Source organism: Jaculus jaculus, chromosome 5, assembly GCF_020740685.1.
Source record: "Jaculus jaculus isolate mJacJac1 chromosome 5, mJacJac1.mat.Y.cur, whole genome shotgun sequence".
Classification (NCBI taxonomy): domain Eukaryota; kingdom Metazoa; phylum Chordata; class Mammalia; order Rodentia; family Dipodidae; genus Jaculus; species Jaculus jaculus.
The window spans coordinates 154660605-154804783 of NC_059106.1; the positions used below are offsets into that span (position 1 = coordinate 154660605).

A 144179-nucleotide genomic window follows, 5' to 3' on the forward strand; every position below is an offset into this window, starting at 1 on the left:
AAAAAGAAAGCCATGTCTGAGTCCTCTCTGAACCTAACACTGCTACATCTGTATCTTTCTGGGGAGCATATTTCTGTGATATCCTTTTTAAAAAAAGATTAATTTAAAAATTATGAAGCCATAAAATATTTTGAGAATTTTATAATAATCATCTAGAAAATGTTAACATCACTGAAAACAATGCATAAATAACTTCAATTTCAATGTCTAGCCTAAAATAATTGTGTAGAAAATTTCAAAATACATTAAACTAGCAATAGTTAAACAGAATATGCATCAAATTGTCGACACGAACTGTTGTGTCATAAAAATAAATAAATATTTCCTTTTATTTCAGTTTAATTTATTTTAGATTTTTTTCAGTCTGTTTTTCTAACTATAAAATATAGCTATTTAAAAGAAATTTAATTAAACCTTAAAATTGTCACTTTAAATTTAAAATACACTCAATAGCATAAGTAAAGCACGATATTACTTAGCTCTCTGATACCCTTCTTATTAACTTCAATTTCCTCACTCTGTAGAGTCTGTCATTAATGTAGTAGATTCCACTGTCATTAATTTCTCTTAATTACAATCTTGTTGCTTGGCATTTGGAAATTCAATAATATTTTTCAGAGGTGCTAAGTCTACCTGTTCTATTTTCCTTTTTCTCTAGCACATTACCACACACTAAATCATGCTAGAGAAATTAGCAATTTTATTTGAGAAGTGAAAGTGAAGTTAATTGTATGTATTTTCATACAAACAATTCTTAACAAATCATGATTTTTTTCATATAAATCTCAGCAATATCATACTTACATTTTTGTTTTTTTTTTTGTTTGTTTTGTTTTGCTTATGTTTCTTTGAAGTAGGGTCTTGCATTAGGTTGACCTGGAATTCATTATGAAAAAGTTGACATTTTAGGAAATATGATCATAATGGAGGTGCAATAATGAATTTTGCTCTACAGCCTCTTTATAAAGAGGAAGCTTATTTCCTGTTTACCAGGTTATTTCAAGTAATAATTTTATCAAGTATATTGCCCTATGTATTTTACATCACCAATTTTTACCTTCCATTGAGAACTATCCCCCATTGACTTAGCCTACAACAAAAATAGTTTCATTACTTATGCATTAATAATTTATTATTTATTTATTTATGAGAGAATAAAGAGGTAGACAGAGAGAGAGAGAGATACTGGGAGACAAGGAGAGAATGGGCGGGCACATCAGGGCCTCTAGCCACTAAAAACAAACTCCAGACGCATGTGTCACCTTGTACCTCTGGCTTACATGGGTACTGGGTAATCAAACCTGGGTATATATCATACAGACTCTGCACTGTATGTCTATTGAGCATTGTTGAATAATACTGCCTACCACAACACTTGCTATAGGCAAATTTCTCTTCTAAGTCTTTGACCTGTGTAAATTCACTATCTTCTATAACACCATAGAGAAAACTCATGCCATTCATTTTTTCCATTTTACAAGATAAAGAAACTATGTGACAAGTATACCAAATAATTATCCAGAACAGTCTAATATAGTTGATCTTCTTCCTCCTCTGCAAATGCTTCCAACTGATCTATTCTTGGGTCCCATGGGAGAAAATACAGATAACTTTCCTTACATTGGCCACTGTTGAAATTATCTTCAAAGACCTTTATTTCTATCCTTCTCTATACTTCCATACTTACATCTTGTCATATTTTCTGATATCTGTCATTTAGCACCACCCATATTCCTTAACTCAAGGACTGTGAATGCTGTGCTACCTTGGCTTCTGAATCTTAGATTCATCATACAGACAACCAATTTAAGCAGCCTAGCCATAACATTTCTTTACCTACTCCTTCTCTCTCATCTACTTAAACAAGACATATGGATCCACATTTAACATGGAGTAGAGCTCCTTTTCCTACAAGCAACATCCCTAAAACTTAAAATCTTCCAGTGTTTCATATTATGGCTGCAACCATTCTTCAGTGGCAGAACGAGTGATCTGGCCTTCAATACTACCATGTCACTTTAAAAAACCCACCCTGTTGTTGTTCTTGTTGTTATTATTAGCAGGGGTAGTAGAAGATCACCTTTGATATTTGAGTGCTCCCATTTATAGAATAAACCATATGGTTTCCTATCTGTTTTGTCTCATCCATCACACATTTTTCAAAGAGCTCTGCTATCATATTTCTCAATCATTTCAGCATTTATCTGTGCATTATTGATTCAAGCACCTTACACTCCACATTTAAGACCCTCCTAACTGCTGCTGAGATAGACCCACAACTGAGTGGAGTAGCGCCACCACACATCTGAAGGATTCTCCTTTCTGGCTGAGTCCTCTGAGCTCACCAATGGTACTTTCACTCATTTAGGAGGCTTTTTCATTCTTACTTTTGCAAGGCTCTCTCACCCCCCTGCCCACCCCCTCACCCTGCCAGCTGCCTGCTAAGGGCTCACTCACTCCTTCCCTCCTCGCTCTGCAATACTTAACTCTTACCTCAGAGAGAAAAAGAAATTCTATCAGGGGAAAATCCTATCAAGTTTCTTCCCACATACTTATCTACATTTGCACCTGTCTTTTCCTCTTTTTTTTGGGGGGGGTTGTCTCGAGGTAGGGTCTCAGTCTAGCCCAGGCTGACCTGGAATTCACTATGTAGCGCACCACCACGCCCGGCTGTCTTTTCCTCTTTTATCTCCCTCTCAGAGGAAACCACATCCTCCCTCCTGACCAAAGAAAAAAAGTATCATTCTTCCACTTTTCTTGAAATGCCATATCCTTTAATGCTTGGTGGAGAATTATCCTCTCTGTACACTATTTTCAAATTCTCTTTTTTTTTTTTCTTTCCACAGACATCTTCCCTTTAGTCTGTAAACATGTGAAAGTCTTTCGATAGTAAAATGCCTGTTTAAACACCAGGATAGCTTCCAGTAAATTTCTTCAAAATCTAAAGGTTTAAATTATGATTTCAGGCTGGGGGACAACTTAGTGGTTACAGACACTGACTTGCAAAGCCTGATGGTCTGTGTTCAATTCCCCAGAAGAGCTGCAGTGGCATGTTGGTGCATGTGCCTGAAGCTCCTTTGCAATAGCCTATTCTCATTCTCTCTCTCTCTCTCCTTGCGAATAAATAAATAAAAATATTAAAAATAACATATTGTTTTAATCATCCCTCCTTTGGGCTTCAATTCGACTCATCTCTGTTCTCACTGTAACCCAGACTGTCATCAGTTATGTCATCCATGACTAACTAATTGCTCAGTTTACTTAAGACATCTCACGTTGGCCCTTTTGTAGCATTTGGCACGAATGAATACTTTTTTCCCTGGTTTTTATCATTTCTTCTTGACCAGAGTGCCTTACTTTCATGGGTTTTTTTTCTAAGTGTATTCATCAGCTATAGTCCTGTCCTTTGTCTCTGACTTCATCATTTGTTATGGAAAATCCTGATCATACAAATGGAACCCAAAATTTCTTCATGATGTAGTTTCTGAATTAGTAGCTACTAGTTTCTGCTATTCACTCATATATTAAAAAAAAAACTGGATTTTGTTCTATTATAGGATTTATCATTTGTTCTATAGCTATTTATCTCAGGTCCTCTCCATGATTATGAATTTAATTAATGAATACACATGTAAACTGGATATAAAAATAGAAACAAGATAGAAAAGTGTCATGTCAGGTTGGAGAGATGGTTTAGCAGTTCAGCACTTGCTTGTGAAGCTGAAGGACCCCAGTTCGAAGCTCAATTCCCCACATCCCAAGTAAGCCAGATGCAGAAGGGGAGCATGCATCTGGAGTTCATTTGTAGTGTCTGGAGGCCCTCATGCACCCATTTTCTATCTATCTGCTTCTTTCTCTGTCTCTCTGTCACTCTCAAATAAATAAATAGAAAGAAACAAAAAAAGCAAAGTGTCTTGTTTTGCCTCAGGTATTTTTGAACCACCAACATTTAGCACAGTTCTTTAGCAGCAGTCTGAGCCTAGATGAATTATCAAGATAACAAATCAATGAAAGTGTGTGTGTGTCTGTGTGTGTGTGATAAAAAATATCAATACATGAAGAATTACTGTTTATAACTGAAGGAAGATTCTTAAAATCAAGGTTCTACATGGTGCTGCAATAATTAACAGTAATCATCTCCATGTAAACATTCACACTCATTTAGCCACAGTAATGGTATTGTCAAATGTACTAGCTCCATCTTCCCAGAACACATTGGTTCTTTGCCTTTAACTCTCTTCTGCTGAATTGCTCCACATCAAACTTTCTGTAGCCATAGTTTCCATTTTCTACTTCACATCCCTGTGAGTATTGTTCTTCGTGGTATCACCAGAAGATCTGAAAAACCAGCCACTACAACTGATGGATTTCGACCTGGTAGGCTTGCCTCACATTCTATTTACTCAAACCTGCCATTGTACTCTTACTAAAAGGTGATTTTTGTTACTTTTATAGAAAAGAATCTGACATTGTTCCAACTTAAATCATTGCTATTGGTTAATGAGATAAATTTCCAAGCACTTTGTGATTATACAGAGCCCATATAAGTATGTTTGGGAAAATAAACATACTTAGTTTTGTTAGAAGTGGGTGAGTTGTGTACATAGTAGTAGGGATATTTTAATGCACATATACATTTTTTAATTGGAGCTGGAATGATGTCTCAAAAGTTAAGGTGCTTGCTTATAATGCCTGACTGCCAGTGTTGATTCCCCAGTACCCACATAAGGCCAGATGCACAAAGCGGCACAGACATCTATAGTTCATTTGCAGTGACAAGAGGACCTTATGTGACCATTCTGTATCTGTCTCTTCCTTTCTGTCATTCTCTCTTGTGTTTGAAAATAAAATAAATGTTTTAAAAAACTAAAATAACAGAAGGTAAAACCAGTTTCATCTAGCTGCACAAATGTGATTGCTTGTATTTTATGTGATTTTACAAGGTACTTATGTTATCATTTTTATGCCTCAGTTATTGTAATTGCAAAATTTGAGCTATGTCCATTTCTTAAGGTATAGAGATATTTTAATTAGGTATGACACAAAATAGTGCCCCAAATTGTTATTTGTTCCATACTTCTCAATACTGACCATGTATTTTAATAAATTCAGAGTCAATGGAATGTTCAGTTTACTGTATCTAATATATAAGCTCTTTTTTCTTCATGTCCAGGCTAATTGATAGATAATGCATTTTTAAGTGACGCATTACTAATATTGACACATTACTAATTACTATGTAGTGAATAAGACATCATGCTATAAGTTTTATATTTTACTTGCAATCAATATAGTGCCTGATTCACATGCCCTACTTCTTAAATCAAATAACATTTTTTGGTGCAAGAATGAATTGCATGTCATTGAGGATTTTGAAAGTTTTGACAGACTGAAAGAAAACCTTAAGTTATTCCAGCAAATCTATATTGTGGCTGTCTCTAGAGAACAGCTGGTTGCAGGAAATAATTATTCTTAGTAAAATTTAGTGACATAAAAATAGTAAGTAGGTTTAAACAGTATGTGTGCTCATATCAGAGTATAAAGGAATATTTTAAAATAATCTCAAATATTGGTCACATAAATGCAAGGGTTTTATCAAAAATAACATTTTAATTTTTTAATCTATTTTTCAAGGAGAGAGGGGGTAACAGAGGTATACATACATACACACACACACACACACATACACACACACACAGAGAGAGAGAGAGAGAGAGAGAGAGAGAGAGAGAGAGAGAGAGAGAGAGAGATTGTGAAAACAGGTATTCCAGGACCTTAAGCCAATGCAAACAAATTCCAGATGCCAATGAAACTTTATGCTTTTGGTTTTATGTAGGTACTGAGGTGCCTTAACTGCTGAGCTATCTCTCCAGCCCTTAAAGTAAAATCATTTAAACAAATATTTTGTACAATATTTTATACAAATATGCTTTAAGTTGACTGGTATAATTAAGCTCCATACACATAGCTATCCAAACACCAAGCTCTTACTTTCTTCCAGGTGTTAAGGTCCCACAGCATGAGGTGGTGTTCTTATCTAAACATGCTATTTATCCAAAAGAAAAATGACCACAGCATATTCACAACCATAATGATGACTCTGAGTGACATGGTATTGTCAGCATTTCTGGAAACCCAAGTAGAAATTTATATGCTGATCATTATGCCATTAAGTATAGAACCAAGGTTTTAAATCCTTAGATGTCTATAAAGATTAAGGTCATATTAGAATTCCAGCCAAGTAATCAATACTTGTTAACATGTAAGAGAAGAGAATAACTTTTCAGTTGCAGAAAAATTCTGATCCCAATTTATCAAAACTGTGTTTCAGACTAGGCTTCAAATGTCTAGTCTTATCATACATTAAAATATGAGTTCCAAGTTGTAAACTGCTTCTGTGAGTTCAGGTATTATTAGAAGCCTCATAAAATTTAGTATAGAAGAAATCCATGCTGTGGAAGCTGTGGCTTTGGAATTTGGTGATCCCAACCTTGACACAAGAAAAATAATATCACTCATGGTACCTGATTTAGCTGGCAGAACTTAACTACAGAAATCAGTTTACTGTGACATATCCTGTACAACAAATGTTTTACCTAAAAAAGTTCAGAGAAGTTACTGGGTTCCATGTGAAAGACAATTCAATCATCCATCTACCCACCCATCTAATTTACTTAACAAATATTGAAGTACCTGTTACTACCTGATTCTTTTCATTGCGAGGTGAAATAGCGGTAAGTGAGAAAGGATCTATGCCTACAAGCATTTCATAGTTTCTTATTTGGGAAAAGAATATCGACAAATACTTCTAATAGAGGACCATGTTCTGGAGCCACACTTTACACATGATGTACATTGTAAAGGACAAAAACAGGATGGCATCAGGAAGTGTTGGGCTATTTTGGTTGTAGACTGGCAAGCCAAGATTCTGTGGTCTGCTTTACCCTCTACAGAGATGACTTTTGAATTCATGAAAATCAGTGCATTCTCTGAAATAACCATTCCTGAAGCCATTGGCCAATATGCCATCAGTTAAAGTGGAGTGAACTTGAGGGTGGCTGTGCTCAGGTATAACAGCTATAGTTCATCTCCCTTCTTGTGCTGGCTGATTCTGGACTAGTAGGTGTACTACAAAACCCTTTTCACTCAGCTTATCAGGCTCACCATCCTGCAGAGTGCTCACTCTGTTTTCAGTCCTCACATCCTGTATCCGCTAAAATAATTTAAATTATTTGTTTGAGAAAATGTTTCATTTAAATTAAATATTTGATTTTACAAAGATAGCTTTGACATGATCCATATTTCTTCATTGTAATAATTTACTTTGTGTTTGTAATTACATTTATTTATTTATTTAAGGCACTGAGAGAGGGAAAGAGGCAGAGAGAAAGAGAGAGAATGGCATGACAGGGCCTCTAGCCACTGCAAATGCACTCCAGATGTGTGCACCTCCTTGTACATCTGGCCTATGTGGGAATCGAACCAGATCCTTTGGCTTTGTAGGCAAACACATTAACCACTAAGCCATCCTTCCAGCCCTCCTTTGTGCTTTTTATTCTCATGTTTTTTTTTATGAATGATAGTATCATTGATGATTCAAAATCAATTTGTTCTAATTATACAACTATGTGTAAAGTATTTGCAAGCTTTTTATAATTATTCAGACAGTAAAGGCACATATATTAGTAAAGTGGATGTGATATTTCTTCCTTGGAGAGTATATGATTATAATGCAAGATTGATAAACCTCTGGCCAATTTGATCAAGCAAAAGAAAAAAGAGATTCTTCAAATTAACAAAATCAAAATTGAAAAAGAGAGGTCACAACATATATAAGTGAAGTTGGGACATTATGCACAGCGACATTTTCTCTCCTGGATAACTGACTGCTGGCTCCAGAATGCAAAACCCACAGTCCCCAACCCCTATGGGGATGACCTGCAGCCCCAATGAGGAGGGCCCTTCAGAAAAGGGGCAGGGTTGAAGGAAAGCTGGCACAAATGTGGTGTTTACACACTAAATATGTCCATAAATAATAAAAATAAATTTTAAAATAGTAAGTCAAAGAAATTTAAATTTTGCACCGCTTTGAAAGAGCCAAGTATTGAGAGAGATGCATAGACTTTTTGATAGCATTTTCTGTTTTGAATGAAAGTTATTCTGTTTAAAATATGTATATAAGGCAAACCTGACAACTTCATATGTGATTCAAATATAACATGCATAAAATGCTTAAAAACATTGATCGTTCTTTATTTTGTCTCAAATTTTCTCACTCAAGTAAATAATATCACCATCAAATGAGGTACTCAACCAAACCTAATTTTTTTTGTTAAATTGTTTTGCCGTCTGCTTAATGTTTCTTTATTCTTTCCTTAAAGCACACTGATTCATTCTAGAAATAATTTGAATACTAAATCTGTCCAGTAACCTGTCTTTAATCTGAGGTTTAATTACTTTTCTCAAGATCTACTAAAATGACCTGTTAAGTAACATTGCTGTTTATATGTCTCATTACAAGTAAATCATTTACTCATTTTAAAATTTAATAAAATTAAATATATTTACTATTTATGATCCTTTACTGGATTCCTTTTGCATTGGAGTACACAATGTTCTTCATATAATACTTGACATCATTTTATATAATTTGGCTCTAACAATTTAAAAAATCATTATTATTTTTTATGTATTTATAAGACACTGTGTTAAATAAATGTCTGTATATAATGTGTATGGAAAGAATAGGGTTTTAATCCCCATTATGAAAAAAAATGTTTCACACATAAGTATATATTATATCTATATCTATATGTAGGTGAAGACCCATATAGATGTGAGATCCCTTGTGATATTTCAAACCATGTATGTAATATACAATGATCAAGTCAGGGAAATTAAGAAAATTATACACATTATGTGTTTGTTGACACATGTAATAGGTTGTTTTGAACTATAGTTACTCCACTGCACTATGGAACATTATAATTTTCTTATGCTCATCACAGCCTCTCTCAACTCCACTTCTCCCTTAACATCCCCATTCTCTACTAAACACTATTTTAAACTGTTATTTTCCTGTCAATAGCCATATATATGTGAACATGTAGTGTTTGCTTTCTGTGTTTATTTCACTTGCCATAATAACCTCTAGTTCTATCCATTTTGCTATTTTATTAGATTCTCTGGAGTATAAGTAAAATATAAGCTGTTACATTTTTTTTAAATTTAATTTATTAGTTTTCTTTTCGAAAAATGTCATTTTTATAACTTAGTAATTTTTAATTTTTAAAAATATATTTTATTTATTTATTTGGGAGAGCCAAAGAAAGAGAGAGGTTGAGAAAGAATGGGCACACCATGGCCTCAAGCCACTGCAGATGCATGTGCTCCCTTGTGCACCTGGCATACATGGGTCCTGGGGAATCGAACTGGGATGCTTTGGCTTTGTAGGCAAACGCCTTAACCACTAAGCTATCTCTCCAGCCCTAACTTAGTAATTTTTATTACCTTTTATTTATCAATTTTTTGGGTTCTATCCTGAGAATTGATGTAAATTAAAAAAAAAAGAAAGCATGGAATTTCCATGAATGACTGTGATGCCATCTGAATGTGTTGATGACAGACATTTGGGTCACTGGCAGTCTCTGGTAAGCTAGTCTAGCCAAAAAAAAAAAGGTGCGAGCTACAAGTTCAGTAAGAAACTCTGGGAAAAGAATAGCACAAGCTCCTCAACAACCTCTGGTGGCCCCCAGATGTGTATGTACAAGGTGATAGGTACATCTTCCCACATATGTATGCATACACCACACACACACAAAATGTAGACACACCAAAAAATGAAAGAAAAAAAGTTAAAAAATAATTCCATCCACAAATAGCTTTAAAAAAAAAACTATGTGAGGAATAAAAAACTTTAAAGCATATATCCACACATGAAGGAAAGATCTCCAATGTTCTTAAAGGGAAATAATCCTGCTAAAAAAAATAAAATAAAAATGCCCTACTAGTGATATGAAGATTTAGGGAACATTTGAGGGCATCATAACTTTTCTAAGATCTTGGTTGGGCTTTAACCCAAGAGTTAGGGTTCAAGACTTACACAAAATTTCCACTAAATTAATGGCCTTTTGGATTCTTATTGCATGAAATGAGATCCATTGACCATACAGGGTGACTTTTTGAAAATTTTCTTACACAGATTGTAGATAGAGGAGGAAGGAATGCAAAACTCTTGCCCAAGAGAAGGCAAAAAATGGCTCTGGAAAGTGGAGAAGTCCACATAGAGACCAAGATTGGGGTCTTGTAGAGTTTAAGAGAAGGAGGGAAGGCAAAGCCCATGTGGACAGTAGCGGTCCCAAGTGGATGATTCCCTGGTCACTGTAAAATAGGTCTTCTGTAGAGTATGTAGGGGCCAAACTCACACCTGACACCAGGTTTAATCCTCCAGGAAAGGGAATTATCCATCTTCTCTCTCCTAGGCAAGGAAAATTCCTTCAGAGAAAAAGAGATTTAGGGAGGAATTCAGCTATAAGGGGAAAGAAATCTAGAGAGAGAACCAATTTGGGCAGAAAGAGATAAGCAAAGGTTAGACTCTTAGGACATTTTTGATCTAGAGGAGTGGAATGACCCAGATTCTCTCTTATAGGCCCAAGGACATCCCTCACATTTTAGTTTTTGGGTCCCTGTTACTCCAAAACTGCCTCACTATCAAAAATATTTTTTCAGATTCAGTACAATCACCATGAACCTAACAGGTACATTCTTCACAGAAGTAACCCCCCCCCCCAAAATCCTAAAATCCATAAATACACTAAAAATAAAACTAAAAAAATATATATCTGAAGCAATCTTGAGCACAGATAAATGGAAGGCAGCACATTGTTTGACTTCAAAATGTATTACAAAGCTACAGAAAACTAAAGGAACATGGTACTGACACAAAGCAGATGCACACATGACTCAGACAAAATAGAGTGCCCAGATGTAACCACATGCATTTATTATAGCCAACAAGTCTTTCAAAGACTACAACATACTGGAAAAGGGTAGCCTCTTTAGTTAACGGGATGTTCTCCAGACTGGATATTTACATATAAAGAATTTGAAAATTGACCCCTATCTCTCATCCTATACAGAAATTAACTCTAAGAGATGAAAAATGTAAGTCTAAGACCAAAAACAACTAAAAGAATATTTATAGGAAACATTTGATGGCATAGTATAGCCAAGGGTCTTTTGGGTGATGTGACAGCAACATAGAAAAGCAAGAACTATTTTCCACCCTTTGATTCCCTCCCCGCCCAAACGGCAATGGTACCATAAAATTCTACTTCCTAAAAGACAGACCAAATGACTGAACCTTCACTAGTCCCTTACAGGAAACACCTGAACCACAAGACACTGGAGAGGGTAGGATCAAGACTGACCTAAATCTCCTACATCTTCCTTCCCTCCCTCTCCCCCTCTCCCCTCTATCTCTCTCCTCTCTAACTCTGGTATATTAGTTATCTTTTTCCTCAATTTCTTAGTGGACACTGACCTGTAACCCCCACTTCCAGCTTGGGCCTACAATCCACAATGAGCTTTTGATCAGAGAAACCTACAAGGTTTCCCAAAACAATGACAGACTTCTGTCAGAGTAATTGATGACCCACCAAAGGCCAGTGGTAAGACCCTATTGCTGAAGACTCCATACGCAGCTGGCACGTAAAATGGAATGACATGGCTGGAAGCCAGGAGAGAGTCAGTCCCCAGACAGTCAGCGTGTCTAGTGCCAGAAGGCGCTACATAGGCGACTGGGGGAAGTGACCAAGATCTGTCCAAGCAACACATTGTTTAACCTAAGTAGCAACAATTAACTGGATGTGATACCCACACAAGTGCAATAGTGGTACACAGCCATGGTGAGGAATCAATTGCTCCTGATTTGGCTAACTGATCCACTCAGTGGTACTAGACCCTTAGCTGGAGGTGGGAAACAAGTCAGAACCATACCCAAACACAAGCCCACTCTACAATATCAAGCTACCATCAATCACGGGGTATAAGAGGGCCTACACCTATCAAACTGTCTATCAAAAAAGTAAGTGTTATCTCAATTTTCTGGGTGCTAACTTACTCTCCGTTGGAGAATCTGCTTCTCTTTTCCAGATAGATGCAGATCCTAAGAAGAGAGCTGCCCCAACATACCTCAGAAGGGGCCCAACTGAAACTAAGGACAACTGGCGAAATAAGCAAGGGTGATGTTTTCCTGTGAACTGGATACCAGCACAAAGGGGAAGGAGATCAATGCAGAGAAAAATCAACTCCTACCAAATCAGAGAGCCAGAGCCTCAGAGGCCCCCAACACCTCAGCACTGAAGCAGACCAAAAATGAACCCAACATGGCTCAGGGAAATCTTGCGGAAGAGGGGGCGGAAAGAATGTCAGAGTTACATGTTGGGTCATGATTTTCAGAGACATTTATCATACTAATAACTGGGGGCTAACTCCACAATGCATGACCCATTTTCAATAATAAGGAGGGTCTAATGGGAGGGGGTAGATCACAGATGAGCCTAAATAATGGTACCAAACTGCCTGTATTTACTGAAAAGAAAACTAATAAATTAAATTAAAAAAAAAATAAAAAAAATAAAAATAAAAATACATGGGAAAAGTTAAAAAAAAAAAAAAAAAAAGAAAAGCAAGAACTCAGAAGTTTCTCCACAGCAAAGGAAACATAGATTCAGAGAAGTGACAATCTACTGATGGAGACAAACTGATTGTGAAGTATTCCTGTAAATCAATACTGGAATCTGAATTGCACAGATCTCAAAACCTCAACCATAACAATGAGAAACCTAAACCATCCCATGTAAAGCTGAGCATGGGGCTTAGAAGTTAAAGGTGTTTGCCTGCAAATCCAAAGGACTCCAGTTCTATTTCCCAGGACCCACATAAGCCAGATGCACAAGGTAATGCATGCTCCTGGAATTCTTTGCAGCAGCTGTATGCCCAAGTGAATCCATTCTCTTGTTCTCTCTCTGCCTCTTTCTGTCTGTCACTCTCTCTCACATAAAAAAATAAATATTTTTTTAAAAAAAGCTGGGCAAATACTATGAGTAAATACTTCCAATCAGAAAAATAAATCATAAAATATGTGAGAAAGTGCTGAACCTGATGAGTCATCAAGGAAATTTAACTCAAAACCACAATGAGGGGCTGGGGAGATGGTTCAGTGGTTAAAAGGTCTTTGTTTACAAAGCCTGCTGATCCAAGTTTGATTCTTCATCATCCACAAAAATGGCATATGTTTCTGGCATTTGTTTGTAATGGCAAGGAACCCTGGTGCACCTATGCACAGATGAATAAATAAATAAATAATAAAATTTATTGAAAACACAATGACATATCACAGTACCCCAGTATGAGTAACAATTATACAGGAAGCAATACCTATCAAATTTTTGGGAGGATGTACAGATCTTGGAACACTTACATTATTGTTAGAATGTGAGTCAGTCCTGTTATTGTGTATAACTATATGGAATTTTATAAAAATCAAAAACATTGTGGAGATGATTCAGCTGTTAAAAGTGCTGGCTTGCAAAGCCTGATGGCCTGGGTTTGATTCCCAGTATCCACCTAAAGCCAGAGGCACAAAGTGACACATGCATCTGGAGATCATTTACACTGGCAAGAGGTCCTGGCGTTCTTTCAGTCTCTTTTGCCTATATCTATATCTGCAAATAAATAACTAAAAATACATATAATCTCCAAAGAAAAGGAAATCAGAATGGCTAAAGGAATATCCTGCAATCCAGGATATATTTAAGGAGTCTCTATAGAAATAAGTTGGAGCACCACAGTCAATATCTTCCAAGAAAAAGTATCTTACCTTAAATAACTATTTTATCCAAATAAAACCTCATTTAAAATTCTGAGGAAGTATTTAAAATTTAAACAATTAGCTGTGTTAGTAGTAGAATTTATTGGAAGTTTCTGACTTTTTTAAATATGAGGATTTAATACTTAATATTACAATGTTGGAGACATTGAAACAATCTGGTTTGGAGCATATGAAGAAAAGGCTAAAAGGCACCCAAAGTAATTCTAGCTCTCATGATTTTCAGAGGGTGTATAGTATATTTTATTCTACTAAGTATACATGAAACATCCCTGTGTTTCTTGGAACATAGACTGACTAGATATTAACATGGTGGTTATCTTGGTTACAGTGAAAGGACAACTCAATTTCAGAATTCATGGTAGAAATTTCAAAATGTAAAAAAAAAAAAAAAATAGGCTGTCCTTCTAGTTCAGTTCAGAACATTGCAAAGACAAATATTAGTGAGCTTCAGGAAATAAACAGAGACCTCTAGTTGCAGAGCAAAAATATAACCCTTTACCTATTGATAGATAACCTTCATCAAAGGAGAAACTAGTAATAATAAGAGCAGAGATATGCGCTGGAAAGAAAAGCTAATGTGGTGGAACATATCACAGATGTTTGGACAGGTGTAATAGGCATGTAGAAGCTGATATCCCAATAAAGCCCTGAGTCCACTTGGATACACAGGCGACTAGGAAGAGTCTGATATATTTTCACTTCATTTAGTGTCTCTCTCTTTTACTTTGACTGAAGGCACAAGGGAAGTCAATACCCTTAACTCTCCCCCTGATTTAAGCATGGATTCCAGGAACAGCAAAACTTTGCAAGACATCACAAGTAACCCATCCCCCAGATAAGGGGAATTACACATGAAGGTATGGCTGCACCGTGGAACAGAAGTCATTACCTCCTGAGAACGGCTTTGTCCTCTCGTGCAATAAGCCTATTCTTGGACCAACTAGCAGAATTAAAGTTGAAACAGTGGTCAACCAGAACTCACCTTGACCAGGACTGCTTAATTGTGCATGCTTCTTACTCTTCTGTGCCAGTCTTTCACTGTTTAGGCCTCTTGCCCATGACAATGCCCCAGAGATGGGCTTAGGGCCAGTGCAATGGCATATTGGCACTGGGTTGCTGATCTTAGCCTTTTAGGGCTTCCAGAACCCAGTCTTCTACTTCAACATCTCTGGTAGCATAAAGGCTTAGTAAGAGCTGATTACCTGTCTTGCTGTTTGTTCATGTGGAGTAAATCAGAATGTTTCTCAGTATATACCTTAAAGAATTGGACTGAATAAATATATATTGTGTTAATAAAGTGCATATAGGCTTTTAGCCTCAAGTATATATTGAAAAATATAATTTCACTTAATAATCAATTCTTATTATACCATGGAGACTGAGAGCAATTTTGAGAAACTCCTGGAAAGAAAAAGTCAATTTTCTTGGAATTTCATAGGAAAACATTAATCAGCATTTTAATCCTTTTCAAAAGTCTTCCACCTTCATATCTCAATTAGATACATCACTTAGGGCGAACCCATATTTTAGGGACTAACAGGACTCAACAATTTCAAGATGTTAATCATGTAAAAAACAGAGTCAATTTATTAATATACAATGAAAACATTGTTTCAGGAGCTGTAGCATTTGTGTTTGCTTGATTTTTAAATTATCTCTACATTTAACTTAGATGGAAAACCAAATTAGATTATTTTATTAATTTACAGAGATAAATTTGTTCACTGGGAAATGGAGTCTATTTTGTCAGTGTGTCCCTTCTTTTGATTTGAAGAATGAAATGATAATCAGAGGCCAGTTTGCTAATTAGGAAATCACTTTGCAGAATGATCAAAAGGCTCCAACTCAATTTAATCATCTCATTCTTTTCCTGTAGGGAATGCAAAACCCATAATCAGCAAGTATGTGCAAGACCAACAATCAAAATGCAGGAAATTTCATAAACTCAGTATATTATGACTTTAGGTTATGGCAATTCAATCCACAAGACAATGAAGTATTTAACTATCCTAATATGACGAGAAGTGCTTGGAGGCTCAGATAAAGGAAAACTTCGTCCTAATAAAGCGTGAATCCCAAGGTCAGCTCCAATACCCCTCCTTAACACCATCCTCACTGAAGACTGTACATTTATTTTGTTTATGAATACTCTGACCTTGCTAGAATAACTGTTTACATTACATGTCCAAAAACTTAAGGCTTTTACACTGACAAAAAAATCTCGAATGATGTTCCAAGCCTAAACTCTTTATTAAAAAATAAAAAGCTCTAATACTGGCATATGTGTCCAATGGTCTCTATACTTAGTCCTTTCGGGAGCTAATTCATAGCCTGAAAAGCTGACTATTAGCATAGAATTTAAATAACCTTCATATTTTATCTAAGTATGAAGGAAAAATAGAAATAGTATTATTACTGACTTTTGCCACTTGAAACAGTCTTTCAGTTTCTCAGTATTAGGAAGTTGGGTGTCTCTAGTCATTAAGACACTTCTGCTTTTCCTAACATCATGTGCCTTAAAATACAAGTATCTACAGATTTACACATCTTTTGAGGTTGTGTTTTCATCATGGAGTATAGTTTTTCTAAGGGTTTTCATAATTTTAAATGTTTTATCTTTTTTTTTAATTTTTATTAACATTTTCCATGATTATAAAATATATACCATGGCAATTCCCTCCCTACCCACCCCCACAGTTTCCCATTTGAAATTCCATTCGCCATCATATTACCTCCCCATTACAATCATTATAATTACATATATACAATATCAACCTATTAAGTATCCTCCCCTCTTCCTTTCTCTACCCTTTATGTCTCCTTTTTAACTTACTGGCCTCTGCTACTAAGTATTTTCATTCTCACGCAGAAGCCCAGTCATCTGTAGCTAGGATCCACATATGAGAGAGAACATGTGGCGCTTGGCTTTCTGGGTCTGGGTTACCTCACTTAGTATAATACTTTCCAGGTCCATCCATTTTTCTGCAAATTTCATAACTTCATTTTTCTTTACCGCTGAGTAGAACTCCATTGTATAAATGTGCCACATCTTTATTATCCACTCATCTGTTGATGGACATCTAGGCTGGTTCCATTTCCCAGCTATTATAAATTGAGCAGCAATAAACATGGTTGAGCACGTACTTCTAAGGAAATGTGATGAGTCTTTTGGATATATGCCTAGGAGCGCTATAGCTGGGTCATATGGTAGATCAATCTCTAGCTGTTTTAGGAACCTCCACACTGTTTTCCACAATGGCTGGACCAGATTGCATTCCCACCAGCAGTGCAGAAGGGTTCCTTTTTTTCCACATCCCCGCCAACATTTATGAACATTTGTTTTCATGATGGTGGCCAATCTGACAGGAGTGAGATGGAATCTCAATGTAGTTTTAATCTGCATTTCCCTGATGACTAGTGACGTAGAACATTTTTTTAGATGCTTATATGCCATTCGTATTTCTTCCTTTGAGAACTCTCTATTTAGCTCCATAGCCCATTTTTTGATTGGCTTGTTTGATTCCTTATTATTTAACTTTTTGAGTTCTTTGTACATCCTAGATATTAATCCTCTATCAGATATATAGCTGGCAAAGATTTTTTCCCATTCTGTAGATTGCCTCTATGCTTTTTTCATTGTGTCCTTTGCGGTGCAAAATCTTTGTAATTTCATTAGGTCCCAGTGGTTAATCTGTGGTTTTATTGCCTGAGCAATTGGGGTTGTATTCAGAAAGTCTTTGCCAAGACCAATATGTTGAAGAGTTTCCCCTACTTTTTCCTCTAGCAGTTTCAGAGTTTCCGGTCTGATGTTAAGGTCTTTAATCCATTTGGATTTAATTCTTGTGCATGGTGAGAGAGAAGAATCTATTTTCATCCTTCTGCAGATATATATCCAGTTTTCAAAACACCATTTGCTGAAGAGGCTATCTCTTCTCCAATTAGTGTTTTTGGCATTTTTATCGAATATCATGTGGCTATAGCTACTTGGGCTTACATCTGGGTCCTATATTCTGTTCCACTGATCTACATGTCTGTTTTTGTGCCAGTACCATGCTGTTTTTGTTACTATGGCTCTGTAGTATAGGTTACAATCAGGTATGGTGATACCACCAGCCTCTTTTTTGTTGCTCAGTATTATTTTAGATATTCGAGGTTTTTTGTGATTCCAAATGAATTTTTGGATTGTTTTTTCTATTTCCATGAAGAAAGCCTTTGGAATTTTGATAGGGATTGCATTAAATGTGTAGATTGCTTTAGGTAAGATTGCCATTTTCACAATATTGATTCTTCCAATCCATGAACAAGGGATGTTTCTCTACTTTCTAGTGTCTTCTGCAATTTCTCGCTTGAGTGTTTTAAAGTTCTCATTGTAGAGATTCTTTACTTCCTTGGTTAGGTTTATTCCAAGGTACTTTATTTATTTTTTTTTTTTTTGATGCAATTGTGAATGGGAGTGATTTTCTGATTTCATCCTCTGTGTGTTTGTTGCTAGCATATATGAAGGCTACTGATTTCTGTGTATTTATTTTGTATCCTGCTACATTGCTGTAGGTTTTGATCAGCTCTAACAGCTTGCTAGTAGATTCTTTAGGGTCCTTTATGTACAGAATCATGTCATCTGCAAATAATGGTAACTTGATTTCTTCCTTTCCAATTTGTATCCCTTTTATGTGTGTCTCTTGCCTGATTGCTATGGCTAAGCAAATGGGCCTAGAAAACAAGCAGGGGTTGCTATCCTAATATCAGACAGGGTAGACTTTAGTCAGTCGTTAGTCAAGAAAGATAAGGAAGGTCACTTTATATTGATTAAGGGCACACTCCAACAGGAGGACATTACAATCCTAAACATATATGCACCTAACATGGGGGCTCCCAAATTCGTCAAACAAACACTATTAGAACTAAGGTCACAGATAACACCAAACACAGTGGTGGTGGGTGACTTTAACACCCCACTCTCATCAATTGACAGGTCATCCCGGGAAAGAATAAACAGAGAGGCATCTGGACTAAATGAGGTCATAGAAGGAATGGACTTAACAGATATATACAGGACATTTCATCCAAAGGCTGCAGAATATACATTCTTTTCAGCAGCACATGGAACATTCTCTAAAATAGACCATATATTAGGACACAAAGCAAATCTTAACAAATTCAGGAAAATTGAAATAATTCCTTGCATTCTATCTGACCACAATGGAATTAAACTACAAATAAGTAGCAAGAAAGGCTATAGAGCATACACAAAATCATGGAAACTAAACAATACACTACTAAATGATGAATGGGTTAATGAAGAAATCAAAAAGGAAATCAAAAAATTTATAGAGTCAAATGATAATGGGAACACAACATACCAAAATCTCTGGGACACAATGAAGGCAGTTCTAAGAGATAAATTTATAGCCTTGAGTGCCTATATTAAGAAATTAGAAAGGTCGCAAGTAAACGACCTAATGCTTCGCCTTAAAGCCTTGGAAAAAGAAGAACAAGGCAAACCAAAAATCAGTAGATGGGAAGAGATAATAAAGATTAGGGCAGAAATTAATGAAATAGAAACAAAAAGAACAATCCAAAGAATTAATGAAACAAAGAGTTGGTTCTTTGAAAGGATAAACAAGATTGATAAACCCTTAGCAAATCTGACCAAAAGAAAGAGAGAAGAGACACAAATTAATAAAATCAGAGATGAACAAGGTAACATCACAACAGATTCCAGAGAAATTCAAAAAGTCATAGGGACATACTATAAAAGCATATGCTCCACAAAGTATGAAAATCTGAAAGAAATGGATGATTTCCTTGATCTATATGACCTACCTAAATTAAATCAAAATGAGATTAATCACTTAAATAGACCTATAACAAACATGGAGATCCGAACAGTTATCAATAATCTCCCAACTAAAAAAAGCCCAGGCCCGGACGGATTCACTGCTGAATTTTACCAGACTTTTAAGGAAGAGCTAACACCATTGCTTCTTAAGCTTTTCCAGGAAATAGAAAAAGAAGGAATTCTACCAAACTCCTTCTATGAGGCCAGCATCACCCTGATACCAAAACCAGGCAAAGATAGAACAAGAAAAGAAAATTACAGACCAATCTCCCTCATGAACATAGATTCAAAAATTCTCAACAAAATATTGGCAAACAGAATACAAGAATATATCAAAAAGATCATTCACCCTGACCAAGTAGGCTTTATCCCAGAGATGCAGGGATGGTTCAACATACGCAAATCTATAAATGTAATACATCACATAAACGGGTTGAAGGACAAAAATCACATGATCATCTCATTAGACGCAGAGAAAGCATTTGACAAAATCCAACATCCCTTCATGATAAAAGTACTACAGAGACTGGGAATAGAAGGAACATATCTCAATATAATAAAGGCTATTTATGACAAGCCTACAGCCAACATATTACTAAATGGGGAAAACTGGAAGCTTTTCCACTAAAATCAGGAACAAGACAAGGGTGTCCACTGTCCCCACTTTTATTTAATATAGTTTTGGAAGTCTTAGCCATAGCAATAAGGCAAGAGACACACATAAAATGTTTTATCTTATTCTAAATGTTTATTTCATCAGAAATAAATTGCTTCATATATATTTCACTAGTGGTTACTTACTGTGAATATACAGACCTGCCTGAACTATTGGTAGGGTTGTGGACTGTGGTAAAATGAGAGAGCTGGCTGAGTGCCAGCTCTCTTTACTCTGCTAGGATTTCTCATTGTTGGACTGAATATGACCACATTCTGCCGTCATGCCTGCTCTGACATGACAGACTTTAAACTGGAACCCTAAGGTGAAATAAACTCTTCCTGTCTTAAACTGATTTCTGTCAGACGTTTTATCCCAGCAATGAGAAGTTCACTAATATATTTTAAATACACATGCAGAAGGTTTTTAAAAAAGTTCACTGATCTAAAAGGCAAAAGAGAAAGAAGCAAAAGTACTATGAAATAATGTCATTGCATAATTCAAATGTTACTGGGATATGAATGCAATTGGTAATAAAGTTGTCATAGCTACAGTCATGAGAAGATACAGCTTGAGAATGGAAAGATAAGCAGAAATAAGCAAACTTAAGGAAATACAGCTGATGGCACATAATTTATGAAGCAGCCCATCAGCCTTCAGTTACATGTAAATGAAAACAACATTGAGATTTATTTCACTATAGTTAGAAGGGTAATCACCAAGAAAAGAAGTGACAACAAATGCTGGTGAGACTGCAGACCAAAAGGGACCCTTTTGTAATGCAAGTAGGCATATAAACTAGACCAGCCACCATGGAATCAGAATATTCAATGGAATCTTTGTTCAGCCATAAAGAAAAATGAAGTAATATTGCTTACAGAAACATGAATGCCATTGGAGATAACTATATTAAATATAGTTAGCCTCGGTATGATAAATATTACAAGTTTTCCCTCATTTTGGGTTTTGGAATTTGAAGATAAATAAATTTATGTATTGACTAATAACATGACAATTGAGCCATATATATATGTATATCTATAGCCATATATATGTATATATATACATATATATTTACATATATATATATATATATGTGTATATATATATTAAGACACTTTGAGTTTCACGATAAGTAAACTAGGATACCAAAATTAAATTATTTTATTTTGTATATATTTGGGTCCTACAGTTTGCATACATTATGTCACTCTGCCCAAGCCACCATCTTTTGGAAATGGTAACATAGATTCTATCACAAAATGACTACTATTAGAAAAATTCAAAGACACAGACACATTTTAAAACAAAGGATGTTATGCCAAGGAAATATCAGATTATGGAGCAAGTTACCCATCTTAATAAAGATAACTCTCATCTGTGATGTAAAGGATAAATCAGAAGACAGAGCATTGAAATGAAAATTCTTTGCAGAGGCACATGATTAAATGCAGAAAACCAAGACAGACTGAACTACAGTAGAGAGAGAATGTTGATGTGTTAGAATGCTAAGGTTTTGTTAATAACCTTAAAAGAACTTCATTTTCCTTAAAAAAATGCATTACAATGCAGAACATGATAGTTCTTGGAATAGCAAATATTTCTTTTTACCAGACACTAATTGGGAAAATATATAATGTTTTGTCAGTTTTGCCACATCACTCACTAAGATAAGCACAATGATAGTAGTCACAGTCTCACTGAGTCCCTCTCTCTCTCTCTCTCCTCTCTCTTTCTCTCTCTCTCTCTCACTGTCTCTTATACACACACACACACACACACATCACATCACATCACATCACATCACAGGAATGGTAGAGAGAAATGAACATGCAGAGTATGCAATACATCATGTGACAGAAATTTAAATTTATTGAAAGAATAATTATAAATTTTGGTACATGCTAGACTGCTGATGTTATTGTTAACTAATATACATGAGAATAACAAAATAACAAAAGACAGTTCTTCTAATTGGTATAAATTCCACAAATCAATGCTCTTATGTGTGATTCACAGTGCTCAATGATTAAATATGTTTATATTTTTACAGAGATCACTAATACTATAATCTTATTGATGCCCTAGTGTTTAATAAGTAAAAGTCGCTACATGAGCAGTGATTCTAATTTCTCAGTAGTAGCCAGAAGACCAGTATCTTCCATAGCAGCATGGACGGTAGCAACTGTATCCATATCCACCGAATCCAGAGCCATAGCCACAGCCACAGCCATAGCCCAGGCCACCATAGCCGTAGCCCAGGCCTCCAAAGCCGCAGCCCAGGCCTCCATAGTAGTTGCCGTAGTAGCACATGGTGTCGGGAATGGAAGGTGGACTTGAGGCAGATGAATAGGTTCTGTAGTCTGAGTTTCCTAAGCAGTTGTAGATCCTTTTATACCCCTGAGTGGTATGTGAGACACACCACAGACTCCTGTAAACTTTATTAGCATTAAAATAAAAATAAACACACCCACAAAAATACCCTGATCACCTGTCCAAAACAAAAATGTCACTGCATGTCGAAATGCTTAACCCTGAGATCATGAGGCTCCCGGAGGTTCACATTCCTGTGCTTATTGCCTTTGCTTACTTAAGATTCCAAACTGATGAGAGTCCTCATGGGATCACACAAAACATGTGTGTCCTGCCTTTGGGGATATTGAATTTTTCTTTCACATATAATCCTGCCTATTCTTATATACAAAAATTGCGGAATGTCCTGGTATGGTTAGGAGAGTTTGTATATTTAATGAAAAGGGTAAATTATCTGGATTGTTTGCAAATAAGTCACATTTTATTTATTTTTTTATATTTTATTTTTGATTGAGATATTTCTGTAGTCTATAGGAATAAAAGTCTACATCCAAGTTTATATTAATCTTATATTATTAGAGTGTTAAGTGGTCACCTCTTTGATCAACATCACCTTGGTTTCATTATCTATGAATATAATTATATTCCTTATTATCTATTCAGTCTTCTTTTTTTTTAATTTGAGAGTAACAGACAGAGAAAGAGAGAGAATGGGTACACCAGGGCTTCCAGGCACTGCAAACAAACGTGCGCCCCCTTCTGCATCTGGCTTACGTGGGTACTGGGATAAGAGCCTCAAACCAGGGTCCTTAGACTTCACAGGCAAGCACTTAACCACTAAGCCATCTCTCCAGTGCCCTATTCAATCTTTTTAAACCCTTTCTTCTTTGGATAAAGCCGTGATGAGTATGCACAGTGAGATTACAAACATTATCCCTTTCAACTCACTCACATAATTAAGATTTTCACAATGTATAGTTTTGGCTTATATACTTCAAACTCAGCAATAAGATTTTATATTTATTAAGAAGAACATAGCAATTATAGATTTTTAATGAGTATTTTTTTATTGACAACTTCCATAATTATAAACAATAAACCTTGATAATTCCCACAACCCTTACTTTCCCCTTATCATATTCCCTAACCCCCTCAATCAGTCTGTTTTATTTTGATGTCATCATCTTTTCCTCCTGTTATGATTGTCTCACTCATTACAGAAGATGTGGCCTGGATATCCATGACCTCGCAGTGCCTGACATTACCTATGCAATTATAGATTTTAAGACTAAATATTCATCTTTTTATGTTTACATACTTTTCAAAGTATAGGTGCTATTGAGTGTGTATTACTTATCCAAAAATTATTGGTGTTCTCCAAAATATTTGATATGCAATGTCAACTTTTTGCTATGAATTTTTCTGCAGTTCCTATGTTGGTTAACTCAGTTATTATTCTGTTCAATGTTAATATAGTAGCATCTCCTATCATTACTTATTTATCTCTAGCATGTTTAGGAACTTTATATTTACAACTTAACAAAATTTTATATGTATACACATTAATGCCTTAACTAATGTTAGTGCCACCTAAGGAATTACCTTTTTAACACTCCATGGAGGGAAGGTAAAACAAAATGGGTTCTTATCATTGGCTTTGAAAGACTATATTTGGTGCTGGGAATGTGATTGGGAAATCTCTTACATTTATGTGCAAGATTAAATTCTGATGAGGTTTGAAAGTCATTACTCACTCTGCTAATTTTAACAGTTGAAAACACTGGGCTGAGGAGATGGCTCAGTAGCAAAAGGTCTTATGATGCAAATGTAAATGATAAGTTTGTATTCCCAGACATAACTGATGCTCTAGCAGGGTTAAGTAGAGTCTCAGAATACCTGTAGTAATAAGGGAAGTAGAGATGGGAAAAATTTTTCTTGATACTTATAATTCAGCTAACCTGGTGAATGCAGAAATGAAAATGAGTTCTTGACTCAGACAAGGATGAAGGATCCGAACAGCACCCAAGGATGTCCACTGATCTTAACATGTGCACTGTGGCAAAGATCCATCTGCACTCACCTGTGAGCATGTCCCTCCCTCTCAGAATAATGAGCAGAGCAGTGTGTCCTTGTAATCCCAACACTCAAGTGGTAAAACTTTGGAAACTGATGAGTGAACACTGTGAGTTTGTACAAGGACAAATAGTGAGATAGTGAGTTAGAAACCAGGTGAGGGTATTATTGAGAACCTGTCAAAGAAGAAATATGAATGAATGAATGAATGAATGAATGAATGGAAGGAAGGAAGGAAGGAAGGAAGGAAGGAAGGAAGGAAGGAAGGAAGTTAGGAAGGAAGGAAGGAAGGAAGGAAGGAAGGAAGGAAGGAAGGAAGGAAGGAAGGAAGGAAGGAAGGAGGGAGGGAGGGAGGGAGGGAGGGAAGAAGGAAGAAGGAAGAGAGGAAGGAAGGAAAGAAGGAAGGGAGAAGGAGATAGGTAGCATTAGGGAGAGTCAGGCAGGACGACCCATAAGAGAAATATTAATCTTAATTCCTGACTGCTGAGTAGAGCATATAAATGTGGCTGCTTACATCACACATTCACCCTGATGCCAGAGGCAGCTGCTGCAGAGCTGGAATTATCAGGTACCTGCACTTCAAGCCCAGCCTGCCAGCTAGGTTGACTTCTTATTCAGCCCCAGACCCATAACAAAGAGCCCTGCTGGACTCAGAAAGGCCTTCTGTGATCTTTCTGGCTCCTGGTCTGTTCATCTCCCAGCACCTGAGTTTTTGGCTGACAGTAAGATTTTGCCCATCACCCTGACAGCTTAGCTGCTTCCAGGGTGGGAAAGGCTGTTTTGTTTTTCCCAAGCCCTTGGACTTTTACATGAGCCCTTAGACCACATGGGTGCATCCATTCTCCCTTCTTTGGTCAGTGGACTCTCTTCATGCCAACTGACTTCTGAATACAAAAGGTAAGAACTAAATATCTTTCTTGGTCTTGATTTATCACATTCTGTGTTTAAAATTATCACTGCCACCCCAACGGGCACTCTCAAACTTAAACTCTCTTGTATTCCTACTCTTCCCCTGACCCCAGAGTGCCCCTCTGCCTCCTCTCTTGCCCCAAGCCCTCTATCCGTTGCCTCTGAATGCTCATCCTCCCTTTACACCTGGTGTTTTAATGCCATAGCTGTTGACAAGAGTTACAAGCTCCTTTATCCTCCCTTCTGTCTTCTCAGGGAGTGCACAGAGCCCATCTCCCTCACCTTCTCTAAAACAGGTGTCTGCCAGCGACTGCCCTGAGGCCAGCTCAATACTGGGATGGTAGGAGAGAAGTCTCTACTTCACTGAGGACCAGGTCATAGCAGCATGCTACACTGGTGCTATCAATCTCACCTCTCTGCCACCTCTAGCCACCATGAAACCACCTCCTAATAACCTGTCCTGAAGGGAGATCCATTGACTGCATTATCCAGCCTCTCCCATAAGAGCTCATCACCCTTATGGTTAGCTTGAAGAAATTAACTTTTGTCTCTTATTAACAAAAAGCTGGAATGTTAGGTTGGGACAGGAATGGAATCACCATGTGGTGACAAAGACAAAAGGAAGTAGGTTATCCCCATTCCTCAAGAAACTGCCCAACTGTTATCCCTTCCTTGCCTAACAATGCCCCTTCCCCCTAGGCTATGATTTTATGCCCCCTTATCTTATAAAACCACTATTCTGGTCTCACACCCTAGCTATTTGAAATGGCTAATGTAAAGAACAAAGGAGTTCTTTTCCCTTCCTCACCTTCCCCAAATTGAAGAGCTCTATAAAGTGCACTATCTGGAATTTCAAGTTAGCTGTATTCCTCTCTTGAGAGTCAGTCCTGGCAGCTCATGTTTTTCCTGAATAAAAGCTTCCATCTTGGACTGGGGGGGGGAACATGAATTGAGGTTGGGGTTTATTTTTGAACAACCCAAATAAAACATAACTCTATCACAGAAGGAGGAAGGAAGAAAAGAAAAAGAAATTAAAAGAAAGAAGCAGAGAGATGAAGGAAAGAAGAAATGAAGGAAGGAAAAGAGAAAGTAGGAAGCAACAAAGGAAGGAATGAAGTAAACTGAATAGTGACTATTACCTTATGTTTTATTATGATGTTCACTATTATCTAATAAATATGGTAAATATTATTATTATTACTATTATTATTATTAACTGAAAGAATGGGATTGAGAAGTTTCTTTGCTGGTTTCTACTGAAATACAACAAGGCTACAAGAATTGCATTAGTCACCATGTATTCTGAACACATTATGAAACTACCCAAGTTACCAACTTTGGTCAAAGGTAGCAGAGATTCCACCAGAAGACAATTAGCATTAGATAGATTCAAAAGCCACACTGTGACAAATTTCACAATGAGGAGTTCTACTATTGAAACATAGGAAAATCAAGCAGATCATTTATCTGCAAAAAGAAAATTCTCATCTGTGTATGAAAATGGAGAAATCAGTAGACATTATATAAGGTGCAATCCTATTCTCTCCAGAGGCTCAGGATTCACAGGGGAACATAATAATAGTCAATGAAAGTTTAAAGAGAATTTGATAGCAACCTTGCTGACTTTTGTCAATTTCTTTGGAAAAACTGGAAAAACTGCATTTCCTTAATGTATTTGCATTAGACCAATGCAGAGCATGGAATGTATTGGAACTGCATATAAATATTCTTTTGCCAGACACAAATTAGAAATTTCATATACATAACAAATTATATATATATTCAGTCTTTCTTTTTTGCCACAATATTTACTAAAATTATCACATAACCACAAATAGTAATTCTCTCTCTCTCACATACATACACACACACACACACACACACACACACACACACACACAAAATAGACACCACTAATGAAGAAAAATGAATACTATGAAAAATGGTACATAGGATGACAAGGATTTAGCTTTATTAAAAATGGAATAATAAAATTTAAAATAGGCAAGTGGGTAGATTTTTTAAACAGATGTATGATAGTAACACAATGGCAATGGAATATTCTTCAAGTAGGTATGAATTTAAACTTTCAATACAGACATGTGTAACACCTGAAGGTCAATCAAAAAACATCTGTGTACATTTGGACAAATAACAATAATTGATGACATGGTACTTCATAAGAAAAGGTCACTACATGAGCAGTAATTGTAATTTCTTAGTAGTAGCCAGAAGACCAGTATCTTCCATAGCAGCATGGACGGTAACACCTGTATCCATATCCACCGAATCCAGAGCCATAGCCACAGCCACAGCCGTAGCCCAGACCACCATAGCCGTAGCCCAGGCCTCCAAAGCCGTAGCCCAGGCCTCCATAGTAGTTGCCGTAGTAGCACATGGTGTCGGGAATGGAAGGTGGACTTGAGGAGGATGAGTAGGTTCTGTAGTCTGAGTTTCCTAAGCAGTTGTAGATCCTTTTATACCCCTGAGTGGTATGTGAGACAAACCTCAGACTCTTCTAAACCTTACCATTAAAATAAAAAACAAACACACCCTCAAATATGCCCTAATCACTTGTCCAAAACAAAATTGTCACTCTGTGTTGGGATGCCTAACCCTGCGATCATGAGGTTCCCAGAGATTCACATTTTTGTTTTCCTTTTCTTACTTGAGATTCTGGATATGAAGCTGGAGATTCCTCATGTGATCACATTAAGCTTATTGGTTCTGCCTCCGGAGATATTTCAGTATTTATTTACATATCTTCCTGTCATTCCTTGAGTATGGAAACCACAAAGAGAGTCCTAAAATAGTTTGAGTAGGTTGTAGATGTTATGACAAGGATAAATTATTTGGATTGTTTTAAATCAGTTTACATTCTGCATTTCTGGGTCAGTCCTTTGCTTACTCTATAGATAAAACAGTCTGCAACTCCAGTTTACACTTCAGTTATATTCTTAGAGTTAGAAAATAATTTCACCATCCCCAATTTATCATATATGCTCGCCTGTGTAGCAAGCAGAAATGCTTCTGCACTGGAAGAGAGCTGAGGACAGAGGGCCAGCACTCCTCGGAGGGATGCCCCCGGTGACCCCTTGGCAGTCAGTTACTGTAAAGGTTCCTGCTGCCCATGAAGTCACGACGACCTAATTGCTGGCGCCAATGCTGTTTCTTTCCTGCTTTCTTCTAGCTGTTTGTCTAAGAACAGCTAATTCAACACTTATTAGTAATCATGCACGCAATCAGAGTACAAGAAACAATCTAAGTATTGAATGTGCCCCTCCTATGATTAGGGCAATGGAGAGAATGTATAACTCTACTAGGAATAAAAAATTAACTCTAGAACAGTTTTTAGATGGTGTAAAGTAAAAACAGCTTATGATGTTTGAGAACGATACTGAGCCTGAGAATATGAAAGTAGAAATGTTGATCGGTAGTGTTCATAAGAAACATGACAGTTCTGCAGATAAGGAGTTACAAAACTTAGGCATTCCCACCAGGAAACTTCCTGGGGGATATGTTCAGTACTTGATCAGGGCAGATGGTGGACTCCTAGAGCTGGAATCTACTTAGTTCCACTCCCCTATGAGGGAGGATATGATGAATTCGGTAATAGATGGGTGAATTATGAAGAAAAAAGGAGGCTATGGCATTCTCTTCCATTTATGGGAACGCTTAACAAGGAAGCGTAAGCCTTGGTGTTTATACAGTCCTTGGGGTATAAGAAATAAGTAACCTGTTATTCACCTTACACCTAGTTTCTGTTTGTATAATGTTGTGGTCAATGATACAAGACGCCCTTCTTAAAAAATGGGTACAGTTCCTGCCTGATCAACATTACATGTATGCTTACAATAGAACAATACTCAAAGATTGTTTAGATTAATGATTTCTGAGATCACTTGTTGGCTTGCTAAGTTTCTCTGTTCAATCTGTATAAAATCTTCATGAAACCTTCAGTAAATTGCAGCAGCATATTCAACTTGAGTGTGTCTGTCTGTCATTTCCTCGCCGAATCCCGAGTTCTCCCTGAGCCTTCGCCCTTGTTCTCCCTCGGTCCTGATCTCCCCGAGAGTCAGTCCGCGGCATATATATATATATATATATATATATATATATATATATATATATATATATATACACATTGCTTTGTATTTGTGAAACCTTTCTAAAAGCAACTTCTATTGGTTGAAGCCATGATGAATGTGAATAGTAAGATTCCAGCTGCAGAATCTGAGAACTCTTCTTTATGTCCAATTACTCAGAAAGAAATGTTAAAATCTGGTTTATTGTCTGATGTGATGAAGCTTCATCCCTACTTTCCTACTTTTCTGTTAATTTCTATGCCATTCAAGTTCCCATTGCCTACCAAGAGCCCAGTTTTCTTGTCATCTTGCTGAATGTTTTCTTATCTCTGCATCTTCAGGGAACTCCAATAACATCCTAATCATCTCATTTATTTTTTCTGAAAAAAAGATTCTCCATGGATAATGAAGTCAGTATAAATAAGTAGGTAGAATGATAATAGATGTAGACATATATGTAAGGGCTAAGCAAATTATTTAGTTCATAATCCTGCAGTAAACATTCACATGCACCACACTTCCACAACTCGGACTGACAGTCCTTTCACTTTCTGTGATACGGTTTTCTCAGCCTTTGATCTTACGTTTACTTTCTGTAGTGCTCTAAGCCCAATCACACTTTCCATGACTGAAGCCTGTTTTGATATCAGAAAATACTGATTCAAGACAATGAATTTTAATTTTAAGAAAATTATTCAAATAACTCTTTTAAACATTTTAGTAGACTTCCATTTTCAGTTTTGATCTATTGTTTTAACTTGAATTATAGGTTTTATTACATTTTATTACTGTCACTTGGACCTAGACACTGTACATACATAAACTAATTTATAGACTGAAGACATGAGAGTACAATAGAACCATCTTGGGGAACAAAAGGGTGCTAATAAAAGAAGAAGGAACAAGAAGGGGATGGATAGTGAAGTTTGAGGGACATACAATGTAAGTGTACATACTGGAAAATGCCTTTGGTAAGGCTATATAATAAAAGTTAAAATAATCACTTCAGGGCTGGAGGGATTGCTTAGTGGTTGTTTGCCTGCAAATCCTAAGGACCCAGCTTCAATTCCCCAGAACCCATGTTAGCCAGATGTGCATGGTGGCACATGTGTCTGGAGTTCAATTATGTTGTCTAGAGGCCCTAATGTGCCCATTCTCTCTCTCTCTCTATAATAAATAAATATATTTTAAAAAAATTATTATAAAATAACTATTTTTAAAAAGTCATCATATTACATATTTATATTTATAAACATTTTATACAGTTTAATTAATGTGTTTATTAAAATAACTATATATAAAACTAAATGACAGGATGAACTGTACATTCATCTAAGTAACAATTACCAACCACACATCCATTTAATGAGCATATGTATATAGATTTTAGGTTCTTGATCCTGTTCTTCTAGAATAAGTTCTTAAATGTGTAATTAAGTGCAATATTTTACTATCCACCTATCTATATGTATATCAATACATAACATTAATGATTTTTTAACTCAAAGAATAGGCAAAATATAATTAAATATTAATATGTTTTATGATTATAACAATTTTTTGTACAATAGCCATATTTCTTTCTTTTTTTACATTCTGCACACCACAGAAGTTATTCCTTTAAATGATATATGACATAGTTAGAATTTTTATCATCTGCTATTTTGTTTCATATAATTTTAATATTGTTTCATATAATTTTAATATTGTAGAAATCAGTTTTTAATATTGTAGAAATCAGTTTTTATTTTTTATTAGGGAATAGCACAACAATTAGTAACTTTTTAGATTGGTAATATTTACCTATTCCTGCTTAGACATTTATGAAATTTTGGTTGTTAATGGAGTGCATATTATTTCTCTGCAGTGGTAGGTATGCTCCATTATATTTAGTGTTCAGGACTCTTATTTAGTTCAAGGTATCATAATCCGAACACTAACTATTCACATGCACCACTTTCCTATCATTTGTACTGGTTGTCTTTCTTTCACTCCAAGAGTAGGCAAGCAGTAACAGTGTACAATCCTGGACAATTTCACTAGCATCCCTCTGATTTACCTTTTTCTTGTGTGTGCAGTTTTAAGCTTGCTTTGTTGCAATGGAGCCTCTAATGCTTAAACTACACATTTGTTAATCCATTAGAGGGGATAATTTATGCAAATACCAGACAGATGTTTAACCTACATTTCAGTAAAGAGAAATCATTGCCCTATTCTCTCCATGTTTCTCCAGAAAAAAAAAAAAAAAATGATCACCGCCTTCTTAGTCACCATTTAGAAGAGTTGGGTTAGCAACACCTTAAGGTGTTGACTTTTGAACACCCAAGAATAGAGGTTAGAGTAATATGATTTCTTATACCTCACTTTGAAAGCCTACATCTGGGGACTGACAACATTATTGGAAAGTCTTCTACATTCATGTGAAAGGTGAAATCCTGATATGGATACAACCTGTGTGGGTCTACTGGGAATGCGTAGTGATCACTGGGTTTGTTAGTTGGCTAAGATCATGTTCTAGCCTGAATTTGTATCCCCAGAATCCGTATAAATCTGAAAGCTGTAGCAGGTGTCTATAATCTGAGCATGCATGCAGCTTTGTGGTTTCTGGAGACAGGACAATCTTCCTAATCCTTACAGACCAACTAACCTGATGAATGCAGAGGTGAACAAAAGACCCAGCCTCAAAGAGGTGGAAAGCTAGGACCAACATCCAAGGCTGTCCTCTGAAAACAGCATATACACTGTGGCAAGCACGTGGCTATACCCCCATATGTGAGCACCTCCTTCCCCCGACCCCACACACAGAATGCATATTAATGTGGCCCTGCAATCACAACACTCACAGGTAGAATGCAAGAGACTGAGATAAAGTGATGATGATTTTTGTTTTTCTTTTTTTTTTTATTAATTATTTTTGTACTCAGTGAATACCGTCAATTTGGTACCATTACTAGGCTCATCCATTACCTACCCCCTCCCCTAGGCCCCTCCTTGTTGAGGTATATGATCATGCATTCTGCAGTTAGCCCACAGTTATGGGTAGGATAAATGTCTCTGCATATCATGACCTAACACGTGTCTCTGACATTCTTTCTGTCCCCTCTTTCGCAAAACTTCCCTGAGCCATGTTGGGTTCATTTTTGGTCTGCTTTAGTGATGAGTTGTTGGGGGCCTCTGGGTTTCTGGATATCTGATTTGGTAGGAGTTGATTTTTCTCTGTGTTGATCTCCTTCACCCTTGTGCTGGTACCCAGTTCACCAAGAAAATAGCAACCTTGCTTGTTTCACCAATTGTTCTTAGTTTCAGCCGGGGCCTTTTGGGGTATGATGGGGTGGCTCTATCCTTAGGATCTACATCTATCTGAAAAAGAGAAGCAGATTCTCCAATGGAGAATGGAGAGTAAGCTAGCACCAGACAAATGAGATAACCCTTACTTTTTTATAGAGAATTTAATAGGTGTAAGCCCTCTTGTAGCCCACAATTGGTGGTAGCTTGATAATGGAGAGCCAGCTTATGTTTGGATATGGTTCTGACTTGTTTCCCAGATCCAGCTATGGGTCCTTTACCACTGAGGGGATCAGTTAGCCAAATCAAGAGCAGTTGGTTTCCCACCATGGCTGTGTGCCACTATTGCACTTGTGTGGGCATCACATCAGGTTATTTGCTAAGTAGGTTAGACCATGAGTTGTTTGGACAGATATTGGTCATTTTCCCCCAGTTGTCCATGTAGCACCTTCTGGCACTAGACGCTCTGTTTGCTGAAGACAACTTATGCGGTTGACACCTAACATGGAATGACATGGCTGGAAGAGAATCAGTCCCCAGACAGTGATGATGATTTTGAAGGCCAGGCTAGGTTACTTTATCACCAGCTCAGGGAACCTATTGAGAATAAGCCTGAGAAAGAAAAAGAAAGAAAGAGAAGAAGGCAGGAAGGAAGGAAGGAAAGAAGAAAGGAAGGAAAAAAGAGAGAGAAAGAAAAAGAAGAAAAAGGAAGAAAGAAAAAAAGGAAAGAAGAAAGAGAGAAAGGAGGGAGGAAGAGAGACAGGCAGGAAAGAAAAGACCTATACAGAAAAAGTGAAGGGAGAGGAAGAAGTAGAACATTAGCTAATGTTGATGTTTTATTATGATAGCTATTAGTACTTTAGTAAACAATTACAACATTAATAAACTGATGAAGTAGGTATCATAATTCATATTGAGTGATTTTCATTGATAATCATCCAGGCCACCAGGATTGAGATCTTATTATGCATCATGTGTTGTAGTTAACTTTGTGTTGCTTGGAGAAAGCACCCAACTAAAAGGTTCTGATGGGAGAAAACTTGTGATTTTCGCTTACAATATTGAGGAAAAGCCTCATGAAAGCTGGAGAAAGACAGAACAGTGGAGGCTGGACATCACTTCTGCCACAAAAAGTTGGAAACAGCAGTAAGAGAATAAGCCAAATTCTAGCAGAAGCTGTTGGTTACCACATCCCTAAGCTGCCCCATGAAACACAGTTCCTTTATTAAGGCTCCTCCTCCCAAAACATCATCAGCAAGGGACCAAGCATTGGGAGAACATGTGTTTATGGGGGACATCTGATTCAAACCACCATACCATATAATACACACACACACACACACACACACACACACACACACACACACATAACTGACTGTCTTTCTGCACATAATATTCCCTACCCTAGCCATCACATTTTATAAATACTCATGGAGAGTCTGTTAGAAGACAAGTGGCATTAGATAAATTCAAAAGAATCACTAAGACCAAAGACAAAATTAAAAAAAAAATGATTTTTTTTTTAGCCATGAGAAGTCTGAAGACACAGTGTATGAAGGTATGGGTGAATTCTCACTAAGTTATAATCTGCCCAGGGACATATGCATAAATGTTAAAAAAAATAGGACATAGGACACATAGAAAATTATAATAGGAAGAGGATGTTGATAGGAATAGTACTAAGACTTCTCTCAGTTACCATGGAAGAACTTCATTTTCTTACAGCAAAATTTGCAATATATCCATGTAGATCATGGTAGCTCTTGGAACAACACATAAAAATTATTTTAACAGGTCCTAACTAGAAATAAAAAACACTCATGCTTTGTCTGCTTTGCCATAATCACTTCATCACTTACCAAAATAAGCACAAAGAAGGCAGATGTTCCATTCTCTCTGCCTTTATCGCTCTCAACCTCACTCACACACGCATGCACACAAACAAACAAAATTATGAGAACAAATAAATACATGTGGTAAACAGCAGGTAAAGTGAAATTAAGTTATTTTTATTGAAAATAATAATTATTAACATTAACATATGCAAAATCATTGTTATTGTAAACAGATATAATGAAAGTAACAAAATAGCAAAGGATTGCCCTTCTAATTGTTAATCCTACCAATCACTATAGTTAGGCATGATCCATGATGATCAATAACTAAATCCACTTAGACAGATAACAATAACAAGATAATCCTATTAATGCCCTAAAACTCCATAAGAAAATACTTTCAATAAGTAATAATTCTAATTTCTTAGTAGTAGCCAGAAGACCAATATCTTCCATAGCAGCATGGACGGTAGCAGCTGTATCCATATCCACCAAATCCAGAGCCATAGCCACAGCCACAGCCATAGCCCAGGCCACCATAGCCGTAGCCCAGGCTTCCAAAGCCGTAGCCCAGGCCTCCGTAGTAGTTGCCGTAGTAACACATGGTGTCAGGAATGGAAGGTGGACTTGAGCAGGATGAGTAGGGTCTGTAGTCTGAGACTCCAAAACAGTTGTAGATCTTTTTATACCCCTGAGTGGTATGTGAGACACACCACAGACTCCTCTGCAGTCATTGCCATTAAAATAAAAAAAGAAATACACCCTCAAAAATATGCCAATCATCTGTTCAAGACAAGATCATCACTTCATGTCAGGTGCCTCAAACTGACATCATGAGACTCCCAGAGATTGTTTTGTAAACTTTGTTTACTAGAGATTCCAAAGGTAATCATAAAATTGATGAGAGTCCCCATGTGATCACAAATAACATGTGTGTCTTTCCTTAGGAGAATATATATATTATTTCCATATATATATATATATATATATATATATATATATATATACATTTCTTTCATGTAACTTTCTATAATGCCTTAGTTCCTGAAACAAGAGAGTTGCCTGAATTGGCTAAGAAACATTTTAGATATAATCAAGTGAGTAGAATATATGCGTTCATTGTACTGAAACATAAATATGCTTGTTTCAATCCTTTACTCAATCCATAGAAATAAATGTCTACACTTCGAGTTTACTCTTTATGTTTAGAGTGATCAAATGCATACCTCTTTCACCTCCTTCACTTTGTTTACATCATACATGCAGGCAAATTTACTCCCTTGTGCTTGTGAAAGCTTTCAAAATCAATTTCCTTTGGGACAAATATCAAAGTGTAAGCCTACTTTTTTAATAAAAACATGTACTTATTCATTTTTATTTATTGGAGAGAAAGAGAGACAAAAAGAGAGAGAGAGAGAGAGAAAGGAGGCAGATATAAAGAGAAAGAGAATTAGTACACCAGTGCCTCTAGGTGCTGTAGACAAACTCCAGATGCATATACCACCTTGTTCATCTGGCTTACATGAGTCTTAGGGAATTGAACCTGGGTCCTTTAGCTTTACAGGCAAGTGTCTGAAGTACAAAGCCATCTCTCCAGCCATTGAGAATCCTGTCTGATGATGAATACCTCAGAAAGAAATGTTTAAATCATGTTCCTTGACTGATTGATGATAGTCTCCATTCATATTTTTTCTCATGGTTTTAAAAAATATATTTGTTTAATTAGAGAAAGTGAGGGGCAGTAATGAACATACCAGGGCCTCTAGCCAGTGCAAATGAACCCCAGATGCATGCACCACCATGTGCATGTGGCTTACATGAGTTCTGGGGAACTGAACCTGAGTCTATAGGTCTTGCCAGCAAGTGCCTTAACCGCTAAGCCATCTCACCTGCCCTCACTTTATTACTATTTTCTTATTATGGCTTCCAGCTTTCCAGCATTTCCAAACACCACGTTTCCCAACATATTGGAGAAATCTTTCCTGACTTTTGGGTCCTTTGGTACCTCTAGTGACCTCCTGAGCACTTCTACATGTATTTTTCTCCTACTGACTTAGGTATCATCTCTCCACTTTGTAAGTATTTCTTCATCATATCTCAAGTTCTATTCCTTACATGTTTCTCTTAATGCATATTTGGCATTTAGATTATTATTTTTATTTAGATTATTTATATTTAGATTATTATATTTACTGCATCTAAAAATTGATGTGTCAATAAACCAATCAGAAGAATAAATATATGGTCAGGGACATATACAAAATGGCACAGACTTTCATAAATTTTCAGGGATATCTATCATCTTCCCAATCAGAAAAAGAGTATACATTATAAAACAGGGAAATTTCAGGGACAAATTCACCCAAGTCTCAATATGGCTTTAGAACTATTCATGTATGAGCATTCTCCAGGTACTCGGGGTTCAGCACTATGTTGTTTGACTGTACAAAACTAGAGTGGAGAAGGCCCAGGATCTCATTACCTGGTTCACTTTTTCACTCAGTCACATGGTAGCAATTTTCTTTTAATTGAAACATTTTCTCAGAAGGAAACTCAGGAGGGAAACAACTATGAGGGGAAGCTGCAGCTTAAAAGATCACAAGATCCCCGCCCCCCCAAGTTTAGACAATCAATCTACAACTCCTAGGGACAGAGATATTCTGAACAGCCAAGCTTCTTTCGAGTCGTGTAGTGTGCTCCGGAAATGCTGCCAATGGGAGTCATCACATATACAGTGGTCAGATTTTCAGTGATGCAGCTCACTTTGAGTTATCAGTGCTCCAGCAAGTAATGCCTAACCTGTAAGGAACTTCAACAAACTTACTTTTACTTCAGAATTGATTTTGATGCCATGGTCCTTCGGTATGATGTTCATGTCCTATCTGGTATGAATATATCTGTTCACATTCCCCCTTTTTATGCAACATTTGACTCTCAAACAGGGACAAGGCAGAAACAAAGATTAGTTAGGGAGGAGCAATCCCGTGGTACTAGTTAAGTTATGAGCACCGATGCACGTAAGCAACTCTAGAAGAGGATCATCTGCATGGAAATCTGGGCATAGCTGTCGTTCCACATGTAGTGCAAGATGGTTTACCTTCTCAGGACATGGTGGTTTCATAAAAGCCAAGACTAAGGCTGAGCCATCAATAAGAAGGGTGTCTATGTGCATTCACTGGGTGACTGCCTTCCTCAAAGCAGTATGGTGTGGCTTACTTGATTGACTAATTATGTCTGCCTTGTCAGTGTATTGTGAAAATGGCTGAAAGGCTGAAGCAAATATTGAAGTCCCTAAGTGTGGCATATGAGGGACAAGCGTGTCAGCAAACTGCTGGTAAGGTGGCTTGGCCATTGTTATTTGTAAGGGCAAGATGTCTTCTCATAAGGAATTTGTGTAAAGGAGCAATTGAAAAGCACAGGAAAGATGTTGAGTTTCTATCTGATTTGGCAGGTAAATCGTGTGAAATAGAAGATGAGATAAATATGCTATCTTGCCAGCTCTTACAACTAGGAGACTCTAAAGCAAGCAAAATGCAACTTAGATGAGTGTCCAAGAGCCTTTCATGAGATCCAAAACTCTAGAATCCATAGGATGTGTACTGAAGAGACTCACACTCATGAGACTAAGTGACTGTTACTATGGAATATGGCCCAGTGTGTAGCTATAGAGGCACATCCAACTCTCCCACTCCGAGGCCTTGGGAACATAGCAGAAGAGACGGCAGAAAGATGTTAAGAGCCAAAAGAAGGGGTGGAGTATTGTGTAGCAATTCCTTCCACATTTAGACATTGAATTAAAAACCTTCCCTCCGCGAGGGAGGCTTACAGTTAAGCAAGGCTGGAACACTGAAACATGAAAGGGCACAACCAGTAACAGCTACTTAAAGGGATAGTGAAAGAGAAACGAAAAACACACTGGACTTGATCTCAACAGACAGAGGCTGTTTATTGAAGGACATGGAGAGGCTCCAAATTTCCCACTGGGTGGAGATTGAAGCACCCACCAGAGGAAGGGGCTCAGCTCACAAGGGCTCTATTTGAGGAGAGGACAGGAGTCAGGAGCACTCTGGTGGGGTAGACAATAACTGAGTAACAATACTTGGTGTGTTGGATCTTCCACAAACAATCATAGGAGCTGCCTCAGTGGTTTTCTGCAGGGTAGAATATCTCCAGTTGTTTCAATTTCTCTGAGCTTTCTGAGTTAAAGAAAGCCCATCAGTCTTTCATGAACAAAGCCCATTAACCCTTTAACTACAAGTGGTTGGGGTAGGGACACTCCATCCACCTGAACTACCTGAAAGTTGTTGCAGTGAGCCCCAGAGATGTAGTTTTAAAAATCCCCTCCCTCAATTCATTTCTAACTCCAAACAATTCTTTGATTCACCAGAATTGGGTTTGGGTTCAGTGTTCTCTGACCTCTTGTTTGGAGGTGAACAGACTTGCCTGGATGTCTCCCCTGAGATAAAGCTTCATCCCACATCACTTAGTAAGAAAAATTTAACTAAAGGAATCTGTTCTAGATGCATTATTTGAAATCATTACAGAACCAATGAGCAATATGGCTTTGCCACATCACTTACTAAAATAACTGCAGAGATAGTACTCTCAGTCTCCGTATGTATGTATACATGTATGTATGTGACGTTCTCCCACCTCTCTCCCTCATTCTCTCACTCACACATGCAGACACAAACATAGGGAAGAACACACAAAAACAATGGAGAGAAATGAACACATATAAACAGTGCTTAGTGTGAAAGAGTTAGCTTTATTTAAGAAGAAAATTGTGATTCTCTCAAGCAAAAAAAAAAAAATATATATATATATATATATATATATATATATATATATATATATGGCAAACAAACACATTAAAGTATAAAAAATAGCAGGGAAGTGGCATTCTAATTGATTGTACCAATCAGTCTAGTCAGGTGTGTTCCATGATGTAAATGATTAAATCTGGTTAAATTTAGGCAGGTGACAAAAGCACCATTATCCAATTTATACCCTGGTGCTTTTTAAAGAAATATCCCCAGCGAGCAGTAATTCTAACTTCTCAGTAGTAGCAAGAAGACCAGTATCTTCCATAGCAGCATGGACGGTAGCACCCGTATCCATATCCACCGAATCCAGAGCCATAGCCACAGCCACAGCCATAGCCCAGGCCACCAAAGCCGTAGCCCAGGCTTCCGTAGTAGTTGCTGTAGTAGCACATGGTGTCGGGAATGGAAGATGGACTTGAGGGGGATGAATAGGTTCTGGAGTCTGAGTTTCCTAAGCAGTTTTAGATCCTTTTATACCCCTGAGTGGTATGTGCGACACACCACAGATTCCTTGTCTGCATTCATTAGCATTAAAATAAACAGAAATACACCCTCAATAACGTGTTAGTCATCTGTCCACAATCAGCAGTTCAAATCAAGATTGTCACTTCATGTGCCTAAAAGTGACATCATGAGACACCCATAGATTGTTTTGTAGATTTTGTTTACTAGGGATTCTAAATATAATCTTAAAATAGATGAGAATCCCATTTGATCATAAATAGTGTGTGTGTATTTCCTTAGGTTGGAGATGTGTTTGTGTGTGTGTATATATATACATTTGTGTGTGTGTGTGTGTGTGTGTGTGTGTGTGTGTAATTTAGATATATGAAACCTTTTTCATATAACTTCCTGCATCTCCTTAGTTTCTGGTTTCTGAAACCAGAGAGTTGTCTGAATTGCTTAAGAAAGGTTTTGGGAAATGAACAAGAGTGCTGGTTTCTTGGTGAACCTGGTACTAGCACAAGGGTGAAGGAGATAGACACAGAGAATACCCAACTCCTACCAAACCAGATATTTAGTGATACAAAGACTTCCAAGTCCTCATCACTGAAATAGATCTAAAACAAGCCCAATGTGGCTCAGGGAAATTTGGGGAAGAGGGGTCAGAAAGATTGTTACAGCCACATGTTGGACAGACATTGCCTCCTCCCCATAACTGATACCTAACCCCACAGTGCACGACTCACATTCTCAAAAGAGGAGGGTCCCTTTGGAGGGGAGAACAGGGAGGAGGCTAGCCATGGTACCAGCATAGCTGTATACACACTGTGTACATAAAAAAATATATAAAAAAGATTTAAGTCTAACACCATATTCTAAATAAAACAAAATAATGAAAGTAAAAGATCACAAAGGATTCACTGTGAACGAATACTGCGATTGTATTCATGTTAATCCTAGTTACTTGTTAATATAGGTGATGAATTATGATTTTTCAGGATTTCTGATGTTAAAAGATTCAATCAGTGTTTATGCTTTTATTGTACTAAAAAACATACATTTCCCCATTTCTGCAGAGTCCTTAGGTATCTGGTAATGATGCTAGTGTGGAAGAAAATGGTTATATTGTTTTTCTTTCTTCAATTGCCATCACTTCAGCATGTTCTACTCTAGATCAGTAAATAGATGTCAAGTTTTGTACTGCAAAATTGAAATTTTCAGTGTAATAATGTGCACAAGACAAACATATAGACAAACACATTAAATAGTATGTTAAAATATGACTGTTATAAATTTGAAATTAAAATCTGTTTTTTAAAAATACAAAAATTAAATTTTAGAAGTATAGGAGTAAAATATCTGGATTAATATTGTATTAGTTTTAATATGTTTGATTCAGGACTTTCCTCAATCTACAGTAGTAATAGTCTATATTCCTAGTTTACACTTCTTTTTTACAGTGATGAAATGCTGACCTCTGTCACCACCCTCACTATTTTACATCATATATGCATATAATGATATTCCTTGTTGTTTGTGAAGGCTTTCTAAAAGCAAGTTCCTTAGGAGCAAACAATGATGAGCATGCATAATAAGGTTAAATGTCATAGTTTGAGAATCCTTGTTTTTTTCATATTTATTTATTTGTTTGTTTGTTTGTTTGTTTGTTTGAGATAGGGTCTCATTCTAGCCAAGGCTGCCCTGAAATTCACTATGAAAACTCAGGGTGACCTTGAACTCACAGGGATTGTCCTACCTCTTCCTCCCAGTGCTGGGATTATAGGTATGAGCCACCACATCTGACTCCTTTTTATTTTTGTTTTTAGATAACAGTCTATTCAAGCCCTGGCTGATCTGGAATTCACCAAGTAGTCTCAAGGTGGCCTCCCTCAAAATCACAGCTATCCTTTTACTGTTACCACCCTAGTGCTGGGGTTTAAGGCATGCACCACCATGTCTGGCCTTTTTAAAGGCATTTTATCAATATTTATTTATTTATTTAAAAGAGAGAGGGGCATGACTGTGTATGGAAGAGCCTCCAACCACCACAAGGGGACTACATATGTATGCACCACCTTGTGTAACCGGCTTAAGTGGGTCTTGGGAAATCAAATCTAGATCCCTTGGCTTTGCAGGTTCATTTAAGGTACTTTAACCATTAAGCCATAACTCCAGCCCTGAGAATCCTTTTTGATGTTCAATACATTAGAAAGAAATATAAAAATCCCGTTGTTTGTTTTATGAGGAAGCTTCAGTCATATCTTTTCTTATTATAGCTTCCAGTTTTCCTGCATCTACAAAAATTGTACTGACTTTGCAAATTCTGGTATCACTAGTGACCTTCTGACTACCTCTAAATGCATCTTACTCCTATCTCAAATTACCTTCCTTACTTTTTTTTTTTTTTAGCAATGCAAACCCTGTATTTATCATTGCAGGGTATCTTGAGAGGCAATTGGTGGATCCAGGACACACCAAATTCAGCAAAATCTCTGGGCCTCTCTCTGTGACTCCAAAAGGGTGAGCACGTCCCCTTCACGCACAGGGCCTTTCACATTGCTGATGCTGATGTGTGGCTGTGTCATCCATGAATTCCACACCCACCTGTGTACACAGTCCCTGCTAGCTGGCCCTGCCCAGAACATTGGTAACCTGGGCAAGCTTGATGGGCTTTGTCCATGATGCTGGCTCAGTAGCAAGCTGCAGTATTCAGGCAGAAATCCTTCCTTACTTTTTCTCTTAGTAAATAATTGATGTTTAGGTAGATTATTACATTTAGTGATTTGAGTTAATTCTGAAACATCCATAAATCAAAGAGAAGAATAAACCTATAGCCAGGGCCATATAGAAAATAATACAGGGTTTCATGTATTTTAAGGGGTATGCATCATGATGAGTCAGAGAGATTTAAATGACAAATTTATCCACTTCTCAATATGATTTTAGATCTCCAAGTGTATGAACAATCTCAGGATACTCTGAGTTTAGCACTAGGTGTCTGTTTGCCTGTACAGAACTAGAGTAGAAGGCCCAGGATCTTATTTCCTGGTTCACTTTTTCACGTAGTCACTTGTGTAGCAATTTTTTTTATGCATTGAAACATTAAAAGGAGTCAGCTCATCTAGTGCCAGAAGGTGCTGCATGATTGATTGGAGGAAAATGTCCAAAATCTTTCCAAGCAAGTAGTGGTTTAAGCAACTCAGCAGCAAACAAGCTAATGTGATGCCCACCCAAGTGCAATAGTGGCACAGAGCCATGGTGGGAAACCAGCTGCTCTTGATATGGCTAACAGATCTGCTCAGTGGAACAAAACCCACAGCTGGACCTGGGAATCAAGACAGAACCATATCAAAAAATGAGCCCACACTCCATTATCAAGCTCCCACTAATTGTGGGCTACAAGAGGGCCTACACCTATTAAATTCTCTCTCTAAAAAAAAAAAGTTATCCCATTTATTTGGTGCTAACTTCACTCACCACTGAAGAATTTGCTTCTCCTTTTCCTATGGGCACATCTAAGGAAAGAACCATCCCATCACACACCAAAAGGGCCCCGGCTCTAACTAAGTGTATTTGGGAAAATGCTTCCTTGGTGAACCTGCTACCAGCACAAGGGTGAAGGAGATAGTCACAGAGAATACTCAAATCCTACAAAACCAGATATCCAGAGACAAAGAGGCTCCTAAGTCCTCATCACTGAAGCAGACCTAATATGAACCCAACATGGATCAGGGAAATTTTTAGAAAAGCAGATGGAAAGAATGTTAGATCCACAAGTCGAGTCATTCATTATGCACAGAGACATTGCCTCTTACCCATAGTCTGATGGATAACCCCACAATGCACAACCCATACCCCCCAAAGAGGAGGATCTCAGCAGAAGGTGAGGGAGGGCAGGGAGGAGGCTAATGATGGTACCAACATGAGTGTATATATTGTATAAATAACTTATTATAAAGGTCTTAAGATTCCCCACTCCCAAGTTTAGACAAGCAGTAAATAATGCCTGAGGAGAGGGAGATTCTGAACAGCCATGCTGCCTTCAAGTTGTGTATTGTGCTCTGGAAATGCTGCATAGGAGTCATCTCATATACAGTTGTCAGATTTCAGTGATGCTGCTGACTTTGTCATCCATGCTCCTGCAAGTCTCCCCTAACCAGTGTTCTGTACATAACCCCAATACACTCACTTGTTATTCAGAATTGGGTTTGATGCCTTTGCTCTGTGGTCTGGTGTATGTGTCCTATCTGGTATGAACGTATGTGTTCACATTGCTCCATTTTATGCAACACTTGGCTCCCAAACAGGGACATGACAGAAAGAAATATGAGTTAGGGAGGAGCAATCCCGTGGTCCTAGTTATGAGCTCTGATGTATGCAAGCAGTGCTGGAAGTAGATCATCTGCAGGGAAATCTGGGCAAAGCTGTGCTTCCACGTGTAGTACATGATGGTTTGCCTTCTTGATATGGTGGTTGTTTCACAAGACCCAAGGCTGAGGCTGAGCCATCCACAAGAATAATGCATGAAGGTAGATTCACTGGGTGATTGTATTCCTCAAAGTAGTATGGGGTGGATTACTAGATTGGCTAGTCATGTCTACTTTGTGAGTGTGAGTATTGTGAAAATGGCTGAAAGTCTAATTCAAATTATTTAAATCCACAAGTATGGCCTATAAGGGATGAAAGTGTCAGCAAACTGCTGGTAATGTGGCTTGGCCACTGTTACGAGTGATAAGATTTCCATCTCAAGGTAAGATGGCTGTTCATAAGGAATTTGACTGTGTAAAGTAGCATTTTAAAAGGGAAGGAAGATGCAGATTTTCTCTCTGATTGGGCAGATAATTGTATGAAAGAGAAGACGAGAAAAATATGCTGCCTTTCCAGCTCTTGCAACTAGAAGACTATAAAGGAAACAAAACACAACTTAGATGAGTGTCCAAGAGCCATTCATGACATCCAAATACTTAGAATCCATAGGATCTGTACCACACAGATTTAACTGGTCAAACTCACGAGTCTAACTGACTGTTACTATCCAAGTCACCCAATTCAAGTCCTTGGAACATAGCAGAAAAAAAAAGAGAGAATGTAAGAGCCAAAAGAAGGGGTGGGGTGTTGTGCAGCAAATATCTTCCATATTTAAACACTGAATTAAAACCTTCCCTCCCAGAGGGAAGCTTACAGTTAAACAAAAAGGCTAGAAAGCAGAAACATGAAAAGTCACAAGACTCTCTAATGTATAGAGCCAGTAACAACTACTTGCAAGGATAGTGAAAGAGAAAAGCAAAGGGTATCCCCAACCACCTGAGCTACCTGCAAGTTGCTTCAGTGAGCCTCAAATATGAAATTAAAAAAAAAAAAACCCTCACCCTATTCTTTAAGTAACTCCAGAGAACTATTTGATTCACCAGTATTGGATTTAGGTTCAATTATTCTCTGGTCTGTTGTTTGGAGGTCCACAAACCTATCTAGGTGTCTCCGCAGAGATGAAGTTTCATCTCATATCACTTGCTAAGCAAAATTTAATTAAAGGACCCTGTTCTAGATGCTGTTATATGAAATCATGACAGAACACATGAATAATATGGCTTTGCCACATCACTTACTAAAATTGCTACAGAGACAGTACTCTCAGTCTACATATGCATATGTATATGTATGTAGGTGAAGTTCTCCCACCCCTCTCCCTCATTCCCTCACTCACACACACACAGACACAAACACAGCAAAGACCACACAAAAACAATGGAGAGAAATGAACACATATAAACAGTACTTAGTGTGAAGGAGTTAGCTTTATTTAAGAAGAAAATTGTGATTTTCCCATGTAAAAAAATATGTATGTTATGGTAAGCAAATACATAAAAGTAACAAAATTGCAGGGAAGTGACATTCTAATTGATTACGCCAATCAGTTCCGTCAGGTGTGTTGCATGATGTAAATAATTAAATCTGGATTTAGGCAGATGCCAATAACACCATTATCCAATTTATACCCTGGTGCTTTTTAAGGAAATTTCCCCAATGAGCAGTAATTCTAATTTCTCAGTAGTAGCCAGAAGACCAGTATCTTCCATAGCAGCATGGACGGTAGCAGCTGTATCCATATCTACCGAATCCAGAGCCATAGCCACAGCCACAGCCATAGCCCAGGCCACCATAGCCGTAGCCCAGGCCTCCAAAGCCGTAGCCCAGGCCTCCATAGTAGTTGCCGTAGTAGCACATGGTGTCGGGAATGGAAGGTGGAGTTGAGAGGGAGGAGTAGCTTCTGTAGTCTGAGTCTCCTAAGAAGTTGCAGAACCTTTTATACCCCTGAGTGGTATGTGAGACATGCCTCAGACTCCTTCTCTGCACTCATTAGCATTAAAATAAGCAGAAATACACCCTCAAAAATGTGTTAGTCATCTGTCGGTAATAATCTGTCCAAATCCAGATTGTCACGTCACGTGCAGTACCTAACACTGAAATCAAGAGACACCCAGAGATTTTCTTGCCTTTGTTTACACAGAGATTCCAAACGTATTCTTAAAATTGATGAGAGTCCCCATATGATCACAAATAGCAAATATGTATTTCCTTGAAATGGAGATATGTTTACTATTTATTATTTATAATTAACATATTTAAAACTTCTTGCATATGACTTCCTGTGTTTTTTTAGTTCCTGAAATAAGAGTTGTCTGAATTGTTTAAGAAAGAATGAGGTCTACTGGAGTAAAATATCTGGATTAATTGTGGATAATTCTAAATCAGTTTGCTTCAGCCCTTTCCTCCATCTGTATACCTAGTTTATATTTCTTGCTCAGAGTGACGAAATACTGGAAATGCTCACTTCTTTTTTTACCCTCACTTTTATTGCAACGTATTCCAAATAATTATATTCCTCTGTGTTTGTGAAAACTTTCTATAAGCAATTTCCTTTGGGCAATATTTGATGAGTGTGCATATTAAGGTTAAACATCAGAGTTTGAGAATTTTTTTTTTTTAGGCAGGGTCTCAACTCTAGCCCAGGTGACCTGGAATTCACTATGTAGTCTCAAGTTGGCCTCACTGGAAATCACAGAGATCCTCTTACTTCTACTGTTATAGAAATTCTCTAGAAATATCACTCCAAAGCCAATGTGCATGAAAGTGGAGGGGTTTATTAAGCAGGGGCAGAAAACCTAGAGGTAGCCCTCCAAAAACGTTTTGGCCCTGAGCTTAGATTATATTTCCAGCTTGTAGTTTTCATAGCCAAGGGGAGGGTAAAGTGAACAAACAAGATGTGGCAATTTGCATATCAGTCATTTCTATAGTCAAGCCAACCTAACAATGAACTCCCCTTTACTTTGTTTTAGCCTCAACTGTTTTTCCTTCTTATCATCCCTTTGGTTTCTTCCTGGATAATTCATTTTGGAAGAGTTTTCCATCTGCTGACAAAGATAAATTTTAGTTCCTCAGCAATTAGCTCTTATAGTAACTCAGTGAATCAGTTCTTTTCTATCACACTACTACCCTAGTGCTGGGAATAAAGGCATGTGGCACTACTCCAAGCCTTTAAAATTTTTTTTTATTTATATTTATTTATTTAAGAGGGAGAGAGAGAGAGAGACCTGAGTAGGTGCATCAGGGATGCCAGCCACTGCAAAGGAACTCCAAAGGCATGTACTTTCTTGCATTTCTGGCTTAAGTGGGTCCTAGGGAATCAAGCCTATGTGCTTTGGCTTTGGAGGTCCTTTGAAATGCCTTACCCATTAAGCCATCTCTCCAGTCCTGAGAATCCTTTTTAATGCTCAATTTCCTAGAAAGAAGTGTTGAAATTCTGTTCCTTTTCTGTTTTATGAGGAAGTTTCATCCATATATTTCTTTCTTTTTGACTTATTATTGCTTCCAATTTTCCAGCACTTACCAAGCATCATTTTTCTCATATACTTGGTGAAAACTGTCCTGGCTTTGCAAACTGGTATCCCCAGTGACCTCCTGAGTACCTCTGAATGCATCTTTCTCTCACTTAGATTTCTTCACTCTAGTTTGCAAATATTTCTTCATCATATCTCAAATTACATTCTTCACTTTTTTAAATATACAATTGGTGTTTATGTAGATTATTATGTTTCTTGGGTCTAAAAATTAATGCGAGTAAATTCTGAAAAGTATTATCCATTTTATAGACCTATAATCAGGGCCATATAGAAAATAACAGTGATTCATAAATTTTCAGGGATATCTATCATCTCCCCAATCAGAAAAGGGTACACATTATGAAATATGGAAATTTAAGTGATAAATTCATCCATGTCTTACTATGACTTTAGGTCTCCAAGTGTATGAACCTTCTCTAGGTACACTGGGTTTAGCATGAGGCATCTGTTTGCCTGTACAGAACTAGAGTGGAGAAAGCCCAGGATTTGACTACCTGGTTAGCTTTTTTATTCAGTCCTTTATGTGACAATTTCCTTTGAATTGAAACATTCTCTCAGAAGGGAACTCATGAGGCAAACAACTGTGAGGGGAAGCTGCAGCTTAAAGGTCACAAGATCCTCCCTCCCAAGTTCAGACAATCAATTAACAACTCCTAGGGACAGAGATATTCTGAACAGCCAAGCTGCCTGCAAATTGTGGAGTGTGCTCCAGAAATGCTGCCTAAGAGAACCATCACTTATGCAGTTGTGGGATTTTCAGTAATGCAGCTCACTTTGAGTCCTCAGTAACCCCTAACATGTAAGGACCCCCAAAAAACTTACTTTTTCATCAGAATTGGTTTTGATGCCATGGTTCTATGGTCTGATGTGTGTGTCCTATCTGCTATGAATATATGGGTTCACATTCCACCTTTTTTAAAAAAATTTGTTGTTCTTACTTTATTTATTTTATAGTGACAGACAGAAAGAAAGAGGCAGAGATAGAGAGAATGGGTGCACCAGGGCCTCCAGCCACTGCAAATGAACTCCAGACGCGTGCGCCCCCTTGTGCATCTGGCTAACGTGGGTCCTGAGGAATAGAGCCTGGAACCGGGGTCCTTAGACTTCACAGGCAAGCGCTTAACCGCTAAGCCATCTCTCCAGCCCACATTCCCCCTTTTTAATGCAACAACTTGGCTCCTAAACAGGAACATGGCAGAACCAAAGATGAGTTTGGGAAGAGCAACTGTGTGGTCCTACTTATGAGTACCAATGCATGTCAGCGATGCTCGAAGAGGATCATCTACAGGGAAATCTGGAGGGAAAGCTGTCCTTCCACATGTAGTGCATGATGGTTTGCCTTTTTGGGGTCATGGTGGTTTCATAAGATCAACAGTAAGGCTGAGTCATCAACAAGAAGAGTGTCTGTGTGCATTCAATGGGTGATTGCCTTCCTCAAAGTAGTATGGGTATGCTTACTTGATTGACTAGCTGTGTCTGCCTTGGGAGTGTGAGTATTGTGAAAATGGCTAAAAGTCTAAAGCAAATACTGAAGTGCTTGAGTGTGGCATATTAGGGACAAGAGTGTCAGCAACCTGCTGGGAAGGTGACTTGGCCATTTTACGGGTAATAAGATATGCATCTGAGGTCAAGTTGGCTGAGCAGAAGGAATTGGATTGTGTAAAGGAGGAAGCGAATAGGGGAAAGAAGAAGCTGAGCTCCTCTCTGACGAGGCAGTTAATTTGGATAAAAGAAACGATGAGATAACGAAGCTATCCTGCCTCCTCTATGAATTAGGAAACAAAATGCCAATTAGATCAATGTCAAGGAGACCTTCATGAGATCAAAACTCTTTGAACCCCTGGGATATATTCTACATATGCTCAGTTGTCAAACTCTTGAGGTTAAGTGAATATTGCTGTTGCATAGTGACCCACTGTGTAGCTATAGATGGGCATCCACACCACCCTCTCCAAGGCGTAGGAAGAAAGTACTTGAGAGCCAGAAGATGACATGGAGTGCTGTGTAGCAATTCCTTCCCTACTAGACATTGAACTAAAACCTTCCCTCCCAGAAGGAGGCTCGCAGGTAACCAAGGCTCGAAAGCTGAAAACCTAAAGGTCACAAGACTCCATGGGGCAGAGAGGCTGGAAAGGCGAGTGGCTGGTGAAGGGACTCTCCCACCCAGCTGTGCTGCCTGCAAGTTGTTGAGGTAGGGCTTCAGAAACCGCCCCTCAGGCTGTTCTGTAAGTGACCCCAATGAATTCATTAATTCACCAGAATGGGATGCTGGTGCAATTGTGCTCTGGGCTGCTGTTTGCCCCCTATTTGGGCAAAATAGACATGTCTGTTTGTCTCCCCAGAGATAAAGTTTCATCTAACATTTCTTTCCTAGCAAAACTTCTTTAAAGTTCCCTGCTCTACATATTGTTACATGAAACCATGACAGAGCAGATGAGCAATATAGCCAATCTCAAGTTTCTGGAGGTTATGATGGCCAGTGGGGGGGCTGGTCTGGTACTGTCTAGCAGTCTAGGGGTTTGGGTTCGTTCCTTATGAGCAAAAAATTGGACACTCAAAGACAGACAAACTCAGAGACTTGGCGAAAGAAAAGGTAACATTGTATTATAAGCAAGAGATTCTCAGAGCATGTGAATTGGGAGTTTCCTTGATCTGAAAACGCATCTAAGCAGGCTTGGCAATGAGGGTGTTTATAGGGTAGCCCACTTCTCTCTTCCCTCCCCTTATGCTAATGATGGATCCAGTTCCCCCCATCTTCTCATTGCTTTCTTCTATTTTCTCATCTGGAGAAGGAAAGGAAAAGCCTGCTCTGTCTTCAAGCCAATTCTGAAGCAGGTGCCCGTTCCTCCACTTCCACAACTCCCAAGACCATAGCACTTCACAGCCTGAGCCAGGAGGGCAGTTAAGCCACTCAATCTGTCCTGGCAGCAGTGGACCGTTTGCCCCCACCCCGGGCACTGGTGCTAGGTTCTAGCCGTTGAGGATACGGTGTCCAGGGCACAGATTTCCCATGGCAGCTGCATGTTGGAGCCCATGACCATCCTCATGCTCTGATTGTGTCTGTATCACCTCTGGGAGAACAAGGAGGCCCTGGTGTGGAAGGTACACCTCCTGTGTGACGACATACCATTGTTGCCTACCTTGCACTTCCGTGAGCTCTGTGAGCTAAAGATGATTATAGTGAGATCACCCATCAAAGCTATATCCCTCTCAGTTAAAAGAGGTAGAAATGTTGAGAAGATAAATGAAATATTTTAGGTAAATGCTAATACGTATAAATACTGTGAGGATAACAAATTTCAGTAAATTATATTAAATTATAAAGTTACTCAATTAGATGAAGTAAGATACATTATCATGAAAGTTGAATATGGGTATTAAGTTTAACTTAAATAGAAAGTGAAGTCAAACACTCCTTGTTTGGTTTTAATAAAGTGCAGACATTGGGATCTTATTGCAGGTATATGCTTGAAGGTGTTGAATTTGTGGCATGGACAAGCTATTTTGTGCAAATTTTTCTTTATCAAAACCCACCACTGCATGAGATGAATAAACACCAACAAAAATTTCATATGAAGAAAAGCCAATGGGAGTTCGACAGTATAAATAAGTATGGAGAATGCTGAATCACGAAATCAGATATACAAGGGTGAAGTTACCTATGCTCATTAGCATCCAAGTCAACATATGAATAAAAAAGTTGTGTGTGTGTGTGTGTGTGTGTGTGTGTGTGTGTGCAGCATATGTATACATAGCTGCATGGCTCCCATGCACACATGTGCAACAGCCAGACTTCAATATTGTGTGTACTCCTCCATTACACTTTGGCATTATTTCCTTGAAACAAAGTATTTCCCTAACCTGTTGCTTGCTGTGTGACCCTTAGCAATCCTCCTGTCTCCATCTCTCTCAGCAGTGAGTTAACAGGCATACACAGGGATAGATGGCTTTCTTAACCTGGTTTTAGCAATTCGAGATCCTCCCGTTTTCACAGCAAGGCTTCTCTCCTACTGAGTCAAAGCCCTGTCCCAATGGATAGCTTTGATGAGAGAAGAAAGCAAAGAAGAAATGAGCTGGTTTTGACTTGTTACACACATAATAAGAAAAAGAAAATGTATGCAGTTCCCCAACCTTTCTGTAATTTGTATGACTTGGAGAGTTCTTCAGAGCTTATTTATAAAATGTCCCCAAATGGTTTTGTCTGTTGTTCTTTAAGAGTATATTTGGTCAATGAGTTTTGGCATATTCATGATGAATGTGTTATTAGTATATAATATCATGAAACAAATGATATTATTGTCCCCCTAACACTGATAATATTAGCTTCAGCCATTTAACGTTCAGTAGGTATTTTATGGATTCAATCTATTCCAAAATTATGAAGGCATTTTTAGAGACTATGTTAATAATTTTTATCAATTATTTATATTGCTCTAGAATCCATTTAATTTAATAGAATGATACCATATTTAATGATTGATCCTTACACATTTTTACTTTGCCTTATACAAGATAGGAAATTATGCATTCAGCTCTAGCCATTTAATTGTTTATTATTTGTTAATGTTTTATTTTTATTTATTATATGACAGAGAAAGAGGGGAAGAGAGAGAGAGAATGGGTGCTCCAGGACTTCCAGCCACTACAGACAAACTCCAGATGCATGTGCCTTCTTGCGCATCTAGCTAACATGAGTCTTGGGCAATCGAACATGGGTCCTTTGGCTTTGCAGGCAAATGCCTTAACAGCAAAGCCATCCCTCCAGCCCTAGTTGTTTATTTTTGACTTTGTATTAGTGTGAACTTGGTTTCTTATTTAACTCATGACATCATAATCCTCAAGATACATATTCACATGCACCAACTACCTATGGTTTTCCTAGCAAGTTCTTCTTTCCACTCTTGGTGATATGTTTTTCTAAGCCTTTGATCCCATGTTATTTTTTTACCATTTTCAAAACTCATTATATACTTTCTGTGCATCAAGCTTGTTAGCTTTGATATCAGGAAAATATTGAGTCATGACAAAGAATAAATTAAAACTTCAATAAGATTAATGAAATAACACTTTTAAATGTAATGTGCTCACACAATTGTGATGTACACTTTATAACATGGATTAGAAGAGAAATTATGGCTTTTTCTTCATTGTCATTGCCATCTGTTGGTCTTGTATTTATAGATATATAATATCATTTATGGACTGACAGGATGAAAACAGAGAAAAAATATTTGGAAACCTAATTGTGACCAATGAAAGGGGAGGGAAATAAGAAGGACGAGGTTTGTGGAGAATAAGAGAGCTATGCTGAAAGCACATTATATAGGTCCAGGGAAATGGCCTTTTAAGTTCGTATATTTTCTAAGCCATTATATATTCTGAAATATGTGCATTTACATATACTTATTTTTGTTTTTTAAGTTTTAAATTCATGACAGAGGATGAGGTAAAGAGAGATAATTGGTGCACTAAGGCCTTAGCCGCTGTAAAGGAACTCCAAATATGTGTGCCTCCTTGTGTGCATGAACCACCTGTGTGCATATGACATCTTATGCATCTGTCTTACATGAGCTCTGGGGAGTTGAACTTATGTCCTAAAGCTTCACAGGCAAGTGCCTTACCTACTGAGGCATCTACTACCACAGCACTATTTTTGTATTCTGGATTATAATCCTCTAGAATGAGTTACTAAATATGTTATTGTTTACTGCAGAGATAGTAGCCTCAGTCTGTGTGTGTGTGTGTGTGTGTGTGTGTGTGTGTGTGTGTATTACTTTCTCCTACCTCTCTCCCTCCATTTTTCTCTCACACACAGGCACGCAGACATACACACACACAGAATGTCTCAAAAAACACATGAAAACAATGGAGAGAATTGAATACATATAAACATACTTAGTGTAAAAGATTTAGCTTTATTGAAAAAAATTTTGCTTTTTCCCATGTGACAAAGTTTTTTGTGTTATGATAAATAAATACACAGAAGTAACAAAATCACAGAGGATTGCTATTCTAATTGATTGTAAGGTCCACCAATCAGTTCAGTTAAATATGATCCATGATGAAAAATTATTACAGCTGGTTAAATCTAGGCAGATGACAATAACACCATTATACAATATACACCCTGGTATTTATTTTTAATTTTTTATTTATTTATTTGAGAGTGGCAGACAGAGAGAGAAAGACAGATAGAGGGAGAGAGAGAGAATGGGCGCGCCAGGGCTTCCAGCCTCTGCAAACGAACTCCAGACGCGTGCGCCCCCTTGTGCATCTGGCTAACGTGGGACCTGGGGAACCGAGCCTTGAACCGGGGTCCTTAGGCTTCACAGGCAAGCGCTTAACCGCTCAAGCCATCTCTCCAGCCCAACCCTGGTATTTTTTTAAAAAATACCCCAAATGAGCAATAATTCTAATTACTCAGTAGTAGCCAGAAGACCAGTATCTTCCATAGCAGCATGGACGGTAGCAGCTGTATCCATATCCACCGAATCCAGAGCCATAGCCACAGCCACAGCCGTAGCCCAGGCCTCCAAAGCCGTAGCCCAGGCCTCCATAGTAGTTGCCGTAGTAGCACATGGTGTCAGGAATGGAAGGTGGACTTGATGGGGATGAGTAGGTTCTGGAGTCTGAGTCTCCTAAGCGGTTTCACATCCTTTTATACTCCTGAGTGGTATGCGAGGCACGTCACAGACTCCTCTGCACTCATTAGCAAAAAATAACAATATACCCTCAAAAATTTGCTAATCATCTGTTTAAGACAGATGCCATCATGAAATTCTTAGAGATTATTCTATAGCATTTGTTTACTAGAGATTCCAAACATAATCTTAAAATTGATGAGAGTACCCATGTGATCACAAATAACATATATGTCTGTCCTTTGGAGAACACATGTGTGTGTATAATAATTAAATATTTATATATATAAATATATATGTATATATATGTGCATGTATATTAAATATTTAAATATACAAATCTGTGTGCCTCCTTGTGTGCATGAACCACCTGTGTGCATATGACATCTTATGCATCTGACTTACATGGGCTCTGGGGAGTTGAACTTATGTCCTTAAGCTTCACAGGCAAGTGCCTTACCTACTGAGCCATCTACTACCACAGCACTATTTTTGTATTCTGGATTATAATCCTCTAGAATGAGTTACTAAATATGTTATTGTTTACTGCAGAGATAGTAGCCTCAGTCTGTATGTGGGGGGGTGTTAAATATTTATATATATAAATATAAGTATATATATATATATATATATGTAAATTCTTTCATATAATTTCATATATCTCCTTAGTTCCTGAAATAAGAGAGATATCTGAATTGCTTAAGAAAGGTTTTAGATGTAATGGAGGTAATGGAGTAAAATATCTGGATTCATTCTATATAAGTCTATATATGTTTGATTCAGTCCTTGTCTTAATATATAGAAATAATAGTCTATACCCCTAGTTTATACTTCATACTTGTGGTGACAAAATGCCGACCTCTTTTACCTCCTGACTTTGTTCACATCATTTATATGTACAATTATACTCCTTTGTGTTTGTGAAAGCCTTGTAAAAGACATTCCCTTTGAGAATCCTTCTGTGTTTGTGTGTGTGTGTGTGTTGAGGTATGGTCTCAACTAGCCCAGAGTGACCTGGAATTCAGGATGTAGTCTCAGGCTGGCCTTGAACTCATAGAAATCCTCTTACCTCTGCCTCCTGAGTGCTGAATTAAAGGTGTGATTCGCCACACCCTACCTTTCTAAGAAAAATTACTTTTATTTACTTACTGATTTGAGAGACAGAGAGAAAAAAGGAAGAGAAAGAGGGAGAAAGATGAATGGCATGCTAGGGTCTCCAGCCACTGCAAATAAACTCAAGATACATGCACTCCCCTAGTGCACCTGGCTTAAGTGGGTCCTGGGGAATTGAAACTGGGTACTTTGGCTTTGCAGGTAAGTGTCTTTACCACAAAGCCATCTCTGAAGCCCTGAGAATCCTTTTTGATATTCAATACTTTGGAAAGAAATGCTGAAATCCTGCCTTTTTTTTCTGTTTCCCGAGGAAGCTTCATTCATACATTTCTCACCTTTTATCTTATTATGGCTTCCAATTTTCCAGGGCCTACCAACATCATTTTTCTCATCATCTTGGTGAAAATCTTCCTGACTTTGTAGCCTCTTATCTCCAGTGACCTTCTGAGTGCCTCTAAATGCACTTTTCTCTTACTGATTTAAATTACTTCATGCCAATTTGCAAATATTTCTTTGTCATATCTCAAAATTCTTTCCTTATTTTTTCTCCTAGTATGATATTGGTGTTTATTTAGATTATTATATTTATTAAGTCTAAATTATTTTGACTAAATTCTGAAAAGAATTATACATTAATCAGTAAGAAGAATAAACCTAAAATCAGGGCCATATATGACAGTTTCATAAATTTTCAGGGATATCTATCATCTTATCAATCAGAAAAGAGTATACATTCTGAAAGAGGGAAAGTTAAGTGACAAATTCATCCAAGTCTCAATATGACTTTAGATCTTCAAGTGTATGAACATTCTCCGGGCACTCTGGGTTTAGCACTAGGTGTCTATTTGCCTGTACAGAACTAGAATGGAGAAGGCTTCTCTCCATTTTCATGCAACACTTGGCTCCCAATAAGGGACATGGCAGAACCAATGATGAATTATGAAGAAGAATTTGCATGGTTATGGTTATGGGTAATAAGGCACTGAACTGATGCTGGGAGTGGTCATCTGCAGGAAATTCCAGATATAGCTGTACTTCCACATGGTTTGCCTTCTTGGGGTGATAGCGGTTGCATATGACCCAAGCCCAAGGTTGAGCCATAAAGAAGGAGAATGTCTGTGAGTGCATTCTCTGGGGGACTGTATTCTTCAAAGTAGTGTGAGGTGACTCACTTGTTTGACTAGCAGGGTCTGCTTTATGAGTGTGAGTATTGTGAACATGGCTGAAGGCCTAAGGCAAACAGTAAGGTCTCTGTGTGTGGCATATAAGGGATAAGACGGTCAGCCACCCCCTGAGAAGGTGACCTAAGTAATGAGATATGCCTCTGAGGCCAAGATGGCCTCAGAAGGAACTAGGTTGTGTAAAGGAGGAACTGAAAATGGAAAGGAGGTTGCTGAGCTCCTCTCTGATTTGGCAGGTAAAATGAATAAAAGAGAGAATGAGATAAAGATGATATGCTGCCACCTCTTACAACTATGTGACTATAAATTAGGAAACAAAGTACAAGTTAGATCCGTGTCAAAGAGCCCTTCATGAAATCCAAAATCTTAGAATACATAGGATCTCTTCTACAGAGACTCAAGTGGTCAAACTCATGAGACTAAGTGATTGCTGCTATGGAATATGACCCAATATGTAGTTTTAGATGGGCGTCCATCTCACCCACTTCAAAGCCTACGCAGCAGAACAGAAGTTTGGACCGAAAGAACGAAAGAGCCAGAAGAAGGAGTGGAGTGTTATGTAGCAGAAATGTGAAGGGTCACAAGACTCCCTGGGGTATAGAAGCAGTAACAACTTCTAGAGGTAGGGGAAGGGACTCACCAACCAGCTGCACTGGCTGTATATTGTTGCCTTGAGCTCCAAAGATGTAGCTTCAGAAACCCCTCACCCCATTGTGTAAGTAACCCCAGTGAATTCATTAATTCACCAGAATTGGATTTTGGTGCAGTTGTGCTATGATCTGTTGTTCGTGTGCTCTGTGGGATAAGTAGACATTCCTGAATGCCTCCCCAGAGATAAAGTTTTATCTAACATCACTTACTGAGGAAAATTTTATTAAAGGCCCTGTTCCAGATGCTGTTAAATGAAATCATGACAGAGCACATGGGCAATATAACCCATCTCAACATTCTGGAGGTTATGAGGGGAGGAGATGTCTGGTACTATCTAGTGATTTGGATTCTTTCCTTGTGATCAAGGGTTGTACACCCAAGGACAGACCAAGTTAGGGAATAGCACAAAGCAAAGGTAAGTTATTTTTATTATGAACACCAGTTTCTGAAGTGATGGAAGGGGCAAGATGTGGGGGATTCCATGATGTGGGAATCCACATATGTAGTCTTGGGGATGGGATTGTTTATGGAATTATTGCCCCATTTGTTTCATAGTTCCTCAGAAGAATGATCATCACCTTCTCTGTACAGTCTCCATTTAGACAAGTCAGTTTAGCAATGCCTAAGTGATTCACAATTTACACTACATGAGAGAGTTTAGAGTAACAAGGGGATCTTACCTTTTGCTGTGAAAGTTTATAATTGTGCCTGGGAAAATATGGAAAAGCCTTCTACATTCCTGTGCAAGATGAACTACTGATATGGACTCATTATCATGTGTGGGCTTGCTGAGATTAAGATTAGTGAGCATTGGATTGAGAAAATAGGTCAAGGGATAAACTGTTTACATGCAAGTGTAAGTCCTGAAAATGTATCTCCAGGACTTCTGTAAAGCTGGATATCAGGTGTCTGTAATCCATGCATGCAAACAGTATTAGGGGAAATGGTGGAAGGAGAATTTTACTGACATATGCCAAGTAGCTTGGTTAGTGATGTGGTGAAGAAGAGGCCCTAATCGTAGCAAAGGTGGAAAGCCAGGACCAACACCCAAGTTTGTCCTCTGACCTCAACACATGTGCATGCCCTCGTTCCCAGACATTGTATTCCCATAATCCAAATCCTCAGGAGTCCAAGGTATGCAGATTGTCAAAGCTAGGCTGGCTTATATAATGCTTACACAAAAACTTTGTAGCCATCTTAGGGTACTTATTGAGAATGTGTAAAAGAAGAAAGAGAAATGAAGAAAGGAAAAAGGAATGGAGGGGGGAAGTAAAGAAGGAAGGAACAAAGAAAGGAAAGGAAGAAGGGTACAGGGGAAGGACTATAAGAACCAAAATGTGCTTTATGTTTAATTAGTCATGATGTCTATTAGTAATTTAATAAATAAATAAAATAATAAATGGATATTGTGATAAGTCATTTTAACAGAGTTTTTCTGAAAGTCATCTATGCTTCCCTGATTGAGAACACACTATACAATAATGTTTTCATGTCTAAAAAGTTTAAAAATTGCTATCTATCCAAGCCATGACCATTTGTTAATGGCAACAGATGTTCTGTCAGAAGATAGCTACCATTAGGCAAACTCATACTCACTAAGAAAAATTTCGAAGTGAGTAATTCTTATCCTTAGAAATACATGATTATCAGACCACCTATTTAAATAAAGAGAATTCTTATCTGTCATTGTAAAGCAGAGGACATGATATAGGGGTAAAATTATATTCTATCCATTGACACATACTTAAATGTGGAAAACTAGGACAGAGAAAAAAAAGTGCAGTGCAGTGGAAAGAAAATGTAGATGTGTAATAGTGCTAAGGCATTTGTCACTTACCTTGGAAAAATTGCATTTTCTGAAAAATACATTTGCATTAGAGTAATTCAGAGCACAGGAGCTTTTGGAACGACAATGAAATTTCTTTACCAGACACAAATTAGAAAAATTCAACCTGCTTTGTCATACCACTTACTAAAATAACTGCAGAGACAGTAGTTAGTCTCAATCTATGTATGTATGTGTACAGGTAGGCATGTGAATTTTCCCACCTGTCTCTCTCACTTGGCCACTCTTATACACACAGACACAAACATATCAAAGAACACACAAAAACAATGGCGAGAAATGAATACATCTGAGCCGTACTTAGTGTGAAAGTGTTAGCTTTATTGGAAAACAAAATTGTGAATTTTACCACTTGTAAATTTATTTATCTTTCAGTTTATATATATATATATATATATATATATATATATATATATATATATATATATATATATATATATATATATATATATATATATATATAACAAAATTGCAGAGGATGGTCATTCTAATTGATTATAAATTCCGTGAATCAATTCAGTCAGGTGTAATCCATGATGGTGAATGATTAAATCTGCTTAAATTTGGGAAGGCAACAATAATACAATTATCCAATTTATACCCTGGTGCTTTTTAAGGAAATATCCCCAATGAGCAGTAATTCTAATTTCTCAGTAGTAGCCAGAAGACCAGTATCTTCCATAGCAGCATGGACGGTAGCAGCTGTATCCATATCTACCGAATCCAGAGCCATAGCCACAGCCACAGCCATAGCCCAGGCCACCATAGCCGTAGCCCAGGCCTCCAAAGCCGTAGCCCAGGCCTCCATAGTAGTTGCCGTAGTAGCACATGGTGTCGGGAATGGAAGGTGGAGTTGAGAGGGAGGAGTAGCTTCTGTAGTCTGAGTCTCCTAAGAAGTTGCAGAAACTTTTATACCCCTGAGTGGTATGTGAGACACGCCTCAGTCCCTTCTTTGCACTCATTAGCATTAACATAAAAAGAAACACATCCTCAAAAATGTGTTAGTCATCTGTCCATGATCAGCTGTTCGAGACAAGATTATCCTTCATGTCAGTTGCCTAAAACTGACATCATGAGACTCACAGAGATTATTTCATAGCCTTTGTTTACTAGAAATTCCAAAGGTAATCTTAAAATTCTTAAAATTGAGAGAGTCCCCCTGTGATCACCAATAGTATGTGTGTATTTTCTCAGGATGGAGTTTAAATATATATGTATATCTTCTTTCATATAACTTCCTGTATCTCCCTAGTTCCTGAATCAAGTGAGTTGTGAGTTGTCTGGACTGGGTAAGACAGAGTTTAAATGTAATGGAGTAAAATATCTGGATTAATTGTACATAAGTCTAAATATTTTTGATGCACTCCTTGGCTCAATCTATAGAAATAAGATTCTATATCCCTACCTAGTTTACACATGATCAAATGCTGACCTTTTTCACCAGCCTCACTTTGTTTGTATCACATATACATGTAATTATATTCCTTTATGTTTGTGAAAGCTTTCTAAAAGCAATTTCCTTTGGGGCAAACAATGATGAGTGTACATAATAAGTATAAATCATGAGAGTCTTATTTATTTTTTGAGGGAGTGTCTCACTCTAGCCTAGGCTGACCTGGAATTCACTATGTTGTCTCAAGATAGCCTTAGACTCACAGTGATCCTCTTAACTCTGCCTCCTTAAGTGCTGGGATTAAACACATGTGTCTGGCCTTTAAAAAAATTTATTTGCATTTAGTTATTTATTGGAGAGAGAGAGATAAACAAACAGATAGACAGAGAGAAGGACAAATGGGTGTGATGAGGTCTCCAGCTGCTTCAAATGAACTCCAGAGGCATGCATCCTTTTGTGTATCTGGCTTAAGTGAGACTTATGGAATCAAAACTGGGTCCTTTGGCTTTACAGATAAGTGCCTTAACTGCTAAGCATTCTCTCCTCTCTGAGGATCCTTTATGATGTTCAGTATCTTAGAAAGAAATCTTCAAATTCTATTCCTTGTCTGTTTTATGAGAAAGCTTCAAACATACTTTTCTCACTTTTTTTTCTTATTATGGCATCCAATTTTCCAGCACCTACCAAATATCATTTTTCTCATTATTGTGGTAAGAAATTTTCCTGACTTTGCAACTTTTGGTATCTCCAGGCACCTCCTGAGTACCTCTAAATGCATTTTCTCTTCACTCCAATTTGCTAATATTTCTTCATATCTTCAATTCCATTCCTTATTTTTTTCCTCTTAATGCACAAGTGGTGTTTATGTAGAAAACTGCATTTATTGAGTCTAAAACTTGATGTGATTAAATTCTGAAAGGTATTCTCCATAAATCAATCAGGGCCATATAGAAAATGACACTGTGTTTCATAAATTGTCAGGGATTTGTGTCATCTTGCCAATCAGAAAAGAGCATACCTTCTGAAACAGGGAAATTTAAGTGACAAACCCATCCACAGCAAGTCATGACTTTATATTTCCAAGTGTATGAACCTTCTCCAGGTACTCTGGGTTTAGTACTAGGTGTCTCTTTGCCTATACAAAGCTGAGGGGCATTGTTCTTTGGTATGATATTTGTGTCCTATCTGGTATAAATATATGTCCTTACATCTCCCCATGTTCATGCAACATTTGGCTCCCAAACAGGGACATGGCAGAACCAATGATGGATTTGGGAGGTGAAATTTCTCTCTCTCTCTCTCTCTCTCTCTCTCTCTCTCTCTCTCTCTATATATATATATATATATATATATATATGTAATATATAATATATACATATATTATACATATATATTATATATAATATATATAATATGGTATATAATATATATTATATATATATATATATATATATATATATATATATATATATATATTAGAAGTATGTACATATATAGTTCTAATTATTGTAAGGCATATAACTGAGGCTGGGAGTGGAAATCCAGACATAGCTTTCCTTCCCCATCATTTGCCTTCTTGGGGTGATGGTTGCAAAACACAAGACCAAGGCTGAGACATCAAGAAGGAGAGTGTCTTGGGTGGCTGTCCTCCTCAAATTAGCATGGGATGGCTCACTTGATTGGGTACTGGGGTCCACCTTGTGAGTGTGTGGATAGTGAAAATGGCTGAAGGGCTAAAGCAAATATTAACGTCCCTGAGTGTGGCATATAAGAGACAAGAGTATCAGCAAACTACTGGTAAAGTGGCTTGGCCATTGTTATAGGTAATAAGATGTGCATCTGAGGCCAAGATGGCTGCTCAGAGGAACTGGGTTGTGTAAAGGAGGAAATGAAAAGGGGAAGGAAGATGGTTTCCTGCCGGACTTGGCAGGAAAAGTGAATAAAAGAGAGGATGAGATAAAGATGGTATGCTGACACTTCTAACAGCTAGAAGACTATTGGGAAACAAAATACAAATTAGTGGCAACAAGCCCTTCATGAGATCCAAAAATTTAGAACCTATGGGATGTGTACTACAGCAAGTCAAATTGTCAAACTCATGAGACTAAGTGACTACGGCTGGGGCATAGTGATCCTGTGTGTAGCTACAGATGAGCATCACCCACTTGAAAGCCTAGGGAACACAGGAGGAGACTGAAAGAAGGAAATACCCAGAAAGGGCGTTGTGTTGTGTAGCAATTCCTTCTTTATTTTCACATCAAGTTAAAACTTCCCCTCCCAGAGGGAGTCTCACAGGTAGAGAAGGCCTGAAAGGTGAAACATGAAAGGTCACAAGACTCCCTAGGGTATAGAAGCAGTAGTAACTGCTAGGGGTTGGGAAAGGGACTCTCCAACGAGCTGAGCTGCCTGCAAGTTGTTGCCTTGAGCACCAGAAATGTAGCTTCAGAAACCCCTCACCCCATTGTGTCAGTAACCCCAATGAATTCATTAATGCACCAGAACTGAATTTTGGTGCAATTGTGCTTTGGTCTGTCATTTGTGCCTGATCTGAGGATAAATAGACATGTCTGCTTGTCTCCCCATAAATAAAGTTTCATCCAATATCACTTACAAAGCAAAAATTCCATTAAACGTCCTCATTCTAGATACTGTTATAAGAAATCATGACAGAGCAGATGTGCTATATTGCCAGCCTAAGCTTTCTGGAGGTTATGGTGGGGGGAATGTTTGGTACTTTCTAGTGATTTGGATTTGTTCCTTATGAGCAAAGACTGGACAGGCAAACTTAGTTGGAAAAAGGAAAGGTAACGGATTTTATTATAAGCAATAGCCTCTGAAGGGATGGAAAAGGCAGGGTGTGGGAGACTATCCTGATCTGGGAATCCATATATGCAGTCTTGGGGGTGGAATTATTTATAGAATCATTGCCCTATTCAATTCATAGTCCCTCAGAAAAATGGTCACCACCTTCTATATACAGTCATCATTTAGACAAGTCAGGTTAGTAATGCCTAAGTGATTCACAATTTACACTACATGAAGCGAATTTAGAGTAATAAGGGATTCTTACCTTTTGTTGTGAAAGATTATAATTGGGCCTGGGAAAATATGGAAAATCATTTTACATTTATGTACAAGATGAACTCCTGTTGTACATTCATTACCATGTATTGGTTTGCTGAGATTAAGATTAGTGAACATTGGATTGAGGAAATAGGTCAGGGCATAAAATGTTTATAAGCAAGTGTGAAAAGGTGCTTAAATGCAAGCATAAGGCATAAAAATGTATCCTCAGGAACCCAGTAAAAAGCTGGATGTAGCAGATGTCTGTAATCCATGATGTTTACAGTTATAGGGGTCATGGTGGAAGGAGAATTTTACTGATGCTTTCAGGTTAAGTACCCTGATCAATGATGTGGTAAACATGAGAAGAACCTAATTCCAGTAGGGGTGAAGGTGAGGAAAAATGCCCAAGGTTGTCCTCTGACCTCAGCACATGCACACGCCCTCATTCCCAGATAGTGTATGTTGCAGTCCGGTTCGCATTGCTGGTAGAAATCACCCAACCAAGAGTAGCTTCTGGGAAAAAGAGATTTATTTTGGCTCACAGGCTCGAGGGGAAGCTCCACGATGGCAGGGAAAAACGATGGCATGAGCAGAGGGTGGACATCACCCCCTGGCCAACGTAAGGTGGAACACAGCAACAGGAGGGTGTGCCAAACACTGGCATGGGGAACCTGGCTATAAAGCCCTTAAGCCCGCCCCCAACAATACACTCCCTCCAGGAGGCATTAATTCCCAAATATCCATCAGCTGGGAACCTAGCAGTCAGAACACCTAAGTTTATGGGGGACACCTGAATCAAACCACCACATTCCGCCCCTGGCCCCCATAAACTGATAATCATACATGATGTAAAATGCAATGCATTTAGTCTGACTTTAAAAGTCCCCATAGTTTTTTATCAATCCCAAAGATGTTCATACATCCCCATAGTTCAAGACCTTTAACTGAGCCATAATACCAAAATATAACCTCAAAAAACCCATAATGACACAGAATAAATATTCACACTGCAAAAGATAGCATTGGGCAAAGCAAAGAAACATTCAACCAATACAAATTTAAAACAACCAGGGAAAACATCAAACTCTGTAGCTTCTAGTCCAGCAACTCTAACCAGTGACAAATCTTCAAGTCCGATAATTCTAACCAGCAACAAGTCTCTGGCATTCCAATTCCACCCCTCCAGCTAGGCTACTCACAGTCCTGGGAAACTTCATCGGGGCCGGCAGCTCCTCGGCAGCCATCTCATGGTCCCGGCATCTCCACTGGGTCTCCACTGCAAGCCACGGTTCATCCTCATGGCCCCATGGGGTCTCTATGCAGGCAACCAGCAAACCCGCTTCACACTGCCCATGGCCATTTCCAAAACACAAGACCATGTTGCAAACTCAATGACCCTCTTTCCAGCATTTCTTATACTCCACGATACCAGGTAGGGTGCCAATTTGTTAATCCAGGGGGGAATAAAGCAGACTTTTAAGAACAGGACACTCCTTGAGCACTCAGACACCTTCAAAAGAGTTGACATTCTTCTTGTTGCCCCAGCGCAGGTCAGCTAGCCCAGTCTCAAAGGTTGTAACTGAGAGATCAGTTGCAGCTGAACGGGCAAGAGTTCACCCAAAGATTTTTCTTTCTGTGCCATATCCCTCTGCACACACCAGTTCATTTCTTCGCAAAGCAACCCTGCACAACTTCTCAGGACACGGGCACAAGAGCAAGCTTCTCACACAAACTGCTAGCCCAGTCCAGGCACAGCTCTTTCTCACCCTCATAAGCCAAACCTCACAGTCCATAGTTCTTACTGCATTCAGGTCTTGCAGCTCAGACCAGAATAGTCCAACAAGCTGTACTTACAGCACTGCAAGGTATCTCTTAGGCCATGGTTTTAACTCCTTCCACATTCCTCTTGAAAATCAGCTACAAAAGGCTGAAGCCACATAGTCAGGTGTCTAGCAGCAACCCCACTCCCGGTACCACTTTACTGTTGCAGTCCGGTTCGCATTGCTGGTAGAAATCACCCAACCAAGAGTAGCTTCTGGGAAAAAGAGATTTATTTTGGCTCACAGGCTCGAGGGGAAGCTCCACGATGGCAGGGAAAAACGATGGCATGAGCAGAGGGTGGACATCACCCCCTGGCCAACGTAAGGTGGAACACAGCAACAGGAGGGTGTGCCAAACACTGGCATGGGGAACCTGGCTATAAAGCCCTTAAGCCCGCCCCCAACAATACACTCCCTCCAGGAGGCATTAATTCCCAAATATCCATCAGCTGGGAACCTAGCAGTCAGAACACCTAAGTTTATGGGGGACACCTGAATCAAACCACCACAGTGTATCCTTGTAATAGCAACACTAGGGAGGTACAAATTAGAAGACTGAGGCAGGCAGACTGTTGAGGCCAGGCTATCTTACATAATGCTTATATAATAAGTTTGTAGCCAGCTGAAGGTACTTAATGAGAGCATGAAGAAGAAAAAAAGGAAAGAAAGGAAGAAAGTAAAAGGAATGGAGGAAAGAAGGAAGGAAGGAATGAAGGAAGGAAGGGAGGGAAAGAAGAATGGAGGAAGGAAGGAACAGAAGAACCATAATGTTCTTTATGTTTCATTATGATACCCTATTAAGATTTAATAAATAATTAATAAATTAATATTATTGGCATAAAAAGTCATTTTAAGGCAGTTTTGCAGAAAGTCAAGTATGCTTCCGCAATTGAGATCACATTATACAACAATGAATTCATGTCAGAAAACATTTACAAATTGTGATCTATCCAAGCCATGACCACTTGTAAATGGTTCTGTCAGAAGACAGTGAGCATTAGACAAACTGAAAGACTCACTAGGAAAAATTTCACAATGAGTAATTCTTTTTGTTTTTTTAATTTTTTTTTACTTATTTATTTGAGAGCGACAGACACAGAGAGAAAGACAAATAGAGGGAGAGAGAGAGAGTGGGCGCGCCAGGGCTTCCAGCCTCTGGAAACGAACTCCAGATGCGTGCGCCCCCTTGTGCATCTGGCTAACGTGGGACCTGGGGAACCGAGCCTCGAACCGGGGTCCTTAGGCTTCACAGGCAAGCGCTTAACCGCTAAGCCATCTCTCCAGCCCGAGTAATTCTTATCTATAGAAATAAGACAACTATCAATCAGTCCACCCATTTGCCTAAAGAGAATTCTTATCTCTGATTGAGAATCAAACAGAAGACTTGATATAGGGGTTAAAACTATATTCTATCCAATGACACATGCTTAAATGTAGAAAACTAAGACACAGCAAAAATGTGCACTAAAATGAGGTTGTAGATGTGTAATAGTGCTATGGTGTTTGTCATTGGCCTTGAAAAAAATTGCATTTTCTGCAAAAGACATTTGCATTAGAGTAACTCAAAACATGACAGCTTTTGGAAGAGCACATGAAAATGCATTTACCAGACACAAATTGGAAAAATTCAAACATACATCATCTGTTTTGCCACATCACTTACTAAAATAACTACAGAGTCAGTAGTCTTAGTGTATGTATGCGTGTATGTATATATGTATGTAAGTATGTGTGTGTGTGTGTGTGTGTGTGTGTGTGTGTGTGTTCCCCTCTCCCACCTCTCTCTCTCACTCACTCGGTCTCACACACACATCAAAGACTACACAAATACAATGGAGAGAAATGCATACCCATATACAGTATTTAGTGTGAAAGAACTATTTATTGAAAAGCAAGATTCTGAAATTTTCCACATCCAAAATTATTTGTTTTTTTTTTATTTTAAACAAATACATAAAAATAAATCAATGATTATCCTCTTTGTTGTGATTTCTACCAGTCAATTCTGTCAGGTGTGATCCATGATGATAAATGGTTAAAGCAGGTTAAATTTGGGAAGATGCCAATGACACCATTATCCTATTGGTGATTGTTAAGGAGATTTTCCCAATGAGCAGTAATAGTTATTTCTCAGTAGTAGCCAGAAGACCAGTATCTTCCATAGCAGCATGGACGGTAGCAGCTGTATCCATATCCACCGAATCCAGAGCCATAGCCACAGCCACAGCCGTAGCCCAGGCCTCCATAGCCGTAGCCCAGGCCTCCAAAGCCGTAGCCCAGGCCTCCATAGTAGTTGCCGTAGTAGCACATGGTGTCGGGAATGGAAGGTGGACTTGAGGAGGATGAGTAGGTTCTGTAGTCTGAGACTCCTAAGCAGTTTCACATCCTTTTATACCCCAGAATGGTATGTGAGACAAACCACATAGCCCTTTTATACACTCACTAGCATTAAAAGAAAAAAATAAATACCCCCTCAAAAATACTTAATTACCTGTCCAAGGTGTAATTGTCACTGCCTGTCAGATGCCTAAAAACTGAGATCATGAGTCTCCCAGAGAGACATATTTTGGTGTTTTGTAGCCTTTGCTTACTTGAGATTCTAAATGTAAATCTCATGAATCTCCATGTGATCACCAGAAGCATGTGTGAACTGCCCCAGGGGATATTTTGTTTTTCTTTCATATGCCATCCTTTCCCTCCTTACTTTCCAAAACCCAGGAATGGCTTTAAATGGTTAGGACAGATTGCAGATGTAATTAAGAGGGATATATATCTGGATTGTTTGAAAATGTCTATTTATTTTTGATTCTGTCCTTGACTCTGTCTATAAGAATAAAAATCTTAAATCCCAGTTTATATTAATTTATATTCCTGCAGTGGTAAACTCTCACCCTCTTTGACCATCCTCATATTGGTTGTATTACATAACTATATAATCACATTTCTTGTTATTTATGTACTCTTTCCAGTACCAGGTTCCCTTAGGTCAAGCCATGGTGAAGGCACACAGCAAGATTGCAAACAGCAGTCTGACAATTCTTCTTCATGGCCAATTCTTTCTGAAAGAAATGCTGCCATCTTTTTTGTCTATTTCATGAAGAAGCTTCATTCATTCTTTTCTCATTTCCCCTGAGTTTCTATGGCATCCAACTTCCTACTGCCCATCAAATCCCTATTTTTCTCATGATCTTCATGAACATTTTCCTGCCTGTTCATCTTCAAGGATCTCGGGAACAACACAAAATCATTTTTTTTCTGTACTGCCTATTCCTAATGACCCATATTTCACCAGAAGAAATTACAAAAAAAATTATCCACATGTCTCAAAAACCATAATTTTCTCTCTTAATTATTAATGCATGTTTAGTTATATTCCATTTTTTATATTTGGTGAGTCTTTAAAATTTCACCTTATTCCACTTTTCTACCCTTGCTCTGCATATAAAAATGAGAGCAGACCATGTAGTGAGGATCAGTTATGATATGACAGTTTCTGAAGTATTTCGGCGTAAGTACCATCTTAATTATCAGAAATAGGCACAGATTCTGAAACCAGGAAATGCAACTGACAAGTTTATGCAAGGCTGCACATAATTTAAGAAGATCCACAAATATATGAGCATACCCCAGGTTCTTAGTACTAACTGTGGCTTATTCTATGGAGAAATAAAGTATAGGGGGTTTCATAAGCAGATTCATGTTTATGTTTTCACGTGTTTATCCATACAAAATATGTTTTTAATAATAATTATAAATAAATACAAAAGGACAAAATTGAAAAAGCAAGAAAATTATTATTAAAAAAAAAAACACACCTCATCGTTGGTAGGGACTACAGTTGTTAAAGATCAAAAGAAAATACCTGTTGTAAAAAGAAAGCCAGTCGAAAGAATTGCTAATGCTCATTGTTTACGATCTATGGAACTTTAAACCTTTAACTGAAGACGCGTGTTGATATAATAGCTGTCAGTGTGTGATTACACAATTAAACCACCATGAGGCTTTTAAAGGAATGCTCTTCCACACCTTAAGCTTCTCTTAACATACTTATTTCTTAAGTCATAAAATTAGGCAATGGTATGAGCACACGAGTGGGTCCCACCCACACTGAGCTCCTATAAAAAGGCCCTCTTCAGGCAGAAGAGCACACACTCAGGTCACCTGCTCTCCTTCTCTACCCAAAGACAACCTCAGAAACCAACACCATGTGTGGCAGCTACTACGGAAACTACTATGGCAGCCGCGGCTATGGCTGCTGTGGCTACGGAGGCCTGGGCTGTGGCTACGGAGGCCTGGGCTGTGGCTACAGCTCCGGCTATGGCTGTGGCCTCCGCAGACTGGGCTGTGGCTATGGTGGTGGCTATGGTTTTGGCTCTCGCTCTCTCTGTGGCTGCGGCTATGGATATGGCTCTGGCTATGGCTCTGGATTTGGCTACTACTATTGAGGAGCTCAGGGGAGACCCTCTCCAACTGTGACCCGAGGACTCACCAATTTTGATCCTCACTTGCCAGGAGCCTTACACTTGAAAGAAGTTTAATCCTGCAGCAGAAGTCTAAAATGGTCTGGCACGGACCCTTGCAGAGCCTGCCAGTGCCCTGGGTTGGAGATCCAGAAGCAGAATGCAGGAAAATTCACCTTCCATCTGTTTTGTCTGTGCTTATAAGAATTCTGGTATGGTTCCAGGACAACTGGCTTGGTGACATTCATGTTGGATTTTACTTCTCTCTTGCCCTTAATAAACATCTTTAATTCACACACAAACCCGTGCTTTTATTTCAATCATTTGATGTTGATAGCTTCTTATTGACGTTTTTGGCTTTAGGTCAACTTCTTTACAAGGTGCAATATTAAGTGTCTTAGGAAAATAGAATCTTTGTTGTAAATCTATGCATATGGCTCTGGCTATAACTGTGTGTTTGGCTGCTGCTATTGAGACACCATGGAAGATGCATGCTCTTCAACTCTGACCTCAGGACTTGCCAAGTACCAACATAGTTTCTTATAATGGTACTGAGGATACACTTTGCATATGAAGTAACTCTCCACTACATGTTTTATTTTTTAAAAATAAGTTCAAGCAGGGCGTGGTGGTGCACGCCTTTAATCCCAGCACTTGGGAGGCAGAGGTAGGAGGATTGCCATGAGTTTGAGGCCACCCTGAGACTCCGTAGTGAATTCCAGGTCAGCCTGGGCTACAGTGAGACCTTACCTCAAAAAAACAAAAAAAATATTAAGTTCATTCTTGCATGTCATAGGAAAATAATTATGTCCATAATTTTATATACATGATGCCTTAATATAAATTAATATTTATGGTGACATCTTTCTTTATAATCTTTGTTTTATCTCAGAAAATAGTTTGAAGTCTTTCACTTTATTAAGTAACAGCAGATATTAAAACTATTAATCCTGCATGCTAAATCACGTTCTAGGCTTAGAGTGAGTTTCGAGATCACTGGATGAAATCATGAAGGTGTTTTGGTTGGGTGTTAGTATGTGAGATGCATCTAAGGAAGATTTTTTTTTCCATGCCCAGACACTTGTTGCCAATGTTCTGTTCCGTGGGGTTTTCCAAATGAGGGGCCCAACACAGACTGAAAGCCTTTGCATGCAATACACTAAGTCTACTATCACCTCCAAGTTGTTGCCAATGGCCTCCTGCACCTGTGATCTCCTGACGTGGCTGCATTGTTCCTCAAAGCCGTCAAAAGAAGTACATGGCCTCTACAGAGATGAACAGTACAGGTTTATATGACAAAATTACAGGTATAATTATATATTCTACATCATCTTTGATTTTCTATTTGCTAAAGCAAGTTGCCTTCCAGAGGAGGGGATCAGGCAGGGATAGTTGGTATCACTGGAAGTAATAACAGAGGCATCATTGCAGCCTGCTCCCATCAATAAATGGCTATACATAGACAAGGGTTGGAATGATACTTGCTTTCCTCATTCATAATACTGTCTAAAATTTAAAGAATATTGGGATTATTATGCCTAGGAATATTTGGTAGCATTCTCTAGATAAAGCATTTGGATATGGGGTTTATTTGTCAAATATCATTTTAACAGTTTGCTGTGCTTTTCCTAGAATATTGGCCCTTTGTGATCTTTAAATATAATGGTGTCAATTTTGTTCTGTACTTCATCTAGGTTGTTGGATTTATATACGCTAGCATCAGCAAAGTGCTCATATATAATTTAAATAACACATTGTCTATTGGTAAAATGCTTAATGCTTTGAACTAATAGCATGTTAAGTCATTTAAGGTCTATTTTTAGGACTGAGTCCATCCAAATTTACACTTTCTCTCACTTTTTCTTCCTCAAGAAGCTTCTTCTTCTGAATGTTTTTTTTCCCTCCAGGCCAGGTATATATTAAGTCAATTTCCTTTAAGCCACTCTGATCTCTGAGCTCATAGTCTTTGGAACAAACAGTTGACTTTAAGGTAGAAATAAATTATGGAAAGAAATCTTGTGGAAGAAAATGAAGCTGGCAGAATTTGCTTGCAGTCTTTGAATAATAATGTGCTTTGTAATTTTCTTGTGGAGCAGTATTATTCTATTTAATTATTCTTTATAAATTTGAAATATTATGTGCATATATAGTTTCACATATGGCACAAGCAATGGTAGTATTAGTCTGTAATGTTTGAACACATTGACTATCATTATATGGAAATGGTAAGTCTTATTCTTTTAAAAATTTACATTTTAAAATCTTAAAGATTGATTATTATGTGTCATGACATAAAGAAATAGGCATAACTCTTCTTGTATTAGTTTCTCTTTAATATATAACTTCAACTCATTGGTGTGACTAAAATTAAAAATGAGAATTATTCTCAAAATCATTTTGCCTTTAAAGTTGCCATTAAAGTCAGGGGAGACTGAAGACTCTGGCCAATAGGAAGAGACTAAGAAAACATGGCAAAAATTCCCCTTGGGATCCTTGGTGATATTTTACCTGGAACAGAAGAAACACACACACACACACACACACACACACACACACACACTACAGTGGAACAAGTTGTTAGATCTGGGAAGCTTCTGTAACTAGTTAAAAATATTGATATAAGGGGGGTTTTGGTAGTTTCTTCATTATGAAAGATTTGAAAACTATGCAGCTCCAGAGAAATTAAGACTTGGACACAAAGTTTAACAAGATGAATGTCTTGGAGATCTCTGTAGGAATCATTTTAATAGAATAGAAAATATAAAAAGCAAAAAGGAGTAAAAGATGTAGAGGCTAAAATGCCACCATGGAAATACATATGAAATTCTGTGTTAAAACAGAAAACGCAACTGTGAGGTGTGCTGGAGAGGTCTAAAAGGCTCAAGAAAAACAACTGTGTTCTGTTGATGATGACTAAATACACTTAAGAATCTGTGACAAGCGCTGGTCTGCGGCGGCGGTGGCGACGGAGGCGAGGGAGCTGCCTCCCGCTGTTATCCCGGCCACCGCGAGCCCCGCCCACGCGGCGCCCTCCCTCCCTGGGTGGCACGAGGCTGGGCGTCGGAGGGTGGGTGTCAAAGTGGCGTTTCCCGTCGCACCCTCTGTCCTTATCTTGGACGGGTGACATCCCTGCGTTCTCTTAAGTCTTTTAAAGCCGGCTCCTGCCTGCTTTCCACGGGCGCCTGCACCCCTCACCCTTCTGCACGGCTTTGCTCTCGCAGATTGACCTCACGCCCTCCTGGTACCTACTGACAATGTTTCTTTGAATTCACCACATCCATGTCTCTCATACTGAATATTTTAAGAAAGATGCTGGCTTACTTTGTTTTCCCCATAGACCAGCTTAATTCTATAAGAAGACCCTGGCCGGGCGTGGTGGCGCACGCCTTTAATCCCAGCACTCAGGAGGCAGAGGTAGGAGGATCGCTGAGAGTTCGAGGCCACCCTGAGACTACAGCGTTAATTCCAGGTTTTGCTCACGTGGAAAAATAAAGATTATGGCTCGACTCGGAGTATCATTCGTGCTATTGGGAAAATGCTTCCTTTAGAACCTTGCCGTAGACCTAATTTTGAGTTGATCGCACACTTGAGCTCTGTGGAGTGTGATCATTGTGAGTCTACAGTTCCATCTTTTGCTGATGTTTTGAGTGTGGCAGGTGGTGAAGAAGCCAGTCCCCTCAGATGTCGAAATAACATACGGAGAAATTGGGGAGAGGAAAAAATTGATCTTTTCCACCCATCACATGTTTGGGATCCATTGTCACCTGCTGAAAGACAGCACAAACCAATGAAAAATGATGTGCCTGTAAGTGAAGCTGCAGTTAAAAAAATAGCTGCCCTTGAAGATGAGCTCGCTTCGCTTCGGTCTCAGATTGCTGCCATCGTGAAAATGCAGGGACTGCGGAGCAGCCCAGCATCTGGCTTCATTGACATGAATGAGCAACCTAGTGGTGTGGGACGATTTCTGTCGTCGGGGACTGGTAAGCTGATTGTGGAACCAGATCACTTTCCAAGTTCGAAGCTTTCTTCTCCTCCTCTGCCACCACCACCACCACCGCCGCTTCCTCTTCAGTTCTCTTCTGTCCAGCCTCAGTGTTTTCCTCCCACACTACGAAGGTCTACTAATAGTGGTGGCTTAGATAATCCAGCAACTGAAATGAAAGAGCAACACTCGGATGCTAGAAAGAACATTTGTGGTCATCATTCAAAAAGCCAGAGAAATAATGCTGTTCCGAACATGTTGGATGTTCTAAAGGACATGAATAAGGTTAAGCTTCGTGCTGTTGAAAGATCACCTGGTGGTAGACCCATTCACAGAAGACTGGGACCCAGTGTCTTTAATATCGCAGGCGCTTAAGCAGAAGTTTGCTTCTCAAGAAGATGAGTCCTTTGACAAAGAAAGCCAGTCTTGGGAGTCTTCCCCTTTTTCTAGTCCAGAGACCTCAAGGAAAGACAGTGATCTAAAGGAAGAACTCATCAAAAGCATTTGACCAAGGAAGGGTTCAGCAACACAAGTTGTGTCTAGACTTGGAAGGAAAGATCCAGACGCCCTGTTACATCTTTCACTGCTCTTCAGGGAAGCAGGTCTGCCAGTGCTCAGCTACGGACAGCCCTGAAGAATATTGTCTCTGGCTTTGGGAGATCCGGTGGTTACTGCTGCTGAAGAAAACAGGCTCCACGCCTGTTTTTCTTCGTTTGTTGGTGCTCCTGAAGACAGTGTGTACTTGAGTGATCCTACTAAGCAAGTGGGACTTCCCAGGTGATCTGTACTTAATCTTTTTAAAGTCAGCAATGATCTGGTTTATGTGGCCTTCAGCAAGTTGGAGCTTTTCAGAAGATAAAATGATAGTTTTCATTAAGGCAGCTATAATTTTAATCTTTCTAAAACTTCCCAAGGTAAATTATTCTTAGAAACTGATTTTGATTGTTAAGTGCTAAAAATAGTGCAATCTTCTTGATAATTTTTGTCCATACTTGCTATGTAAATGTATATGCCTGACATTTGATTCCTTCCTTCCTTATTAGGTATAGCCTCTGTTCCTTTGTAAATAGATGGTGCAATAAATATCTTTTTAACTTGAAAAAAAAAAAAAGAATCTGTGACAGATCAGAACAATCAAAGCAGAAAATAAAGAAAGGCTTTTCATTGGGTGTATGGTCTCACTATTTTGATTAAGGGGAAAAAACCTATTTTATTCTGTATCAGAAAATAATAAATTCCAGGGAGTATGTTTTAACATAATTTACTAAAATTTGTAACCAGAGGTGATCTATTACACAAAAAGTTTTATGATCATTTCAGCCAAATATAAACATATTTAATGTAGTATTTTTCAACTGACAGTGGAGTAATGCAAGTTTCAAATGAATGTCTAAGAACTTAGTTTAGAAAAAGACTAACAACCATTTTAGTTAAATTAGATTTGTTTAAAATCTTATTTTACATTATTGATTGATTTTCCCTGTGCAAGTGTAAGTTGAGGTCACAATTATTTCCTTTATGTGACATTATAAAGATATTCTCCAATTCTCAAAACATCTGGTACTGAATAGGATATCACTGTAATGTATACACTCATAGAAAACTAATCTACAAGGAAATAGTAATGAAGAAAAAAAATTCCAAATCAAAAATTTGACACATACCTTATAATCCCAGAACTTAGAATGTGAGGAAGGAGGGTCACAAGCACCCTGATGCCATCTGGGCTATGTAAGGGGACCCCCAAAAGACAGAAACACACACACACACACACACACACACACACACACACACACTAAATAAATGTGTTTTCTTTGGCCATTAAAATGAAACTATACTATTTTGTCATTTTTTTAAGTCTCTTGGTATACCAGCCAAGGTAAGTGTACTGGATATGTGGATATTGTCATCTCCTAATAAAATTCTGATAGACATGAAGGTATATTTTTCAACTAAAATATGAAACTACTCTTACTTATTTGTGCTTGCAATAGGAATACATATCACACTTACTTGAATAATAACCATAATGATAATAGCACATTGTAAGAGAAAATAGCATTTCTAGTCCAAAACCAAAATAATATTGAGATATTTAATAAATATGGCTCTGTCTAATACACTGACAATCATAAATATGTAATGGTAAGCTCATTTTATAGTCACCTACAGAAATTATAATTCTAATACTCACTTATACATTAATCATTAGGCATTTGACTTAGAAAAAATAAGCATAGAAATATAATTCTCCTTTCTAGTTCTTCAGTAGAAACTAAAATCTAAGTGGGAGCTAGAGTCATCCATATAACATGGTAATGAATTCAGATCAGACTTGATTTTCTGGAAATACTGATTTGCTGGATGATTATGGCTCTGGTTGGAGCTCTGGATTTGGCTACTACCACTAAAGAACTCAGGGGAGACTCACTTTCTCCAACTGTGACTTCTGGACTTATCAGTTCTAAATTCCATATGCTCTAAGCCTTACACTTGGAAGATGATGCTAATATATCACAGGTTTCGGAAGACATGCTCCTGAAGTCATGCTCTGATGGCATCCAGACCTAATATGACAAACTCATTCCTGTGGGATTTGTTGTGACAAGTGGGAGATGGTGAAGTGCATCCTCTGAATGTCTGCATTGTCAAACATGAAGATGGCCCTGTCATATACCCTGTCTTCCTTTTGAGGCCAGAGAATTTTCTCCTTTTGTAATAAACTTGTTCAACTGAAAACACCAAAGTGGGTTGCTTTTCATTTAAACTTTAGCATTCAGAATGATTAAAGAATGAAGTTTTCATTTCCAGAAGTTTCTGTATTATCTATTTTACAAAGTGAATCCCTAATAGAATAGTTTATGCATGTTAGTGTTATGTGAGGTGATATTTGTCCACTCTATTTGCCACTGTCTGGAAGCTCTATATATTCCTAGAGATATTGAACCAAAACTGTTATATGCCTGGAATCTTTTTGAAGATGTAAATGTTGATGCATGATATTTTTGTTCCCATGCTTAATTTGGAGCCTAGTAAACAGGGAACATCCCCAGTAGTTACCCAGAGTAATTCAAGTGGATCCCTTTTCACCAGTTGATTATACTTGTTGTAAACTAGCTTAATTATTTTAACAAGGCCACATATTTTCCACATTTTGTTAGGTATTTAAGTGCAAAAACATTTCATGGTATTGAATATCCTTTTTTTCTTCTTGAAACTGTGAAATAGTCTAGGATCAGGAGAATTTTGGAACCTTTTTCCAATAATATACCTATAACAGCATTAAAAAGTTGTACCACTCTTACCACTGGGATATCAAATGGGAGGAAGGTGTTGCAGTCATGTTCTCATTGCTGACAGAAAACACCTGACCAAGAACATTTCTGAGAATCCCAAACAAAATATACTTGAATGCACCTAATGGTAAATAACACATCACCTGAAAAGAACAATAACTACTGTGGATTTCTCATGAAAAACTATAGTGTCTAAACGGGCATAGAAAATATAAGTCAAATGTCAGTGAAAAAGAGCCAAATACTCTGTGCTCAATAATAACAATACTCTGGGTGGGGTGGGGCTAGTGAGTAGAATAAAATATTTCTGCTGGAAGAAAACTAAGGAAATCCTGTATTTAGGAAAAACTACCCTTAAAGAAATGATGAAAAGCCTTTTAGAACAGAGAAAACTGCTATTAAAATGGAAATTTGTAACTACACATGGAAAGTAAAAAGCAACACAACTAAGCATTTAATTACACATTTGGGTGGCCGAGACTGAAGGACCATGAGTTTCCGTCCAGCATCAGCCGTGCAATAACAGCTTGCCTTGAACAAAAGCAAGCTCGAAGGAGGAAGACTAGGAGAGATAGGGGAAGGGAGTAGAAAGGGTACTTGGAATTTTGTGTTAAATATTTTAGCTCAGGAAGTAAAATATAAAACCTGAGAATACTCTTAGATGTTTTGAGTATTTTATTTTTATTAAACTCCAACATAGAGATACCCGAAGGCCAATAAATAAATTAAAATGTAATATTCAAACTACACCAATATAAGCCAGGGGTGGTGGCACATGCCTTTAATCCCAGCAATTGGGAGGCAGAGGTAGGAGGATCGCTGTGAGTTTGAGGCCACCCTGAGACCACAGAGTGAATTCCAGGTCAGCCTGGGCTAGAGTGAAACCCTTCCTCCAAAAACCAGAAAAAAACTACACCAATATAAATACACCAGGAAAATCTCTAAAAAGGAACAAAAGCTGAAATAAACAAGTTATATTTGATAGGTAATTTCAATCATATTGATAATCACATATTATCTGAACACTCTGTATAACCAAAAGATACACTTTAGATGGTAAGAAATAAGTTTCATATATATTTTTGTTACTAGAAACCACTTCTAATGTATAAAAATGAGGCAGGAGAATAGCTAAAAGAGGAAAAGATAGTGTTACTATGCAAATAATAAGTCATAAGAATTTGAGAGCGAAAGAGAGAAGGAGGGAGAGAGAGAGAGAGAGGGCATGCCAGGGCTTCCAACCACTGCAAACAAACTCCAGACCCGTGTGCCCCTTTGTGCATCTGGCTAACGTGGGTCATGGGGAACCGAGCCTCAAACCGGAGTCCTTAGGCTTCACAGGCAAGTGCTTAACTGCTATACCATTTCTCCAGCCCTTCATGTGTCTAGTTTTATGCGGGTATTGGAGAATTGAACCTGGGCCATCAGCCTTTTTAAGCAAGCACCTTTAGAGCCATTTCCCCAATCCCCTCCATTTCTTCAATGTTTTTATTCAGTTGTGTGGGGTGGGGGGGATGCACAGTGGAGCCTCCTGCCATTACAAATAAGCACCAGATGTCTGTGCTGCTATTTGCATCTGGCCTACATGGGTGGCAGGTTTTGTAAGCAAGTAGTGTTAGCCACAGAGCCGTCTCCCAGCTCCACATTAACACTTCTATTTTTTTTTTTTCAAGGTAGTGTCTCATGAGCCCAGGCTGACCTGGAATTCACTATGTAGTCTCAGGGTGGCCTCAGACTTGTGGCAGTCCTCCTACTTCTGCCTCCTGAGTATTGGTATTAAAGGCGTGCACCACCATTGCCCGCTTTAAAAAAAAAGAAAAGAAAAGAATTACCCTGATTACATGGAAACTTACTAAAGGTGAAGGAATATACATACTTACAACCTAGTCATTGCAACCAGAATTAAGAAAAATCATTATTGTCTATCCCAAAGCACCACATTATACGAAGCAAAAACTGAGAGAAATTAAGGAATAGTTACATTCACAATTATATTGGGAAACTTAATCTTCATCCCTCTGTAATGACTATGAACAGTAAGCAAAGCTACATGCTGAGTCTGAGAACATTTCTAGAGAATCCTTTACAGTTACAGCCTCTAGCAAACACATGTGCTCATGCCATTGGTTAATTTTATGACTAAGCTAATTATTTTGTTGTTTCTCAACCTTGATAAAGTGGCAGAGTTATTTATGAATCTTTTTCTGGTCTCAGATTTGGTTTTTTTTTTTTTAATTTATTTTATTTTTTTTTTTAGGTAGGGTCTCGTTCTAGCCCAAGCTGACCTGGATTTCACTATGTAGTCTCAGGCTGGTCTCGAATTTACAGTACCCCTCCTAACTCTATCTTCAAGTGATGGAGTTAAAGGTGTACACAACCATGCCTGGCTAGTCTCAGATTATTTTTTTTGGAAGATCAAAGATTATTCACTAAGTGCTTACAAAAACATAATGTACGTCAAACAACCAAACTTAAAAAAAAAAAAAGAAAAGAAAAGAAAAATGGGGCTGGGAGGAAAAGAAAATGTAAGTCTCAGATATTTTTACTCAACTGATGTAACTGAAGTTTCAGTGACTGGAGATATAAACTCATCTAAACCTGCCTTGGGCTATACTTTTTTCTTAACCTCCTATCCATCCTTTATGCAACAAAATCGTACCTATTTTCATTAGAATTTTATTTTCTCTTTACCTCAACATTTTCATTAACATTAAAAAAATAGTATTTCTTTTGAATCATGACTTTTATTGTCTTTTGATCCATATTAACATTTTCATCAAAGGCGATTGTCCTTTGCTATACTAAAGCCAAATGCATTATTTATACCCATAATGTTGGTAATGAAAACTAAGTAAACTATGTCTAAGCAAATTTTATTGTACTTTTGTTGATAGAAAATGAAATATAAGCAATCTCATGAATTCAAACTTAGGTTCTTTTGTCACATTGTACATATTTGTTGATGTTAATCAAACTTATTAGATAACTCTCAAAAAAATGTATGTGGGCAGGTTCCATTATCTAACCATATTGATTTGTGCTATTCCAAATACTATGTATAACATCCCAACAATAGTTCATAGTAGATTATTTTGTGAATGAATCCTTATAGGTATCCTTGGTTATGGACCAGGGATTGGAATTTATACATGGTTTACCTGACAACTAAAAAGATGAAGATATTAGCTATACTCTGTATTCAAATCAACTCTCCTTCATAATTTAGCCATGGATTTTTTGATTATCTAATTTGTCTCACCCAGTGGGTACTTTGAATGTGTAAATTGAATGGAACAGGATAAATGTTTTCATATTAATGATCAAATCAATTCATATATGTGTTTAACCATCCATCACATATTTTGAATTTTGTTTTCATGTGTGTTTCTTAAAATATCTAAGTTTGTATATTTGATTAGTGTTTGCAACATCTTATTCACTGTTTGATGACTGAGATTTTTAAACTAGAAAATATTCCTGCTTCCTCAAATTCAAATTTGTAGACTGAAAATGAAGTATTCCCAACAGTTAGAGCCCATGATCAACAAACAATAAGTTAAGCTTAAAGTGAAAATGAGTCTTTTTCACATCTGCAAATACAATGGCCCTAGGAACAAAATGTGGCTTAAAAGGGTATATAGTAATGGAACACTGAAGAGAAATCATTTTGGCAGGATTCACTCATACAATATTGAATTGCACAATGTTCCATCTTTCCCCTATAAAGAGAAGGTCCTTATACTTTACATTTACACATATTTGTCATTTTACATATAATCAAAGAGAACCTGATGTTTAAAGATCCTGGAGATTAAAATGGAAGGATTTAAATCTGTTAGAAACCTGAGATAGAAAATGATTGCAGAAACACCCAAAGATTTAGTGACAAAATATTCCACTGATGATTCATGCATTCTTGACCAAATGTAAAATCAGTATCTAGTTATGAAAAAAGTTTAAACAAATCCAAATTTAGGACTATTCTGCAAAACTCTGAATTTTTCCAAATGTTCAAGGCCATGATAATCATTAGCAATCATAGAACACTAAAGAGATAGGACAGCTGAATGCAATATTAGTTATCTTAGCATAGAACAGATAATAGTACTGATATAATAAAAATAGTGAAATAAGGTCTTTACTTGAGTTAAAATTACTAGATTCTTATTTGAATGAATCCCTACAGGTATAAATTGTCAATTTCTTTGGTCAATAAATGTACTATCATTTTTAATATTAGGAAATGTCCAATGTCATGAATTTTGTGTTTTATTATGTTGTAATTATATTATATGAGTTTGAATTATGCATTATAACATTAACATTCATATTATGTTTATATTAGGTTGGAAATAAAATTTGAGATTAATTTTGGCAGAGTGTTAGGATCACTTGGTCCTTCTGAACAGTTTAGATACAGACTATAGACCATCTTATCTATAACACATATCTGTCAGGGCACAAATCTGGGAGAACTATGCTGTGATAAGGATCTTTAGAAGAAGCAGCTTCTGAAGCCGGAACTGAAGCAACTGTGTATAGGTGAATGAAGGTACAGGCTGCAGAGTCGTTCAGGATTCCAAAGTGAACAGGATGAGTCTGAATGCTGTTCCGAGCCTGGGGATGATTAGAACTCATGCCACCATCTTAGTAACCCCTTTCCTCACTTCATCTGCTTTTGTCAGGTATTTTGTCCCAGCAATAAGGAGTTCACTAACACATATTGCATTATCAGGATGCTATTATGAAAATACATTAGAGTTATGTGAAGTGGCAGAAGAGAGAAATGGCAATGGACTCCACAAGCTTGAAACATGTGAGATATGGCTTTGCATCTTTAGATTATAACTACAATATAACATATTCAGAAAGCCATATGAGAAAAAGTATTTTAAAGTAAAGAATGTCATCACAAACAGTGAAATGTTCTCATTGCTACAAGAGTGAGAGGAAATGAGGAGACATTGGTCAAGGAGCACAAACTTTCAGTTTAAGAGGAAAATACAGGATTTAATATACAGCCCCATGACTATAAAGTTAGTAATGAGATATCATATACTTGAAACAGTAAATACAAACCAAGTTGAGAGCAATTATATCAAAAGGCATTGTGGAAAATAATGAAACAGTTAAATGAAATACAACAGTGTTAAAATAATTTTTAAAGAAAGTGATCAGGGGTCTGGAGAGATGGCTTAGTGGTTAAGCACTTGCCTGTGAAGCCAAAGGACCCCAGTCCGAGGCTCGATTCTCCAGGACCCACATTAGCTAGATGCACAAGGGGGCGCACACGTCTGGAGTTAGTCTGCAGTGGCTGGAAGCCTTGGCATGCCTATTCTACCTCTCTATACCTGCCTCTTTCTGTCTGTCACTCTCAAATAAATAAAAATAAGCCAAAAAATAAAAACAAAACAAAACAAAAAGATTATTGTTCTTAATAATTAATATAAAAAAGAAAGTGATCAGGGAGAGAGAACATTTAATAAAAGAGTGTAAATTAAAAATCACAAAGAAGGGCTGGAGGAGTGGTTAAGTAGTTAAGGTATTTCCCTGCAAAGCCAAAGGACCCAGATTGATTCCCCAGGACCCATCTTAGCCAGGTGCTCAAGGGGACCCACGTGTCTGGGGTTCCTTTGCAGTGCCTGGAGGCCCTGGCATGCTCAGTCTCCCTCCCTCCCTCCCTCCCTCTCTCTCTTTCCCTCCCTCCCACTCTGTCAAATAAATAAATTAAAATACTAAAAAAATAAAATAAAATATTCTTAAAAATCAGAAAGAAAATACTTATTACATAATTTCACTTTGAGAAGTAACATCAGAGATTTTACAACAGGTAAAAAGGCATCTCAGTCACTTGCAGTCCTACCGAGTCACTAAATGAAAGAGCAAGCAGTTCTACTTAGAGAATGTAAGGGTGCAGTGTTTGGAGTTGATACAAAGTACAACCTCAAATTCTCAATTTAAACAATAATGAAATTGAGCAAGAGTCAGAAAGTCATGACTCAAGGGCTGGAGAGATGGTTTAGTGATTAAGGCACTTGCCTACAAAGCCTAAGGAACCAACTAAGGAACCAAGTTCAATTCCCCAGTACCCATGTAAGACACATGTCCTAGGCCGTACATGCATCTGGAGCTTGGTTGCAGTGGCTAGAGGCCATAGCATACCCAATTATTCCCTATCTCAAATAAATAAGAAATAGGGAGATATAATTTAAAAGTGGATAATAAGAGATTCCCTGTGCTAGACTTACCAGATGAATATGTCATCAAAAAAAGCCATTTTAAATATTTTAAAACAAGTAAAAGTAATGAAGAAGCAAATAAGTGTTGGGTTATACAGTAGCATCTAGTACAAAGCAGTAATTAAATGATAAAGCTTACTTTAAAAGAACTAAGTGAAAAGTACACAGTTGAAAGATACATTACAGCATGACTTCCTTATTTTAAGTCTCATTCTGGAATTTCAACTATTCATACTCAACTACATGTAGCCTGATAGGTTAAATTATGTGTCATTCTGTGTAACATGAGAAGACCTCTCAGCAGCCCATCCTTATGATTAAAAATGCTCCACAGTACAAGATTAGTGATATAACCAATTTACTTATGACAAAGAGACACTGTGAAATGTTTCTGAAATGAAAATGTGAAATAAAATAAGCTATTCTGAGAAACAAATAAAACTAATTATATTATATCTTTTGTATAATTGCTTTATTACTTAATTAACTCTCTGCATGTACCTTGTTAGTAAAATGAAACACATCACAGGTATGTATACATGTAAAAACATTATATAGAGAATTCATTACAGTCCCTGGTTGCGAGTCAACTGGCAATATCGAAACGTACTCCTTGTGGATTAGTAGAGAAATAATGTAACTGAAATGGGAATTTAATTTTCTGATTAGCTGCAAGAATATATGTGGACTGACCAAGAGTTAATAATTAAGTGAATATGAAAATATATTAATTATTTACTGTGAAGAACAAATTGAGGAACAAAGAAAAATGTAGCAACTCATTAAGTCCACTAGTGTGCTTATTAACTGAGTACTAGAAAAACATGAGAAACAGGGAGGAATGACTGATATGAACATGGTGGAATACATACTTATTATTATGAAAACATAAATTCAGAGAGAGAGATGTAAAGACACATCATAAAAGGTATGTCAAAAGCTAACAGCAAATAAACCTTTAAAATATAAAATATTTGTCACAAACAAGGAAATTGTCAACTGATAACAACAGAAGTAACCATGATAAAAACACACTTTAATGATAGGCATGAAGTGATGAGAGAAAGAAAAAGCTGCCAACTAGCACATGAATATAAAACAATACTTGAAAAATGAAAGACAGAGTTAAAAGAAACTCCATCTGTGATTGATTTAATCAATAATCTGCATATAAACATCAATCATGACTGTGTAAAAAATATATATGAAAATTAGACACTGATTATATAGTGCAACATATATAGTGTGTATATATGTATGTATTTATTTGATAACTCAAGAATATATGCAAATATAATATTTCATTGTGTTGTTAACTTTATATATGTATGTTCAGTATATATGTATGTATATGATTATTTTCTCACTATATAGATTGTGTGTGTGTGTGTGTGTGTGTGTGTGTGTGTGTGTGTGTGTGTAGGTTTTATTTCTAGTATTCTTAGTTGAAGTATGTCAAAGACTGACTATTTTTGCCATGGAAATAAAGAAACTGTTGTTTGGATGCCGGGCGTGGTGGCGCACGCCTTTAATCCCAGCACTCGGGAGGCAGAGGTAGGAGGATCACCATGAGTTCAAGGCCACCCTGAGATGACAGAGTGAATTCCAGGTCAGCCTGGACCAGAGTGAGACCCTACCTCAAAAAACCAAAAAAAAAAGAAAAAAGAAAAAAAAAGAAACTGTTGTTTGGTACATTCATAGCAAGTGATGTAATATGTTCTTGGCATAGTAAACTCATTATAAATAAGACTTTTAGTTTTTCCCAGTGGAATTTTTACTTCAAAATACTTTTACCAGTTATTAATATAGATAGATATACCCTCTGTATTATACCAATTAGTTCATGAAATATTTCATTCTTGTATGTTTAGCCTCACTATGCCAATAACTTTGAAGTAAATGGCGGGAGAGATGGATTAGAGGTTAAGGCACTTGCTTATGAAGCCTAGGGACCCAGGTTTGATTCCCCAGGATACACATAAACCAGATGTACAAGGTGACAGACACATGCATCTGGAGTTCGTTTGCAGAAGCTAGAGGCTCTGGCATGCCTTTTCTCGTTTTCTTTTATTTTCTTATTAAGTAAAACCTTGTATGCATATATCATATGTTAGTACCATAATTTCCTTCATCCTTTCTGGCATTCATCTGAGGACCCTCCTCAGTGGGATTACTGGTAATTCCACTGTGGTTGTGGGTTATGAAATGTGGACACTCTGTGGCTCTAACAATCTTAAATTTTGAAATAAACAAAATACATGTTGGTCATGTTGGCATTTCTAATTTATTTATTTATTTATTTATTTATTTATTTATTTATGAGAGAGAAAGAAAGAGAAACGGGCAAGTAGACAGAAAGAAAAACAAAGAGAGAATGGGTGCACCAGGGCATGCAACCCTTATAAATAAACTCCAGACATATGTGCCCCCTTGTGCCTCTGGCTTACATGGGTACTGGGAAATTGAACCAGAGTCCCTTGGCTTTGCAAGCAAGCACCTTAACCACTAAGATAACTCTCTAGCCCATGTTGACCTTCATTTTTTATTTTTGTTCTTGTTGTTGATTTTTATTTATTTGAGAGCAACAGAGTGAGAAAGAGGCAGAGAGAGAGAGAGAGAGAGAGAGAGAGAGAGAGAGAGAGGAGAGAGAGGGAGAGAATGGGCATGCCAGGGCCTCCAGCCACTGCAAACGAACTCCAGACTCGTGTGTCATCTTGTACAACTGGCTAAATTAGGTCCTGGGGAAATCAAGCCTCTAACCAGGGTCCTTAGGCTTCACAGGCAATAGCTTAGCCACTAAACCATTTCTCCAGCCCTATGTTGACATTTTAAATTCATTCTGACACCTGTACCAATATCTTTTTGTTTTGTTTTGTTTTGTTTTTTCAAGGTAGGGTCTCATCCTAGGCTGACCTGGAACTATGTAGTCAGGGTGTCCTTGAACTCACAGCAACCCTCCTACCTCTGCCAAGTGCTGGGATCAAAGGTGTGAGCCACCATGCCCAGCTACTAATATCTTTTGATTGATTTACCCAGACCTTATGGTTTAGTTGCTATGTCAATGTATGTCATTGTTATTTTACATGTACAATATAGTTCTTCTTCTGTCAATTTCCTGAACACATTTTAAGATTGATTATTTAGTTATGGTTTATTAAGATGTTTATTTTCACATAAGTTTGCAGAAATTTGTTGTTCTTGTATTCCTACCACTTATAAAATGCACTTATATAAATAATTACCATTACAGATGAAGTTTGGAACCTACCTCAATTTATTTCACTTCACCATGGTTGTTTACAAAATCATTGCCTAAAATAGTATTGTTTACTTAATTACTAATTATTATTTTGAAGTCTCATATAAGGAAATAGCCCAGTACATGTAGTTACATTATTACATCTCTATCACTTCATTGTATCTTGATGTTTAATCGTTCCTTCTATTATGATTTCCTTTCTATTTAAAGAACACTAAGAATATTCAAGTGTATGTCTTGTACTGACAACTTACCTTAGATCTGCCTCTCAGTAAATGTTGATTTCCTTCTTTTTTCCCCTCCCTCCCTTTGTTTAAGGAAAAGTGAGAGAGAGTGAGAAGAGAGGGAGAGAGAATTTGTGTGCCAGGGCCTCAGCCTCTGCAATTGACCTCTAGACACTTTCACCACCTAGTGGGCATGTGTGACCTTGCCCTTGCCTCGCTTTTATGCATCTGGCTCATGTGGGATCTGGAGAGAGATAGAACATGGGACCTTAGGCTTCGGAGGCAAGGGTCTTAACATCTACTCCATCTCTACAGTCTTTCTTCTCATCCTTTTCTTATGTTTAAGTTTAGTTTTACTGAGAGAAAAAATATGTGTCTGTCATTTTCTTTCAATACATAAAAATAACAAGCCATCTCTTTCGTTACTCTCTGGTATCAGATTGTCACTCAAACTGTTACTCTGCTACGTACAATATGTCACCTCTCTCTCTCAACTATTTTGACACTGATAACATAAGAGTGCATCTTTTCTTTTTCCCATATGTTCATGCAGCTGTGCTCATTTTCACTACCCGTCTTCTTTCATTGTGTTGGGCAGAAGGGGTGAATTGTATTAAGTCCTCTATTTCAGTACCCTTTGCTTCGATTCAAAAACTGACTCTGTTATTTCTGTTTTCATACTTTTAGTTTGTTATTTTATAATATAATTTATCATATTGGGTTTTTGCTCAGGTTTTCTACTTTTTGAAAAATATTTCAAAAGAAATCATTATTAAAGAATTATTGTGGTGACTCTTAAAAGTCCTTATGAAACAACATCTGGTTTATCTCCATTTCTGTATCATTTTGTTTTCTTCTCACTCTTGTGAATTTATGATATGAGGGTTGATTTTCTATTGAATTCTGGAAAGTTTTTTTTTTTTTTTAAATTCAAAACACAGAGCACTGCATGACTCATTTACAATCAGCTCTGGGCTTAGCACCTAGACCATGGTCTACTTTGGGGTATGCCTGCAATGTCCGATGATTTTTCAGACTCTTCCTAAGGTGATTTTGTCTGCGTGGTTTATGTTGTGTGACTGGGGTTTAACTGTCCATAGTGTTGCTTCTTAGAGGGTAGAAAAGGGCCTTAGCAACTGCATCACTGTCTCCTCATGACGAAATAGTTCCTGTGGTAGCTTCCTTGCCCACATGTTATTTGTTGCATTGATACCTCTTTGTATAGGAAAGGAAATTCTTTAAACTGTGGGTATATGTGGTTGAAAGCGAAAAAAAAATCATATACAAATAAAAGACAATTCAACATGAAAATAAAGAAATGCTAATATTCTGAATATATGCTGTGCCTCAGACCTATTATTATTTAGTAATGTTAAAGAGAATATATATCTTATAATAAATTATTTAAATTATTAAGATTAAGAGGTAATGATTCTGGTTTCTGGACCCTTTCCCTAACAAGGAGGCTGTTTCTCTCTGCTTCTTTCCTTATTCTTCTGAATAAATTTTTCTTGGCTTTGTCTCTTAACCAGACAAAATGAATTCAAATTAAGCAAACTTTAATGAAACAAAGGGAAAACTGGAATTCTTGAAAATGGTGAAGAAAAATAATAAGTCAATTGAACAAATTCAAGTATTTTTTAAGGTTTAGGTAGACTGGCAAAAGCCATAAGAGACAGTGGTATATAAATTACTAATATGAAAAATATAAATTTCTACATATTCTTGAAATTAATAAACTGATGACAATAGGTATGGATTGCATGATAAATGTGGCTCAACTACTACTATTAAACTCTTTCCAAAAGTAATGTTTTCACTGGGCTGGAGAGATGGCTTAATCATTAAGGTGCTTGCCTGAAAAGCCAAAGGACCCAGGCTCAATTCCCCAGGACCCATGCAAGCCAGATGCACAAGGGGGCACATGCATCTAGAGTTGTTTGCAGTGGCTGGAGGCCCTGGCACACCCATTCTTTCTCTTTCTCTCCCTGCTTATTTTTCTTTCATTCCCTCTCTCTCTCTCTCTCAAATGAAGAAATAAAAATAAATATAAAACTTAAAAAATGGTTGCATTGACTGGTAAATTGATGCATATCTGAATAGTGAGGAAAATGGCATTGTCCTACTAACCTTTATTCTAATATACCAATCTCATTTGAATCATGTGCTACTATAGCAATTTACCAGGGAGAGAAATGTGGAGTAGTAAAGTAAATTTCTGCTACTTCACATTTCTGGAAGCAAGAAGCCTAAACTGAATGTATCAGAAGGGACATGGTGCCCTCCCCACCCCCAATCTTCTCTATAAAGAATCTTTCTTGATTTCTTCAAACATGTGTGTGTGTGTGTGTGTGTGTGTGTGTGTGTGTGTGTGTGTGTGTGATGTAGGGTCTCATGCTAATCCAGGCTACCTAGAATTCAATATGTAGTCCCAGGCAGGTCTCAAACTCATGGTGATCCTCCTACCTTTGTCTTCTGAGTACTGGGATTAAAGGCATGTGATATCACACCAGTTTTTTTCAAACTTCTTATAGTTTCCAGGATCCCTTGATGTTCTTTGACTAGTGGAAACCTAATTCTAATCTCTGGTCTTGTTTTTCTATTCATCTCCCCTGTGAGGCTCTGTGCCTTGTATCTCCATGTATCCTTCCTACAATCAGGCTATTTACCTGACATGGAAACACCCTAACTTGGCATTTTCTTAATTGTTACATTTACAAAGGATGTATACTTCTAAGCATGTAAACATTCTGATATATCGTGGGAAATTATATCAATAAATACATCTGTACAGATGCAACTCAATAAAGGAAAAAAAATCTATATGAAAACCACATCCTCTACAAAAATAGAAATCCCAACAGATGTTGTCAGCTCCATGTTGCTGGCGTGAACATCCAAAACACATAATTTACATGAGGAAGGGATTTATTTCAAACTTATAGGGGCAGAGATAGTTCTATCAATGGCCAAAGAAACTGGCTCCCTTTCACAGATCCATGCAGAGAGAAACCATCAAACAGCTGTTTAAAATGTTTTTATTTATTTATTTGACAGAGAAGAAGGGAGAGAGAGAAGCAAACTCAATTTTAATAAAACATGTGAGTCTATGGGGACATGTATTTACATTATTACACCCAAACTGCTGCAGTAGGTATACCTTTAATAAAGCAAATGAAAAGAGTAAATTCCAGAACATAAGCCATCTTTTATTCTATCAACATCATCCTGCAAACTTTGTGGTGAGCCATGACAGACAGAAAAAAGACTTCAGGCAGACAACTGGGTATCTAACAATAAGGACATGGGTTCTACAAAAGATGAACAACAAATACAGTTTCACTCTGAGCCTAAACGAAGGAATTAAAGGTGGAAGGAAAAAAGCAGGAACACACATGTGCACGCACACACACACACACACACACACACACACACACACACACACACAATGATTGGAGGCTAGGAGAAAGGGAGGGAAGAGAGGTCAAGAGGAAAGAGGGAAAAAAATGAACAAACTAGAAAAGTCATCTTATCAAATGAACAAATTGACAATCAGTTAGGCAGTTAAAAGACATGTAGGGTTTGCAGGAGCAGTTGGCAAAGCAACATTTAGGGAAGGAAAGCAAGAAAGAAGGGTGGAACAACCTTCATAAGTTGGGCAATATGGGTAAAAAAAATTAAAATGGGTGAGGGCCCCAGAAAGAAAAGAGTAAACACATCTTTGAAGACAACAAGTTTGTATAATCACAAACAGAACAAGAAATGTCACTAAAGCTATTGTATAATATTGAAGAAAGAGTATTTTGTTGAGCTTGAAATCATGTCATTTACAGTTCTATGACAAAGAGTGAAGGCAAAGATGAACAGTTGTTCTCAGGCTTACTGAAAACAATACCTACAGATGGAAACAACAATGGAAGGTTTCCCAGGAAAGCATCATCAAAGCAGAGCACTCTGATAGAGCTACTGTAACATATTAAGATGTGAAGTATATTTATAAATACATTTGCTATATAAAACATATGCATTGGCTTAATTTGTCTATTAAACAAAGCATTTTCTTTTTTGGGAGAGATAGGGGCATAAAAAGAGAGGAGTGAGAGAGAGAGAGAGACAGAAAAAGAGAGAGAGAGAATGGGTACAGCAGGGCCATCAGGCTGCTGTTTATGAACTCCGGACACCTGTGCCACCTTGGGCATCTGGCTTATGTGGATAATGGGGGATCGAGGCAAGGTCCTTTGGTTTTGCAGGCAAGCACATTAACTATTAAGTCATATCTCCAGCCCAGACAAAGCGTTTTCAACGTGACTCAAGTTTTAAAGTGAAATCCAAACAAATTATAAGATGTTGATATTACATAAGAGAGTTCTTCAGGCAAATGACAAAAAAAAAAAGAAAGAAAAAAAGAAATCTTCCGTAGAAGATTCTAAACCCAGCCAACTGATGCTGGAAAATAATAACAAATAACATAATTAGCAATATGAAAAGAATACAAGTCAAGTAGAATAAAGTAAAAACAATTGTGAAAAGACCTAAATAATACAAACACAGGTTTGTAATTACATTTTTTGACTTTTAAACCCTGATGACAGTAAATTTTCTTTTCATATTCACACAGAATGTCCACAAAACTTGAATAAATGAAAACTGTTGGCGAAAAAATTTCCAAGTACCCCATAATTAGTAATTCTTAACAAAAAAAAACTAGAAAAAAAATTTCTTTAACCTACAAGGTGAAAAAGGAGTTTCAAAGGGGAAAGTGGAGGGAGGGAGGGAATTACCATGGGATATTGTTTACAACTATGGAAGTTGTCAATAAAAAAAAATTATAAGTTTCCAGGTGAAAGAGAACATAGAAATGAAATTACATAATCTTAAATATTTATTGCTAAAAGTAGTTAATAATAATATCCAAGATTCATGTTTAAAACAATAGTTAAAGAAAATTTTAAAAGAAACTTTTAATAATGATAGAAGAAAAGTAAAATGTTATTCCAAATACTTTATATCATTACAGACATCTAACTAAACAAAATATGCACTGGATAAAAATAATAAAAATAGAGCTGGAGAGATGGCTTAGTGGTTAAGTGCTTGCCTGTGAAGCATAAGGACCCTGGTTCAAGGCTCGATTCCCCAGGACCCAGATGCACAAGAAGGCACAGGCATCTGGAGTTTGTTTGCAGTGGCTAGAGGCCCTGGTACGCCCATTCTCCCTCTCTCTTTATCTGCCTCTTTCTTTGACTGTCACTCTCAAATAAATAAATAAAATAAACAAAAATTAAAAATAATAAAAATATATTCTGAAATGATGTAGAATATAGAATAATAAATTTAAATAATGAGAAAAATATTGCAATCTGAAGAAATTAACAAAGTTACAAACTGCTTTCTAACAAACATAGACAACAGGAAAAAATTATACAAGAACAAAATGTAATAAGGGATATTGAAACAGCACCAGTGTGGACTACTTTCAAACCTGAGATGAAATGTTTTCCTAGTGGAATCAATTGCCAAAAATGGACCATTAAATTTAGAAACCATAAGTATAACAATTTCCGTGAAAGTAATGGACAAAAATCACTTACAAATTATCATAAGAAAAGAATGGGTTTAGGTAATTTATCAGGGGGATTCTATCTAGTCTTGGAAAAATGAAATAATGCCACTGTTGAAAACATTTTAGATCTCTGAAATTGAGAGACTTCCTAACTCCTATCAAAAATGGCACATAATATTACACATGTAACAGGAGGATTCTTATCATGTCCTCATGGTTCCTGCTTCGGATTTTAATGTCTTTGCAGTAGGTTTTCCCTGCCAGTGTGGGTAAGACCTGCCACTTGTTTCTATCCACTGGAGTATGGCAAACACATATATTTTTAGGTGTACGTTTGTGAGATTATGCATAAGACTGTAGTACCCACCTTGCTGGAGTCTCTTTTACTCCATGGACTTGAGAAAATAAGCAAAAGTGTTTAGGAACCTATTACCCAAGAAGCCCTGGACAGCTATTTGGAGCTCAGATAAGAATCTGGAAGGGATGACAATGAATAACTGGCCAAAAAAAAAAAAAAAAAAAAAGACCCTTCTGCCACTATTCCTGTGAGAAACTGCATTTTGACAATGGCATGGGATTAGAAGTGGATTTTCCCATCTCAGCCTGTGATAGACAACTGACTCCCCAAAGTTTAGAGGTGCACTCCTGCAAGCCTCTGAAGCTTTTCAGTATTCCTCAAAATAGTGCTTTTTAAAAATTTTTTATTTATTTACAAAAGAGAGAGAGAGAGAGAATGGGGAAGCCAGTGCCTCTAGGCACTGCTAATGAACTCCAGACGCATGTGCCACTTTGTGCAATTGGCTGTAAGCGTGTACTGGGTAGCTGAACTCAGTTTGCTAGGTTTTGCAGGCAAGTGCCTCTAGTGCTGAGCCATCTCTCCAACCCTAAAATAGTGTTCTTAACCAAGTATCATTGCCTACCATCTAGGAAAAACATGTTTATGATCTATATTACCTTAGAATGGGCCAGATTTTGAAACCATAGCACATTTTTAAAGGGACTAACTAAAAAGACATATTAGAAGGTTCCATAGTGTTTGTATATATCTATGTCTATAACTCTACTTATAGCTATGTATGCACATTTATGGACGTATACATTAATGAAGTTAATTTCACTGCTATCTGTCTTATGCCAGGCAATGCTTCACCTAAGATGAAATTAATCAGTTTAATATTGAGAGTTGCCCATCATAATATACATCATTTCCAAAAGAAGAAGAAAGTAAAGAGGGGGAAAAAAAAAAAAAAACACTGTTACATTCCTAGCATGACTGATCTTTGAACAGTAAAGAAAGCAATCTAGTCAAAGTAAAATAAATTGACTCTCAAAGAAGGTTGCTGTCTTAGATGGTGGATCTTAATCGTCAACCTGATGGGATTTAGTACCGACTTTGGAGAAATATGCTAGGGTGAATCTGTGAGGTAATTTCCAGATAGAATTAGCTGAGAGGGAAGCACTTGTCTGCCTTTCAACTCTAAGAAACAGCGGGGTCCGTGTCTTGCTGTTTTCTGCTTCGTCCTGAATGTGTGTCTGTGGCTCCTGCTGCTTCTTTTCTCTGCTGACGTCACTCCATTTTATTTGACCTTTCAGTATGAACTGAACATGTGTGACTCTTCGTGGTGTCTTCTGGCCTCCAGGGCCAGTTAGAGATTGCTGAACCTCCATACTGAGCAGCCCCCAAGTTCTCAGAGTCGTATTTGTTCAGTCAGTCATTGTTGGAACACCCCACCCTTGTTGAGTAGGTTTACCCAATGTAACCCCTTCAATAATAATTACACACTCACATTTTATTGGCTCTGTTCTTTTCTGTAGAACCATACTTAATCAGTGATCTTTCTTGCAGGACAAATGAAGAATCTACATTAATATTAGACATGAAATGACTGATGAAATTACTTCTATGGATCAAACTAGTTTATTAGGGAACAGAAAAACAAATTCCAACATGAAAATCATTGAGACATATACTCTGACACCATCATTCTGATGATGGTACAACCATGGCCCTGTGCAAATTTCACTGCATCTCATTTGGAAGGGAAAAGCAAGGAATTGGTAGGTTCCATATAGTTTAACACAAGATCATACTAGACTTCCATTGCAGGATCAGCATCTAAGTTGACAGCCCAGAACATGTGTGGTTCAGAATTGGTGTGTCCTAGGTTCCAGTTGGATTGGAAGAGAGTGTCCCTGAGGTCTTCAATAGTAGTATCCAAACCCAGAGCCATATCCACAGCCCAGTCTGCGGAAGCCGCAGCCCAGGCTTCCATAGCCACAGCCCAGGCCTCCGTAGCCACAGCCCAGGCCTCCGTAGCCATAGCCCAGGCCTCCGTAGCCACAGTAGCCATAGCCACGGCCTCCATAGTAGCCTCCATAGTAGCTGCCACACATGGTGTTGGTTGAGAGGTTGTCCTTGAGTAGAGAGGGAATGCAGGTGACTTGAGTCTGTGCACTTTGCCTGCAGAGGACCTTTTATACCTCCTCCATGTGGGTGGGACCTACCCCATGCTCATGACAATGGCTACATTTCAGAAGCCATTTGAGTAATTGGTTGACTTTGTTTTAAAGCTAGCATGGGATAACTATTTGGTGTTGCATCCTTCCTGAGAATTATTTCCTGTTGTCTAGCCACATCGGAATGGCCTGTGGGCCTTCATGAGAATCAGTATCTCATCTTTTGCATACTACACAGACCAGATATTTAAATTGCTCCTTGTAACCTGGGTTTATGACAGGAAATGATGGGCAAAATCTAACCTGTTGCTGGCAACGAATGACCTTGCTTGTTGTACTATCCAGTCACTCATGAGAATATCATGTAATCTTGATATAATCTTGAGGCCCTCATCTAGACCCAGACACACACACACACACACACACACACACACACGCACACACACACACACAGTCTAGATAGTCTATCACTTGTCTATGAGCCTCTCAGACCCATTGTGTGAAACTCTGGACCCAGACGTGACTTTTTCACATGTGCCTCAATATACAATTCCTGACTGCTTTTAAAACAAAAAATAAAAGCCCCATGTTTTCCAATTTATTTTCTTGAACTTACAAAAAGAAAATGGAAATATTAGCAGCTTGCTTTTTTATATAAATCTACATTTTCATGAAATAGATTTCTTTAAATTTTATATACATTTATTATTTTTGTGTTTGGCTCAAGGGTGAATATAGAAACTTGCATATTTGATGCAAAATAGCAGATGCATATCTTCATGAAGCCTAGAATATGTCCAACAAGGACTATTTTTAAAAAAATCTCAGAATTTGGGCTGGGTGTGGTGGCGCACACCTTTAATCCCAGCACTCAGGAGGCAGAGGAAGGAAGATTGCCATGAGTTCAAGGCCACCATGTGATTACATAGTGAATTTGTGGTCAGTCTTGGCTAGAGCGAGACCAGACCCTACCTCAAAAAAAAAAAAAGAAATCTCAGGATTTGGAAGATTAGTAATGTAAGCTTTAGAATTTGAATTCAGCTAAGGGCTGAATTCAAAGATTCTGACAGCTCCCCTATGAACCATGTTATTAGGAGGAGGACTCCATACAAGTCAGTAAAACATAGCAAGTGGAGTTTCGCTTTTTGAATTACCTCTCTGAGTTTATATAATAAATATTCTCTTTATTCTGTTGAGACCAGGTCTCACTCTAAAGCACACACTGGCCTGAAACTCACTATGTGGACCAGGTTGGACTCAATTCTCAGCAACCTACCTGCCTCAGCATACCATTTACTGAAATTATATGTGAGCCAGCATGACCAGTTTAAACCATACTTTACTGCTTATGCTAGTGTAACTAGCCAAACTATATTCCTTGTCGCCCATCTTCAGAGTGAACATTAGTGATTATAATTTTGATAATGAAATTAGTCAATGTCAAGAACTTAGAACAACACCTCCTGCATAGTAGAAACTAGACACTTTCTGTTTGTTTGTTGTTGTTGTTGTTGTTGTTTACTTCATCTTATTACTGCTTTCCTGGGTTTAACCTTCAGTGGAGAGCTGATGTGCTGAACAAGGTAGTACACAGACATGGTAAAGTCTTCATTCAGAGCCGTCAAAGCTGAAGGCACCAGAAAATTTGCATTCAAGAATGAATTTAAAAGTGGAGCAAGCTGGGCATGGTGTCTCATGCCTTTAATCCCAGCACTTGGGAGGCAGAGGTGGGAGGACTGTCATGAATTTGAGGCTACCCTGAGACTGCATAGTGAATTCAAGGGCAGTCTGGGATATAGTGAGACCCTACCTCAAAACAATTTTTTTAAAAAAGTGGAGAAAGAGACACTTTGTTTTTTCTCCCAGGAGCAACTTTTATTGGGTTATGCAACAAATGCAATAATGAGTAGGTAGATACAGGATGTTGAGTGGAGCTCACCCAGGCAGACCTGCAGGTAGCCTCACTGCATTTACCTTGCACAACAATGGTGTTTATGGCTGTAAACACATGGGATGTAACACTGAATGCCAGTTAGTGAACTCACCAGCTACTTGATTGTTACAGCAGAAACCGACAACACACAGACCTTCCAATCACATCAGAAAACCTCACAGCGTACCAGTGCACTGTGCGTTACAGTTCACCATCGGAGGAGGACAGCAGTGACAAAATCTTTAATGTACAGGTAGAAACTTACTTAGTTATGCTGAGTTTATTTTGAGGTATTATCTGGTATATAAAACAGGAAAATACAGTATATGCATTCATTTAGAAAGTTTTTTATTACCAAAATGTTATTGCTATTGTATATATAAAGCAGGATAAATCCACCTATAAAATATATTGGAACTATAAAATCATGTGCCCTATATTGATCCTAAATCCATTCATTCATCATTTGAGCATATTCATAACCGCAGAATAATTTGAGCAGTTGTTATTTTCAGAGCTTTTTATATTTCATAGTATATTATCCTGGAATTTAAGTTCAAGCTTTCAAGAGGAAAATGCTTTTAAACTATGTCCAATAAAATGTCATCTAAAGCATATAACTTGTACAAATCGTGACTTAACTGTAGAAGAATCTGGGTGGTAAAGGTTTCACTATGCCTAATGAAATAAGGCAGGTATGAGAGTTTTGCAAGTGTGAGAGTTCCTGTGGTTTATATGAAATAATTTCTAAATAGCAAAAATGGATTGTGATTGGCCATACACACTCTTGAAGAAGTATAAAAGGTCTTACGAAGGTGGAGGTGTTCAAACACAGCAAAATACCTTCTACTTCCACACCTCAACCATCAACTTCTGACACCATGCTGTACTACGGCAGCTACTGTGGGGGCTACGGGTATGGAGGGCTTGGCTGTGGCTACCGTGGCTACGGAGGCTACGGATACCGTTGCTGCCGCCCACTGTGCTGTGGCCCATACTGGTCCTATGGCTTCTACTGAGAAATTCTAAAGCTCCGGATCCACTGAAGTTGATCACCTGTGAAACATGGTTTTTGTTTCTGGCCTTCAAAATGACAATATGTCAAAATATCAGCTGTCTAAGTAAAATGGAACAAATTTACTTTCAATAAATGTACCCTTTACAAATTTCATGTCGTTTCACGTTTATTTATTCTACCACCCATCCTACAAGTGGATGATAGTAAGATGGGAATCTGAATGAAATAACTCTCCACAAGAATGGATCCTGCTTTGTGCCTATTTTTCCTCCATGGTTTTGTCCTTCTGTATATGCTGTGTAGTATTTAAGCTGACGGATCTCTGTAGATATAGTTAACGTCTCTTAATTCTTAAACTACTGACTTCACTTTAATTCAACAAGCACAAGAGTTGAAAGTATGCCTGGATTCTGGTGACTATCTGTCACTCTCAGTCCAAGATTCCTCAGAGGAACACATTACAGTTCTCACAGATACAAAAATACATATTCTAACAAACACTGGGAGGAAAAAAGTGTGATTGAATCCTCAGTATCTCACATGCACAAAATCTAGAAAATAATCCTACTGAGTAATCACTTTCTAAGACAATTACTTTCCAAAGAATAAATGAGGATCTACACAATGGGATCAGTCTAGTCCAGGTATCACATGTTTATATTTTATTGCTACAATTGTAAGAGCTGTATTTCAACTTAACTTGAACCACAAGCTAAATTTAACTTCATCTAGAACTTTCTCAAACTTTTTCTCTGTTTTGAAAAGATATAATTTATTGATTTGAGAAAGAGACAGAGTGAGAAAGGTGGAGATAATGGGTATGCCAGGGCCTCCAGCCACTGCAAATGAAGTCCAGATGCCTGTGCCCCCACTCCCTTTGTTCATCTGGCTTACGTGGGTCCTAGAGAATTAAAGCAAGATCATTTGGCTTTGAAGGCAAATGAATTAACCACTAAGCCATCTCTCCAGTCCTCAAACATGTTTTCTTTTCTTATATCAATGAAGAAGTAGAATATATTGTAAATGACAGAATAGTGTATGCATTAAGAACTTATTTCTTTTTCACATAAAGTCTGCAGTTGAGCCCCCAGCAGCTGGTTTGTAAGCCTCAGGCTTAACATGTTTCCTTATTCATAAGATGTGAAGTTCATCTTAACCTTCAAGTATGATGGAACTACAGGGATATAGGGATGTGGCAACACTGATATGCATTCATAGCAAGTGATATTCCATACCACAATAGCTCCATTTCCTGTTAACCTCTGCTGGATATGTCTGTCATTAGTTGTTTCCCTACAATTTCACTATATGTTTGCATCATTCAAGTCTGAGTCTTCACGTACTCATGAGTGACTGATCTTGCCTTGAATAATGTTGATGCTCCTCCTAGTTTAACAGCAAAAGAAGACAGTACATCCCATGGGTGTGGTACCGGAATATGTAGTGAACCCATTATCATTTTCATTGCTAGGTGTCTTGACAAAGCCGCTTGACTCTCCTTTGGAGAATGATGCTTAAATGTTTTTACCATCTTTTTCTAACTTGTATTTTGTAGAAAACATTTCTGTTTTCAACTTTTTATTTTAATTTTCTTGACCTAAACAATACAATGTAAAAGTGAATGTATTCTTAGGAAACAGTAAAAAAGGAATGTTTCTGAATATCTCTTGTATAAAGCTGATGATATTTTCAGACAGAAATATGTGGTAGGCACACGTCTACATTTATTATTGTAAGAGTTCTCCATAGCCCAAGTTAAGATACATATTCATTTCACATCAGAAGAAATATTATTGTTAATACAATAGAAACTGATGCAAAGCTTTTATTACAACTGTATTCCCTTAGATGGTAGATTTTCTCCTGACCCACCCTCAAGAGCTAGATAATATAGAAATAAATGATGTCCTGTGCAGTATCACTGGTAAGGATGGCACTTCTGTAGCTATAAGAGATGATACCTAATAATATTTTGAGGCAAATGTGATAAGGGCAATGTTAGATTCAATATTTCATTTTATACTTTAACAGAAAATAAGAGAATAGTGACATAAAGCATTCTAGATTCTAGATATAAAAACAATGTTTATTAAACCAACAAGAACTGATTACTTCTTAATATGCCTTCCATGGAGTAGTAATAATGAAACAAAGCATTAGTTTGAGAGGGGGAAAGAGGACATCTTCCCAATATCTCACCCAGTTATAGCAGAACTATAAATAGACTGAGGACAGAGAATGACTTTGATCATACTAACCACACAGTTAAAGTTCATCAAAGTATTTGATTTTTATTCTTTGATTTATAAATATGAAATCTGCTCATGGGAATTGTAGTGGTGAAGTTCTGTTGTAAACTTGATCAAACGAGGAATCGACAGGCATTGTCTCTCTCATTGTTTACAGGAAGGTTTGACTAAAGTAGGAAGTACTTTATCCAGAGTGAGGCCTTTCTCCAGAGTGGCCGTTTAGGTGCTTGGCCATAAGTAAGGAAGCTCTCAGAGGAAATGGTTGCTTTTGTCCTCCTGGCTGCCTGTGCTATTTGCTGATGAGTACTTTCACTTGCATGAGCATTTTTCCTGTTCTGCTACCCTTCTTCAGCATTGGAGCCAAGTTTCCTCAGCCTTGCAGCATGGGCTGAAGATCAGCAGCTCTCCAGGAAGCCTTCAGGCTTTCAGTGCTGGATGGGGACTTCTGAGGCATCCAGCCACATGGGCTGAGTAGCTACTGGGTTTCCTTGACTGTCACACCTGCAGAATGCTATTGCCGGTCTACCATAAGATAATCCAATCAGTTCCCTTTTAATACTGATTTATCTTATCAGTTCTGTTCCTCTATCAAATTCTGACTGATATACTAATGTACTGGGCACCATTTGATGTTTTGGTGAAGGTATATATTGTGTATACTGTTTAAATCAAATTAAATGTATTTACCTAAAATTCATCAAATGTTTGTGGTAAAAACCTTCAGATTTACTTAAAACCATCATTTAAAAATATGATTAAATAATTGTAGAATACATGATGGGTTAAACAATGAGTGTCATCATGTTTATTTTGCCATTTTTGAGATCCCATGCATTCCATGCATATCATTGTATAAGCAAATAATAGTTTCTTTAACTTTCTTTGAAAAAGAAAAAAAAAAAATCCCTGTCTTCTTCATCTTCTTCCTTAGAATGCCAACTGTAATTCAGACCTAGAATTTAAATGGTCATGTTAAAGCTCATTGATTCATAGCCTCTCTTCAAAGAGAATCTCTGGCCCTTCATTAGTGAGATGCATTCTTTGCCTGTGTCAAGGGCCCACTTCATTCAGTTATCTTCTGAACAGAAATCAAAACTTAAAAATGTAATTGCAGACTCTCTCACCATTTTCTGCCTTGTAAGGATACTTCACTCCATGTGAGCAAAATACCAAACATCAGCTACTAATGCCTAGGTTGGGGGAAGAAAAAGACCTTAGAAAGTAACATTCTAATCATAGGCCAATCACCAGGAATATAATTTCAAACTCTTTTTCTCACTACAAATTTGTGTGGGAATCACCACAGAACATACAACATGCCCATCAATTGGATGAGCCAATGCCTTTATTCACAGTGTAAGATCATGTCTGATAGTGCACACTGATACCACATGGCTAGCAGGTTTCATGGTTGGCCCCACAAAGCAAGTAGCCTCAACCAACTCCTCCAATGTGACTATTTTGTAACAATAGAAAAACAAAAATAAAAACTATCAAACAACTAATATAATGATTCTCATTTCCATCTGTTTTCTTGCAAGGGCCATGGTCCCATTTTTTTTTTTTTTGTAGCTGAATGAAATTTCACTGTGTATATGGATACATGTTTTCCTTATCACAACAGTCTATTGAATACACTGGCTGGTTCTACTTCTTAACTACTGTGAACAGTGGAGCAGTAAGTAACCAAAAATAATTTTAAAAATTGAAAAGGTAATTCTTAAATCAGAATGAGATTCCCAAGAATACACCCATTCACTGTAGAAAGATTCATCTTTTAATGTCTCATAAGATAATAAGAACAGTATATTTAATTTTATTACAACATGGTTCTTCCAGAAATGATAAGAGGTAACAACTATAGGAGTATAGGCACTTCTGTGATGAGACTTGAATATCAGCATATCCATTATGAAGCACTAAGGGGATTGCTTCCCTCTAACAGAATATAAATCATATGACCCAACAAAATACAGACACTTTGATAATCACGATGGTTAAAATATATGCCTATATACCTGTGTATACACATGAGTAGCAATGCTATTCTTAACTCCCTAAACTTTTGTCAAATAATTCTTAGTAGCAAGTACAACTTGATGTAAATTTGCAAATATATGAATCGTGTATAATTGAGTTCACATGATTTGGTCATGAGACCTGATATAGACCACTAATGATAACCTATGAGAAGTCCTTGTCTTGGCAAACATGACAGTATTTTCCTAATATTAATCAGAGTGTATCCCTTTCTGTGTTTCTCCACACCTCCCACTGAAGGGAAGTAAAACTGTTGGGAAGATAGTGACACTCAGACAAAGCACACTATTCTTTAAATCCTTGACATAGCATTCTATTTGAGGCCATGAGCTACCAGAGCTACAATTATGTCAGCAGACTATGAAAGCGTGGTCTGAGCCTATGGCTGTGGGGTCCTGGGGGTCCTGGGCACTGGCTGTGTCTATGGCAGGTTTGGTTACAGCTGATATCACTTAAGTTACTGTGGTAAATATTAACACTACAGACTCTACTAAAAAAAAAAAAAAAGAAAGAAACCTACTTATAAAGATACTCCAGGACTTCTCTATGTTTCTGGGCTCCACTTTTGGGTAATTTTTATTTCTGAATATCAATTACCCATCTTGGTCTACTTAGGAAGGAAAGCATAGTTAAATGCCACATTCATCATCTCATTAGAATATTATCAGCGGGAATGTCTTGCTGTATAAAATAAGCGTTTCTTCTCTCCACTATGCTACGATTTCTGCTCTACATATAATGTGTTCTATGTTCTTCCTGTGAAACTATTTTTTTTCAATAAAATCTGTTTTATTAATAACATTTCTTTCTGTTACATCATGTTTGTCACATTTTGTACATGCATTCCTGTGAGAGTTTACCAGGGAGCCAGAAATACTGCCCACTTGTGTATGATGTCAAAAATCAAAGGTCAAAGAATAAGTTTCTCTAAAATGAAGCTTAGTTGCGATGAACCTGTAATCAATCCCGTATCCCCCACTGATTACACTAATTTTATTCTATATGCTAAATGTGTAACCAGAGAATAAAACCTCAAAACAATACTCCCATTTCATATTACTATACCCTGTGCCCCTCACACTTGGGCTGTTTGTAGTTTTGTTTGTTTTTTTTTGTTGTTGTTGTTGTTTTTAATTTATTTATTTGAGAGCGACAGACACAGAGAGAAAGACAGATAGAGGGAGAGAGAGAGAATGGGCGCGCCAAGGCTTCCAGCCACTGCAAACAAACTCCAGACGCGTGCGCCCCCTTGTGCATCTGACTAACGTGGGACCTGGGGAACCGAGCCTCGAACCGGGGTCCTTAGGCTTCACAGGCAAGCGCTTAACCGCTAAGCCATCTCTCCAGCCCTGTTTTTGTAAAAAATTTTTTACATTACACTTAAAGACTTGTGTATGCAGAAACAGCTAGATTACCAGCTGACATCATTTTCTGTGACCCCCTCCTTTTGTTGGGATTATACATTTGGACCATATCTCATACTTAAAGTTAGCAGAAAAGTAAGTCTTTGTGGAACTTATGTGAGTCTTTAGGAGACAGCAACCCATTAACCCATGACCATGTCAAGCATAAAATATCAGATGTTTCCCTAGAGCAATGGTCTCTAGGTGTTTTTTTAAAATCTTCTCTTCTGAAGATAGAAATTTTATGTTGAATACAAATTTCATTCAGACAGAAGAAAAATGACGGTAAACTAATTGCAACATCACTCTTTTTAGGCTTATTTTGAATTAATACATTATTTTAACCTTTATATTGAAATTATGAACTTTTCCAGAAGTGATTGATGCAAACTTTGAAACACTGAAATATCAATGTGCTGCATGTTATTTACATTGACATTTTTGAATAATATACATATAAGATGACAGAATTATTTGATTATTTAAGTTTTTAATAATTTTCAAACTAAATAATAAGTTTGCTTATGGATATTTATTGTTTGCAATAGAGTATTAGACATCATGTCTCTTTTTTCATATGGTATATATTAAACAACATAAATGAGCTCTGGTATAATGAGATTTTTCTCAAGTGTCCTCTACAAATATCACAGCCTACTTCATGATAGATAAATACAATAATTTCAAGAGCACAAAGCCATTGATAGAATTTTTGCAGTCAGCACCTAGCAGTTCCAAGGAGACTTAAAAAATTTTTTGTTTATTGTTATTAATTAATTAATTAATTTATTTATTTGAAAGCGACAGAGAGAGAGGCAGAGAGAGAGAAAGAGAGAAAATAGGCATGCCAGGGCCTCCAGCCACTGCAAACGAACTCCAGACATGTGTGCCCCCTTGTGCATCTGGCTAAGGTGGGTCCTGGGGAACCGAGCATCTAACTGGGGTCCTTAGGCTTCACAGGCAAACACTTAACCGCTAAGCCATCTCTCCAACCTAGGACATTTTTATATAAATCTAATGAGGCCATCAACTTTTGTGAATATTTCATGTACCTTTCATGCTTTTCAAATACAGCATGTAAGAAACATGACTATTAAAATATGTACACATTTATTTCTCCCCAGAGTTCTGACTCCCAAATGTTTTGATTTTGTCCAAACTGTACTGTTTAAATTAAAATCTTTGCAATTATAGTTTCAGAGGGAAGATAAATTAATTCATAAAGGAAAGTACAGGGTGTTAACTGCACTATCCCTCACTCTGTATGTCTGGGGGCCATGAATGTAGGATCACCAAGTACATTGTATCAAACCCTCTGATGTTATGAAAGAATTATGTTGAACACTTAGCTTGAAATTAGCAAGTAACACAGAATGATCCAGATTCATAAAAATAAATATGTTTCTGTTAAAAGTGGATCCTAGAATGTGTGTGTGTGTGTGTGTGTGTGTGTGTGTGTGTGTGTGTGTTTTCTAGGATATACTAGTATATAGATATGTGGGTGGTATAAGTCATGGACACTGAGAAGTGAGAAAGAAATATTAGTGAAGGAGGAAGGATAAAAAGGAAGGTACTAGAACATATATGATAACAATGCAGAAGGAGGACTATTGAGAAGCAAGGACTCAAGCAGGAATGGGGCAGGGCACAGGAAGGTGCCAGAAGAATATCAACAAGAACACAGAATGTCTGAAAATGAGATCATGTAGCTCTTTACTTTGTGTGCTAAGCTAAAAATAAAAAGAACTGAACTGTCCTCTCAAATCTATCTAATAATAAAGCAAAGTTACTTTTAGTGGAAGAACTGTAATTTTCTCATACATTTATCTATGATATCTTTCTTGGAATTGTTGCATTTTTAGTTTCCATAAAAATTGATTTTTATAAAAAAAGGAAACCATTTAATTTTTATTGTTATTTATAACATTTTTTACTTTAAATATACAACTAAAATGAAAGGAAACATATTGGTAGTTTAAAAGCACAATTTTAAAAAATAAAATATTGGTGTGAGAAACCGAGGTTTGCAGTTTTTCATTTGCATTATGTTCTATAAATTAAAACTAGATTTTGTTTTAAAAGTCTCATTAAGCTGAATGATACTATATGGCTTTTACAAATACATCTCTGTTTTAAAAATGAGGAGACTCATGACAAAAATTCAGCATCGTTACAGAAACAGAGAGGTTCAAATTTAAAAGAATTGCTATAACCTATCAAATGTAGGAAAATTAATTACATCAAACATTTCATATATGTCATGTGTTTGCTGGTCAAGTAAGTAATTTCTCATCAGGAATGGCTTAATTTACATTTCCAGTCAGCTGCCAGTGAGGTAGGGAATATTCTGAAATAAGTCTCTTACTGACCTAGGTTAGGACACATTTTTTCTTACAGCAACTATTGCAGGTATCCTAAGCAGTGAATAAAGTCATTTCTTTAGTTCTGCCATAGAATTTGCACCTTCTTAATGTGTGTGTGTGTGTGTGTGTGTGTGTGTGTGTGTGTGTGTGTGTGTGTGTTTAGTCTGTGGTGGGGTGTATGTATGAGTGTGCGTGTGAAGATGTACTCACGTCAGCATAGGCATGTGAGTCATAGGTGTGCACAACATGGGTGTCCTATCTCCCTCATTCATGTGTTCTTTTGAGGAGTCTCTCAGTGAACAAGAAGCTGTCATTTTCAGTCCGGATGACTGGCTAGCGAGCTCAGGCCACTCTTCTGTCTCTATTCTACACAGGACTGAGATTACATGCATGTGTGGCCAAGTTCTGTGGTTACCTGACTGCTGGAGAATGGAAATGAATGAGTCAATCTCTCCTAGTGCCTCATGTGTGTGTGGCAAGCCCTAAGACCCACTGAGCCATTTCTCCAAGCCCCTGGACTCTACCCCTTCCACTGTGAATGTTAATGCTCCAAAGGACCAAAATGTCTAAAGTTGATGATTTCAAAAATATTTCTAGAAATATTATTATGGAAATATATTTCACTAAAAATTACACAATGATTTACATGTCTGGAAGGAAAATGTATTCACTGATGTATCACAATATCACACAACACTTTATGGAATGCATTCCATAATAAAAAAGAAAAGAAAAACACACATGTTGGGCTGGAGAGACGGCTTCATGATTATGGCATTTGCCTGAAGAACAGGACCATGGTTGGATTCCCCAGGACCTATGTAATCCAGATGCACAAGGTACACATGTGGCTGTAGTTTATTTATAGTGGCGGGAGGCTCTGGCATGCTCATTCTCTCTCTGCTCTCCACTCTCTCTCTCTCTCTCTCTTTCTCCTTGCAAAAAACCTTTTAAAAAATTACCAAACACATATTTTAAAAATAGAAACAAGCATACTAGCAGTGAAATGGTTACAGCTACAATGAATCAGTGAAACAAAGTCACAGAAGCAAAATGTATGAACACATGTATGGTACATTTTTAATGAAAAATGTCGCTTATTGCCTCATCTGTAAAATATTTAATCAACAGTTGGGTGATTGTCTTAAAGAAAGTTGTATAGGTATATCCTCACTCAAGGGAATGTGTCACTGGGGGCAGCCCCACTTGCTGTTCTTTCTTTCTACTTCTCCAAGACTGATGTGAAAATGTAATGAAGGTCTCTTGTTTACAGCATGCCTTCCTGTCCATGATGGACTGTGTCCTCCGAAAGTGTAAGCCAAAAGAAACTATTTCCTTAAACTGCTTCTGGAAAGATATTTTTGTCCCAGCAATATGAAAGTAACTGATACAACATGTGTGCACCAGGCTATATAAGTGGGGGTATCAGAAATACTGTGCAGGTGGACCTGGGAAATGGGTCAGTAGTTAAAGATGCTGGCTTGCAAAGCTATCCAGCCCCAGCCACATAAAGGCAGAAAGGCATGTGGTTGGAACAGCAAGAAAATCTAATGTACACACACACACACACACACACACACACACACACACACACACACAAATAAAGGGAAGGAATGAATGAAGGGAGGGAAGGAGGGAGGAATACTATGCATACAACCTAAGTATTTTTTTCTGAACCAGTGTCATATGGTTAGCCACCATTATCATTGCATAGGAATGTCCTTAGAGAAGGTAGAATAGGGATTTGTTATTCTATGAGTAAAATGTTTCCATGATGAAAGATGAGTATGTTCTAGAGCTTTGCTATTCAACATAACGACTGAAATTTAATTAGCACATTGTGCACTTAAAACTCTAAGAGAGGGAGCTGCATCTGTCTAGCTATGGAGATGTTGTCATCTAAGTGTAAATGGGACCTTTAGATGATCCAACTGCATTGGAGTCTACCCACTCCTATGGGAAACTGGATGGTGTTTAGCTGGCCACTGTAGTGTCCTGACTGTGGGGGACAGAAACCATGACCCATAAACCTGGAACAAGGTGTGATTCAACTCATGAAGCCACTGAACATGACTGGTTGGGAAGCTGAGTTCCCTATGATTAACAATGGTCATACAGCACAGACCTCTCTGCTCCACAATGTGCACATGATCACCTCACATGTTCAGTGTGCATTGTCCAACAGATGCACAAGACAGAAAGAGAGAGAGAGAGAGGGAGGGAGGAAGAGAGAGAGAGAGAGAGAGAGAGAGAGAAAATGGGTGTGCCAGGGCCTCTAGCCACTGAAAATGAACTCCAGACACATGTCACCTTGTGTATCTGAGTTATGTGGGACCTGGAGAATTGCACCTGGGTCCTTAGGCTTCATGGGCAAGTGCCTTAACCACTAAGCTATCTCTCAAGCCCAAGACCAATGTTTCAAATATAGAGAATTCCATCAAGAATCACTAAAATGAGGCATTTCATAATAGTTACCATAGTACCTAGCCCCTAAACCAGAGAGTAATGGAAGCCAACTCCCTATTATTTTCAAACCATCATGCTCAGTTCCAGATTTACATAAAAATACACATGACAAGCTTGCATATATGACAAGATCATTTTGGTAGAAGAAATCTAAGAGAGGAAAAAAAAACCCACAACTAATGAGATGTGATTGATGGATGGGCTCTGTGGTACCACCCTGTCCCATCTCTAAATAATCCTGGGATCCATGTCACATGGCTGCTGCATGATGAATTTCTGAGTAGACCAGGGGGACCATCATCCATGGAAGGAAATGAGGTGGTTCCAAAGGATGAGAAGGGATCTGGGTGCAGCATCACCAGTGGAAATCTACCTGGATAGACATACAAAGGAATCTAGTCCTAACATCATGTAAATAACTCACCTAACTGTTGGAGCTCAAAGATAGGATGCAAACTAGTATGCATAAGGTTCTAGATTCAAGCCACAGTACCACAACAAAACCACTCACTTTAACCTAAGTTTTGCTTCAAGCCAAAATACTTCTCTTTAGCATTTAGGTATAATACAGTTATTTTGGAAATTTGTCATTTAAGATATTCTAGGCTTACTAATACTGGAAGTTATGAGATACTGACTTAGAAAATTTGCCAAAACCCCAGCGCATGTTAGAAAAGCCCAGGTAATTATTATCAATTGCAAAATGGTGGATGAAAAATGGGAAGACAACACCTGAATCCAAACAGCAATTGCAGTATTAGCAATAGACTAAGTAAATATCATTAGGTGGTACTCTTAATTATGCAATACACAGTGCACAGAACAAATATAAAAGTCTTTTAGTCTTTTGATGTTTGGATTTCTACTGAAAAAAAAAAAAAGGTAAGACAACTCCAAAATAGAAGGAGATTATTTTCCCCATAGCTGTAGCTGTATCTGTGCATGATCTATGGGTCTTGGTGGATTTTGCTGGTGGCAAGACAGCAGCATAGTAAAGTACAGCAAAGCTTACCTCACCACAGTAAAAAGCAAGAAAGGTGAATGGATTGGAGTTGTACTATTTTTATCAATGGCATATGCCCAATTACTCAAATAGCTGAGATGTTCCTCCTGAAGAACTTACAACCTCTAGGGTCATGGTTTAGGGGCCAAACTTTGAGGGACATTCTGGATCCAAACAATATCAGTTGTCAAGATATCAGAATTAACCACAACCAAATAAGTCCTGTATTTCTACCTATAAGCAGTATGAGAGATCCAGAAATATGTGAAAAGAAAACCATGAGGAAGAAATCAGTCATATACAAAATTTAAGAAGCCTATAAAAGAATATGGTATGTTCAAAAACTAAAATGAGTTAAAAAATGGAAAACTATTGTAACTTTAAAAAGATTTGAAAGGCATGCTTAAATATGAGTCATAAAAAAACAAGTACCAGAAAATAGATTTGTGAAGCAATTGAGGAAAATTGAACATAAATTGAATTTTAGAGGGCTGTTAAGAATATTTTCATATTATTGGTGTTGATAACATCATGGATATACATGTCTATGAAACTTTTTTGTGATAAAATAATAATGAGAAAATCCTGTCACAGCTAGAATTTGTTTAAAAAACCTCAAAGGAACTGACAGTAAGTACAGTAAGAGAGAGAGCTGAGGGTAGAATATTGACATTTATTCAACCCCAAGGATATGTTTATGAAGCTTGAAATACAATTTAATGCTTTTTTATGCATGCATGAAAGAGTACTTACTGATATAAATAATGAGCTACAAAAAGCTTCCCTGACTTCATGAAAATTATTTTCTATCTGTAGAATATTCCCCCATAATAGATCCAGGGTTGATGGCATAATATTAAAATTTCAACGTCTTAAAAACTAGAAAATGCTCAAACTAGGAAAAGCTTGCCAAATATTTTAAGGTAATAACAAGTAAGTCATGATTTTGCATGAGAACAAGAAAAATAAAGCATATTTCAGGCACATGACTTGGTCATAAGAATGTTGCTGATTCAGTAGCAAAGATGTCTCGCTTTGCAGGGCTTCCATGAGACAGACTGTGGATACCTACTCATACTGATTAATTGTAAACGTGTGATTACAGCACGTGATATGTCCTACATGCATGCACGTGCAAGGACTTGTGCACGCAGTGGTACTCAAACCAAGTGGACTGACTCCGTTTTGTTCACCCAGACTGTGCCCTACTGAAACCAAGTGCTTCCACTAGGGAGGTCTGAGCTAGCTGTGGGCATCCAGGTTGTAGCTGTGGTAGCTCTGGTTGTGGCGATAACAGTGGCTGTGTCTATGGATGTGGTAGGGTTAGATAGGCCTGATTCTGCTGAGAAACTTGTAGAGAAACTCAAATCTGTTGTTCCTTCCACCTGGGTTTCTTCAATCCACATCTTTTCCTATTCACTCATCCAAGTACTAAACAGGCCCAGCTCTGCTTAGCTTCTGACATCAGAAGGGATCTGACCACACCCACAACAGTCATTAATTGACAATTACTCCTCAGGAAAGGATGGGGGCCTCATACCCTCCTCCACCATCATGGATGCAATTATTGGCAGGCCAGTAATGTGTGGGTCTTCTGCAGCTGCGATCTCACCGAAATATAGATTATTTTGTTGCCAGGCGTGGTGGCGCACGCCTTTAATCCCAGCACTCGGGAGGCAGAGGTAGAAGGATCGCCATGAGTTCGAGGCCACCTTGAGACTCCAGAGTGAATTACAAGTCAGCATGGGCTAGAGTGAGACCCTACCTCAACAAACAAACAAACAAAAAGATCTAGATAGATAGATTATTTTGTTTCTAAAATTATCTTTGTTACTTTTGTATATATGCTCATGTGTTTTTGTGTGTGTTCTTTGGTGAATTATTAAATTGATGCTGAAGAAGACATTAGGGAAGAGAAAAAAACAATCTTTGGAGTGCCTTCATATAAGACAGGTATCAGGAACACAAAGACTGATATCAGTTAAGTTAAAAGTTATGCTTTCCTATGATTTTTTTTATTCAGTGCCCCCTCTATTGTGATCAACTTAGCCCCATGCTCTTCATTTAAACTTGTTTCTCAGCCAATGATTCTTTGCCTCAACCACATTGTCAAGTATATCCATCCATCTATCACCTATCTATCTATCTATCTATCTATCTATCTGTCTGTCTGTCTGTCTGTCTGTCTGTCTATCTATCTATCTATCTATCTATCTATCTATCTATCTATCTATCTATCTATCATCTACCTACCTTCCTATCTATCTATCTAATATATATACTGCTGTATTTCTTTCTGGGGAGCAAGGTGAAGCTCTGAATTTGTGGAGTGTGGGAGTGTGTGGATTTTCTCATTATAATGCCTCTGTTTCCAGCTCTAAACTAATAATACAACATCACAAATAGCAAAGAAAGAACAGAACAAATTCTCCTTAAAGAACCAGTGACACATCATTCCAAACTTGCATGAATAGCACTGCTGTCTGGGAGTCAAGTATTGACAATTATAGGGCAGGCTAGAGAGTCGTTTCTCCATATACAAAAACCTTTCACGGGCTGGAGAGAGAGCTTAATAATTAAAATACCTTGACCAGGGTTCGACTCCCCAATACTCATATAATGCCTCATGTACAAAGTGGCACATGTACCTGCAATTCACTGGCATGCCCATTCTCTGTCTGTCTCTCGCTCTCTGTCTCTCTTCTTTTGCAAATTAAAAAAAAAAATCACTTTCACATTGGGAATTACTTCCTATCCTCATAAATCACTATATTCTATCAATAGGGATGTGTATTTGAATATTCAAGTTCAAATTCAGGTCCAAATTTACCTCCAGTCTTTCTACTTCCTGTCTGACATTAGATTAATATCCACCAGCACATACCTCTGCTACCATGGTGTTATGTCAAAGCTAGTCATGAGACCAAGTGCCATGAGCTGAACCCTCTTAAACTGTGAGCCAAATAAGTAATTCCTCCACCTCAAGTTTTTCTCTCTGTAATTTGATTACAGCATGGATAAAATTAATCAGTAATTGTTTCCTCAATTTTCTCATATAGAATAATACTACTTTATTGTTACTCTCTTATTGTTTTATATTTTACATGTTATGAGGATTAAGAAAGGCTGGAGACATTGCTCAGTGGTTAACACACTTGCCTGCTGAGTTTAAGGACCTAAATTTAATACCCTAGTATCCATGTAAGACAGATGCAAAATGTGATGCATGCATCTGGAGTGCATTTGTAGTGGCTGGAGGCTCTGGCACACCCATTCTCTCTATTTCTCTTTATCTACCTCTCTCTCTTGCTCTCTCAAATAAGTAAATAAAATATTTAAGAAAAATTTAAATCAGAATCCATTGTTCCATTGCAATACTCAAATGACTCCATGAAGCAGGTCCTGATTATAGCACATGCTATAAATAAGAGAAAATCATACTGAAAAGCATGACCCACATTAATGCAAGCAGCCTAGCACATTGTCTTACAACTCACTGGCATATATTTCCCTTTTAGTATCACTTAATTGAGGGAATGCTTTTTGCTTAGGATATAGGATATGCAAAAATCAGTGATACATTAATGAATTACATTACATGAATTGGGAACATGTGAGGAAGCAGAGTTATGCACCTATGTACACCAGAAGAATCTCACTGTCAGTGAAGACAGCGTATTTCATGTTACCTCTTTGGAGTTCTGTATGGTTGCATGGTGGAGTACTGGGGCCTGGTTTGCTCTGTGTCAGTCCAACAGGTATAAATGAAAATATGTATGTAAAATTTAGTAAGATTGGCTTTGACAGATGTATCTCTAAATAAAATAATTTGTGAATATGTTTTAGCCCAACTGAAAAACACATTGATACATACATTACAGTGAAAATACAATAATCCCAACTGTGTTAGCTGATGACAACTTGACTGATCCAAGTCATTAGAGCAGAGCGCCCCAAGCCCTGAGGGCAGCCGCAAAGTATTTAATGGGCAATTTGCCAGGCAGTTGCTGACATTCAATAAGATGTAGCAGATTCCTTGCTAATTGAGTGAACTTTCAAAACTTTGATACTACAGGTTATAACACCATCTATGATGTCTAGTCTTTCACTAGGGGTTGTTCATCTTGCAACAGGGTATGACGTCCTGTTTGTTCTCCAAAAATCCTTCCTAAACAGCTCAACCTTCCTTCGCCTGTATTCTGTAACCCAACCTCCATACATACATCAGAAATACCAACTTTATCCCTGACTACTTGGAGAAAAATAACTCAATATTCTCCATATAAAATGCCCTGCCATTTTTTAAATATTTTATTTTTATTTATCTATTTATTTGATAGAGAAAGGACAGAGAGAGAGAGAGAAAATGGGCACTCCAGGGCCTCCAGCCACAGCAAACAAACTCCAGACGCATGTGTCCCTTTGTGCATATGGCTAACATGGGTCCTGAGGAATCGAGCCCTGAACCGGGTTCCTTAGGCTTCATAGGCAAGTGCTTAACCACTAAGCTATCTCACTAGCCCATGCCTTGTCATTTTTAGAAGAAGTTTATACATTATGTTGCATTAACTGCATTGTTCTTTACCTTTACATATTTTCATTTCATATGTTTCTTGTCAGAGAAAAAATCATTTAATAAATTATGTACCCTGTACCTTGTGATGCATCACATGCATATTAACATAATATGATTGCTTGGATTTTTCTGTTTGTATATATGTGTGTGTCTGAGACAGAATAAAAGTATTAGAGATGAGGATGAGAGACAGAGGCAGGTACCAAGAACAAAGCAATCTTTGGATACCTCCTAAAGTTTTGGCATACCTAAAACTTTCACAGTTCTTACATCAGGACATTTTATTGAGGTCATTTGTAATGTGCCTTCCATGTGATTGAGAACCCACTACCATACTTCAACAAATAATCAATGTACACTCATTTTCCTAATTTTTAACTGGCAGCCTTGCTGATCAAAGCAGTCCTGATTTCTATCCTTCTGTATATCCTTCTGACAGATGGGTTCTTGATACTGTAAACGTTAGCTGAATCCCAGGTCACTGTGCCTCAGAAAAGGAGATAATGTCTTCCCACCCTTCAGCTGATTCTGCCTCCACTGATGTTGTCTGCATAGTTCCCATCACCCAGATGGCAAATACAAGATAGATAAAATCTGTCTGGAGAGCTGCTGAATTTATGGTGTGTGATGCTAAATACTTTGGAAAGGACTGGACGTTTATTAGCTTCTAGAGTTTAGATTTTCATGCACCCCACCCCCCAAAAAGGACTGTATATGCAATAGCTTGTCTTTTGTTTGGCATTGTTTGAAGTTAGTGATCCTTTCAGAAGTGAGGTGGAATGGGACGTCTTAGGTCATGGGAGTGTGTTCTCAGTGAGAATTGTGTAGATTCCATCACTTTCTTTTTCCTCATGTACCTACTGGCAAATGAAGAGCAGTTTTGGTTTACCAGGTACCACTTCAAGGTTTGCCTTTTAGTCACAGATACAAAGGACGGGGCCAGTCAGTCATGGATTGCTTCTTCCCAAATATAAGCCTTTTGTCTTAACAAATGATTATCTTTGGTCTTTCATATAGCAAAACATACATACACACACACAGACATACACACACACACACACACACACACAGACACACACACACACACACACCAGCATAACAGTTTGGGAGGTTCTGAGTACCTGCCTACCATCCATGTAACCACTTTAAAAATCTTGGGATTCTACATTTTTCCATTGAGATCCTTAAATGAATATGCACAGCTACTCCACATGTTTTTTTCTCTTACAGATCCCCATTGTGTTCAGAAATTACAGTGAGTCAATAGAATTTTCTATGATAGGATAGCACTCAGACAAAAAAAAAATCAGTTCTGGTTGTGGACTTTCTTCTTGATTAAAAAGAATTTATAACATTATACCCCAGAATCCTCTAGTCACAATCTTATTTAACATTTGACATTTATAAAGCAGTAATAAAATTATAACTGACATAAGGGTCAGGAATTATTTGAACATCTGAACAAATATCATAACTATTTGGACAAATCTATAGTATAGATAGCACTGGACTGGGTAATAAAAAAGGGAATGGGACCTATATGAATTGTTCTTAAATACTTGAAATGCAACGCATGGGGAAAGTAGGGCCTTCATGGGGCAAATGTTCCCATCATTAGTTTCTGGGATTAAGGATGAGAAGTATGTCTGGTGGGAAGTGTGTAGTCAGAAGAGATTGGGATTAGGCAAGTGAAGAATCAGGAAAACCTGCAAGAGCTCTTTTTGCAGAGATTGACACAATTTACATTGCCATCTGCTTTACTACCAAAGTCACTGAGCTATACAATAGATATAATGTGCTTGTTATATATAACAAACAAAACTAGGCATTAAATATATGGGCCATATTTTAAACCCAACAACAAGAGCAAGTCTATTTCTGCTAATTTTTCATATCTCTGCTACAAACCCCAATGAAGATGACATTCTGTTCCCTCAAGACTATCCACACACCTCTTCATAGACATGCTGCTGATGAATCTGTGGGTATTGCTCATAGAAAATTATGAGTCTGTGGCTGGAGAGATGATTTGCCTGCAAAGCCTAAGGACCCATGTTCAACTCTCCAGATCCCATGTAAACCATATGCACAAGGTGACGCAAGTACAAGATCACATGTGCACACAAGTTAGCACACATCCAGAGTTTTGTCACAGTGGCTAGAGGCCCTGGAGCCCCAATTCTCTCTTTCTCTATCATACAATTTTTTTTTAAAGAAGATGAGAACTGTGGTTACAAGACTCCATACGCAGCTGATGCGTAAAATGGAATGACATGGCTGGAAGCCAGGAGAGAGTCAGTCCCCAGACAGTCAGTGTGTCTAGTGCCAGAAGGCGCTACATAGGCGACTGGGGGAAATGACCAAGATCTGTCCAAGCAACACATTGTTTAACCTAATTAGCAACAAATAACTGGATGTGATGCCCACACAAGTGCAATAGTGGTACACAGCCATGGTGAGGAATCAACTGCTCTTGATTTGGCTAACTGATCCACTCAGTGGTACTAGACCCATAGCTGGAGCTGGGAAACAAGTCAGAACCATACCCAAACACAGGCCCACTCTACAATATCAAGCTACCATCAATCACGGGGTATATGAGGGCCTAAACCTACCATACTGTCTATCAAAAAAGTAAGTGTTATCTCAATTTTCCGGGTGCTAACTTACTCTCCATTGGAGAATCTGCTTCTCTTTACCAAATAGATGCAGATCCTAAGAAGAGAGCTGCCCCAACATACCTCAAAAGGGGCCCAACTGAAACTAAGGACAACTGGCGAAATAAGCAATGGTGATGTTTTCCTGTGAACCGGATACCAGCACAAAGGGGAAGGAGATCAACGCAGAGAAAAATCAACTCCTACCAAATCAGAGAGCCAGAGCCTCAGAGGCCCCCAACACCTCAGCACTGAAGCAGACCAAAAATGAACCCAACATGGCTCAGGGAAATTTTGCGGAAGAGGGGGCAGAAAGAATGTCAGAGTCACATGTTGGGTCATGATTTGAAGAGACATTTATCATACCAATAACTGGGGGCTAACTCCACAATGCACGACCCATTTTCATTAACAAGGAGGGTCTAATGGGAGGGGTTAGATCACAGATGACCCTAAATAATGGTACCAAACTGCCTGTATTTACTGAAAAGAAAACTAATAAATTAAGTTAAAAAAAAATAAATAAATAAATAAACAGTAGTTGAGGATGCCTTAACCAATTCAGCTTCAGGGTGTTTCACCATTACACTTACAATGTCATATAGAGAAAGAAAGAGACGTGGAGAGCACCAGTAGTTTTTCTACAAACATGGTTATTTACTTTCCAAATATCAAAATAATCCATACTAAATTACAGAATATGGTTGAGAAATAAACTACCGACTACTATTCAAAATACCAATAAATAACTAGCTTCATCTACAACAATGAGACTCAAAAACATAGTCCTTCAGATAGCTTTTTTTTTTTTTTTTTTTTTTTTGCCACAGGAAAAGAAAACAAAAATTCTTCCCACAGAGTAAAGAAAACCAAAGGGGAAAAGGATAAAATTATTTTTATGGTCTGAATATTATGATGGAATTGGGTCATATGTATTCAATAAACTAAATATAGATGACCCTGAGTCTTAGAAATAGAAACAGGGTTTTATTTTAAAAGTCTTGGATTTCACCAAGGAATCCTGACATAGGAACAAAGTTATTTCAGCTATGCAGTCCTTATTTTTCCAGTAAGTCATGACATGCATGACATTGTCTGAGGCACAGTGGTAAGATGTGAAAAATTATAGTGCCTGTGGTTTCCCTGTCAACTCCCCAGGTGTATAAAAGGCACTTGGCAGAAGGTGACATCCAGACTCAAGAAACCTACTGCTGATCCTCACCTGAACATCCGCTCCTGACACCATGTGTTACTACGGAAGCTACTACGGTGGCCTGGGCTGTGGCTATGGTGGCCTGGGCTGCGGCTATGGCTGTGGCTATGGTGGCTATGGCTCCCTCTGCTGCCGTCCCCTGTGCTGTGGGAGGTACTGGTCCTATGGCTTCTACTGAGGACTTGCTACAGATTCCTGTGGGCTGTAAACTGTCTTCCTGGAAGATCCTCCAAGTTTCTTCACATCAGAAATAGTTATATATCTTCAAAACTCCCCACTTTATTCAAAGCTATCTGAAAAGTATAAATGAAATTCAATATATCTATTTGAAATTCCACACATTCATTTTAACCCATCGTTACCAATTTGATAGGGTCATAGGTGATTGAAAATATTTCTTTTTAATGTATTGTCTTTATAATAATATGTAAAATAAAATAAAATTCAAATCTCAAATTCTTTGCAAACATTTTGTACTAATTAACTGCTCTTATAAGTAATATTCTACACATATATTTGTGGGTTTGTATTAGTTGCATTGTGTGGTTGTTTCTGGGGGTGAGGAAAATTAACAATGGCAAAGACAGATAAAAACCCAGCATCTTGGTAATCAAGGTAGGTCTGAAATGAATAAGGCAAAATATCTCTTATTTCTAAAAGGTTATAAAATATCTGTATCCATTTTAATCACTTCTCTTTGGTTACATTTTTTGTGGGGGAAGGGGGTTCAAGGAAAGGTTTCACTTTAGCTCAGGCTGGCATGGAATTCACTATGTAGTCCCAGGGTGGCCTTGAACTCTCCATAATCCTTTTACCTCTACCTCTGAGGTGCTGGGATTAAAGGCATGTGCCACCACACCCTGGTTAGTGATAACATTTTTTTAAAGATTTAAAAATACTTTCTACAATTCTTGTACTTTTAGGAACACTTAAATTTCTGTAAATTTTAATACTTTGTTTTGTTTGCAACATCGCATTTATGAAGGATTTCTTTTTTTTTTTAATTTGATTTATTAGTTTTCTTTTCATCAAATACAGGCAGTTTGGTATCATTATTTAGGCTCATCTATGATCTACCCCTTCCCATTAGACCCTCCTTGTTGATGTAAATGGGTCATGCACTGTGGGGTTAGTCCCCAGTTATTGGTATGCTAAATGTCTCTGCAAATGACCCAACATGTGACTCTGACATTCTTTCCGCCCCATCTTCCGCAAAATTTTCCTGAGCCATGTTGGGTTCATTTTTGGTCTGCTTCAGTGCTGAGGTGTTGGGGGCATCTGAGGCTCTGGCTCTCTGATTTGGTAGGAGTTGATTTTTCTCTGCATTGGTCTCCTTCCCCTTTGTGCTGGTATCCGGTTCACAGGAAAACATCACCCTTGCTTGTTTCACCAATTGTCCTTAGTTTCAGTTGGGCCCCTTTTGAGGTACGTTGGGGCAGCTCTCTCCATAGGATCTGCATCTATCTGAAAAAGAGAAGCAGATTCTCCAACGGAGAGTAAGTTAGCACCAAGAAAATTGAAACAACACTTACTTTTTTGATAGACAGATTGATAGGTGTAGGCCCTCTTGTTCCCCATGATTGATGATAGCTTAATATTGTAGAGTGGGCTTGTTTTGGGGTATGGTTCTGACTTGTTTCCCAGCTCCAGCTATGGGTCTAGTACCACTGAGTGGATCAGTTAGCCAAATCAAGAGTAGTTGGTTCCTCACCATGGCTGTGTGCCACTATTGCACTTGTGTGGGCATCATGTCAGGTTATTTGTTGCTAATTATATTAGACAATGAGTTGCTTGGACAGATATTGGTTGTTTCCCCCAGTCGCCCATGTAGCACCTTCTGGCACTAGACACACTGACTGGGGACTGACTCTCTCCTGGCTTCCAGCCATGCCGTTCAATTTTGCGTATCAGCTGCATATGGAGTCTTCAGCAATAGGGTCTTACCACTGGCCTTTGGTGGGTCATCAAGTACTCTGACAGAAGTCTGTCATTGTTTTGGGAAACCTTGTAGGTTTCTCTACTTTTTAAAATACTCTTATTAGAAAATGACTATGGGTGCTATTAAAAATGTCAGCACTAATAACAATGGTCTGGTTTACCAATCTGAGAGCCAAATAACACTTCAAAATGCACCAAGTTATTCATTTTAAAAACTGCATATACTATGTATAGCAAGATAAGCTTATTAAAACCATGGTATATTTTGTCAATTTTAAGTTAATATTAGAATTTTTCTCTTTGCTCACAAATGTAGTGTTTGTCAAATATTCATGTTTACGTATTTTAGTTTTCTCCAGAATCAAACTGCATCACTCTTTAAAATAGTTGTGCTTTACTTTGGACATTTAAAGTCTTTGTATTAAATACAGTAAAATGCTAATAGAAAACAGGTATAAAGGGTACACACCTTACAAATGGACAAATTAGGGAGAGTTTTATTGAAATTCAGCATCACTTTACTCTTGAAACCTGGTGAGCATGTGCAAGGGAAAGAGTAGTCAACAGAATATGTTTATTTTATTTTATTTTTTTTAGCTTATTTTTTTCTTGTTCTCCAGGGCTGGCAAACAAAGCTAGAGACAAAAACGTACACCTCCATGATCCTTATGTGCTGGGAGGACACAGCCAGGTTTCTCCATGAAGTACTCCTTCAAACTCCAGTTCCAGGGCTCAGTTTCTAAAGACACCAAGCAGAACCCTTTGCAAATTAGAAAGAAATGATTGCATCAAGGTGATGAGGCAATAAGCACTAAGGTTCAGAAACTATGAAGTATCCTTCATTAAAAGAGACAAGTAGGGTTCTATATAAACTAGGGTAAAGAAAGGAGAAAGATCTTGTCAAATGCCAAGAGCCTAATTTCACATTAGTCTAATTTCACATTAGTTTTTCTTCCAATTAGTAAAATCATACCTTTTCTAAAAAGCCTAAGAGCAGCAATAACAGCAAGGATTACGATCCTGTAAGATGAAAGTTGTTTCTGGAGACTCTATAATATTAATACAAAACATTGACTTCACTGCAATAATATGGAAATATGCAGAAGATATAATAGATGCTAACCATCAAATGAGACATACATTGGAGCTTGTAGATATGAAATTTAAATGTAATTTTTATGATTAAGTATGAGAAATATAAAGGAAACTTTAATATATGTACTAAAATCAGATAAATATTACAACACATTACATTTAAATTTGAATTATTCAAAAAGAAAAGAAAAGAATAAAGTTAAAATTGTGGTAAACTGCCAGGTGGGGTGGTGCATGCCTTTCATCCCAGCACTCTGGAGGCCAAGGTAGGAGGATTTTCATGAGTTTGAGGCCAGACTACATAGTGAAGTCCAGGTCAACCTGGGCTAGAGCATGACCCTACCTCAAAAAACAAACAAACAAAAAGGCAAACTAACTTTTTGTATACCTGAGTTACGTTTTAAACTTATACATGTGTTTATTTAAAATAATTTCTGATGCAAAGTCAGAAAACTTAGAAAGTGAAAACTGCTTAACACATGTATCATGCATCATGGCAATGGTAAATCATGCATGTAATTGGAATTTAGCGTGGGAGCAAAGAATGAAATATAAGCCACTTTGGTAAAGAAAGCAAGTTATAAATTTTCTAAAAGTGTTGAAAGACATGGGCTCACATATTCTAGATATTTTCACTGACAAGAAGAAGAAATATAAGTGTAGGAGACATACCTCAGTGGCTGAACATAAAATTCAAAGGCAAAACCTTAATGAAACTAGAGAAGAAAACAGATTATCACCCGCAAAGTGGAACAATCAACCAACAGCAAACTTGGCAAGAGAAACAAAGAAAGCATGAGGGAAATGTGGATGGATTAAAGATGGATTGCAAATAGCTATCTCAGCGAAAATGTCCACATAATAAAATGTAATAAGTAAATTCATTAATTACATCAAAAAGAAAAAAACAAACGTTTTGCCAGACAATAAAGCAAAAAAAAAAAAAAACTCCATTGTGATTGAATTATAAGGAAAAAATGTTATTTTAGGTAGAAGAAATGTAACCCAGACAAAAACATAGGCAGTCAGAGAAGAATAAAATTGATCAAAGAGTATAAATCAATATTAATCATGCACAAATAAGAGTGCTAATTTCTTTTGAGGTTTTAATATGTGGGATAAGGGATGGATGCCAAATATAGCATAAATATTTAGACTAAAAAGCAGCTACTGCTGAGGTTTTCATGTTTTTTAAAGAAAAATAATGTTTATTTCAGAACCTGTAATAAATTAATATGCTTATAAAATTAGAAAATATGAAAATATGCATTAACATCAGAAGGCTGGTTGTCTCTTAGGTGATCCATCAATTCTGCCTCTAGGTTTATGCCCAACATGCCTATTTGGGTACATACCAAAAAAAGGAAGTCATGCTTCTTTGGTAAAGAGATGGACAGTATTCGGGGCCTTGCAAGCTTTATGATATGTCTCAGGTGTTCACCTCTCATTGTATGATGTGGACAGCCGTGGAGCATTTGTAATGTAATCTAAAGGTAAATTATTTACTACTGCCAATAAGTATCCCTGCATCACAGAATCAGAAGAGTAATAGACATCACTATTTCCTCTGATGGATTTAGAGTAGATTTTTATGTTCCTTTTAATGCCCCTTCTTTGGACAACACCAGAGCTGGTATGCACTGCCTTATTCCTAGCCTAATTAAGAAAAATGACTTACTTTTAATGTATAGTTTTATTTATTTATTTTAAAGCAGCGAGAGACAAAGAAGAAGAGAGAGAGGGAGAAATGGTATGCCAGGGTCTTATATGCCAATTAACACTGGTAATTTATACTTTGTACAACACATGCCTTACTTCCCCTATTCCTATTTTGGTGGCAGTTCTTTTTTTCTTTTTGAGTAGAGAGTTGAACAGTCTCATGTACCCCAGAAAGGTCTCAGACTTGCTATGTAGCTCAAGATGACCTTGTTCTCCTTGTCCTCTGCCACACCTCCCAAGTGCTAAAGTTAGAGGCAAGGGGTACTAGAGCTAGCTGGTGTCTTTGTTCTTAGCTTCTTTCTGACTCTGAATACATGAATTAAAATAAATACTGCTTTATTTCTGCAGAGCTCTATTTTTATCTGTTTCTAACTCTTTTCCACTGAGCTATATTTCCAACAATGGAGAACAATTCCTTTTGATATTTCAGTGAAATTCATCATATTTTCATTAACAAGATTGAGTCTCTCCTTAGGATCTGCATCTATTTGAAAAAGAGTAGCAGATTCACCAATGGAGAGTAAAAGTTAGCACCAAAAAATGTGATAGCCATTGTTTTTTAGAGAGAGTTTAGTGGAGAGAGGGTTCTTTTTTAAATTTTTTATTCATTTACTTATAGCTTTGTCTACTCTCTCATCAAGATTCCAAACATGGAACAAGCACTGTCAATTTGCATCTATTTGAATATTGTGTATGGATGCATATAGTTAGATATTATTTGTCAATGAGAGCTTATTTATTTGCATTTGCTTCCTCATGGACAGTGAGATGGACACTCCCTTCACCTTTTCTTTTTTTTAATTTTTTTATTAATTAGTTTTTTCTGGATACAATTCTGACTTGTTTCCCAGTTCTAGTTATAGGTTCTGTTCCAGTGAGCAGATCAGTTAGCCATATCAAGAGCACTTGGTTTCCCACCATGACTGTGCACTGCTATTGACTTGTATGAGCACCACGTCAGGTTGTTTGCTGGTATCTGGGGACTGACTGTCTTCCAGCTTCCAGCCGTGTCACTCCATGATACGTGCCAACAGTGTCTGGTGTCTTACCACTAACCTATGGTGGGTCCTCAAGCATTCTGACACAAATCTGTCTTCTTTTGGGAGAACTTGTAGGTCTCTGTGATCAAAAGCTCATTGTGGATGATTATCACCTGCTGGTACCGGGAGTCAGCGGCCAAGAAGAGAAGGAAGAACAGGATAAATGATATAAAAGAGATAGAGAGATGATATAGAAGAGGGGGAGAGAAAGAGAGAAGCAGAAATAAGAGGACATAATGGACAGTTTTCATTGTACTCTCTGCAGGGCCTTGTGAATCCAGTGTTCCCTCTAAGGGCCTGGTGGAGGTTCAACCATTTGGTCTGTCTTTTAGGATGTAGAGTTGTATGGTACCATCATCTTTTGGGTTCAGCTTTGTGTTCCCCTCTCCCTCCCTTTTTCTCCCCTCCCTCCCTATTGTCCAGTCATCGAGATGCTTGATAGGTATGTCAGCAACTTAGGTAGATTCAGGTTGATTCATTTTTATTTGAATTTCAATATGTTTCCACATTTCACATAAGATGAGAATACAAATACTCTAATGTAGAGTCCTTTATTCAGAGAAAAGTATTTAAGTTAAGGATTTTACTAGTTTAAATTTATAATCAACTTTTTTAAAATGCCTTCAATGAGAGCTGTGAGACCTCTTTTTACTTCATAGTCTGAGAAGTCACTTCTCAGCATCTCATTAACAGAGTAAAATGATTGCATTTTATCTTTCTCCAGAATACTGTATTTTTATCTACTATTCTTTTGCAATCACTATGAACTTATGGTATGGATGAGGACAAACATGATATCGAGAACCAGTGAAACAGAAGCAGAAAACAAGAAAAAAGAATAAACAAGTAGAAAAAAAAGCCATTAAAATGGCACATTGAAGCTTTCAGAAAGGAATAATTACCAGAATTCTGTAACTTTACTAATTAAAGGATAGAGATTAACAAAGTGGAAAAATACATCATCCAACAAAAGGAAATATAGAAATAACTCAAACAAAATGAATAGTTATATTTGCTGAAATGGAAATACTATGGCATGTAAATATTAATAAAAATATGAATTTGTAACCACATGTGGCTAGAGACACCACATGGAACAAGGCAGCAACATCATTCTTCCATGTGAATATCCTGCAGTGTGTATTTCCCATATCTGGAGATTTCTGAAGTACACTTGTATGTATTACAAATAATATTAATATCAATATTGTTTTCCATATGTTTGGTAAAAGTACTTGTTCAAATTTATTTCTATATGTGCTCATAAATGTATTCTGAGGGGCTGTAAAGATGGCTAAGCAGTTAAAGCATTTGATTGCAAAGCCTGGTGGCCTGAGCTCAGTTTTCCAGGAACCAGATAAACCAGACAGAGGAAGTTACAGATACTTGGCATTTGTTTGCAGTCTCAGGGTCCTAGTGCTTGCACATACATATATACATACATGCATGCATGCATACATACATACATACATACATACATACATACATATTTTAGAAAAGAAATGCATATCATGGCCATACACATCAGCATAGGAATAGTTTTCCAAAGATACCATACTAAATTTTAACACCCTGGAGCATAACATGAAACCTAAAATTGTTCTACACCTTTTCTAGGTTTCACATTTAAAAATTGTTCACCCAGCTTGGGACATGGATCACTGGATAAAGGACATGTAATTCATGAAATTATGGGTGAATTAATACCAACAATTTAATTATGTTTATAACACAAATTCCTTTGATTTCTTTTAAAGGTGGCTTTTTCAAAGTACTTAATTAAACAATTGTTAGTGAAAATATTTAAGAGGTAAGTGGAAATGACCATGACTCCAGGAAATAAAAACTGAGGGAATTTGTCTGTAATAGTCTTACAGAAAGATGTACTAAAGACAATTCTTTCTGCAGGAAAGAAAGACACAAATACAGGCTGAGGAATGAGGAGGGAGTGAATATCACAGTAAATATCGACCAATGTGTTCTAGCCAAGCCAGTGTCATCATCATCATCACTATGTAACTCTTGTTTTCAAAATGTGTATAGAACCAACATGCTTGGAATAAGTGTGCAAAAGAAGAGAATATTGTATAACTGAAGTCACAGTATGTCAAGGCCTTAGCGCTGTAGGAATAGTAAAGTATTAATTTATCTTAGATTGCAATAAACAAACGTTTTATTTACAAATGAATCACTCTAAGAAGAAATAAAAGTGGGGAGACTTTGCCTCAAATGAAGTGGAAGGGAAGGAACCTGACACCCAAAGTCATCCTGAGATCTACACATGCATGTTGTGGCACACATGTATCCTGGCAGTCATACACATAACATGAACACACATACATCAGTGTGCACACATATGCACACACGGACACAGACACACACACACAAAAGAATGAATGTTCGCCTAAATTATCCCACACTGTGGTTAGTCTCATCATGGTGTGCTTCCAGAGCATTTTTCTGGTAACAAAGGAGCACACATCATTTCATCCATTCATTGTCCACTTGGGGCTACTACAGGTTAAGAACTGTTGCACTCTGCTTTTAAATATTGCTTTTAAATTCATTTTCATTTACATCAACAAGGAGGGTCCAATGGGAGGTGGTAGATCATGGATGAGCCTAAACAATGGTACCAAACTGCCTGTATTTGCTGAAAAGAAAATTAATAAATTAAATTTAAAAAAATTCATTTTCAATTATTAGTAGACTTTATACAATTTCAAATGATAAAATGTATGGATTATATTTATAGTTTCTTGATATTCATATGGTATTCTTACAGAAATTTGTGTTCTGTAATTTTTTCCAGTTCTTCAAATATTTTTATTTATTTGCAAGCAGAGAGACATAAAGAGAAGTCAGAGAAACAGACAGAATGGGCACATGAGAGCTTCCAGCCACTGCAAACGAACTCTAGACGCATGTGCCGCTTGGTGCCTCTGGCTGTACGTGGGTCCTGGGAATCACACAGGTCCTCTCACGTTGCCAGCAAGCACTTCAACCACTGAGCAATCCCTCCAGCTCTTGTTTATTCTTTATAAGTCATTTTAAAGGGTTTATATGTGATGTCATAAAGAACTCTTATTCACAGAAATGACTAATCTACCCCGACACATGTAATGAAAACATAAGCTAATCTCTAAATTACTACATTATCACATTCCTTTAATATATACAAATAAAAGATTTTGTTTCTCTTTACACAACCAGCCAGTGTGTGTGTGTGTGTGTGTGTGTGTGTGTGATGTTTGTGCATGCTTACATGCATGTTTGAATGTATGAGGTGCCCATAGAGGCCAGTAGTTAACTTTGAGTGTTACTTGGATGGATCATTCTCTGCTCTATTTACCAAGGCATGGTTTCTCGTTTTAACCTGGATCTTGCTGATTCTGCTAACCTAGCCAGCTTGCACTGGGGATGCCCTATCTGGAATACTGAAATTACAGGCAAGCAGCCTTACCTGCTCAGAATTTGCATTCATGCTGGGGATCTGAAGTTTGCCCTCAAACTTACACAGCCCCATCTTCCGAGCTGCTATCCTACAGATTCTGATATAGTCTGTCTTTAGCACTATTTTGTTTTTAGAACTTCTACAATTGCAATTATGATTTCATTTTTGATCCTGCTAAAATTCAGTCCATAATTTCATTTGAAATAGTTGGGGATTTTTATATTTTATTCCTCCTATAGAGTACTAGAATTATATGTGACAATAGATCCAATTACTAGTTTGTATTTAAGTCCCCTGTAATATGTGGAAGCTTGCTTATCTTGGCTTGTCCTTGGTTTCATAACTGCTCCTAGTTCACATGAAAAGTACACCTTCTGAGTTCGGATTTGGTTGCCTTCGCTCATCATTTGGTCAAGTTCACTAATTACAATGTTTATGGATCTTTTACATCCTTTCATATATTTGTTTGTTTTGCTTTTTATGGTTGCTAAAATATATATTATACTTCATTTCATTATATTTATGTCAAGAAATGTTGTTTACTATTAAAACTATGTGACCTATATATCATTGAAGTAAGTTGCTATATTTTACTAATGGTTTTTGTCCCAGCACAACTATAATATTTTTAACTGGCATTTATGCCCTTAAAATAAGCTATTCATGTAGGCAAACTTATTTTCATTTGCTTAATGTTTACAGTGTACAATTGAACTATTTGACTTTGAAATATTTCACAAGAGAGTATGAGTACATCTCCTTTGGCAAAATTACTTAACATTATTATTTTATGTGATTGGAATTCTGCATTTTCATTGGAAGGTTTACATTACTGCTATGTGGTTATGGAAACCATATATAAATAAACACACGGGCTTTGACCTATCATCATTCTATTCGTTTTAAAATTGTCTGAAGATTTTTATGTTCCATTTTCTATTTCATTGACTTGTTTGAATTAATGAAGTATTTTCTATTTCATTTTCCTTCTTGACTTGAAAATGATATTTAGTTTTATTACTTTTATAGTGATTCACTTGAGACTAAACACATTTTGGTTGTTACACTCAGAGATAAATTAATGTGGTGCTACTCTTATAATACTGAAGACTTACTGTACTATAAGTGCACTTACACTATCTTCTCTGTTGTACTTTTATTTGATCCATGCTAGTTCTGTGTACATGTTGTCTGGCAGAGGTCCATGGTGATCATGACTATGATGATACTAGTTTGGGGAGAAAATATCAACCCATACTTACTGTGATGTTTGCTCACTCCTTATCCTCACCCTACATTTGCATTTTCAACTGAAATGACTTTCCTGTAGAAAGAATTATCTTCAATATATCTTTCTATAATACAGTTTCTGGGCTGGAGAGGTAGCTTAGTGGTTAAGGTGCAGGCCTATGAAGCCTAAGGATCCAGGTTCAATTTCCAAGTACCTAAGGAAGCCAGATGCAAGGAGGCACAGGCATCTAAAGTTTATTTGCAGTGACTAGTGGCCCTGGTGTGCCCATTCTCCCATGTCTCTTTCTGCCTCTTTCTCTTTCTCTTCCTCACAAATAAATAAATAAAATATTAAAAATTAAACATATATAAGATAGACCATTACTGACAAAATACCTTAGTGTTTATCTGCCAAGAATTATGATCATTTCCACTTAACCCTGTATATATTTTCACAAACAATTTTTAATTAAGTAGTTTTAAAAAGCTGCCGCAGACTGACTCTCGGGGAGATCAGGACCGAGGGAGAACAAGGGCGAAGGCTCAAGGAGAACTCGGGATTCGGCGAGGAAATGACAGACAGACACACTCTAAGTTGAATATGTTGCTGTGATTTACTGAAGTTTTCATCAAGGTTTTATATAGATTGAACAAGTGATCTCAAGAATTATTAATCTAAAAAATCTTAAGTATTGTTCTATTCTATACATGTAGTGTTTATCAGGCAGGAAATGTACCCATTTTCTGAGAAGTACATCTCTCACCATTGACTACAACATTATACGAACAGAAACTAGGGCAAAAGGTGTAAGGTGAATAACAGGTTACTTATTTTTTATACCCCAAGGACTGTCATGCCCCAAGGACTGTCATGCCCCAAACCATCTTTTTTTCACTTATTAAATTATTTATATAATCCTCATATTCATTATAAAAGTGTTTCCATCCAAAAGACCACCAATATTTTAAGGCTGGTGTAATACTTTTTAGAAATTCCCTTCTTACTTGTTTATTGTATAAACACCAAGGCTTACACTTCCTTGCTAAGCGTTCCCATAAATGGAAGAGAATGCCATAGCCTCCTTTTCCCTTCATAATTTACCCATCTATTACCGAATTCATCATATCCTCCCTCATAGGGGAGTGGAACTAAGTAGATTCCAGCTGTAAGAGTCCACCATCTGCCCTTGATCAAGTACTGAACATATCCCCCAGGAAGTTTCCTGGTGGGAATGCCTAAGTTTTGCAACTCCTTTTCTGCAGAACTGTCATGTTTCTTATGAACACTACCGATCAACATTTTTACTTTCATATTCTCAGGCTCAGTATCGTTCTTAAACATCATAAGCTGTTTTTGTTCTACACCATCAAAAAATTGTCCTAAAGTTAATTTTTTATTCTTAGTAGAGTTATACATTTCCTCCATTGCCCTAATCATAGGAGGGGCACATTTAATGCTTAGATTGTTTCTTGTATTCTGATTGCGTGCATGATTACTAATAAGTGTTAAATTAGCTGTTCTTAGACAAACAACTAAAAGGAAGCAGGAAAGAAACAGAGCGCAGAAAACAGCCCATTGGCGCCAGCAATCGGGTCTTTGTGACTTCTTATGGGCAGCAGGAACCATTACAGTAACTGACTGCCAAGGGGTCACCGGGGGCATCCCTCCGAGGAGTGCTGGCCCTCTGTCCTCAGCTCTCTTCCAGTGTAGAGGCATCTTTGCTACACAGGCGAGGTCGCTGTGGACGTAGCAAAAAGCCATCTTTAAAAACTCAAAGAAATTTGTTTTTGAAACAATTAAAATGCTGGCATCAATTTTCCCTTAATATCATAAACGAAATATCTTCCATAATATTGTGTGCACAACATGATGATGCTACTTAGACTTAGAAGAAAACCCACATATATATATATATATATATATATATACACACATATATGGACAATTTCAATTACAGACAAGAAAAGTGATTTAACAGGCAACCACCAGAAGTTCTGAGGCAAAAGTTAGTGTTTCCATCACTACTCACGAATACTCTACCTCAGTGAGTCAGGATTCTGGTAGACAGGTGATCCTCAGGAGCAACCAGCGATTAAGATAAAAGCTCATGCATTTCAAGTCACATATGAACCCTCTGCTCATATCTAATAACATGGCTTTCTCCTCTCTTTAACCAATCTTGTTCAATTTTGCCAGGAGCCTTTCACTGAAATAGTTTATCGCAAAATGCTTCCAAGAAAAGAACCTGAAAAATGTAATTTCTAATTCCTGTGATAAATGAAAGAAAAGAGAGTTGAGACAATAATATGGAGTTGCTTTCAGAAAATCTTTAACCCAATTACACAGCTAAAAAATTCTTTTCAGATCAACATCTATTGCTACATTATGCAAGTCCTACTTAGAGTGAGAAATTTAGACAAAAGTCTTTGTCTCATTTCAATATGAAAATTTTAAAGATATATACTGGGTTATGTCATAAGAAACTTAAATTTTACCTCAAGATACACATGGAAAACGTAAAAACAGAACACATATATATGGAATTAGCCCTAGGGATCATTCTGTCTGTACATCCCCAGTCTTAGGATTGCAGATACCACCATGCCAGTTTTTACATGAGTTCTAGGGATGTAAACTCAGGTCCTCATGCACACAGCAAGTACTTTTTCCAGTCAGCCACCTACCCTCCCCTTTTGTTATCACTTTTTTACCTTTCCTGTTATAGGCATTACTATTGAAAAAAAAATCACAAAAACATTATCTATTGACAGGAGAATTGTATTTTAAAATAAAAATCTGGGTGGTTTGTGTGCTTATTGTCTTTATGAGGTTGCTAGTTTTAGTATTTTGCAGGCAAAATTAGAAATATATGCACATATTCACGTGCAGTAAGAAAAGAGTTAGATACATTCAGAGTATTGAAAACAAAGAATCTGCCAATCATAAATACTGTACTCAGCAAAACTGCACTTGAAAAAAAGAAGAAATCACATCTTTCCTCAAACAAATGAAAATTTAAAGTTTTTTTTTTAACCACTTCTTTGTTTTAAAAGAAATGCTTGAGATCTATTTAATGGAAGCAAAAACTTGCCACATTGCAAATATAACTACCCTCTCTTTCTTGTATTTGTCAGACTTCCATGGTACCAGGAACGCTACCAAATGTATTAGTTTTATGAGAAATAAAGCTGACCTTGAAGTATAGGAATTCTCCTTCGGCATTTTTCCTCCTGTCCTAATGAGAAGACCTGTTCTAATCTTCCTTATCTTTCAAACAGTTGTACCTAAACTAGGGCATACCCTGGGACTTATATTTTCTTTTTTTCTGTAAAATATCCTGCTCACACCAGTCCATTTCTTATAAACTCAACACTGCTCAAGTTCCTAGGATGCAGATAGTGCACACCTAGCCTCTCCCTAAAACTGCCCCTGACTCGGCCTGAACAAAGTTCTCTTTCCCCTTATAAGCCAAGCCTTACCATTTTTTTTTTCTGCACTTATATCTTTCAATTTTGACAGGATTGATACACCAAGCTCTGCTTAGAGTCCTGAACACTGTGTCCTACTCCAAAACTTCAAATAGTTCCATAATCCTCCCATAAATCATTTCCAAAACATCAAAAGATGCACAGTCAGCTTTCTAGCAGTAATTCCTCCCCCGCCCCCACTCCTCTGGTACCAATTTTCAGTTGCAGTTATATTTTTCTTGCTGAGAAAAAAGAAAAAAAAACATATAACCAAAAGCAGCTTGCAGGAGGAAAGAGATTATTTTGCTTACATTCTCAAGAGAAAATTTAATGATGGCAAGTCTGCACCTCACTCCTTACCACAGCAGGGAGAATATGAAAACAAGAGAGTGAGCTGAGCTCTGGCAAGAGGAAAACTGTACTACAACACCCTAAAGCCTGCCCCCAGGAACACACCTCCTTTAGCAAAGATCCACCTCCAAAATTGCCAGTAGCTTGGAACCAAGATTTAAAAGTACATGAGTTTGTGGGGGACATATGAGTCAAATCATCCTAACCTGTGCAAATAATGTATATTAGCACATATATGAATATGATATATGGACATATGAATTATTAGATACCCATGTGTAAAAGAATAAACATTGATTATTTGAAAAAAAAAATGTATTCATTCTACTGTCATGGCTCTTGGATGTTGGATGCCCACCAGAACTGAAAAGTAAGATCCTACTTAAGACACCAACCTGTTGGTTTAAAGATGCAGAGCCATCAAGTTGGATTGAAGCAGAAGCTTCCTTTCAGCTGGCTAGTTTTTATATCATAGTGCAACAATGTCACCCAGGGGTGAATCCTGTATTCTACAATACTGAGCAACCAGTGAAGTTATGCATTCTGGTACAATAGTGGCATGATTGTTATAGAGGTAACTAACCACCCTATGATTGATCCCACAAGACAGAACTAGTTCTTCACATTGGAAACTTGGACAATAGGACATGGCTAGGGAGAATGTAGGCCCTAAAAAGACAAAGTTATTGCTGAATTGCTAAAAAGATGCAGTACCTAACTAATGGTTAAATATTGATCCTTATGTTCACATATCATTTCTGCTCTCCACCCCACTCTATAAAGCTTCCATTAACTTTTATTATTATTATTAAGACAAATCCACAGTATAATATGGATATAGGAAAGGCCACTTCCCTCCCTGATGAAAGTTCAAAATGGTTGCTTGTGAGGAGCCATTTTCTTCAATGATATAGCCATGGTCAGTGATGAGATGAAAGAAACATTGCGACTAAGGAGGTAGGTGTTAGGTACATATGAAAAAAGTAACATATGTATAAAAATTTTAAAAGATAAATAACTATAGGAAAAAATTGTATTAGATATAAAATGGTTATTGGTATTATAGTAACAAAGAAAGTTAGGTAAAAAAAAGCATATTTTCTTTAGGAACAAAAAAAAAAAAATGAATCCTTGATAATTCACTTAGCAGAAAATAATGATGAGTGCCAGTCAAGATGGCTTCTGGGAATACCAGAAGGGGAAGAAATTCAGACCAAAGGCATGGAGAAATTATTTAACAAAATATTTGAAGAAAACTTTCCCACTGTCTCAAAACAAAGGCCCATCAAGATGCAAGAAACTAACAGAACTCTAAGCAGATTGGACCAAAGGAAAAACTCTCCAAGGCATATTGTGATTAAGACTCTAAACATTGACAATAAAAAGAAAATCTGAAAAGTAGCTAGGGAAAAAAAAGCATATCACTTTTAAAGGTAACCCCATCAGAGTTACTTCAGTCTTCTCAGTGGAAAGCCTGAAAGCCAGAAGGGCCTGGAATGGAACACTGCAAAGTCTAAGAACCTATGGCTTCCAAACCAAACTACTTTACCCAGCAAAAGCATTCCTCATAATAGATGGTGAAAGAAAAACTTTCCATGACAAAACTCAGCTTTACAATTACATGAACACAAAACCAAACCTACAGAGAGTATTTCAGAAAATTCCCCACACAGAAGAATCAAATAACCAACCTCAAGTGCCTATAAGAAATAGATCACAATAACCAAACTCAGACAAGTCAAAAAAAAAACAAAAAAAAAAAACTTCAAACTCCATGAAAACACCAAATCACATGTACCAACACAATATGGGATCAAATCAAACCTCACAGTCATTACCCTAAATATTAATGGCCTTAATTCACCCATAAGGAGACACAAGCTATCAGGGTGGATCAGAAAATTAGATCCCTCAATCTGTTGTCTTCAAGAACCCACCTCACAACTAAAGACAGACACCTACTCAAGGGGAAAGGGTAGAAAACAATTTTCCAAGCAAATGGAAATAAGAAACAAGCAGGCATAGCTATACTAATATCAGATAAAATCTACTTCAAACCAAAAATAATCAAAAAAGACAAAGAAGGCCACGTCATGCTTATAAAGGGAATGATCCATCAAGATGATATCACAATCATAAATTTTTATGTACCAAACAAAGGGGCACCACAGTTCATAAAAAAAATCCTATTTGACAATAAAACAGAAATAACCATCAACACCATCATAGTTGGGGACTTCAATACACCATTATCAGTAATAGATAGATCATCCAAACAGAAACTCAACAGGGAGGTAAGAGAGCTCAACAAAAATATAGATCACTTATACCTAACGGACATCTACAAAACACTCCATCCCAAATCCACAGACTACACATTTTTCTCAGCAGCAGCCCATGGAACATTCTCTAAAATAGATAATATACTGGGTCACAAAGCCTGCATCCATATATTTAGAAAGATTGATATAATTCCTTGCATGATATCAGACCACAATGCTATATTGAGAGAAATTAACAACAAAAGACCCACCAAGAATCACATCAGCTCCTGGAAACTGAACTTTTAAACAATAAATTGGTACTGGATGAAATAAAAAATTAAATTGTGAAATTTCTAGAAATGAGTGACAATGAGAACACATCATACCAAAACTTACGGGACACAATGAAGGTGGCTCTCATGGGAAAATTCATAGCTAAATGCCTTCATAACAAACAGAGAAATCACAAATCAATAACCTAACCATCTACGTAAAGGTACTGAAAAAGCAAAAAGAATCCAACCAAAAAAGCTCCAGATGAAAAGAAATAAATAAGATTAGAGCAGAAATTAATGAATGGGAAACTAAGAAAACAATTTAAAAAATTGATGAAACAAAGAGCAGGTTCTTGGAAAGAATAAACAAGGTTGATAAACCCCTGGCCAATTTGATCAAGCAAAGAAAAAAAAAGAGAGAGAGAGAGAAAGACTTCAAATTAACAGAATTAGAAAAAGGAGAGATCACAACAGACATAAGTAAAACTGGGAGAATCATCAGGACTTATTTTAAAAACCTCTACTCCTTAAAATTGGATAATATGGAGGAAATGGATAAATTTCTAGACACATACCATCTACCAAAGCTACACTCAAAGCAGGTTAATCTCCTAAACAAACCTATCAAACTCATTGAGATTAAAATGGTAATAAAAAACCTCCCCAAGAAGAAGAGTCCAGGACCAGATGGCTTCTCAGCTGAATTCTATCAAACCTTCATGGAGGAACTCAATCTTTCTCAAACTGTGTCACACATTTGGAGAACAGGAAAAGTTCCCCAACTCCTTCTATGAAGCTAGTATCACCCTAACTCTAAATCCAGACAGAAATGCCATAAGAAAACTACCAGCCTATTTCCCTGATGAGCTTAGATCCTAAACAAAATCCTTGCAAACCAAATCCAACAACACATCAAAAACATTATCCACCTTGATCAAATAGGATTCATCTCAGGAACGCAGGGGTGGTTCAGCATATGGAAATCTGTCAATGTAATACACCACACAAACAAGGTTAAACACAAAAACCATATGATTATTGCGATAGATGCAGAAAAGGCCTTATACAAAATACAATATCACTTCATGATAAAAACATTGGAGAGAATTGCCATAGTTGATTCATATCTTAACATAATAAAAGCTATATACAATGCTCCTAAAGTCCAAATAATACTTAATGGAGAGAGACTGGACGAATTCCCATTGAGATCAGGAACAAGACAGGGGGGCTGTCCACTCTCACCTCTGCTCTTCAATATAGTACTGGAAGTCCTAGATGAAGCAATAAGACAAGAGAAATTGTGGATCACTCAGTGGTGGAGGTCATCATGACAAGAGCAGGGTGGATTTCCATGGAGAAGATCTGCTACCAAGGAACTGAAACCTCCTGTCAACAATCACATAAAAGAGCTTGTGAGCAACTCTCCAGACTCTCTTACATCTTCAAGATCACAGCTCCAGCCTGCATGCTGACTAAAAATTTCAAGAGGGAACCTGTGACAATTAAGGTGTTGTCAACTTGATCCGTTTAGTAATCTAAAGAAATCACTTTTGGGTGGGTCTCAGAGGAGGTTGCTTCCAGGAAGGATTAACTGAAGGAAGAAATCCTTCCCGCAGAGTGAGTCTTTCCCCCAGAGTGGGCACCCTGCTCAGAGGGGAACTTCATATAAGGAAACTCTGGGTGAAAAGAGCCCCTTCCTTCCTTCCACTTGGCTGGTAGAGCTGCTCGCTACCTTTCAGTGTGGGTTGAAGACCAGCAAGGACTGAAGACCATCATCAACTGAATACTCAAGTGGGTTGAAACCCAGTGGCTCCTCAGGAAACCTCCAGGCCTTCAGTGCTGGATTGGGATTCTGAGGCATCTGGCCATGTAGACTGAGCAGCTACCAGTTTCCATGATTCGAGGGCCTGCAACTGCTATTGGACTACCGTAAGCTTATCCAATAAATTCCCTTTTTAAAAATAATTCATTCTTGCCGGGCATGGTGGCACACGCCTTTAATCCCAGCACTCAGGAGGCAGAGGTAGGAGGATTGCCATGAGTTCAAGGCCACCCTGAGATGACAGAGTTAATTCCAGGTCAGCCTGGACCAGAGTGAGACCCTACCTTGAAAAACTAAACAATAAAAATAAATAAATAAATAATTCATTCTAGTAGCTCTGTTTCTCTAGAGAACCCTAACTAATACAGAGTTTCGTGCCAGGAGTGGTTCTAGAGAAACAGAATTGTAAGGATGGATTTCTCTAGTGGGCTTGGTGCTATCTGGGGTTGTATCTCCAATTTCAGTGCTACTAAAGGCCCTACTGGTGATAAGGAGAGTGCTTTTTACTGGAAATATGAAGGGCACTAATAATCCATGGTGTGCACAATTTAAAGAACGTCATGAGATAGATGTATTTGGTGATCCTGACTCATTTCTTGTGAAGATCAAGGAATTTAATGACTGTATTTAAAACATTTGAATATTTGTGGAAAAGTAAGACCAATGATGAGGCTGGTTGATTGCTTTTAGTATTTCTGGACAAACTAGTGAGGGAACAGTAGAAGCCCAAAAAGGAAAATTCCAACCATAAGACCCACATGTGTAATCTCAAGGTTTCTGAAGGTGCCCTGGAGGACAGTCTACTCTCTAGCCAGAACAGGGCTCAGACTACAGAAAACCAAACCCAAGCTCTCATTATGAGATTGGCTAATTTGCAATATAAACTCAAGTCCCAGTCTCACCAACTATCAGAAGTTAAAGTGAGGGCAGTAACTGGATAAGAGTGGGATCTTGTGACTTGGGATGGTGATGTGTGAGAAGACCCTGAAGAACCTGGGAACATTGAAGCATTAGATTCTGAAGATGTTTTGGATGAAAATATGACCTCCCCTCCCTTAGCACCAGTTGTATCCCCACCTACACACCCTGAAGTATTACCCTCCCCACCCTTGCCTGAGGGAATTAATCTCTCTTTGTCTGAGGAATCAGCAGGAGGTACTGTTGCTTCTCAGATCCCACCCATCTTTGCCTCTAGGCCTATACCCAGAGGGAAGGCTAGGCAGGCCCCTAAAGATGAGATAGAAAGTGTGACACAAGAAGAAGTGAGATCCACCCCTAAAGAACTTCAGGAGTTTTCTAACTTGTACAGGCAAAAGCATGGTGAATATTTGTGGGAATGGATTTTAAGGGTATGGGATGATGGAGGAAGGAACATAAGATTAGATCAGGCTGAATTTACTGAAATAGGCCCATTGAGCAGAGACTCAGGTTGAAAGCAGATAAACCCTTATCATATTTCTGATCCTCTGAAACAATATGTACTCTTAGGGATGGCCTCGAGCTCACCATATGGTGATACTCACACCTCTATGTCCTGGGATTAAAGGTATACACCACCATGCCCAGCATGAATTCTTATTTAAGGACAAAGTCAAGTTAAAATCAATGCATCCTGGGCTGTGGCTATAAATCAGTGATAGTATATAACAAGCAAGTAAAGAAAACTAATGTTTGTGTTGTGTGTGTGTGTCTTAATATTTCTAAGACAGTCCCTAAGTCAAAAAGTGGTTGCAAAAAGATAACTTACACATAGATTCTGTTGTCAGGTAGGCTGCTATGTGCTCTTACTCCTGGTGGTATAATTTGGAATTCATTGATATAAACCACCATGGAAAACAAATCACATCAATATGAGAACTTTTCTATAAAGGAGAAAGTGAGAAGTAAAGCATTTACTCTAAGTAAAGCATTCTTTTTCAGTATGTCCATAACTAACAAAAATAAATTTCATAAAGAATAAACATAAATTCCCCTACACTTGGGAGTAACAATCTTAACCTTTTTCAAAATAAAATACAAAGTGATTTTATATATATATGTCCCCCCACACATACATGCATACTCATCCTGGGATTGAGAGATAGCTCAATAGTTAAGGGACTTGCCTGAAACCCTAGAAACCTGATTTTGATTCCCTACTACCTACATAGAGCCAGATGCATCAAGTGGCCTATATGTCTGGAGTTTGTTTTCAGTGGCTAGAGGCCCTGGAACACCCATTCTCTGTTTCTCTCTGCTTGCAAACAAAACAAAATGAATGAATGTGTGTATATATATATATATATATATATATATATATATATATATATATATATATATATATCTGTGTGTGTGTGTGTGTATACATACATATATATATATATACACATATATATATGTTTGTATATATATAAATAAATACACACACACACATGCGCGCGCGCGCGCATACATATATACAATGATGTACAAAAAGGAGTTGATAAAATGTACCTACCTAGTTAGGTTTCTTAATGGTTATAAAATTATCTGCATTATACCTGTCTCTCTACTCATGATTTATTTATACCAGTGTTTAAATCAGTGTTTCTTAAACTATTTGTACTCATGACCCTTTATGGTTCTACATATATAAAAGAAGTATGCAAATAAAACATTTGGGCTAGAGAGATAGCTTAGCAGTTAATGTGCATGCCTGCAAAGTCTAATAACTCATATGTTCAAATCTCCAGGTCCCACATAAGCTAGACACAAGTGTGCAATGTCCCACATGTGCATAAGGGGGTACATACTCTGCTTTACCAATGAAATGCCAAACAAGAAGCAGGTACAGTGCTTAATACATAGTGATGTTGGTTTTCCATCTGGAAAGTCATGAGAAAAAGTATGTGTCCTTTCTCAACAGGTTTTACTACCTGAAGGTTGGTTTATCTTTTCCTTCCAAAGGTAGGGCAGCTGTGGTGGAAACCGTGGAAGGCAGCACTAAGAAGTGTGTCTGAGACTCTCCTCAGCAGCCCCGTCTGTGGGAACACACAACAGGATCCATCTCAAGACAGAAACAGATGAACAAAGAAATGAAAAAAATTACTTATGCCTAACACAACAAATGTGCAAACGCTTAGAGGAAAAAGGAAAGAATGCCAACAATCTACCCAATATGAACATCATTCAACAAACTACTAGGGAACAGCAAGCTTCTTTATATAGTAACTCTAAATGTAAATGGCCTCAATTCACCAATAAAGACACAGACTAAATGACTGTCTTAAAAAGATCCAACTATCTTCTCTCTATAAGAAACATACCTTAGTCAGCAAAGATGTTCAAAAGCTGAGTATTAAAGGATGAAAATCAAACTACCAAAGCAAACAGAATCTGTATAAACAAGGAGAAGTTGTTACACTTTTATAAGATATAGTAGACTTCAAACCAAAACTAATCAGAAAAGCCAAGAGAAAGCAATATATATTAATAAAAGGAACCATTGATCAAGAAGGTGTAATTATTATAAACATTTATGCACCAATATTGGGGATCCTATTTTTAAAATATTTTATTTCATTTATTTATTTGAGAGCTGGAAAGAGGCAGATACAGACAGAATGGGTATACCAGGGCTTCCAGACACTGCAAATGAACTCCAGATACATGTGTCACTGTGGTGGTTTGAATCAGGTGTCCCCCATAAACTTAGGTGTTCTGAATGCTAGGTTCCCAGATGATGGATATTTGGGAATTAATGCCTCATGGAGGGAGTGTATTTTTGGGGATGTGCTTATAGGTGTTATAGCCAATTTCCCATGTCAGTGTTTGGCACACTTTCCTGTTGCTATGGTCCACCTTATGTTGGCCAGGGGGTGATGTCCACCCTCTGCTCATGTCATCGTTTTCCCTGCCATCATGGAGCTTCCCCTTAAGCCTGTAAGCCATAACAAACCTCTTTTTCCCAGAAGCTGCTCTTACTTGGGTGATTTCTACCAGCAATGCGAACCAGACTGCAACAGTCACCTTGTGTATCTGACGTACGTGGGTACTGAGGAATCCAACCGAGGTCCTTTGGCTTTTCAGGCAAGTGCCTTAACTGCTAAGCTAAACTACCTCTCTAGCCTGGGGGCTCCTATTTTCATTAAACAACCACTATAAGACATCAAAGATCACACAGGTCCAGACAGAATAGTAGTAGAAGACTTCAATACTCCACTCTTATACTTAAATTATACAGACTAAAAATCAGCAAAGAAACTTCAGAGCTAAAAAGCTCATCTTGAACAGGTATATACAGAGCATTCCACCAAACAGATGTGGAATACACACTTTTCTTACCAGCACATGGAACCTTCTCTAAAATTGTGCACAAAATAAACTTTAACAAATGAAAATTTGAGATGATTCCTTATATACTACCAAATCACAGCAGAATAAAAGTACAAATCAATAGCAATAATGCAGAAACTATACAATTCTTGAGAATGAACAATATACTTTTGAACAATCAATGGGTTATTGAAGAAATCAAGGAGAATTTTTTTTTAAAAGAAATTTCTACTAGGTCCTCTGGGATACAGCTAAGGTAGTCCTAAAAGGAGAGTTTTAGCTATAAGTGCCACATCAAGAAATGAAGAGATTTTAATGGTCCACATTAAAGCTTTAGAAAAACAGTAAGAAGCCAATCCCAAATGACCTGAGGACAAGAAATAATAAAGACCAGGGCAGAAATTAATGAAATAGACAATAAAACAGCAATATGCAGAATTAATCCAATAAAGAGCTAATATTTCCAGAAAATAAATAAGATAGATAAACCCTTAGCCAAAGTAACAAAATTGAGAGAAAAGACCCACTTTAACAAAATCAGATCTAAAGAGGGAGTTGTGTTTAAAAAGACCACAATAAAACAAAAATATCGTTAGAGAATACTTTGAAAACTTGTACTCCAAAATGCTGGCAAACCTCGAAATAATGGACAAATTTGTTAATACTTATAAAGTTCCAAAGTTAAATCTTGAAGACATCAATAATTTTAAAAGACCCCCTACAAGTCATGAGATTGAAGGTATAATTAAATCTCCCCACAAAAATTACAGGATAAAGTATATTCTCTGTAAAACTATATCAAAAGTTTAAAGATTCCCTAATACCAACTCTTCTCAAGTTAGTCAAGAAAACAGAAAATGAAGAAACACTGATTGGCTGAGATTCACTCAGTAGGAAGGAACCCATACCTGTAACTCAGTACCAAGTCAGAATCCTAAGGATACCAAGATTACAAACTCTAGTGAGAATCTCCCACTAGCCTTTAGCCAAAAATGAGCTATCAAAATCTATTTTTTCAAAAAAATATTTATTTATTTATTTATTTATTTATTTATTTATTTGAGAGAGTGAGTGTGTGTGTGAGGGACAGAGGGAGGGAGAGAATGGGTGTTCTTGCACCTCCAGCCACTGTAAACAAACTACAGATGCATGTGCCACCTTGTGCATCTGGCCTACATGGCTCCTAGGGAATTGAACCTGGGTCCTGTGGCCTTGCAGGTAAGTGCCTTAACCACTAAGCAATCTCTGCAGCCCCCACATCTCTTTAAATTAACAATACTTATCCCCTTTAAAATATCCTGATCTCATTCCCTATTGAAGAATCTGTTTTTCTTTTTCAGAAAGCAGTGAGAACCAAGGACAATAAAAATCTATCATCAATAAAATGAGAATAGATAGCTGACGCCCTGGCAGGAGATGAATCACCCCTTACAAATCAGCAAGGGCCCAGGTGAAACCACAAAGGAACTGGTGAGAAGAGAAAGATTGCTGCTTCCATGGTGAGCCTGATAATCTGTGTCACCATGATGCAGATAGATACTGAGGACCCTCAAAACACATGAAAGCAGAAATCCATCTGCTGAGAGCTCAGCACAATAGTAGACATAAAACAAACCCATCAAACCAAGGCTAAGGGAATTTTGTGACCAAGGGCACAGAAAGAATATAAAAGCCACAGCATGGGAGGGAATATCTTGAAACATTGCCACCCTCCACACAAATGACGGCTGCTCCACAACTCATAACCCACAACCCCATGGTGAATACCAGCAACCCTACTAAGAAAGGCCCTCAGTGGAATGGAGGCAGGGAGGAGGGTAATGATGGTACCAACACATGGTACATCCATACAAAGTTTCTACTTAAAAAAAAAAAAAAAAAAAAACAGAAAGTGAAGGAACACTTTCAAATTCATTCATTCTATGAAGCAAGCATTACCTTGGCTCCTAAACCAGATATACAACAGCACCACCAAAAACACCACCACCACAACAAAGTACAGACCAATTTCCCTGATGAACACAGATGCAAAAATTCTCAGCAAGCCAGGCCTAGCACACACCTTTAATCCCAGCACTCAGGAGGCAGAGGTAGGAGGGTTGCTGTGATTTTGAGGCCACCCTGAGACCACGTAGTGAATTCCAGGTCACCTTAAGCTAGAGTGAGACCCTACCTCAAAAAAAAAAAAAAATTCTCAACAAGGTCCTCACAAACAAAATTCAAGAACATACTAAAGAAGATTATTCAATATGACCAAGTCATTGCATATCAGGAATGCAAGGCTGGTAATATAGCCATATAAATAAGCTTAAGGATAAAAATTACTCATCTCAGTTCATATAGAAAGAGTATTCAACAAAGTCCAACATGACTTTGTGATGAAAGGAATAGATGGAATGTACCTCAAAATACTAAAATGGCATATATGACAAATCCACAGCCAACATTATATTAAATGGAGAAAAAAAATGGGACTATTTTCTGTAAGGTCAGGAAGGAAACAAGAATATCTACTCTGACCACTTATTTTTTTTAAATTTTGCTAACAAACCAAGTACATATTGATAAGATACCAAGATCATAATAATCCCCTCCCATGTCTCTCTCTTTCCCTCTCCTCAGTCCTCTCCACAGAATCCTTTCTTTCCAACTAGCTTCTCTTATATTTTGATATTGTCATTTTCCCTCCTATTAGGTAGGTCTTGTGTAGGTAGCATCAGCTATTTCCAGGTCATGAATAGCATAACCACAACCACTTTGTGTCTCTGGAAGACAGTACTGCAGGACACTCCTCTCCTTCCTTTGGTTCTTATACTCTTTCCATAACTTCTTCTATAATAGTCACTCACCCTTGGAGGGTATAATGGAGATATCCAACAGTGCAGAGCACTCTACTGTCTCCTCAGCACTTTGGTGAGTTCTGAATCACCCCAGTCATCACCATCATCTGAAGAGAAGCTCCTATAACCAAATGTCAGAGAAGTATTATTGTAAGGGCATAAATGAAAGTTTGTGAAGGATATTTTGGTGAGCATAATATATATATATATATATAT

The 144179-nt window shown here is 37.5% G+C and overlaps 10 protein-coding genes and 1 pseudogene across 10 annotated transcripts; 3 read left to right on the forward strand and 8 right to left on the reverse strand.

The window, feature by feature from the left end:
• Positions 1–22521: 22521 nt before the first annotated feature.
• On the reverse strand, positions 22522–22701 carry LOC101616911 (keratin-associated protein 20-2-like). The gene has a single exon (XM_004654414.1). The coding sequence runs from the start codon at positions 22699–22701 to the stop codon at positions 22522–22524; it is 180 nt and encodes a 59-aa protein (XP_004654471.1).
• Positions 22702–27901: 5200 nt separating this feature from the next.
• Positions 27902–28081, reverse strand: LOC101617196 (keratin-associated protein 20-2-like). The gene has a single exon (XM_004654415.2). The coding sequence runs from the start codon at positions 28079–28081 to the stop codon at positions 27902–27904; it is 180 nt and encodes a 59-aa protein (XP_004654472.2).
• Positions 28082–35312: 7231 nt separating this feature from the next.
• On the reverse strand, positions 35313–35492 carry LOC101617492 (keratin-associated protein 20-2-like). The gene has a single exon (XM_004654416.1). It carries the CDS (start codon positions 35490–35492, stop codon positions 35313–35315), a length of 180 nt encoding a protein of 59 aa, XP_004654473.1.
• A 4455-nt stretch (positions 35493–39947) lies between these two features.
• Positions 39948–40106, reverse strand: LOC101598069 (keratin-associated protein 20-2-like). The gene has a single exon (XM_004654560.2). The coding sequence runs from the start codon at positions 40104–40106 to the stop codon at positions 39948–39950; it is 159 nt and encodes a 52-aa protein (XP_004654617.2).
• A 6097-nt stretch (positions 40107–46203) lies between these two features.
• LOC101617779 (keratin-associated protein 20-2-like) lies at positions 46204–46383 on the reverse strand. The gene has a single exon (XM_004654417.1). The coding sequence runs from the start codon at positions 46381–46383 to the stop codon at positions 46204–46206; it is 180 nt and encodes a 59-aa protein (XP_004654474.1).
• An 8096-nt stretch (positions 46384–54479) lies between these two features.
• On the reverse strand, positions 54480–54638 carry LOC101618082 (keratin-associated protein 20-2-like). The gene has a single exon (XM_004654418.2). The coding sequence runs from the start codon at positions 54636–54638 to the stop codon at positions 54480–54482; it is 159 nt and encodes a 52-aa protein (XP_004654475.1).
• Positions 54639–60141: 5503 nt separating this feature from the next.
• Positions 60142–60321, reverse strand: LOC101593481 (keratin-associated protein 20-2-like). Its single transcript, XM_004654419.1, has one exon. The coding sequence runs from the start codon at positions 60319–60321 to the stop codon at positions 60142–60144; it is 180 nt and encodes a 59-aa protein (XP_004654476.1).
• Positions 60322–67900: 7579 nt separating this feature from the next.
• Positions 67901–68080, reverse strand: LOC101593773 (keratin-associated protein 20-2-like). Its single transcript, XM_004654420.1, has one exon. The coding sequence runs from the start codon at positions 68078–68080 to the stop codon at positions 67901–67903; it is 180 nt and encodes a 59-aa protein (XP_004654477.1).
• A 5630-nt stretch (positions 68081–73710) lies between these two features.
• On the forward strand, positions 73711–74720 carry LOC123460715 (annotated as a pseudogene).
• A 23344-nt stretch (positions 74721–98064) lies between these two features.
• Positions 98065–98202, forward strand: LOC123460636 (keratin-associated protein 20-2-like). Its single transcript, XM_045148999.1, has one exon. The coding sequence runs from the start codon at positions 98065–98067 to the stop codon at positions 98200–98202; it is 138 nt and encodes a 45-aa protein (XP_045004934.1).
• A 20000-nt stretch (positions 98203–118202) lies between these two features.
• LOC101594063 (keratin-associated protein 20-2-like) lies at positions 118203–118349 on the forward strand. The gene has a single exon (XM_004654421.1). It carries the CDS (start codon positions 118203–118205, stop codon positions 118347–118349), a length of 147 nt encoding a protein of 48 aa, XP_004654478.1.
• The last annotated feature ends 25830 nt before the right edge of the window (positions 118350–144179 follow it).

Excerpts from the sequence above, each read along its gene's own strand:
- LOC101594063 (XM_004654421.1), top strand. The coding sequence starts at position 118,203 with ATGTGTTACTACGGAAGCTACTACGGTGGCCTGGGCTGTGGCTATGGT.
- LOC101598069 (XM_004654560.2), bottom strand. The coding sequence starts at position 40,106 with ATGTGCTACTACAGCAACTACTACGGAAGCCTGGGCTACGGCTTTGGT.
- LOC101617492 (XM_004654416.1), bottom strand. The coding sequence starts at position 35,492 with ATGTGTTACTACGGCAACTACTACGGAGGCCTGGGCTACGGCTTTGGA.
- LOC101618082 (XM_004654418.2), bottom strand. The coding sequence starts at position 54,638 with ATGTGCTACTACGGCAACTACTATGGAGGCCTGGGCTACGGCTTTGGA.
- LOC101593481 (XM_004654419.1), bottom strand. The coding sequence starts at position 60,321 with ATGTGCTACTACGGCAACTACTATGGAGGCCTGGGCTACGGCTTTGGA.
- LOC101617196 (XM_004654415.2), bottom strand. The coding sequence starts at position 28,081 with ATGTGCTACTACGGCAACTACTATGGAGGCCTGGGCTACGGCTTTGGA.
- LOC101593773 (XM_004654420.1), bottom strand. The coding sequence starts at position 68,080 with ATGTGCTACTACGGCAACTACTATGGAGGCCTGGGCTACGGCTTTGGA.
- LOC101617779 (XM_004654417.1), bottom strand. The coding sequence starts at position 46,383 with ATGTGCTACTACGGCAACTACTATGGAGGCCTGGGCTACGGCTTTGGA.
- LOC123460636 (XM_045148999.1), top strand. The coding sequence starts at position 98,065 with ATGCTGTACTACGGCAGCTACTGTGGGGGCTACGGGTATGGAGGGCTT.
- LOC101616911 (XM_004654414.1), bottom strand. The coding sequence starts at position 22,701 with ATGTGCTACTACGGCAACTACTATGGAGGCCTGGGCTGCGGCTTTGGA.